Source organism: Anoplopoma fimbria, chromosome 10, assembly GCF_027596085.1.
Source record: "Anoplopoma fimbria isolate UVic2021 breed Golden Eagle Sablefish chromosome 10, Afim_UVic_2022, whole genome shotgun sequence".
Classification (NCBI taxonomy): Eukaryota; Metazoa; Chordata; class Actinopteri; order Perciformes; family Anoplopomatidae; genus Anoplopoma; species Anoplopoma fimbria.
The window spans coordinates 1990782-2108918 of NC_072458.1; the positions used below are offsets into that span (position 1 = coordinate 1990782).

A 118137-nucleotide genomic window follows, 5' to 3' on the forward strand; every position below is an offset into this window, starting at 1 on the left:
AAGAATCTGTGAAGAGCAAATTCTGACATGTTGTCATTTCGTCTGATACGGTTTAACAAAAGCTGCTGATGACAGGCAAGTGTTAGTGTTTGTCTACAAATTTAACTAGGGCTAGACTGTGGTGCTAAAATGACAAAAATCTTCTTCTTCACTTGTCTGTTCCCACTAGGGGTCGCTACAGTGGATCATCTAGCAAAATCTACCAGCTGGCAAACTGGTTCTTGACCTGATTTTTGTGAACCAATGACGTCCTTCCTAATGAACACGGGGCGAACATACAAACTCCACACAGAAAGGTCGGCCCTTTCTTCAGTCCTCAGCACTGCACCACCAATTAACCAACAAAAATGTATCAAATGACAATTAAAAAAAAACAATGTCTAAGAAACACGACTCCAAATAAATGATGCTCTGTGTCTGCTGGTTTTTGAAAATAAACAACTGCTTGCTAACAAGTTTGTGATATAACCTTAAACAATGTTGTTATAATTTTTTTTGTTGCCCCCCAGGTGGCAAAAAAACCCCAGCAATTGCAGGTTTAAGGAAACCTTTTGGCACAACTACAGAAATGAAACGTGCTAAACATAAGACCCAATAAGAGTGATTAATTGACCCATTATATTAGAAACATGAATAATTATTTATCTTCAAAACTATACCCACACACAAATCTTCAACATAAATCAACACGCAGCCTGCTTTCATCTTAAACTATAGGCCTAAAGTTCAGCATCTGTGTTCAAAATCATAAAAAACTCAAAGAGGCTCATTGAGTAATAAGTGGGAGATATGATATGTAAATGGAAAATTCCCTGGTGTGATGCTAGCAGATAGATGGTACGTGTGTTCGTGGATTGCATGATTGCATGTTAGTAATGTGCATGTGTGGCACATACTCTATTTATATATACATGTGTGCGTGTGTCCGTGTGGGTTTGCTTGCTTCCATGTGGGTTCAATGCCCCAGTTACAAATCCCAAACTCAGATTCTTGAGATGCTCGTTCCCCTCTGGCTGCTTCAGTGTCATGCTATGGCGTGACATGACTTCAAGGCATGAATGTTCACCGTGCCAAAGTATAGACTGGTCATAGCTAGAGAGAGATCTGTATCTCCTTTAATCTACCACACTTCTAAGCTCAAACGAAACCAGATTAAGTTTTCTGAGCAGTCACACATGAGATGAAACCGAAGTCAAAGGCTTCAGCTCTCAGTGTCTTTGTTTCATTTTTTACTGTATGATGAATAGCCGCTGTTGTGTTGCACTGTGTGTGCATCTGTTCTTACGTGGTGTATGTATAGATGTTTGCATGCATCCACTCTCCCTTCTGAAGCGTCCTCTTCCCCGCTGTTGTAACAGTTGCTCTCTCCTATCAACCATTGTTGGTCAGAAAACCACCACACATGTTCCCATTCCCAGTGTAGGAGGCTTACGGAGCCTCACACGCTCTTCATTCATATTTTCATACCATGAATCTAGTATTATGCTGATTTCAGTCTACCATCCTGCTGTATTCTGGGACCTGTGGGGGTCCTGGAGGTACCAGGGGGTCCCCTCTCCCACTCACTCTCACCAAGAGCAGATGGTCATGGCTGGGCTGGGCAGCGTGACTGGGCCCCTATTGTCTCTGGATGTAGCGTAGCCTCCTAGCCCAGATGGCATTTGTACCTTTTGTGTCCATGCTGACTTTCTGCAGAGTGAGACAGTGAATGCTGTCTGCTCCGGTGGGTGGTAGCCCTCTGCTCGCTTTCATTAGCTTCTCTCTCTCTCTCTGACTCTTTGTCTCTTACTCTCTTGTTTCTCAATGTGTCAATTCAGTTCACTTCAAATGGACTTTATTGGCATAAAGGTTTAGAAAAATCGTTGCCAAAGCAAAATAAACATATAAATAACTGTTGACTCAAGAGCCCAGTTTATACCCATATTTGACAAAAAATATTTGGACATTAAAACTAAGAATGTGGACGGGGCCTCGGAAGGCTTTCCACAAAATGTTGGAGGCTGGTTGCGTCATTTCTGCAACAAGAACATTAGGGAGAACGGGGAGTCCAATTCACCCCAAAGGTGTTGGATAGGGGTTTTATTTCATGGCTCTGCGCAGCCAAGTCCAGTTCTTAAGTTAAATTTAACCTTTATCCGTGGCAATCTGTATCATTGTCATGTTGAAACAGGAAAGGGCCTTCTTTAAACTGTTGGCACAGAGCTGCAAACATATGAAATATCATTGTTTACTGTACCGTTGCAATTTTCTCATAACTGGAATTAAGGGGTCGGGCCCAAATCTTGACAAACAGCTTCTGACCTAAAGTACACAACTACTTGAACAGGGGTGCCAGCATACATTTGACCATATGTATATATAAATATCAGGGTACAGGTTGGCTGATTAGTCACAAGATTGTAGTAGAGATCTTATAGTTTTATTTTCATATTCTGTGTACATTTTTAATATTTGTATTAATTATAAAAAATAAGTTTGCTGTTTAAAATGTATATATATATATATATATATATATATATATATTTATATATATATATTTTATTTTTTAAACTAATTCAAACTCTAATAACCCAACATAAGATATCCTTATAAAAATGCATGTTTATGTCTTGTGTTTATGCTAAAACAAAAAATATAGTTATCAGTTTTTTTCCATCATTATGCACATCAAAGTTCACTCTTGAATTTGGAAATTGTAGTTTTTATCAAAACAAACTCAACTCATGGTTCACTTACTAGCCTTTCCAGAGAGTTCAACTGTATCACAGCAGTTTATTTCAATCGCAGGGAGATTGATCTGTTGACATGGGAGCTCATTGACTATTGTGATTTTTACCACATAGCACTTCTATTGTTTTGTTTTAGGGTTTTTCTTTTTTTTCTGACAGAAAAAGGCCCACTGATTAAGACCATGTGACAAGGTTGAAAACTCCAGAAAATCTATTAATTGCACCTTGAGTTAAGGTTGTTTTATCACAATAATTACATAGTTTGCCGTAATGGAGAGAAACATTAAAAGTGGGCAAATCAAGACGTGTGGTTAATGATCATCATGGGGCAAAGACTCATTATTATGTGACATAATTATTCCACTGGTTTTATTGTTGCTCTCCTTTGTCTCCAAAGCTAAATAATGTCAGTTTATGTTATTTATTAGTTACCTTATTAGAAAACACTAATAGCTAATCATCCTTCTGTTTGTGACTTTGTGTTTTGTCTTTGTGCCGCTCCAAAACATGTTGTTTTGTTTAAGGGGTTTCATGGAATTCTGTATTTTGTGGTGTTGGTTGCTTGTTTTCTGTTTAAAGCTTCACTTTTTCCCATGCTCAGGCTAAATGTCTAAAACCTCACACACACACACACACACACACACACACACACACACACACACACACACACACACACACACACACACACACACACACACACACACACACACACACATGCACACATGTCTCTTGCTTGCCGGTTTGGCTGTTTGTTCAAATATTCTGAGAGCAAAAGAGGATTTAGGTGGTGAAGGCACTGGGAGATTATAGCGATGATCTGACTATGTAGGTATCTGACGGCTCAAATTGTTTGTGTGTGTGTGTGTGTGTGTGTGTGTGTGTGTGTGTGTGTGTGTGTGTGTGTGTGTGTGTGTGTGTGTGTGTGTGTGTGTGTGTGTGTGTGTGTGTTCTCCCTCATGTGTCATCTTCACCAAACCGCAAAAAGTCACATCAGTGTACCACCTCGCTGCTCTGCTAATTTCCATGTAACTGTAATTTACTGCTCAGATCAAGTCAGATGTCTAATGAATATACACATCTTTGCTAATACAGAACTTGGATGAACCTTTTCCCCCCTTACCCCCACACACACAAACACACACACACACACACACACACACACACACACACACACACACACACACACACACACACACACACACGCACACAAATCACAGTTAGCATGCGCCAGCCTTGTCTTAGGGAGACATCAGTCCTGCCCTCGGGGGCCTCCAAAGCACAGTGCCAGGCTTTCGGAGCGTTGGCTAAATCCCCTTCAGAGACAGTCAGCCTGGCTGCCTGGCAGACTGTCACTTCAGCAGACTGTATTTACAGAAACCTCTGGAAGAAAAGGATCTGATTACCCAGAAGAATATATACAACGCATCAATCAGCAGGGAGGAAGAGAGAGACATCGAGAGACAGAAGGAAAGAGAGCGAAAGTGGAGAATGGTCCAATGCTGTGGTTTTATTGGTGCTCTTAAACCTCTACACACCCGAATGTGTGCATTCAAGCACACACACACGGGCACACACGGACACACACACATGGACACACACACAGTGTTTTTCTGGCAGAGGATGTGGGTCCAGAGAGCAGTCTGGTGTTTCGGTTTCAATCTTACCCTCAGCCCAGATCAAGTACACCAGCCGGCAACTAAAGATGATGTCACTATACCACAGCTGTCCCCGACACTCAGCGCTGCACTAGACAGTGTGTGCGTGTGTGTGTGTGGGTGTGTGTGTGTGTGAAAGGCTCTGCTGAGGTCAAATAGGACTCTCCCTGTCTCCCTCTCTTTAATTCTGTCTTCTTTCAAAACTCTGGGGATCTACAGGCTGTGCTGAAAGCTATGGTCCAGATCAAGTTTCCTGTGTGAGTATCAAACACACAACACACACACACACACACACACACACACACACACACACACACACACACACACACACACACACACACACACACACACACACAGACACACGCACATTTTGTACACTCCAATTCTAGCTGCCGGGAATGGCACATGGAGAGTGGGAAAGGGAGGGGAAATGAGGCGAAAGTAGGGATGCTTTTACAGGAGAACCATCACAAGCCATCAGAGGTTAACAGTATCTTATTCACACGTAACGGGCCACACATACACACACACACACGTACACACACACACAAACACACACACTGAATAGCTTTTGCATATATTAAAATAGAGAGAAACTTAATATGTACAGTATCGTACTTGAGTGCTGTACTCATTGTTCTGTTTTTTCCAAACGTTATTCTTTTCCTCCCTTGTTTCAAAGTATATACTTGCTTTTATCATTAAAAGAAATGGCTTAATGATTTTCAATAAGATCAATGTGATGAATTAGACAAATGAGTCACTATTACATTTAAAAAACATTTAACTTTTCTAGCGTCTGTATACCACGCAAAAACAATTGTGATGGATTAGTCATATTTATTTTTAAATATCATCAAAACTACATCAGAACAATATGTAGTACTCAGGTTTCTGTATAAACTAATGAATGAAGCATGTTTGGTCTTTAATGGACCACATTCACACCAATGGCTTAGGAACAGTTGCACCTTTACCATGAAGAATGCAGGAAAGTCAATCAGTCTCTTCCAGCTCAGCTCAATTTTCCATGAGAATGTAAATCGGCTCTTCTTTTTAATATTTAATATGTTATTTCTATGGGCCAAGGTTATGATAAAGGTAGATACTCAGCCTGGTGAGCTCTTTCCATTCAGACACTTTCTATTGAAGCCGACACCAAATTTGAAATTGAAAAGCTTCAAAAACATACATCACAGATAGCATGTATTAATGTATTATTAAAAAAGAGATATCATATAATCACACATTAACATCACAGCATAACAGCACACTTAATAAAGCATAACTACTGTATGCTCTTAATTTATGTTGGTTAACACATCAGAGGTTGAAGGCTTCCTGGAAATGAAACGTGTTCATACTGTAACTGAATACTCTAAGTGCATGCACTTCAATACTTGTACTGAAGCCGTTTTTTTGAATGGAGGACTTTTAGAGGGCTGTTATATTATACCTGATTTAATTAAGGGCTTTGTGTGACTTTCCCGCCGCTACGAAATGGATAGCATGTCCACATACACACTGGTATAACTCACGTATAATGCAAACTGTACACACATTTTCCATTACTTAACATTACATTAGTATTATTCAGCCTTAGATGGTGAACTAACCAAAGCTTCAAATTGTTCAAATTAAGTGAAGTATGCAAGAGATTTTTTTTATAGATTTCCCTGAAACCTATTTGTGTAAAAACAACACAATGTTCTTATAATAAAGTTCCATATCTTAATCAAAGACTCTTATTGGGCAATTGAAAATTGTTTTCCTCCACTGAATAAGGCTCCTCGTGTTTATTTTCAACCGAGCCTTTTTCTTTGACCTGCCAAGTCTGACTTCTACAACTCAGTGTTTCTGCAGATAAACACAGCACAAAGACACATTTAGAAATGATCAAAACAGCAATGATTAATCAAATTCTGGTATTTTTCTCCTCTGATGTTATTGCTGAGCCCGCCGCCCCACACACACACACATGCGCCATCTAGCATGCATGCAACATAAAGGGAGCAGTAAATGAATCAAGGCAGTGCATGCTTCCTGTCGGTGATTCGGTGGATGAAAGTCTCATGTGTTCAATTAGTGATAATGTTGAACAGTCCCATCTCCATCATTATGGTTAGAGTGGACAAAACCCTTTTTAAATTCTTGAGTTCTATTTTTACCTCAGTCTGATTTATTCCAAGTGGCAAATTAAGAGTGGTTTGAATAAGAAAAAAAATATTTTAGGAGTTGTACAAATCAGGTTTTTTTGTTTTAAAAAAAAAAAGCAGTGCTTCCTCTTCCTTTTTCTTCCTACTTTGCTTTAAGCGCTGTACAGGGTTCAGCTGCATGGTGGAGAGAGGTTGGAGGTCACAGTGTAGTTCTCCCTGTGGTTGTCTGAGGTTGCTGTCGACCTCCTTTGACCTGCTGAGCAGCAGCCAAACGGCCAGTCCAACTGGGAGCAGAGAGAAGGCCCGGAGGTCAGGAGAAGAGAAAAAGTATCTTTCTTCAATCACAACTTCTTTTTATGCTTTTTATTCTCTTTCTCCCATCATTGTTAAATGTGTATATTTTGCATAAATACTATGTAAAAAAATCTAAGCCTTAAATTCAACAATAAAAGCAAAAATAAGTGCTTGTTTTCTCACTCTCAAGTGTCATTGGGATTTATGCACCTGGGTTTTAAGATGTTTTCAAAGCCCAGGGATCATGAAACGCACTCAACAGATAAATGGCTGCATAAACATTCAAATCAGGTAACAAAAAGGAAAACAACTAAATGACAGGGACTTGTTTTTCCCCACCAAAGCAGCAGAAATGTCTCTGCTTTCATTTTGCTCAATATTATTTTCAGACAATCCCCCTTTTCTTCCATAATTTACAAAAAAAAATTAAATTGTCTCTCCACACAATACGTCATTCCCCTCTATATCTTTCATCAGTGTTTTGCAGCTGCAGCTCAATCGCTCATCTTCTCCAGCCGCACGGGTTATTTATCTCTCTACACTTGAATGGACATTTAGCATTTAGGTTTGGGGAAAAGGAATATATTTTATAATAAAAAAAAAAATAAGGAAAACATATGCTCTGGAGGATTTTTCAACCAAGCTTCTCACACTGACACACACACACACACACACACACACACACACACACACACACACACACACACACACACACACACACACACACACACACACTCACTCCCAGGGCCCCTTTTCCTCCCCTCCTCCTTCCCATCCTCCCCTCTCTCATCAAGGGTCATTTGCTCAGTTTCCTGCCTGCCTCTCCCAGCTTTCCCTCTCCATCTCTGATTGGTGAATTTCAACAAGTCTCTGATTGGCTAGTGCTCTCAGCGCCTCCTCTTGTTAATATTTATCAAACACCTCCCCTTTTTGAGGGACACTCCTTCTTCCTCTTAGGCCGGCCTCCTCCTCTGACTCCCCACCTCTTCTTAGTTGCTCCTCCTCCTCTACAAACAGAGAGGAAGGGTGTGAGAGTGCCTCCTTGTGGACGACACGTTTCACTATAGGCACCATGCTGTTTAAAGACTCATACTATTGGGTACTAAATACAACAAAAGATGAATTTCCTTAACAAAAGGCCTTACACTGACTTTACACTGAAATTGAATAACTGCTTAAAAATGGAGAGGGAAAAGGTTTAAGAAACAAAAATAGAAAGGAGGCTCTAACAAACAAATCTATAAATCTGGACCAGGGATTTCATCATCCAAACCTAGAGCGCCATCTAGTGGTATTATGTGTAAACTTTGACAAAACACACTCAATTTTTAAGTAAATTTTTAAGCAAAACAAAACGCTTCTTCTCAGTTTTTAATAATGAACAAAAGTGGCACTAATAAGGAGCCAAATAAACAAAAGCCAGAGAGAATTCGTATCATATATGAGTATATTAGTAGTAAAATCACCTTTAATCAGCTTGCCTTAATGTGATTTTTGCCTCCCCACACTGTTGAAAGCTCCCTTTCTTTATTAGAAAAAGTTTGTTTCAAGCCCAAACCGGCTGTTCATTAAGCCTCGTTTGGGATGTAAACATATTTACATAATTGGGAAGCATTCAAAAGAGGCATAAACCATAATTACTTTTTATTTGACTCAGCACCTGAACACAACATGTGTTTGGAATAACGATTAACTGACTAAATCCAGAGTTCAGATTTATGTGCATATCTGTATTTTCTGCATACAGAGCTGTACCATGGTGCCATGTAGGGGCAACAAATCAGCAAATTAGAAATTGATGATGCCAGTTAAAAAGTAATTTCTTAAAAAAAATTAGCTTTTCAGGAACTAACAAAAACGTCCTTGTTTTAGTCAGAGTAATATTCAAGACACGTTTAGAGGGGCTAATTAGATTGCAATTATTTAAAATGGTCTCAGGTGAGAAGCCGATCATTTATTTAATAATCTGATGATCTACACTTTTCTCCTAGTTGTTCCTATGAAAAGTCCCCCAAAACCAACAATGAATTAATCCTAAACATGTTTTGTAGCCATATAATATAATTGATATGCCATAAAGCTCCATTGTTGTAAAAATCAGAACATGGGCATTGTAGTTTATTTTGAGACAATCCTATATACTGTCGTGGAGCTGTTTAATGGTACCAGTTCCACAGCTGAAAATAGTCCCCAACAAACACACCATTTACTCCTGTTTAAGTAATGTTTGCTAAAAAACTACAGTGCCCAGCTGTTTAATCCAATTATGTAGCCTTTTGGATTTATGCCTTCAGTACTAACCATTCTGGGTCTGGCTCAGAGACACTAACAGTCTGGGTAAACTGGAAACTTGCAGATTAACACATGGTTTGTGTTGCTTTTTTCTTGGGACTTGTTGTCTATACCTAAATAAAAAATATTGCCAGCCTTGTCTTTAGAGTAATTTTATGTCTTTTTAGGTTTTGCACAGTTTTACTACCTGTCTTTAAATGGAAACTAATCAGAATCATTTATTGTCTTTTCCTGAGATGCTTTCAGTGAGGGGCAGGAAACGCTCAGGCCTCTGCATGTGTGGTAGGTTAAATACTTTAACATAAAACTCTCTGACATTCTGAGTAAAGAAAGAAACTCCACTTCCTGTCTTTCTCCATGTCGGTCACCTGACCCTCCTGTAGACTCAAAGTTTTCACTCTGTCACTTCTCTTATCGGCTGTGGTCTCGTGAGAGACGCGGATCCATCTTCATCCCCAACAACGACGCATCACAGAATTACACGGGCCACACATACAGCGGTATGAGGCTGTGTGTCTTCCTGACCGGCGTCCCATACATCATAATGTGGTGATCCCGCAGAAATGGATTTGATCATTGATAAAACTATAACCCGTCACACGGGCTTGATGAATGTGTCTCCTTGCTGAGTGTACGGGCATGTAAAGTGTTGTGATGATGACCCGGCTGATGTCTAAGTGAGGGGGAAGATAAAACTCTACATAAATCAGCTCAACAGGGGGATAACAGCACATTCCCACAAATCATCCCGGGAATCCGAGGGTGTCCCGGTCCTGGACAGGAATTCTGGGAAGGCTGCCAGATACCAGACGGAGAGACAGACAGGCGAGGATCAATGGTGTCATTGTGGCTGGTTTCATTTTTTGCTTCCTGTTTCTGTCTCTTCTTCGGCCTATTTTTATTTTTGTCCCTTTGTCAGTCTTCCTCTTCTTATTGATTAGTTGTCTAGGAGTTCACAATAAAAATGAATTATAAGACATACAGATGAACATTTCAAGAAATTCTACGTCTCATAGAAATGCCATGAAACGTGTATGCAAAATAAAAAATCAAAAGCATGTTTTACTGTATATACTATGTATATGGGAGGTTCCAGGTGTATTAAATCAAACCTGCAGGGCAGTATTTCTATCAAGGAGGCTGTGTATGTTCTCAAGCGGACAGCATGTAGAAGCAGAGAAAAGGGGAGGGCAGGGAGGCCCGAAGGCAAGAAAATGGAAAGATGAAAAGGCCGCCAGGGTGGCGAGGGATGCACATTATAAACATTAAGAAGAAAGAATTACAGTGGCGGAGAACAAGGTCTTTGAGGGAGTGCTCGGAGAGCTCGGTGAAAGAACAAAGGGAGAGCTTGAGGTATAGGAAGCCCTCTGCGGATAAGACTCTGGATAAGTGTCAGAGACAGGATCGTAAATCCAGAACCCCATAGTCTGCAAGCCGGGGCCAGGGTCAGGGATGGAGGGCACAAAGAGAAGGGCTGGGGAGAGGTGGGAGGTAAATGATAATACTGAAAGATAGAGTGAAACCATAGCCATAAAAAACATCTTAAGGTTGATATTGAATCAGTGAAACCAGATGCTCCTCCATGCGATTGGGATACTGTTCCGCTGAGACGCCTCAACCCTCTGTGTTAAGGGTAGGTCCTGACATGGCAACATGGCAAATGGAAACAATGTCAGGGTCATGACGCATGGATCAAATTAAAGTTCCCTGCAGGTTGTCATTATCAGCCTGTGACTCACACCAGACATTCCTTACATTCTCTCTGAGCCATTTGTACATCTAAATATACTATTGACACATTCAGAAACTGGAATGGTTAGTGACGTCGTCCCCACCTCTTTGTTGCAAAATACTCAAAGCTGAATACAAGGCATTTGATTGTACTGTAGATGTTTATACGAGGTGATAGCGCACCAGTTTGGAGAGTAAAAGCAGAACAAATTAACTATTTATTCAAATTACTTGTTTTTTTATACAAATTACGTAGCCATTTTTAACAGTAAATGTATATATTTTTATCAATTGTAAAGGTTTACATCTTCATTGGTCGCAGCTTAGGGCTGAGACACACAGGCTGGGGTCGGAAAGTATTGTGAGATGGCCAAAATTGTTGTTAGTTTATGGACTTATTGTGGGACAATAACAAAAATATACAATAACACCACCTTTGTCCTATAAGTAATACTGTCATTCTGGAAAAACACTGGATCCTGTACTTCTCATAATGCATTTCTAACATTTCTTTTAGTTTTTCTTCTTTGTTTTGTACAAGCCAGAGTATTATACAAGGCCTTCAACCAGTTTGTGATACGATTGCCGTTGTAACCATTGCAAATTACATGTGCAGCTCTTCATTAACTGTGCCCAGAACATGCAATTATGTCAATGATAAGGAAAATTAAGGTGTTAACGTACTAATTTACAATGTGTTTCAAATCAAATTATGGCTACACGAGGGATAACAGGAATGCATCAAACAACTGGGAGATAAATGATTGACAAGAGCTGCAGAACTAAAAGAAAATCAGGTCATCAACTATAATTCATCCTTCAATGGTTAACATTTGTTCCTAACTTATGTTGACAGCTGGATATAATTAGCAAAGCTTGCAGTAAAGAGAAATGCAGCCTCTTTAGAATTGAACTACTGAAATACTGGTTATATCACATGAGCATGTTGCTTTAATTCAATATTTCCATTGAACGGCTGCATTTATTTTAGTTTCCCTGTGATCTCTGGCAAAAATACCAACTGGTTCATTAATCAGCCCAATTAGGGCACACATGCCTTTTGAAATATATTCCTCAGAGCTGGATAATAATTAATACAGGAATTTGTTCAGTTTAAATTAGTGGTTGAAGGTATATGTGTATGTGTGTGGGTGTGTATCTATGCGACAGGTGACGTATGTTTTCAGGGGTCTTTAATAACAGTGTGGTCATCAGGAATAATATATATATATGTGGCCTAGTGCTGTCCTGACAGAACATCGTTGTTAACATGTTGACCACAGGGTTTCTGTCTGTGCTCCTGATGCTGGGGGGTCTTGGAGGAGCAGCGGCGTCTGACTTGCAGGTCTATGGGAAATCTATCAGTAGTGATAAGACTTTGCTGAGCAGCAGTGATGGAGGACACACTGTGAAGAAACAGCCACACCAACAGGTAAGAACTCTTTAACTAGAGATGCTTATTTCTTTGGGAAGTGTGATTTGTCTTGTTTGGGTTTCTCTTCACAGCTGAAAACACTAGTCGATTAATTGATTTCATCAACTAATAATAGTAATTCCTAAAGCATAAACGCCCAACAAAATGCTTCTGGTCGGTTAAAAAAAGCAATCTGAAGATGGAATTTTTCACAATTTGTTGACGTATTATGGACAAAACTAGTTAGCTATAGTGCTACTTTCCTTGTGTTGTGCACTGCATTTGTTGTCTGCGTACATATGTAATAAATTATAATTAACGAGAACTATTTTGCATAATGCCATACTTTTTACAAGGAAGTGTATTAGCCAATTCTGGATTATATTATATTTACATACAGGGCATTCAGTACACATTTCTACATTATTATAGGGCAACTGTGAACACATCATTGTTTTTTAATTCATCATTGGCAAATAAAATCACAAAAAAATCAGTCAAATAAATTTACTGGAGGGTATTTTGATAGTGTTCAAAACTATAAAAATACTAAAAAAATATTGCTATATGACATAACATGAAATGATATGAGCTAACTTAAAGAGAAATATAAGTAGTAAAAACAACGAACAATTATTTTGTTTATTGATTTATCTTCGTCTTTTCTTTTGATAAATTGATTAGTCAGTTTTTCAAGTAAATGTCAAAAATTGTGAGAAGTCTAAGGTAAGCCTTATTTAAAATGCTTGCTTTGTCCAACCAACTGTCTAAACACCTAGGATTTTGCATCATAATCATATAGGACAAAGAAAAGCACCACATCCTCATATTTTAGAGGATGGAACCAGCAAACAATTGGCATTTTTCCCATAAAAATGATAAAAAAAAGATTAATAAAGATAATGGAGACTAATTGATTCATGGATTAATCCACTAACAGTTTCAGCTCCAGTAAAAACACATGAAAATACTCTGTAATTAGTCTGATCTGGACTTCAACATATTTTTGTTTCCAGACAAAGAGTGACATCCGCAGGATTTTGGATTTCGAGAGCTTCAACGTACGCGTGACCCCCAGCACCAACAAAATCAGCCTCCCGAACATCATGAAGCTCTACCCGCCCACCGCCAAGCCTCTCCACCTGCACGCCAACATGCCCATGCGCTTTGGGCGGGAGAGTGTTCCTGGTGACGACAGGGTCCCAAATTCGACCCCCAACATGCCCCAGAGGTTTGGCCGGTCCTGGGGCGTCATTCAAATGTGTGCCGAGAGCCCTGAAGTCCGAGAAGCACTGGACCCGGTGATGCCTCAGAGATTTGGGAGGAGCAGTCCCTATAGGAGGTTTCTTGGGACTCTGGTCAATGCAAAGTTATTAGACACTGGCTTGCACCGGTAGGCAACTCTTAACCCTTTCATTTCAATTCAATTTAACATCCGTAAACATCTGTGAGTTTTGTTTGTTAAGGATAACAACAACTATGTATTCTCTTCCCACAGGGCTGAAGATTTTGATTTTACAACCAGCTCAGAAGAGGTGGAGATGCAAAAGAAGTCCTTTAGAGGATGAGAGAGGATTAGAAAGGCCAACACAGAGGTCTACTATAGCATGTAAATATCAGTGTTTTTATTGTGAAGACAAAACATACAAATGTGCAAGAATAAATAAGTACGTTTAAATATTTAAATGTATGCGTCCCTTTTAATAAAGTTATATTATTGTGACTATGGTTTGAGTTTCATTTTTTTCTCTTTTATTGAGTTCTACTTAGTTTTTAAGACTACAATTCTTTAAATCTAAAGACATTTGAGTCATATTGATGGAAAGTGTTTGTATGACATTACATTACATCATTTAGCAGACGCTTTTATCCAAAGCGACTTACAGTCAGTAGTATATTACATATCATTCACACACTGATAACCGGCTACCATCAAGGTGCCACCATCAGACTCTAACTAACATTCATGCAACATCCAGTCCACACCGATGGCAAGCCTTCAGGAGCAACTTGGGGTTAAGTGTCTTGCCCAAGGACACATCGACTGCCGAAGCCGGGTATCGAACCACCGATCCTCTGATTGGAGAACTACCTTGCTCTCCGCTACGCCACAGCTGCCCCTATGAGGCTTCTTGTCCTTAAAGCACCAAAAGAAGCAGAGAGCACACTCCTTATCTTTAGCAAATCCTGCTGTAGAAAAACACTATATAATTAATAATTATTCATGAAAAGCCTTTAGATGAGTGGGGTATATCAGGATCCAACTAAATAAACACATTCTTTTCATTAATTTAAGAGATTAAAAATAAGATAGTTTACATTTTTAGATTGATGGTTCAGCAAAAGTTGTATTTTTTCTGTTATATTATTTATATTCATCAAACTGCATTCACAACCACAGATCTAACAGCTAGATAGGAGAAGCAATGAAGTGTAAGGGCAAGATGCATTCAAACCATAAAGATAATGTAACACATATTAACTCCCAGGAGAGGGAGACAAACACCAATTCAAAGTCTCCACATTGAACTTGCTCCATGGTTCCCAAACCAACACAGAAGTTACAAATCTCAGGTTCTTCAAAGGACCAAAGGGAAGCATAAAATATACAGTTTGATGGATTACCAAATATAGTCCTCTACCTTTGTAGAGGTAAACAAAGTATGTAAATAAAGGTCCCAGTACCCAGGGAAAGCCTTTTTCACCGTCATGTCTTGGTCTTAAATAGTGACTCTGATATATAAGAATAAAGGCTGCTTATCAAGTGTTTGAATATCACAACATGACACATTTTTAATCCCTGCTCCTCCTTAAATATAATAACTGAATCTTATTTGCGCTCATCCTTCTTCATGGATTAGCAAAGCACTGGTTAAAAGCATTGATAATGGCTGCATTTCATTTAGGTGTGTCCGTTCTCAGGCCCTTGTATAATGCTGGCTCACCAAAAAAGAGGCCTTTTCATTGGCAGCCTCTAAGATCCTAACGGGACTCTTATTGTAATGTTTTATTACAGGATGGTGCTCAAGTTAAGCATTAACTTTGGGACAAATGGACAGTAACTTACCTGCCACAGTTAAAGAAGATTTTGAAGACATTTGTCATTATTTTTATACTGATTCCTTATACATATATTTCATTTTGACATCTACAATGGATATAATATAGCAGATGAATTCCTATTATACTCACATATTTGTAAATTTGCCCGCTGCGGGACTAATAAAGAATTATCTTATCTTATCTTATCTTATCTTATTTTTTCTTAATTTTCTCTGTGTAAAGCGTTCCATCAATGACTAAAATATTTCAAATTAATGATGTTTTTAAAGTCTGTAGCACTGTGAAAGGCAATATATCAATGTGTCTAACAACATACAGTGTAACACAAATATATATTGTTTTACAGAAATTGCTAATCAGTAGCTATACGCCATTTCCATCAAATAAGAATTAGCTGAATTTATTCCTTAGACGTACACATAATTGGGGCATTTGTAACTCTATGCTTACTAAAACACTCATTAATGGTACAGAGGCATCATTAGTAGGTTGCTTGTAGACCTTTTCAAACTAAACAATATAAACATTACATGAAGGCTACTTTGTTTTTTCTGTTGCCAGGTTTGTTAATTAAGTAGATGACAGGAAGTAAACCTGGACGAAAGCTGTTGTCTTAGCAACCACATCCATGCTAGCAACAGGATGGCAATGAAAAGGGCTGTAGAAAAAGGGTATATATATAAGAAAAAGAAATGGACCACAATATATATATATATATATAGATGGCTGTCCTAGTGCCTATATATCATCATCATATTTAAAACAGCAGTCATTTTGACTTGATAAAGTCAGAGATAGAAAAAGCACAGGTGTTGCTAATAACATTAATGATGGCTCTGTTTTTCTGCAAGTGTCCCAGTAATGTCTGACACTGTGACAATGAATTCAGCCATCGTTAATTTGATCACTCACACCTGTGCTTTCCCCTCTGTCACATGTTAAAAAGCTGCTGGGTAAAAAAGGCCAAACAGCACCAATGTGAATTGTGATGAAGGAGCACGTTCAGAGCTCTTATGTCCTAATTACCAGTGTGGGCCATTGATAAACCAAGTTACAACTGTATCTAAGACAATATTGGATTATGTACATACTGATTTATAAATCCTGATCATGACAATATTTTTAATATGACAATTTAAGTATAATTCATGTGGGCCTATACCTGCATGTCCTAGCAGGTTTGAGGTCCACACAGGTGTCTCCCGTGTGGCATGGAGCCAGTTAGACAAACCTAACCTGTGGAGAAACCTGATCTACTGCTTCAAACCACAATCCTTTCACTCAGTCATAATCCCAATTATTCCCTATAAAGTAAAAGTGACCCATTCTAACTAGGCTTGATATCAATAAACCATTTAATTTAAGTTGCTACAGCAGTAAATATATGTTCCCACATATGGTAAATATGCCTCACCTGCCTTTGGAAGCCATATGGGTGTGACCCGCAAACTGTAGCTGCGTCTTTTTCACCGAGTTGCGCAATTCGCACCTTATTCAACCCCCCCAACCTCCCAACCACCCAACCCCCTCCCAACCCCACCCAACCCTCCCTCTGCCTAAAACCTGCTCCCCTGAGGTTCAAACCCAGTCTTGTCCCTGACACCGGTAGATGTGTTTTTACAACTGGAAGCTTAATTCGCAACAACACAAACCCCAGACTTTGAGAAGTGGAGGAGAGTTTTACCTGGAGGTACCTGGACTGCACTCATTCCCGTCAGGTAGCCGACGGTAAGGTGTGTGTGGTTTTTTGTTGCTGTTGTCAGTCTTGTTTTGTTGTGTTTTCAGTGGCTTCCTCAGTCGGAAACACCATGTTACCCTCGCTAGTTTACTGTATTTACCTACTTTACTGTTTGATCCGTGTGTTTCTCATAGTTAACTGGGATAACCGTTCATCTTTCGTCAACAAGTTAGTAAATAAACAGTTTGTGTTCAGTTTCAGCTTTATCATTACATTACATTACATTACATTACAGTCATTTAGCAGACGCTTTTATCCAAAGCGACTTACAGGAAGTGTATTCAACATAGGTATTCAAGAGAACTACTAGTCACCAGAAGTCATAAGTGCATCTCCTTTCTTAAACAAGCATCTTAAAGCATAAACCAGAGCAAAAGTATAGTGCAGAGGCAGATTACTACGAAAACAATAATTGCAACAGACTAATACGAATATAGTAAGTGCTACAAACTACTACGAATAGGATATATCCTAACATTACATAACAATCAGACTTTTTATAGGTCTGTTTTTCTTTCTGTAGCCTTCATAATAACCCATGTTTCATAACTTCCTCAACAACAATCCGGAAGTGGGATGTTACTTAACCACTCATGTATCCTGTGTTGTTATATTATGTCAGGGATTCTTTCAGATCTTTTGCTTATTTCACTCCCACATTAGGTTTTTGTTTCGTATTTTTCCACTCTGGCACAGTTTCATTGCCATCATTTCCTCTCCTCACAGCTGCTGGTCATGGGGGACATCAACAAAGGGAAGAAAGCGTTTGTCCAGAAATGTTCCCAATGCCACACAGTGACGGAGGGGGGGCGCCACAAGGTGGGACCCAATCTGTGGGGTCTGTTTGGAAGGAAGACGGGACAGGCACCAGGCTTCTCCTACACACAGGCCAACATCGATAAAGGTATGGATCCATTCATACAAATAGCTAACTGATCATGAAAGGCAGATTAGAAACCCGAGAGCGTGTGTGCAGCCCAGTGTGTTCTCTCTTTTGAAGATTAAGAGTCATGCACCACTAAAAGGTAGCAAAACTGCTTTAGAGACATAAATAGTGCACACCTGAGAGTTTTGGAGGCCTTAGGGACAATCACACACCTTTTTTCTAAAGGTAACCTGTTTGTTTACCAAAATGCTTCACATTTGCAATGTGCAAAGGGCAACAATAATGTGCTGCTAAAGGATGTGTGCATCATTTTGTGCTGGCTAGTGCACTGTTTGCACTTTGTTGTGCACTAAAATGTCCTTCTTGCAGAAATTGAACGCTTATAACATTACAACAAATATGTCACCTTGCCAGAAAAATAATGTTTTCTTTAACCTGGTCTGTCCTGAACGGAATACCTTTTTTATAGTTAGTTTGTTTGTATTTTTAAAACATGGTCCACTTTTACCTGTTATAGATCACCATTGTAACTTCTGTTGCATGGTCAACCTACTCTGGAACAGTACTAATAGGAGTCCGGTGATTTATTTTATACACAAAATGCATCTTGTGCCTGGCAGAATGGAACAACTGAGGAAATATTTGTACTTGCTGTATCATGGAGAATGGAGATCCCAAAAGCAGTAGTCATTTATCATGTGATAAAACTGTATAATCCAAGTTTCAGTATCCAGTGGAATTCCCTGTACATCGACCCAAAAATTGAAAAATTGTATGAATTTCAACTGAGGATCCCAATTTGATTTTAACATGGTATCAAATCCAGTCTGTCCTTCCTGCCATGACTATAACAAAAGTGCATCTGCATGTTTAGATATGTGCAGCATATTTGTCACAGCTGCTTAAGTGCTGACAGGCAGCTTGGTCCTTGTATTTCCTCTACCTGTCGGACAGAGCAGCAGGTCTGAACAGGTAGACTCTCTGACTCATACCTCTGCTCTAACTTGAGACAATAAAACCTTCACACATCCATCAGATGAGTGAGAATACATATTTGTCAGATATTGCAAGCCTTTACATGTGTTTTAATATATATGTGTGTGTGTGTTTGTTTTAGGTATCATATGGAATGAGGAAACTCTGAATGTCTACCTTCAAAATCCTAAGAAGTACATTCCTGGTACCAAGATGATCTTCAGTGGGATCAGAAAGAGCAGGGAAAGACAGGATCTTATCGCCTATTTAAAGGACTCCACCTCCTAATATAATGAAAACAACACTCAGTGGACCGAAGCATTGCACTGTACATTTAGGGAAAAAACTGTGTGTTCTTTGTTTTAATTTTGAGTTCACAATTAATACTAGTTTTTAAAATATATGCATTAGTCTATCACATTGCTTCCACACTGTTCTTGTGTGTAGGAGACTGTTTTTAATTATCGCATGAGTCAGCCTTCGTGCAAGTTGTGGGTTTTCCAGACATTTCTGAGTCGAGGCTTCTTAAAGAGGCAGCTTTCCATTTAGATTTTCTAAAAACAAGAGTTGTTTACCTAATTATTTTACCACTGTTTGCACAGAAACTATTTTATTATGTTGAACACTTGTTTAGTCTCATTCTGTTGTGTTGCTTTCTTCTACAGTCTCAAAGTATTTTTGGTTAATGGTGCTGGACTGTCTTTCTTATTCCCTTGTCCTTTCTCTAAGCCAATAGGTTTGAAACACTTTCAATGTTATAGAGTTGCACTTTAAAATTTGTGTTTTGTATTCCTACATTTTCTAAATTAATGTGTATCTATGACTTAAGAACAATAAGGTCAATCAAATTAGTTGTTTACTGAAAAAGCAGTGGGTTTTTCGGTTAAAGCATAGCAAACTAACAAATATTTTTTCTTGGGCTACTACAGGCCTGTTGAATAAGTGCTTACATTTATATGATGTTCTTTATACTGAGTTACTGTTTTATACTTTGAATAAACGGACGTGGCAATAAAATATTTCTTCTACTTTGGCAAAATATTGCAGTGGGTCATTTTGTTCCACAGTTATTGTTTCATCCACTTTCATCCACTTTCATCCACGTATTTAGGTCATATTGTAATAATTTATTTAATCAATGTGTTTAGTCAGTTAGTTATTTCAACATAATTGTATATGTCCTTAGTATTTAACACAATACAGTAAAGAAAGGGACAATATCAAGAACATGATTCTACAAAAACATGAATACAGTTATAATGAAATCTAATTAAGTAGGCCTTTGAATGAACACATTTAACCAACTAGACAATGAGACGTGTTAGTGATGGATTATAGTTTGATTACACCTAATTACATATTACATATATTTGCACAGCAGATGTCTTCTACCTATTTCAGAAATAAATATGTCAAAATAGGTCGATAATTGAGATTGAAGTTGTGTAAGAATATTGAATACAGAATTTTGCTATCAGTTCTTCCATTAACTACAAATATCCAGCAGATGGCGCCATTCCACTGCTGAAGAGCCCACCAGCACTGTGGCCATAAAACGTGCCAAGCCAGTGTTGCATGCCGACCTATCCTGTTCAGAGCCATCAGTGCTATTCGGCCAGCTGCACTGAAGTCCATCCAGAAGACACAATAGTTAATGAGCCTCTGATCCCGAACCAGCACCGCTGTGTTGGCTCCACTCAGTGGCCTCTGCTGGCCATTTAAAGAGAAGGGAGGAGAAAAAAAAAAAGAAAAAAGGTCCTCCTTCCTCAATTGTGTTGGTATTGAACGGCGGTGGGTCGATAAGTGGATCAGATTTATTAGAGGTCCAGATTGGCCACAGCAGTCCAGAAGGAGCCTCATACCAGAGGCACTGCGCAGCGCAAGAGGAGCCACACAGAGTGTCTACAAGTGCGGCACAATATCCAAGTGGAAAGGTAAGGTGGATCTTTTGTATTAAAAGCCATGGATGGAGATGACATCATTGCATTACAGCATTCTCTCCCTTTAATAAGAATACAATAGAAGGGTAAATGTTGAGCAATAATGAAGATTAAATTGAACGGTGCAGCATATTTCCATCAATGTAGCTCAACACAGGGTTATAATTATGCAGGTTTTTCTAACATCTTCCTGCATCCATTATATATATGAAACATGAGCATAGTGGAAATGTTTGTGTGCATGGAGCTGTGCCAGCCAGTAGCATGTTACTATGACTTCTGTCATAAAGTGGCAGAAGTCATAATAAGCTTGAGTGACAGTTTCTCCCCCCCCACTACCCCGGGCTAATTCTGGCACAAGGCTGAAGGGGGTTGGTGCACGGCTGGAATTACAGCGGTGGCTGCATCTGCTGCAGTGTGGAGCTTCAACAAGTGTATTATGCTATGAGGAGAGAGAGAGAGAGAGTGATAGAGAGAGTGATAGAGAGAGTGATAGAGAGAGAGAGATTGATAGAGAGAGAGAGAGAGAGAGAGAGAGAGAGAGGTCTGAAGTTAAGGGGTTGATCAAATAGTGACACCCTCCAAGAGGAAGTAATGAAAAGTGACAGCTGCCAGTAACTGCATTAGGCTCTGCAAAAATAGAGTGTGTGTGTGTGTGTGTGTGTGTGTGTGTGTGTGTGTGTGTGTGTGTGTGTGTGTGTGTGTGTGTGTGTGTGTGTGTGTTTGACAGCTTGTGTCCTGTACTTCAGGGAGAGTAAACCATCAGGATGGATCCGGTCAAACTTGCAACGTGTTTCTACATTCTTCTGTGTGCTGCATGGGCCCGTCACTCTTACATGGACAGCATCCTCTCAGCCCGCTCAGGTAAGTTGTCTGAGTGAGCTGTCAGACGTACTGTCTCACAACAGAAGGAGCACATGTTGCACGTACCTTTCGACACCGTCAGTCATCATGGCAGACTGTCTCTCTCTCTCTCTCTCTCTCAGCTCTCAGGTTTCTGGATGAGCCGTTGACATTTGACCCCTGCTGTCTCATGTCACCGCCTCCGCCACCGCTCTTCCCTCCGCCACCTCAGCTGTGGAAGCGGGGCAGCCCAGTAGGCATCTACAAACACACTCACACACACACACACACACACACACACACACACACACACACACACACACACACCTGGTGGCATAAATACACCTCATTTACACACAGTTGTATAGGTTTCTGATTGAAACCCTGTTCTTTTGTATTTTGTGAATCTTTGATTGAAGGATGGCATTAGCGTTTTGGAGGTACAGGAAAAACAAAAAGCTGTGATACCTGGGTGTTCACCTGGACCTCCAGGACTTCCAGGACCCCAGGGACCAGAGGTAAGGCACTTATCAAAATACTGCACAGTGCCTGAAACCTCACATCAGGGGCTGCACCACTCCCTAGTCTGATTAAATCATAGAACATCCATCAGACAGTGTAATCAGCCATATTGTTAAGTATAAATGAAACAAAATGACCTTTTATATTATTGATTTTTTCTACAAATGTACCATGCTCTTTCAGAATATGTGAGCTGGATATAAATTTGGGGTAATTTTTCAGGGTCAGGGTGGATTACCCGGCATAAGAGGACCAAAAGGGGAGAAGGTGTGTGTGTTTTTGATGTTTTTGTCTTTATAGATCTTGAAATATGCCTCTAATGTATTTTGCCATAAAGGTATTTGTGTGTGTGTCCTTGTGTCCCTCTCTGCTCTAACGACTGCTACATCTCCTCTCCCCTCATTTGTCCTCCTCCAGGGAGAAATTGGACGTCCGGGGTCAAAGGTGAGCCGTTCCTCCCCTCCTGCATGTCTTGTTTCTCTCGCTCGTCTCTCTCTGGTCGATCTCGCATGTCCTTGGAATAATGGGATCTGGATTTCTCTCTCCCTTGTCCCCTCCATGCATCCTCAATCCTCTGTGATGTGATTTGTCTATTGATGTGCTCAGAATATCCTCTGCAGCCGCTAAATGGGTCATGCCGCATTAGTCTCAGCAGCCGCTGGAACCGCACAGCAAAGCTCGATCACATCCCTGGATGTCTCCGGTCCTCCTCCCGCTCCTCACCTCTCTGTCATCCCCCCCCTCTTCTTTACTTTGCCTCTGCTTCTTGCTTCTCCCTCTTCTCCTTTCCTTGGCCTGGCTCCATTAGCCTCTTGTACTGGACTCCAGTCCTGCTGATCCAGGCTCTCCAGCACTCCACTCCTGCACTTTAATCTCCCTAAGTGCTTTTGCTCTCCGTGATAAATCACTCCACACAGCAGCAGGTCCACGGTGTCTCTGCGGGCTGCTGTTTTAATGACAGGCAGCTAAATCAGAGTGTGCTGCTAGCATGGCAGCACCTCTGGGATACTCGTCCAGGTGTCACTGAGTTGTGAGGCTGCAGTGTACAACATTTGGGTCTTCCGCTTGCAGGCGACAGAGCAAGATGAAGCCATGTTAATGTCTGCTAATTAGCAAATCTCAGTGGCATTGTTAAAGCTTTGCATGCAAGTTTTTTTCGTTTGTCATGTCTGATTAGGAAATCACAGTCAGTTTGACATGTTTATTTGTTTCTTTAGCTTATTTAACCTGGTTAGTCTTTAAAAAAGTCAGGATCTCTTCGTCATGGAAAACAGAGCCATGAAACAAGCAACTCAACAAACATTCAAATCTGCAGAGTTAGATGAAAAGACAGATAGTTGGCAGGTAACCAGCCGAGATTAAACCCGGCCACTTAAACCCCACCGCAAAACTATAACGTGACATTTTTACACTTTCTAACACATTTTGTAAAGACTAGACGAGATATGAAATGTTAATTATAAGCTTTAGAGGGTCCGGTTGGCCGACTTTGTTACATTTGGGCAAAACCAGGCTGGCTGTTCACACCTGTTTTCAGAATTTATGCTTTACTAACAAATCTAACCAGCTGCTGGCTATAACGTAATCTATTCCATATAGACACAAGAGTCTCATCGGACTCTGTTGAATTCATTATTTGAGTAATTTACTAAATCAGAAATGCCAATGATATTTTACTTAAGATAACAAGGTTAAAATGTCCTGCTGTTAAAGATCAGACTTTTAACACTCAAAAAGAAATTGAGTCTGTTGCAAAGACCTTCATGCAATCTAAAGAAAGAGACTCTTTCTCCTTCCTGTTAATCTTTCAGCAAGAGGGAGCTGAAACTGCATCAATAGTTTCACTAAGTGCCGGTACTGATTGTGTTTGTGTTTCTGAAGGGTCGTACAGGGGCTCCAGGCCTCCCAGGGAAACTAGGACTACCAGGGTGGCCTGGTCCAGAGGGACCCGAGGTAAGTCTCAAGTTATCACTCCAGGTGCCTTCTTTGAGATTTTACACAAATGTTTTTTGGCATATCACAAATACAATATGAACCGTCATGTATGTGTGGGTTTTTTTAGGGTGAGAAAGGGGATCCAGGTCTCATGGGATTACCAGGACTGAGGGGACCACCAGGGATAAAGGTTAGTCACATCTTTACAACATCATACACACAATATTATTTATGTTTGGAAGGAATAAACGATCTTAGCCTTTAATATTATTATCTTCTGTTATATTCCTATGTATCTTTTCAGGGTTTGCCTGGTTACAAAGGAGAGACGGTGAGTTCTGAATTACTTCTCATGGTGCACCCGTTTGTTACTGCAAAAATATTAAATCCTTTGTTACATTTTAACTCTGTTCTTTTGTAAAAGGGGGTTTATGGTGACCCTGGATCAGCAGGACCAAAAGGCGATAAGGTCTGTAGAGAAATGTAATTTTCTTTTATTGCACGTCCTTAAATTGTTTTTGAAAATATTGTGTCGTGTAATTCTTTACAGCCCATTTATGCTTGGCTTTGACTACTAAAAACACTACAACAGTTTGCTCAGTTACTGGTTAGAATCGAAAGTAGTGAAACTTTCTTTCAACATTTCAATCTCTCCTGAGGCCCCTTTTCTCACAGGCAGATTGAGATTAAACAATTAATGAGTGCCTGCTCCACTGAGATAATGACTTTCCTCACATTAATCTCTCGTTTCGTCTCTTTTTAGGGTTCCATTGGTTTGCCTGGGATGCTTGGACAGAAGGTAAGAATGATTCACTAACGAGGACATTAGAGAATCTGATTTAAACTGATTATTTCTCAAATCCTTTCCCAGGGTGAGCAGGGACCAAAGGGAGAGCCAGGACAAACAGGGAAGAGAGGACCTACTGGACGGCCCGGGAAGAGAGGCAAACAGGTGAGCAAAGACAAGGAAGAATGACGCACACCCTCACAGCGTCACTTAGCCCTGGTGTGGTGCTCTGACACTCTGCTCCTCCGTCTCTCTGTGGGCTGTGAGCTGCGTCCTCTCACCGGCTAAATCTGTCACACAAGTTGTACTTCCAGCTCTAAGTTTAGACTTCTGTAGGGGCCGCGGGGTCTCTGGCAGCTTAGATCTCCTCGGCCTATACATCTATGTATACACACACACACACACACACACACACACACACACACAGTGGGCCAGTGTCATGTAGGTCAACTTCAGTGTTTGTGTGTGTTTTTTCTAATATTGGGATGTTGCCTGGTTTGCCCAGGGCATGAAGGGCCATTCTGGAGCCCCTGGAGTCATGGGCCCCCAAGGACCACCAGGTCCAAACGGCCATCCAGGGCCACCCGGTCCACCTGCCTCAGGTACACAGTAACTCACACACTCATGCACAATCAGCCTCAAATTGTATAGTGTATAATAAAAAGGATGGTAAAAGTCTGGACCAGACACACCAGGGGCCATAAAAGAGACCGCACCCCGTCAAAACAGTGTCAAAACTAACAAAAATTGGACTTCCACACCTCCATCCTTAAAAGAAATAGAACCGACACAAAAGGAAAACAAAATAAAATACACTACACAGGCGGTCGGAAAAGGATTAGCTTTGTCTGGGAGCGAGACCTCCTTCTCTTATTGCCTCCCTTAAATATGGGGGGCAGGGCCGCCCACTGATCATCAGATCAGGAACACTTGAGAGAGAGAAGAATGAAGGGGGGAGCATGTCACATTTAGAATATCAAATGTGGGCTGAACCATCATCTTTGTCGTGCTTTTTTCAGGTCTCTATCTAGTAGGGGAAAAGGGAGAGAAGGGTCCTGCAGGTCCACCAGGTCGCTGTGACTGTGATTCCACCGTTGGAGCAAATAATGCTCCTTTTGGAAGCTACACTCAGCGAGGTGGCCTCAATAAAGTCCCTGCAGTAAGACGCCACTGACAGCTTCCTTACAATGTCTCCATCCAAACTGAATCCATGTTGTTCACACTGAATCAATTATTACACATCAGCTTTCCCTTTCTCCTGTATGTATCTGTGCAGATATTTGTGGTAAACAGTGAGGAGGAGATGGAACGTCTACGTCTAGACAACGCAATAGCATTCAGGAAGGATCAGAGGGTGCTCTACTTCAAAGATAAAGATGGATGGAGGCCCATACAGGTAATGGCTGTTGGTGTTGTCTAGCTGCTATGCTGAGCTGTAACACTTCAGATTGTCAAATTGTGATTTTTTATTAGAAGCTAATGAGCACAAAATTCATAATTTACAACTCACATTTATGCATCTAGGCAACATTTGACCGTGAAAGATTATTTGTGACCTTAGAAAAATAGTTTGAACAAAATCTCAACTCAAGATCCACTTGCTTGCGTTTTCATGAGCTTTCGCATAGACTTCCTCAGTGGTTGGAGTTTGCTCAGTTGTCATAGATGGCTCTGTTGACGTCAAAACATCTATGTGTGGCATGACTACTGAGCAAATTGAATCTGCTGAGTTCGACCATGAGATGCAATTGAAAAGCTAATGTGTTCAAAATCAAGCTTATTGTCAAATGCATTAAAAAGTACAGTTGTTCACTCAAATGGACCAAAATGCATCTGCCCTGGCTCTCAGATCCTTTAAAAACGCTATATAATAAGAATAAATAAGATAATAACTATAAGAAGACATTCTACAATAATACATACATCACTGTGGGTTATTCAAGTTCTCGTGCATTATGTTAAGTGCTTGCTGTTCAGTAGTCTAACCACCTGGGGGTAAAAACTGTCCTTGAGGCGTCCGGTCACACCTCAGAGGAGAGAGAGGCTTGTAGTGTGTCTCCATCAGTCTGAACCATCTTGTTTTGAGTTAAGATTTCTTTGGTCTTCCTGGGCTACATTTGGTTGAAAGCATTAGGCATCTAATATATATACCAGGTTACATAAAGCTTTCCCTTTCCCACCTAATAAAGCCTTGTTCTAACCTCAATGCCTTGACACTAAAGCCAAGATTTCTCTACAACTTGTCCAGCCCTTCCAGCCGTTCCAGTCCACGGAGAAAGTCCCCGACAGAGTTGGTGCGTGTGGGGACGGAAAGGTGCAGGCCCAGCACGGAGAGGAGTGTGATGATGGAAACCAGATTGTCACCGATGCTTGTCTCAGTGAGTTACATGCATCTCCATGCACACATAATGTAAAGGTACAGAGAGAAGTGAGTAAAGAACGATTTACAGACAGTGATTCTAACACCTTTGTATGTAGGCTGTTGTAATGCCGTGTAACAAGAATTAAGTTTAAAAAATCACTATTTAAAACATTCCTTAAATAGGTAAAGGTCAGGCTTTTTGCCGCACAGAGGCCACCATGCTGTCACCGAACCAGCTGCTCATGAGCTGCCCCGCAGAGCTACAGTGCACCGCAGAGTCTGAACCCACATGACAGAGGATAAAAGCAGTGGGCACTGTGAAACCTTTCCTTGGTCTCCCATTAATCTCTCCTCTGTCTTTTCCTGCCGTCCTCTCGCTTCTCTCCTCTCCGCTGTTCAATTAAATTAGCAACAAAATGCTGTATTGGCATCACTGAAACACACGGGAGTGCCAAAGCAATCAGTAACGTCTTCTCTCTCCTCCCCCACCCCCCACCCCTCGCTCTCTCTCACAACTGCCACCACTACACTCTAATCTGCTTTCCCTTCGCCACTTCAGACTGTAAGTGGGCCTACTGTGGAGACGGCTACCGACATGACGGCATTGAGGAGTGTGATGGAAAGGACTTTGGCTATCAGACCTGCAAGTCCTATCTTCCTGGGTATGTGAAGCGTTCAGTGTGCACACACAAACGTATGCGAATGTCGATTCATTTGGGGACATTTTGCTACTATGGATCTTTGAATCTATGCCAAGAAAGCACGATGCCGTTCCTTTTTAATCAGCAGCATATTTATATTGCACCCATCCAAGAATTGTTAAGGTCATTTGAATGAACTACTGTACTTTTACTGTGGTGTCACTGAAAGCATCTTGGGATGATTGAGCATTATCTTGGCACCACTTGCTGCACATTGCTTTAATTAATCACACAGCTCTGCATGCTTTATGCTTGAAGGAATAGTTCAATATTTTGGGGGAAAGTACATACTGGCTTTCTTGCTGAGAGTTGAGAAAATTGATACCACTGTTAGCTTAGCTTGAAATAAAGATTTGAAGCTTTTGAAGGGAAAACCGATACAGTAGCCTGGTACTGTCCAAAGGTTTAAAAATGACTAACAGCCTCTCTAAAGCTCATTTAACATGTTATATCTCGTTTGTTAATCCATACAAAATACAAAATATCCCGTGACTTCCTGGAATTCACTGCTCCCAGCCAAGAAAATCACTTTTTGTGAATTTTGTGAAATTTGTGAATGTTACTCCCTGTATTACCACAACTGATCATTTTAAAATGTATTGTTTTCAAATTAAACAAATAAAATATAGCATGTTAATTAGTGAGCTTTAGAGATGTGGGTTGGCAGGTTTTCTTTTAACACCTTTGGAAGAAAGCCAGGCCAGCTATTTCCTCCTGATTCAGGTCTTTATGCTAAATGTTCAACTATTCCCTTAACATTGTGGAAATCTGGAGTGGATACACTTAGCGCAATCGTTTACTTGTTAAAAATCATTTTCCGTGTCTCTCTTCAGGTCCTTTGGGCAGCTCAGGTGCACCGACTCTTGCCTCATTGATTCCACCGGTTGCAAGTATTTCACCTGAACTGGAAAGTGAAAAAAAGGTCAGAATGCAACTTTGAAAATTCTCTCTGTGATCACGGGGATTACACTTCAGATTTTTACTGGAGTCTCACCCCTTTAAAAAAAACTGAAGGACAGAGAGAGAGAGCGCTCTTGTGCCTGCTCTGAGACATGAAAAGTCAAAGGAGTCGGCTTTGAATCCACTGTCTCCCCTGGAGGTTCAACTCTTTTACTGGCCTCACTGAGCAGCTCCCTGTTACTGTCACTCCATCGGCTGCAGCACTGTTATGGACCCTGGTGTTGGTGGGGAACATTTAGATGATTTAATGATTGTATCATATGAAATAGTTACAATGTGTATGACTTACTGACTGTTAATGCTGAAAAAATGGTGTATTCTGTACTTCTTTTGTAATGAGAGAGAAAAAAATTGCCTATTCCAATAGAGGCAAATATAATTGATACTATATATATATACTGTAATATGCAAATCAGGGGTGTGTAAATGTGTTTATTCCTGTGCATTGTTATTAGGAAACATGTATTTATGAAGTGCAATGCTGTGATATTGCATGTAAACGTGCAAACTAGTGCACAGTGGACTGCTTTAACAAGTGCTGTAGAAGTATGGCCTTTTATAATGTTCAAATACCCGACAGGAGGAAAACGAATGTCATACTGAAACAACAGCAAAGAAAAAGACCTCTGATTGTCTCCGCAGCATGAAGAAAGCGCTCAGTTACATCAGAATGACTCCACGACGGATTCAGTAGTTTGATTAGTGTATAATCTGCCTGCATGACTGTAAAGTTCATTGAACACTAATAAAGATTGGGCCCAGAAGTGGATCTGTGATTTTTTTTTTTTTTTTTTTTGGAGAGAGAGGGAGCGACTGTGGGTGTGGTTTTGTGAGGGGAAAAGCAACCAATCAGGAAAAGACTTCCTGCAACAAACTATGTGATGAAACGCTGCCACGTAGAAGGACCAGCTGCGTGTCTTGTTCGTTAAAAAGAAACTTGCACAAACATTTCAGTGCGCTGCTCATCCTTCCATCAGGTTTCCTCTGGAGGCTTTGAGCATGTTAGTGAGTGTGCTGGCCTGGCTCTGCTCCTCCCTGCTGGGCTCTGCCGGCGGGGGGAAGCTGCCTGAAGCCGAGGTGCACATAGATGTTCTGCACAGACCTTTTCTCTGTCACCGAAGGTCAAAGTACGGAGACATCCTGCTGGTGCATCACGACGGGTACTTTGAGAACGGGACCATGTTTCACTCCAGGTATGTTTGATGAATGAATACTGCCCTTAATGTGAGATCCAGGTGACAGGTATTCAATTTAAGTTACACCTGAGCAGTTAATAACGGGAGTTTAAGGTGCTACTACTAATAATAATAATGGATTTTATTTATATAGCACACTTTAAAATACAAAGAAATCTCAAGGTGCTGCACAGGGTAGAACAATCACAATAATCAAATATAATAATAAAACGCTAAAAACAAACATAAAATAAGAATTTAAATTAATTAATTCATTTAATCATAATGAAATCTAAGAATATCTATTAAAACTGAACAACCACCCAAACACAAGCAATCTAAATGACCAAGACCTCAGGGGGAGGCAGAGAGGAACAGGTGAGTTTTAAGATTTGATTTAAAAGGTGCTGTCAATCAGTTGTGAATAGAAATGAATTGTAAAAACTTTAATGATAGTTTTTCTCTCGCCTGGTCAGCAACGTTACGTGTTAAATGACCATGGTGACGTTTATGAGGGTCACGTGATTAAACATGTCAAATGGTCAGTTCAGCCAAGAAGAATTATTTCTTTGATGTGCTAAGATTTTCACATATTCATCTCTGAAACTAAACATCAATTTAAAAAAACAACTGGTGTTTTGGGATTTGGATGAGCTGAACCTCTTTAATAACTGAGATTTAAAATCAGTAATGTGAGAAAAAGTTCAGCAAGAATTCCCCCCCAAAATGTCTCACTCTATCCCTATTCTTTCCTCAGACTGCAATTAATCTAAAAACTCATTGAACTTTTAATGATAACAATACTCAGAGAAATAAATCAAAAGTTTCAGATAGTAAATAATCCCATAAATCCACATACACATTTAGTGTAAAACATCACGTCTCGGGTGATGTTTTAAATCTGGACAACATTTTATGAAAAAATGTTTTGCACTTAAAAGTTGAATTCAATAAAATGAATGATTACATATTATTTCGTTACAAACTTTTGAAATTACAGCCAGAGTTAGCCCTGTAATAAAGGGGTGTTATCTCCACCTTCCACTATAGTTACCTGTTGTTATTATTACCTTCTCACAGTCCCTTCCTTTGCAGACCTGAAACACTCCTCTCCCCACTGTATTTCTGTGTTTTTCCACAAGTCGAGCTGAAGGTGACAAGCAGGCGGTGTGGTTTACACTTGGCATCAAAGAAGTGATCAAAGGCTGGGATAAGGGCCTGCAGGACATGTGCTCTGGAGAGAAGAGGAAACTCGTCGTACCTCCAGCTCTGGCCTATGGGAAGGAAGGGAGAGGTACTGTCGCTTTGTCCGTCTGCACGCAAACTTCTCTGCATGTTGCTATACAGATACACAGCACTGTCTTCATAGAAGTCCTTGAGGGTTAAGAATATGTGTAATATTATACCGTATATTTTGCATGTATATGTATATTATACTTGTCTGTCTTGTTTTGAATGGCTCTCTAGGACTCCCACGCTGAATGAAGGTTTCATTCAGCAATATTAGTCCAATTTTCTCAACAAGGAGCATGTGAACAATGCTATGCTTTGTCCCGGTAAGCACACACCACCCTAACAATAACAGCCATCTCTCCTGTGCCTTACTAACTTTAACCACGACGACAACAACATAAATGGCATGATGAATAAAACCTAAGTTTGCTTCTCATTAACACTTTCAAGATGTTTTTCTAACTTATTTACTCACAATTTAACTTAGAATGTGTTGCTGCATTCACTCACAATGGACATCATTTGTGCAGCGCTAACTAAACCAAAAGTACTTTCATCCTACTGAAGTACTGTCACAGAAACCTTGGGTGATAGCCAGTCTCAGTTTTAGCTGACGTTTTGCCCTGCTGTGTCGTCTGCTCAGGTAAGATCCCACCTGAGAGCACGCTGACCTTCGTCATCGAGGTGCTTGAGATCAGAAATGGACCAAGGTCACATGAGTCCTTCCAGGAGATGGACCTCAATGACGACTGGAGGCTCTCCAAGCAAGAGGTATACACAAATGTGTTCAGAAAACACTTGAAGTAGATTAATTAGTCATCGCCAACCTAAGCAACCTTTTTGGCTTATGACCCTATAGAGCTAAACAATGCCTGTTCCCAGTCCAAGGAGCAGTTCCCATCTCGGATTGTGTTATTTTGATAACTTTTATCTATTTAATTTTTCTATCATAACTGGTTAATTACCTCAAGACTCCTCATATTTAATCTTTGCTATAAAAAATCACTGTGTCACAGTCACTGTGTGTGCGGCCCTCCATCAACTAGAAATATTAAGCCAGAAATAATAAATAAATCTAATATATGTGGCACCTTCCTAACTTAAGAGAGGGGTTGAAAAAGACCAACAGGGCCAACTGTCGAACATTAGAAATCAACAAGAAATTAGATGTAGAAACACATTAAAAGCAATATCCTAAATCAAAAGTACTGTACAAGTATATTGTTTTATAGTCATGATGAATAGAAGGTATATTATTGAAAAACTGTACGGCCCATTTGAGATTTTCTTTGCAAAAAAAAAAAATAACAGCAGTATCTGATTTTAGACTGTATTGTTAATCGTGCATTGTAAGGATGTAACTTGAATTTGATTTGTTTGTCCGTCTCCTCACGGTACACAACATGTTTTTATTTTTATTTTCAACTCAACATGTCTCGGTCTCACTAATCGCCCCTCTCTCAATCTCGATCTACCAGGTGAAAGTGTATCTGAGGAAAGAGTTTGAGCGTCACGGTTACCCTCCCAACGACACTCTACATGAGAACATGGTGGAAGACATCTTTACCAAAGAGGATGAGAACAAAGATGGCTTCATTTCCTCCAGAGAGTTTACTTACAAACACGATGAACTTTAAATCTTCATCCTGTCCCACAAACCCCTCCCTCCTCCCTCATCCAGAGGCAGTGTTTTTGTCAGGTGTGTTACATGTAAACTCCTCCTGTGTGCAACTTTGAGCCAACAAGTCAGTTTCAGTTATGTTGTCATTCTTTTTTGCATTTTTGTGTGTTTACTTCTACAAAAGCACAATCTACTCTGTCTTGCATACATAGTTAGGTCAAATTACTTGGAAATGTTGTAAATTACTGAATACAAATCATATATCAATTCCTGTTATTAGTCACATAATTTATTGGATTACAAAATGCATGCTTTGGGTGGGCAATGAAAGTAGGAAAGTGGCTAAATTTGGCTGTAAAATTCCCCTTAATGAACTTTATTTCCTTAACAAAACGGAACCAGATCAACGAAATAAATTGTGCTTTACTTTTTTTCCCTTTATGATAAACAAATCTGTCAATTTGTAGATAAGATTCTGGGAATTTAAGTCATGAAAATGTGAATTTTAGTATTTTAAATTTCATATCCATCAGTAAAATGGGTATTTTTTACAGGGCAGCAGTGACTTGAAAAGCAGGAAAAGCAGGTGTAACCAAGAACATAATCTCTCAGTTTCATGTTCTGTTAGGGCTCCCAGTAAGCCAGCATACACAATACTCAGGCCCTGGCGCTGGTAAACCTAAATGGAATGCAGCCAATATAATTATTATTATTAGAGACAGCTGTGAGAAAGATGCATCACATGCAGACACTGCAGTGTCGATGCTGAAAGGACGTATTGTTCAACACTGTTCATAAGCAACATACATGTTCTCTCATTCTTTCACGACTTTAACCTACTGTGTCTTGGACCGTTCAGTTATCTAATTATGAATAATTCTCTCTACCAGCAAACATCAATGGAATACTCCTCTAAAAGGACAAGGTGAGATTAATGGCACCTTTTTTATTTGTAACGTGCGGCAGGTTGTTTTTTTAGATATTGCAGACAGTAGAATCTAGACAATTCAGTTTCTATAGCTTCAAGGTTCTTTAATGTAAACGCATTCTGGTGAAGGTTGATTTTAACATTTTTTTTAGCACCAATGTGCTCAATAAAGACAATTTTCTTAACAAAATACTGTGGTTTATTTGGTGGTCACACCTTGTAATACTGTACACATTGAACCAGCAGGTGGCACTGTCTTCACAGGTGTTAGTATTGGTTAATACAGTGAGAACGCAAACCTCATTCATTAATTATTTATAACAGCTCAGTGTAACTTAAAACTCATCCATAATTCATAATTGTCAGTACATTCTCTTCACAATTTTGTAGATGCATTTGTTTCTTATAAGAATAATTCCACAAACACAGGAGAGCACCACTATATCAACCCTCAAGGTTAGCATATTTAAGAATTCACCTGCAATTTTTGAAGATGAGATGAGTCTGCTAATGTATACAAGCACTTAAGGAACTACTTGTACAGTAGTTGCTGCTGGACCACAGAGCGTCACTATCTGTGTAATTAATGATGTTTCTGGGTAGCATGCAGACTTTGAAAGTGCTACTGTACAAAATGACAGATCATGATATCAAATACAAATATTCTATTCTGTGAAATGCTTACAAACTGTTAAGAGTCATGTTAAATATAACTGCTGGAAGACACTGTGTGTGTGTGAATGTAACTTATGAGTAGGGAGAGCCCTCCTCCTCACACACATTCAAAACATTCCACACTGGAAAAGGTCAGAGGTCACATAGTCAGTATAAGGCGGGACCCTGTTTGACACTCTCTCACACACACACACACACACACACACACACACACACACATACACATACACACAAGGGCCTGCATCCAAATAAGCCCATGACAGTTCTGTTATTGTCATGAGGAGGAGGAGGGTTGAGTCTAACTGCCTGATATGTGTATGTGTGTGTGTGTGTGTGTGTGTGTGTGTGTGTGTGTGTGTGTGTGTGTGTGTGTGTGTGTGTGTGTGTGTGTGTGTGTGTGTGTGTGTGTGTGTGTGTGTGTGTGTGTGAGGGGGGGATGAAGGACGGGGTGAGGCCTTGACTCATCTGAGGTGTGTCCTAATCCCAGGTGGTTTGGGGTTCACTGTAAGATAGAGGAAAGAGGGAGAAAAACTCAATAGAGGATAGAAGTCATGGGTGAAGAAGAGAAACAGTGAGCGTACTGTGGTGCTACCTCTGTTTTCTTTGCTCGGGTAGATCCGAGGAAAAGGCTTGAATTCATCGGGAGGGGGGAAGTCCTCTACGGGGTGGAACTGGAACTTGGATTCAAAATCATCTGCTAAATATACAGTAGAGATACAATCAAAGGCTGCCATTTTGTCCTCATTTAAAAAAAAAAAAAAAAGTTATATTCTTCCCTAATCTGTCTCTTAAAAAACTCATCCAAGAACAACCCTTCTCTAGTCTCATTCCCTCTACAGTACTTTGACCCTGAGAGTTACACTTTTTAATCAATGCAATCATAGTAAATTACAGTGTGCCTACGATAATCACACAAACCCCGTTACATAAAAGTAGATAAAACAAAATGATGGTATATTATAAATCATTGTGAGGCATTAAAACAACAGTGTGTAAACTTTATTTCATCCTTACAAGTAAGTTGTACTTTCTACTGCTTAGTATGTGTGAAGGTGTTCTTAACCTGTTGTTACTTTAAAAACAGAAGTCCATATGGTCGTATTGAGGGGTGTCTCTCATCATCAATAGAAGCGATTACATTATATTTACTTCTAATGATGATGTAGGAAATACAATAACCATGAACCAAAAATGAAATATAGATATCATGTTAATAATACTAATATGATAATATCATGTACATAATCATGTGCCTCTTTATTTGCATAAAATTAGAAAAAGTGCACAAGTGATTTTTGAGCATTATTATTATAATTTCAATTTCCTGTCGATATCGCAAAAATATCGCTGGTGCGAACTCAATCGTGCGGCGAAAATCTGATATTGTGATAGCCCTAATTAGAATGAATTAAATAAATAAAATGTAATAAAATTACATTATTGTACTTTTACTATTATATCAAGTCACAGTGGATAAGAAAATCCACTAAAGGGCCTCTAAAATGTCAGATAAACACTGCCAGATATATAACTGTAAGACACACTCACCCAGGCTGTGCAGGTGTCCATTCCTGAGACTTGATGGAAGCAGGGGAGGAGGTGGTGGAGGAGGAGGAATGCGGCTGGACAGCTCCGTAGAGGGGGAACGTGCAGGGGGAGCTGGAGGAGGAGCCAGCCGACCCACACCTGTTGCCATGGGTGACAACAGCAGAGCAGAGGGGTGTCAGACAACATCAATAAAATATACCACATGAAAAATACATCCAAATCCAATGTGCTCTTTTATGATAACTGAGACAGCAAGATCACATTGACACATTGTCTCTGAAAAAAAAAAAGCATTGATTTGTAAATGCTCCTAACACAACAGAAACCCTGTTGGCTTTAATAACTAGCTGCAACAGCTGCCACAGTTTACAACCTGTACTTGTTTGGAAGTTTCTTACAAGTTTCAGACACACCACTAACAGTTACTACAGATCTTTCTACTGGTATTTTTCCTCCCATAAACATGTTGTTGAATCAAATGTCATACATTGTATGAATGTTTGTGGCTTGTATAACATGAGTATAGCCACAGATTTCAAACAATATAAGATAGATGTTCTGTTACTTCAGCATTTCATATGCACATTTAATTTTGTTTAGGTCTTGCTGTTGTTGCAAACTCTCAGTATTTTAGATGAAACTTTGTTGTAATTTTCTTGAATGGAAAAGAACAGTCTACACCTCCTCTGCAAACTGGATTTCCAGGGTAAAGTCCTCTCCAGACTATTTAATATCTGACTAGTCTATAGCAGTGGTTTCCAACCAGTTTTGGCTTGTGACCCTGTAAAAGGCAATAATGTCTACATGTCAATGAGTTGATGAACAGTTCCATCAAGAGCTCTTTTTTTTTTTTCATTTCAGAAAACCGTAAAAATAAGAATTATCTAAATCTTTCCTCTTTTAATGAAAATCATCTTCCAACGCCTCAGATTTAATTTGTGGCTCCCCTATAGGATTCCCAAAACCCATTTGGAACACCTGTTTTATGCCTTCCTATTAAACCTGTAAATGAGATTGAATAAAAAATCCATTGCCTTGAAATTGTCTTTCTCTTGTACATCTAATATATTCTCTTGTGCCTATTGATTACATCAGTTTATTAGATTGGCTCCATTTTACGGTAGATTCTGATGGCTTTACATTATGTTTGAACATGAGTGAAAATCATCTCCATAACCACTGCCTTGGAAAGCACACTTCAACAAATATGCCAGCAGGGTTGTTGTTGTTTTTTGTATCTACCTTGCACCAGCTCTCCATTCACCATCAACAGAAAGATTATGGATGAGACAAAAAGACAGTTCCTCATCTTGGTTTGCTCCTACCTGCACTTCTGGGCACAGCAGGTGGACGTCGGGTCGGTGCGTTGCAGGGGTACGAGGGAGGCAGAGAGCGCATGGCTGGGGAGGGCACCGCTGGCACCTTGGGCGGGGGAGGGGGTAGGGTGGACGGGCAGCTGGGGCTAAAAGACGCTGGTAGAGGGGGAGCAGGAGGTGGGGGAGGAGGTCCCAGTGGGCTCTCCCGCTGGATGGGGAACCTGGAAGGTTCAGAGTGGACTGGGGAGGGGGGCAGAGGGTAGAAACAACCGGAGGAGCGGTCCCCTGGAACAGCAGAGTGGAGCTGGAAAGGTGGAGGAGGCAGGGGAGGAGGCGTGGAGGGCTGGGAGACGATGGTGTGGTAGGAGTGCTGGATGGGCAGCCAGGTGGGCTTGGTGACTTGGGATGGGGGGGAGGAGGAGGGCAGGAGGGGAGAGGCGGAGGCCGGTTGGGCGGCCGGTCCTGGAAGGCTTGTGGTGGGGGAGGCGGGGGAGGAGCAGAGGGAGGGGCTGGTGGTGGAGGCGGCGGGGGGAGGAAGTGGGGAAAGAAGGTGGGCGCTTGCTGCCGTGAGAGGGGGAGGGAGGTGCGGAGGACGAGGGGGCGGCGGACGGTGGACGGAGCCTCGGAGCTCCGCCGTCCTGTGAGGCTCGGAGACGTCTGCTGGCGTGGGGGTTCCACAGGGGCTTCACGGAGGCCGAGGAGCTCGAACGAGACACTTTGACAAGCAAACACAAAAAAAAGTCATTTGAATTATATGATATTTTATAATAATATTTAGATTTAGTCAGAGTTAGACATTTTGCACCCACCAGTGGTCTTTCCTGCTACTTCTCTTATAGGCCTGAGGGTGGGGAACCCTCCAGCAAACAGCCCACCCAAAGGGGGTCCCATGGGTGCCATCCCTCCTGATGAGCCCTGAGAAGCAGCAACACTGCTGGATACATCTCCAGTGCTAGCCTTGGGCTCTGGGGACACAAGTATACATATATTACAAATGATTAATGACATCCCTGTCTTTTTGGTATTTTTTAATCATTATATGTCAATATAACATAAAGTTTTTTGTGCTCAGCAGGTTTTATAGTATTGACAATTTTGTTTTTAATTCTGAAACGACAACATAGAGACGCAATAGTTCAGGCTGGAATATGATTAATTTTGCACCACCCAAATCAATTGATCTCCCCGAGGGTGACCTACACACCACGCTACATGTAACTGACAATGTACTGTTAGCTACTACGCAAATTCAAATGAACAAATTGTTAAAATATTATATGATACACTGACAATCCATATTTCCACGATCAAGCATCTTCATCATACACATAGAGATTATTGAGTTGACTATTTGTTTTATTTCCAAGAGAAGTTGTGTGGCTTTCTGGTTGGGCAGGTAAACTTATGCAACAGAGCTACTTACCAGAATGGCAAACAAAGTATAAAGTAAATGTTTCTAGCTGAATTACTCAGTTTAAATGTTACATTTAATGGCCTTTAAATCAAAAAGTTTCAGAAAAGTTGTCTTGCAAACAGACGAAACATGCACACAGACTTGAAAATACCGAAGGCAACATAAACATCACATACATAAACATTTTTTATAAACCTTGTAGTATAGTGTGGATACAATGCATGTGTTGCCTTTTGTGTTTGCCACTGTATATACATTGTAGTAGTTTCCTATTCCGCTTGAGTCTTTATCTGATGTAGAACATTCCTTCCTGAAGAGTCCACTTGGTGTGTTTCTATTCTTAAATATAGGTCAAAGAGAAACAACATACGTCCAATGAACTATACATTAAATAAAACCTGCACCACTCCTGTTTGTTCACGCTCTCTATTTTACCCTTTCACACAAACATACACCATTAAATCACCTTCCTCTGAGCTCAGATATGAGAGTTACTAGAAGTCGGTGACACCAGATGCATGTGAGTATTGTTCAGTGTTTTAACTGAGAGCATCTGTGTGTGTGTTTGTAGCATGGTATGGATGTTGCTCTTACTATCGACAGCGGGGGCACTGCGGTCGTTGACCTGGGTGACTTTCTTGAGCCTGGCTCCTTTCTGGATGTCGGCCAACAGGGCATTCCTTCCTCCTCCTCCTCCTCCTCCTCCTCCTCCTCCACCTCCACCAGACTGGACCCTAAGAGGCTCTAACGGACACTGTCACACAGAGACAATTTTTTTAAATTTATTTAACAGTGACAAATGTTTTGCCCAATATGTGTTCTGTCTTACAGTAAGGGTCCACTACAGGATACTAATTGTAGCACAGACTATTTTGATAATCGATTAATAATTTATGGCACTTATAAAGAAAACAAACATCTGTAGGCTCCATGTGATGCTTTTTTTTTCTCACATGATTGTAAATTGAAAACCTTTGGGTTTTGTACAGTTGATCAGACAAAGCAAGATATTTGAAGACGTCACTTTGGACAATTTTTTTTCATTTATTTTCCATTATTTTCTTATTTGTTTGCTAATTTCTGACAAATTAATATAAATATTAACATTGAATCCCCAAAAAATCATCACAGAAGCTGCAAACAACAATAATAAATACTAACACCTACTAAGTGAATTTTCAAGAATTTAAAGTTTATTTGATGTGATCTTTTAGCATAAGATGTGAGAACAACTGTATGGTGTTAACACTATCTTCTTAACTTCACCTCAGCTCCTCTGATAAAAAAAGATACAAACAAAAAAAAAAGAAAGATGCATTGAAAGCATCCAGTTTATTGATGTGTCCTATAGGGTGGCCTTGTTTTCTGGCAGTGGCGACTCATTTAACATGAGGACACTGAGCGCCTGCTGTGGAAACATAACACTCTGCTGCTACTGAGAGTCTGCTGTCTGCCCTACTGCATGTGTGTGTGTGTGTGTGTGTGTGTGTGTGTGTGTGTGTGTGTGTGTGTGTGTGTGTGTGTGTGTGTGTGTGTGTGTGTGCGTGTGTGTGTGTGTGTGTGTATTACCTCAATCAATAATGCAAACAACCTACAGGTGATGGTTGATGGTCAGTGAGAAGGACACGAGTGAGTGTTTGCAGTTGCCTGAGAGACAGTTAGAGAGAGACCCTCTTACCGGTGGCAGGGCAGCGCTGGGCGGCGGAGGAGGAGGTGGAGCCAGGGGAGGAGGAGGAGGAGGAGGAGGAGGAGGAGGAGGGGGACTGGCATGCTGAGGCCTCAGATACCTGCAGAAGACAATGCACACCCTATGACTGCCATCCTATTCCTGCACCACGACCACTGACCACCTTCTAGGACGTTTACTCCAGAAGCTGCTACTGTGTAAAGGGGCACAATCGATGACCTCCTACCCTCTTCCCTGAACAGGAAGAGCTTTAGCCAGCGTAGAGGGCAAAACAGGAAGCAGCGAGCGCTCCATCCTCTCTAGAGAAATCTGACACATCCCCCCTCCCCTCTGTCTTCCCACAATGCTCTGTGGCAGGACTTGGGAGAGGAACAATGGAGAGTGTTGTTGGAAAAGTAATGGACCCCTACCCTTCAGTCGCTCTGTGACCAGAGGGACTTCAGTGAAGTAAGTGAATGGAAAACACATTGAGGAAACTCCACAGGAAAAAGGCAAGCACACACATTGTTCTTTTTTTCCCTCCCCCAGTGTTTTACTGTTGTTACAAGGTGTCTCATGATTCATCAAGAGCAACTGGTTCAGTTATCAAAGTGATAAGCACCGTCGGCCAAACAGCAGCTTTCCAGGAACAGTTCATGTCCCAGATTATGTCACCATCTTTTAATCTCCACATATTGTTGGCCACTCAGCGAGTCCCTGAGATCTCCACACTTTCCTGACATCATAAATTCTTGACGAGCTGTCTTGCATGGCTGTGAGAGACTGAAAACACAGCGAGGTTTGTGCACATTGGGTTTTCTGTGGAATTTGCACATGCTCCTCCTGAGCAATTTAATAAAACACAGAACAGAACCTTTTTCTGTTGAGCCTCTACGTATCTGTCCCTCTTGTTTTTGTCCATGTGTGTGCGTGTACAAGTCTGCCCTCCCGTCTATGTAACTGGCAGACTGTCCTCCGTTGCTATTTCTATCTTCATATCTGTGTCAAGCAGCCTCTGTGACACTGTGTGGCAAAGCTGGACACAGGTCAGCTGAGCTCTAAAGGAACAGGTGGGACACTGAGTGGAAATGATCCTCTAACACCAGCTGTTTTTCATTGACCTGTAGAAAGGCTTGTTCTTCCTGCTGTCTTCCTGAAGCAAAGAAGATCTGATGACACACACAAAATCAGCTGGAAGTGGGAGCTGCTGCAGCCTTTACATTCAGTTATTTCTACACATTTTTAATGTGAAAGACATGAATAAAGATTGAGAACATGGAGCCCCAGCTGAGGCTGTCCTAACTGACTTGGGGAAAAAGGTACTGAATATTTATTGTATTAATGAATGGAGATGGTGTAGCTATAATGTGCTGTTTGGGGAGTCAGAGGCCAAGGCCGCAAATTAATGTATTTTCATGTGGTCTGTGTCTGTGATAGGTATGTTGAAAGTAGCCTACTTTCTATCGTGCACTTCCCAAATTCTAAAAAAAAATACATTTGAGTTATATTGTAGTTCAATAACAACATCTTGTAGGATAACATTTTTTAAACCTGAAATGTTCCTCATCTATTGTTATATCATTACTTAATGCTGATCTGTGTATTTTGTCAACTCCATCAAATGTGCAAAGAGAAGACAAAAAATCTCAAATACATATCCACTAAAACCTTGGTGCACATTTGAGTAGATAAGACAAGGTGCTTGAATACACAGTTCCTGTTGAAACCCTTGTCCCTCCTTAATATTTCCACATTTAATTTAGCAGAAATAAGAATTACGCATACAAGTGTACATAAACAATTAGTAAGCAGCGTTGTCTTACCTTAACGAAAATATCCACCTGTTAGCAGAGAGAGAGAGAGAGAGAGAGAGAGCTTCAGTGGGACAGACCGCAGCGCACTGACCTCACAGCCTCTCCACAGCCTTATTTATAGTCCAATGAGGACAACACGGTATCCGGAGTTTTGGGCTGACAATAACTAAAAGTTCCACAAACTTCTCATTTTTACTTCACGTTGGTGTCCACACAGCAGATGCTGGGAAAAAAATAAAAAATAAAACATGGAATATCGGTCGTGTACAGCGGTCTCTATCTGGCTCTGGCTGCTTATCCCCTCCCTGCAGGAGGCCACACCTCACCGCACCCACCACGGGACCAGTGAGAGGGAGGTGGGGGACCATCATCTGAGTCGTTGCCTCACTTCATCCTGGAGTTGCCAAGAAACTTCCCCTCACCTTGAATCACACCAGCGTGGAACAGAACAACCTGTACGCAGGTTCGAGACCTGGTGCGGAGGAGAAGTGACTTCTCTGTCCTCCATGGACTCTCTTACACTCACAGTATTTTAGTTCTACTCAACTCTATTTTTTCGACTAGTATTGCACATCTTCGCCCCCTTGTGTTGAAAAATATCCTTATTTCAAAGGCGTTCCTTCAATATCAAATAACCTGTTTCCCTTTACGAGCTGATACTTAGATATCAATGCATAACATCTGAGAATCAAAAAGTGATTTTAAATGACGCATCAGTCAAAACTCTTCGACACAAACACACCTTAAACCTCAAGAGGGACAAAGGAATGCAGTGATACAGGCATGCTCCTCCCTTTTAAGTGGCCAAACAGTGTAACTTAAGCCTGAGTTTGACACTGAAGATGCTATATATACACATGGCACAAATTCCTTGTAATTACCTTTTTCAGACAACACGATAATCACACGTTGGCCCTGCTCATTGTATCTTCCAGGAAAGCGATGACGGGGCCACAACACGGATGCCAAGAGGTTTGAAAGGCACTTTTTCTTCTGTGTTCAGGAGACTTTCTTGTAATGTAACTGCAAAAAGGTCTGGTTTTTGGTCAAAGTCAGCCTTGCGCTGTCAAAGTTGAGCCATTGGATTGTGATTGAACATTATAATAAAGCACATGCACATACACACACTGATGCAGTTATCAGATTTATTTCTCATATGTTGCCTTCATTTAAGTATTCACAGCTGGTCCAAAACACAGTAGTCCTGCAAAGCAAACTACATCTGGGTCTTACTTCTTTAGCTACATGGCTCATTCAGCTGGATATCACAACATTATAGTTTCTTACTTCAGCTGGACCCATAATGTCATAAAAACAATTTCATCCTTCATTTAAAGTTTTTTTTATGCATTTCGCTGGCAAGTGTCGTGCATCTGACTAAAAGCTGCTCACAAGCATCATTTAATTTCTTCCGCTAACCGATTTCTTTTCACACATAATTATGAAATCATTTTACACATTTATAAACATCCTTCTAACCCTTTAGAATCAACTTTTTTTTTTTGTAAAAGGAGCATATATTTATCCTTCATTATCAAACATATAATATTATTATTATAGAAATAATGTAAACATCTTATTGACAATATTTTTCAGGAGCATATCACACAGAAAATTGCATTCGAGGATTGTGTTTTGTTAAAAGGTTGTGGGCAATTTCAGGAGTTGTCCAATGATGACACAGTCCGTGACTGAAACAAGGACACTGTAAGACATTAACTCAAATATTGGGCTCTTAAGTGCTTACAACAAAAGGTACTGTATCTCTTCTTTTGAGCTTTGATTATGGGATATTGTTGGCGAAATGGTTTCGGTAACCATCCTGAAGAACAAATAAAATCCATTTCAGGTCATTTATCTTTGTGTCTGTTGCCTTCTGGCAAAAGCCCATCAACAAAAATGTCCAAATTTCCAATATTTCATGTACCACATAACCTCATTTCTGCAGTGTGCAGTGAAAAAGTTGAATGCTCCTTGTCATCTTCATCATCACCATCTTAACCAACATACAGCAGACATCTTGGTATGCCTCAAGAGAATTAAGCATCTTCATGTACTACAAAATTCCTCTCCTTTTCTTCAAGCATCTTCGGAGACAAAGCAGTCTTTGATCATCTACTCCTCCTCACCGTCACCGCATGTCCTCCCTGCCCGATGCCCCATTCTCTGTCTCTTTGTCCTGCAAAGGAAGGCTCGAGCGCACTCTCCGCTTCTCCTTGAATCGACCTGAGCGGGACACCTTCATGTTCCTGCGACACGTCTGCTCGTTGAAGACGGACTCCAGGCGGGAGTCGTCGTAGGTGTCGTCGCTGAGGATGCTGGAGGTCTTGTTGGACTCTTGTTGAGACGAGGGCTGGTCGCCGCCGGTCTTGGAGGTCGCCGGGTCTTTTTGCTTATCAGCATGTGCAAAGGGGTCAAAGTCCACATTGGAGCCTCCGCTCTTCTTTTTTGGCAGGAAAGCCTTCCACCACGGGACCCTGTCTGTCATCTTTGACTGGAGGGAGGGCACTGTATGAGGAAACACATACCATCAGTAACTCAGCTGAGATCTTCTCCTCTGCATCAGCAATATTTCAAGTCATGTTATTTACTGGCTCTCTCTAATTTCTAGTAAAACATAAATGTATCCCTTTATTCTTTCTTGTCTTTGATTACATAAAGAACTGCACTGACACATTGTTGTCCTAACACTCATCATGCTCCACATCTTCATCCTCACCCTCATCATCATCACAAATCCTAATAACATGATTTGCCCTCTCTAAATGTGAATGCAATTTAATTTCTCATCTCTAGGAGCGATTTTTCCACTGTTTATAAAAAAAAAAAAAAAAAAAAACTTCTCAGCAGCCAATCCTCAGAATAACCTGTAGCAACCTTCTCTGTAAAACTGGTTTAATGAGTCCTGAGAACAGAGGAGCAAACCCAAGCCGTGATTCACAGGTGAACAATGCACCAAAACAAGCTCTCGTCAGCCTTACCTGAGACACTGTAGTGTAGTTTACTGCGTGGACACTCAGAACCCCACTCAAAGTGTAAATGTCACGCTTTTGATTGATCCCAGATGTAAATCCACAGAACAGATCAGCGTCTTCTTCTCCTTCAGTGGTGGAGCACTAGTTTGACAGCAGTCCTTCAGGAGACCGTAGCAGCAGTATCCATATCACGCACAGGTGTCGTGCCTCTTTGCATCTCACCTCCAGTGTCTTTAACTTCTCTCCGGGTGCTCTGGTGGAATACCTCTGCTCTTCCTATGCAGTTCTTAAGGACACATTACTAAAAATGTTTTGACAATTTTATAAGGAGCGGCTTTCCTCCACTGAACCAGCAGGTTTCCGCCTCCGAAACTCTCCTCGCAGCACCTGTGCTCACCTTTGATTGGATGAACACTCAGGGTCTGTCACCTGAGCCCTCGTCCAGGTGAATGCACTCTGATGGTGGGCGGGGCTTGTGGTTGCGTGGCAACATACCCCATGGGAGCTTGCGCCTCTTCAGTGACAGCTAAAAAACAAAACCAAAAAAAATGTGTCTTTGTATCACCTGAACCCAACCCAAGCCACAGAGCCAAATTATGTCCACATTTTGGACGCCCAGTTATTTAGGCCAGAATGACTTGTACGTTGGCATGCAAAGGAACACAATGGAATAGTTTATTCAGTTACTTGGTATTAATAGCCACAGACCAAAACAATGCAGGTTACCTATAGTCACCTGGCTGCAAGGTTTAATTGAGACTTTACTGCACTAGAGGTGCAACTGTTGTATGTTCACATTAACTGAGGGGAAGCAGTTTGGCCTGCTGCTGGTTTCACCTGCCGGGCTGCTTGTCATGCGTGACTCTGCAGGATCTGTTCTCTCAAGTCCAACTCTGCATGGGGAGAGTCAGTTTTCATGTAGTTTATAGCCCCTCTGTCTGTCTGTCTGTCTGTCTGTCTGTCTGTCTGTCTGTCTGAAATTCACATAAGCAGGACATTTTCAGTTCTCATGGCTTCAACCCATGCTGCATCCTTTACAGCCCATATTTTATAGAGTAACATATATCCAGACATACAGATCTCATGCTAAAAGAAGACACTACTCAGTTGTGAGTATGTTTTCTTGATAACTAAGAAACAATTAGAAAATGTTAAACAGGTATATAATACGCGTATGGGGTATCATTGTCTAATGAATAATTGTATTCACGTCCAATAGAACTTTTCGGTTGCCAGGTTGAGAAAAAATGTAATTACTCACCTTTTTATTAATTGGTGGATGTTATACAAACTTGAAGGTGATTCATCCATACAAGGGACTTGAGTCATTGACTCTCTGACTCTCTAATAAGCTGTTATATCTACAGTAATTTGATAATAAATTAATAAATGGTCATTTTAAAAAAGGAAGTGGTGCAAAGTGATATTAAGCTCCACTTGGACCAGCTACAAGAGTAAAGAGCCCCTTTCAAATGAATACATCAATATCAATAATGCAATAATACATATGGGCCATTTTCTCTGATAAGTAAGGACATTTGGCTGATAATGATGTACTTTAACTTAAGTTACATTTGCAATACATGACTTTTAGTTGTAATAGAGTACATGTGCATTTTGTATTTCTACTTTTACTTAAGTAAAGGATCTGATTACTTCCTACACCACAAGTTATATGTAAATGACTATTGGTCCACATGCGCTGCAGCTCTTGTTGATGGACTAAAGCTATAAAGACAAAGCATGTGTCATGAGAAGCCAAAAGATATTTTTTTTCTCAAGTTATAAATTTGTCAACAGCTTCATTATGAAATCATGCAAAATCTCAGTAAAACAAAACCTCCTTGAAACAAGAACATTCTCATGGTGCACATCCTTAAAACAATCACTTGTTTACAATATACAGCACATATGTACCCAATGTTTAAGCAGTCACCACTTATAAATCTGATTTATTTTAATTTATAAGTTTTGTATATGATTGGGACATATTGCGCATTATTCAAATTAGGGTTAAAGTACATCACAAATGGGACAATCTTAATCTCAACTATCTACTGTGTAGAAGCCAAGTTTCATGGTGTCAGCTGAGGACACGACATCTCCTAGATGTGACGTTAAGTGATTTAATCCTGGTGTACCTTTGAATTATCAAATGTTTTGTGTGTCGGTCTCTGCCAAGAGGGAAGACACGGCCCGAGTCCGAGAGCAAAATGGTCAAAAGACAGAGGAGAGGGGGGAGGAATCAGGTAATGCCTTTTTGTTTTCCTCCTCCAAAGTTTAGAGTGAAAGTTGTTGTGGCAACAGGAATGTGAGCCTTCTCTCTCTCCCTCTACTTCAGCAGCCGGTGGCCTGCATACCTTGGGGACTCCCTCTCCTCACGTCTCCCATCTCAGTCGAAACTCTGCGGAGTCATTTCCTCTCTCCATCATACACAGAATGCTGTCCTTCATTGTCCTTTATCCTGCACACACAGGTAAGCATGAATGCAATGTATATATAAACACATGAATAGACAATGTAGATCAAGATTACCCTTAACGCTCTAGTGCTGCAACTGATGGTTATTTTCATTGTGAATTAATCGGTTGTATCTTTTATGATAACTTTATTAATTAGTCAGTAAGTGAAATATCTGAAAATTGCCCATCATCATTTTTCCGAGCCCAAGATGATGACATGTATTATCTTGCCAAGACTATAAAACCAAAAGATATTCCATTGAATTAGAAAAAAGGAAAAGCATCTTTACATTAAGAAGTTGAAATCGGTTAATCTTTGCCGTATTTTACCTGATGAATATACTTAAAATTATAGATTCATAATTTCAACACATCCTGCTGTCCTCCTCACCCACAGCCTGCATGGTGATAACCTCTTTAAGTCAAAGCAGCATCATAATCACAGGATGTTATCTTTTCTTATCAACTCTCAGTTTTGCTCTTCCTCTGTCCCCAATCTGCCAATCTCGTTTCCACAGTTAGTTTCTCTGAAAGTTGATCATTAACTTCAACCACGCCAGTTAGATAAAAACACTCGTGCAGAGACAAATGTCTTATTGAACATGTTCCAGTTTTGACTGAAGGATTTCCTCAGGGTGAAATTTGAGCATTTTCCCATTGAGACTGAGAGGCATGTGTAGAATGTGTGTAGAAAGTAGAGTTATGTTGTAGAGAGATATTGAAACTGTGATTGCATAAGGGGATACTCTCCAGCTGTATCACAGCGATGGTTGACTTTATTCCATTGCAAACTTCAAAATACAACTGACCGGCTCAATAACCAACATGTTTGGACTGTCAAGTGTAAAAAACATATATTATGTTCCTATTTATCGCAGATACATTCATTAAAATTGTCATTTTTATGTATTGTTTGTTGCTGGAATCAAATTTTTATCAGTATGCAATAATTATGTGTAAATCTCAAAAGGCCTGATCATGATACATATAAATAGCTGTTATTTGCAAGTTCATAGGCTGAGACAAATTTAGAAACTTACTAAACACAAAGTGACTCACTCAACCGTGTATTAATATTTACGTTTGACTCAGACTAAAACAGATCAAACTACGTGGGCCCGTCTACGCGTGTGTTTTGTGTGTGTGTGTGTGATGACAGCAGTCTGCTTGCATCACACGTGTGCCATGTGCGTAAGCCATTGGGACGTGATGAACCTGAAAATATCCGTCACTATGCAGCGTTGAACAACAGGTTGAGCCGTGGTGTGTTAGCCATGGGAGAAAAGAGAGCAGGAAGGCAGCCAGTTGGACTGGTAGCGTCAGCTCACAAAAACCTCCCAGAGGAAGTGAGCAGCTACTGTATCAAAGGACAGTAACAAGCACTGAACTGGTTTACTGGCCTTCTCTGATAGCACAAACACTTGAGGGCTATTTAAACACCGGCCACCCTTACAGGTACACAAATGTGTACATTGCAGCTCACAGCTGATGGTAATATGGGTCAAATAGAAGAGGGAGTTGTACTAACTAAACACAAACAGATGGGTGGAGCAGGCTCAAGTTCTGTTCTTGTGATTATAATGAGTTTCGATGTAATGCATTGTGTGCTTGATTTGAGGATTGCATTGTTTGGCCGGTTTTCCACTGTGCCTTTTGGAGTTATTAACCATTTGAAACTCACCTGAGCTTCACCGCAGGCACTGAAGATGAAACTGTCAGGAATGCAGAAAGGAATCTCACTGTAACTGGACATTTTCTTTGTGTTTTTTGTTTGTCTCTCTTGAGTACTATTCTCATAACAAAAAGCAAACACAGTAATTATCATGCAGCTATGCACACACACATATTTGGTTGACTAGAATTTCCTCATTGAACTCACTGATTACAAAACCCTTGACCTTAAACCATACTGTTACATGATTAATGTTCAAACAGCCTTCACATTGGAGTCTTGTCATTTTCTATTTCTAGTGCTAACATTTCCATGTAACTGCAGAAATAAAGACACATAACCACAAAGACCTGCAACAAGTACTCAGGTCTGAACATTTTGTGGACTACTGAAAACCCAAATTTTACCAACAATCACATTAAATAGTTTTAAAGTTAGATACAATATTTTCCCAATAGGGCCTATATAGCGTCAGAACTTATCATGTTCCGATACATAATTAAAACTATGAAATGTAATTCTAAGCTACAGAAAGTGAGTTTTGAAAAACAACATTATTCCAGCACAAAGACGCCACATGATGTTAAACCATAATACTTAAACTGACAAGCCACCATGTGTAACTGTGACTGCAGGTTGTATGTGCCTTGCATTAGACTGTTAAGCAGCCATTTACTCGCTTGTGATCAAAGAGTTACAGACTCGCAGCAAGATCAAAGTTTGACAGATGCTCAACAACAATCAAAAAAGTGTGTCATTGTAGCAGTGAAAACGTCAGCTAAAATAGAGAAACAGGGCTTTATTAGAAGAGCCCGAAACGAGATCTGATATCTGCCCTTTTGAAAATCTGACTGAAGCAGCATCCTGAGAAAAGTTTGTCAAGCTGCTTCTCACAAAACAGCACACTCTCTGTTATTTGACCACCAGATGGAGCCAAATAAGATTACTGATCATCTGTTTTTTATACTTCAGGTTATAATTGAGTGTCATCATAAGATTGGTGATAATCAGTAAATTATGTACCTGTGCTGCCAGTCGCACAGACTTACCAGAACCACTTCTTCTTTTATATATATATATATATTATTATATATATATATATATATATATATATATATATATATATATATATATATATATGTGTGTGTGTACATTTTAATATACATTTTAGTTTACCTAGACAAAATGCTGGCAGACACATTTTATTTCAAGATGAAGTAAAATATAGTATTTTTGTGATTAAAGATAAAATAGAGATTATCGCATAGAAAATCTCATTTTATTTTGGTATAATGGTTGTAACAACTTCGATGAGAGCATTGAGAGTGAACCAAACAGTCAAGTTGTGGGCTGTAAAATCTAAATATTACATTACATTACATTACAGTCATTTAGCAGACGCTTTTATCCAAAGCGACTTACAGGAAGTAAGTAAATAATGAGCTGAGGGCAATTACTGCAGACATCCATTGTTTGATTCATTACTAATATGAAAAATATTGATCAGAACAACTTTAAATGTATATCATAAAAATATATAATTGTAAATCTTGTTAATAATTATGAATCCGGACCTCCTATTATGGCACCTTTTTTAGTTACCTATCAAACCAAAGAGTGCAGGAGTTGTTGTGCCTACCACATAAAGCAAATGTAAACATTCCTACAATAATGTCAATGCAAATAAGATAAGATAAGATAAGATAAGATAAGATAAGATAAGATAATCCTTTATTAGTCCTGCAGCGGGGAAATTTGCAGGCTTACAGCAGCGTAGAGTAAAGTGCACACAAGAGACATAGTAGAAGAAGACAAATAAAAAAAAAAATGAAAAAAAAAAAACAAGTATTATAAATAGCAATAAAAAAAAACAGTAGAAAAACAACAATAACTGAAATATTATATTTACAGACAGAAAAAAAAAAAAAAACAATTTTAACTATTTTAACTATTATTGCACAGTGTAATGTGTAATGTATAATGTATTGCACAGATATGTGTAATGTATAATGTATTGCACAAATATTTTTCAAAAGCATGATTGTCATCTACAATTCCCCTCCTGTTCCAAGCAGTACACTGTTTCTTCCACAAACTGCTATAAACATGTTTCTGCAAAGCCCTGAACATGCTCAACATCCCCAAGTTTCCAAATGTTTGTATGTGTGTGTGTCCATCCTCCAACGCGCCAGAGGAGGGCGCTGCTGCAAAACATTTAATGCCAAGCGCTCCACGTCGTAGAAGAAGAAGAAGTTAACAGCAATACAGGTCCACGAAGAAGAAGAAGAAAACATCAGTGTAGTCATGTAACGTTAAGCAAGGTTACCACGAAGATACTAGAGAGGAATATGAATATCACTTGACATAAACACACTTTCATCTTATCTCGGTAAGAAAAGGTGCTCTGCAGCTCGCTGTTTTCTATAGTTTAATGTGTCTGTGTTAAATAACAAGCAAGCAGGAAGCTAGCATTATGAGAAACTGAGGCACGGTTGGTGACGTAAAGCGGTGACTAGGTGACGTAAAGCGGTGCCTAGTTGTCGTAAAGCGGCATTTTACAAGGAAAACGCTCATAATTATGCCAGATTATTCTAGTTTTCTGTGGGCTGCCCTCTCACCCAGAGGAGGTGACGTCTCAGCTGAACTGCATTGTTGTTGAGGGGCTATGCTGTTGCACAGGGGGTTTATGAATGGATAAGAAACCTGGACATATGACAGTGTTTCTGGTCTTTTCTCATTCAGGTCGTCATGGGCGTCCGCTGTCTCCTGTCCTCCGCTGCACGAAGCTTCATTCTGCAGAGTCCCTCCGGCGGTCCGCTCTGCTCCCGGCTGCTGGGCCCCAGATCCGCCACAAGGTGAGTTTAACCTGGAAGGTATGGCTCTGTGCCCTGGCTGCTCACTCCTGAGGCCCTGTGGAGACTGACAGCAAGGGGACTACAATACGACATTATCCAGAGGGGCAATGACCAGGTGTAACAGTGTGTTTACCTGTAGCTCTGTAATAATAATAATAATAACTTTATTTATATAGCACCTTTTTAAAAACAAGGTTGACAAACAGTGCAATAGATGAAACATTAAAAACAATCGTTAGGATAAAACTAAACTTAAGACATAAAATGAAATAACAAGTGACAATCAAATAAACGAACAAAATAAATAAAATCAAGTGAAATAGATAAACATAAAATAGTAACGAATATAGGATAAAATAGTAAAACGAAACACGACGACATCACATAAAAGCCAATTCTGTAAAAATGTGTTTTAAGAAGTGGTTTAAAAGAGATTACTGATTCTGCAAGCCTCTCTATAGATTACATTGTATGTGGTGTCATGTGAATCACCTTCTGAAACGTTTGTTTGTCACCCCTCAAACAAAAGGTCACTTTCCTGTTATATAGGGGTCAACAGCAGAAATGTCAATGGCCAACAATTGAAAAGTAACCATAGAAGCACAAAATAAATTTTAGTTGTAATTTAGGTGAACTGGCCCTTTAAGGTTTGTTGACGCTTGCTGATAATGAGAGCAAAGTTCACTTGTAGTTTTTGAATATTCTACTTCTTTAGAGACACAGTATGTTACAAACAATACCTCCTTTTATTTTTTAGACATATGTCCTCCAAAAGTGAAATGGACCATCTAGAGAGAACATCGAGCAACTACAGACAAAATGTAAGTTGATATTTTCTAGTTGAATACATTCATCTCGTCTGTATCATTTGCTGACAGTCCATTCTCAGATTATTAACCCACTCCTAAACTCCTGTGTGTTTGTGTACCTCGTTGCCTAACACAGGCTCTGTATCCAGCTCAAGTATGCGGCATCATGGACGAGTCAGAGACCGTGAAACGTTTGAGAATAGCCGTTCACCCAGACTTCAGCTTCAAAGCAGGACAGTGGTGAGTAGAACCGTGTGTTACTTTTTCAATTTATAAAACTTTTTTTGTACCAGTTTAAGAAACACTGTCACATTGTATTGAAACACAAGAGGGGTTACGTTTTAGATAAACCGCATTGTTGAGGGGCTACGCTGTTGTACAGAGGATTTTATCAATTTGAAAGAAACCTGAAACAAAAAGGTGAATGCATGAACTGCCAATATTCTCATTAGTGATGCTAAGGTTACATGTCATTTTGAGAGTTAGCGATGTATGTTCATTGCTCTTTTCTCATATGATCCTAGATAGTTATGGCCGATGAGAATAAGAGAAGTGAGAAAGTTAAATGCTAATTATTCTAGTTTGGTGTGGGGTGCCCTCTCACCAAGAGGGGTTGACCTCTCAGCTGAATTGCATTGTTGTTGAGGGGCTATGCTGTTGTACAGGGGGTATAGAATAGTTAGCATTTGTTTTTAAGGCTACATTTGTTTTTAAGGCTACTTTTTATACCCATCTTGTTGGGTCAAATGAATAAAACCAGCTTTGAAAGAACCCCCCTCTTCTTTCCATTCTAACACTGCATGAATGCATTGTTAGCATCCTTAATCTAGTCTCTGAACGTTAAGGCTAAAAGCAGAAGTTAAAATAGAAGCACTTTCTTCATGAAACACAAATTGGCAGAACTTGCCAAACTATGTCGAGGTTACCGCCTGAGCGAGCTTTATGAAACAGCTCTCTGGTGTCCTTGACAGTTCCTGTAATGCTCATAGTCACCACACGGTGGTGGCATTGTGTTTGCTATGTCCTACCATTGGCCTGTTGGTTTTCTTTTCTTACAAAACCTTTTATAGGAAAAATAAGTTTACAATCCTGCACAGAACAGCTCAAGATTAATGTTGATAAGAAGAAAACAGCTGTTTTTCAGGATTATATCACAAAGCTTATGAACTATTTAGAGGATGAGCCAAATAGTTGGGGACTTGATAAGATCAAGTTTGCTCATATATTTGTGAAAGTTACCGCCATCTGCACTGGTTTGCATGCACTCTTGCAGCTTTGACTTGAAAGGTGTTTTAAGACTCAGTGGCTTGTTTTTGAATGGTGCATGACATTAGAAAATGTTTTACTTGCAAGTTCACTTTCAGTGACTCCCTTATAGTCCCAATAACAAGTTAATTACTTCAACAATGAAGGCAGAGCTTTTGTTATCTGTCTGTCAATGTTAATTAGTACCCTGCACATGCAGTTTATGTACACGAGCCCATACTGTAGGTGGGCGGTAGTGGTGAGACATAAAACCGGCAGCCAGTTGCCCTGCAGCAACTGATAATGAATGTAAATAGATGGAAATCCTTGAGTTCAGTATTTCAGAGAAAAAGGACTGTTTAGTTGTTCATCTCCAGGTGGGAGAGGAGGAGGAGGAGGAGGAGGAGAGGAGGTGGGGGGTGGGTGGGTGGAACATATGTGTTCATCAGATCCATATTTATGATGCCTCCGAGGGTTTAGGAGTCAGTGTATCTCTCCAGTGTAACAGTGGGTCATTGTGTTGTTGGAACATTAGCTCAACTGTTAAGTATTGCTGTTTTCTTCTTGGGTTTCTCTCCTCTGCTTGTTGATGGACGAATGCCACCACGTTGGGGGTAATAATGGGTTTCATACACTTTTTATTTAACTAACTAGCAGGCAACTTTCCATCTGGTTTTGCTTTGTTCTGGAACAGGCTTCCACCTCCACTGAGGTCAAAGGTCACCACTCTCACCCTCAGTTCAACATGTCTTTACTCTTGAATAAACTGTTGTTTAGAAATGTGATAAGTAAGCTATATTTTCAATCAGAATAACATGACTTTTTTGTATGTAAACACAAAGAATAATGGTTGAAATTAAGTGATTTATGTTTTATAACAACATGCATGTAATGCAATACAAATATTAGTAATACAATATGTTGTTTCTAACTCCTAATAGTTTTAGTCCCCGCAGTGATGTAAACATTATAACTTGTCAGGTTTTAGTCTTGATATGGATTATCATGTTCAAACATCCACTTATGAATAATAAATCATTTGACTAATTCATCAAATAATAAATTGTGTGTGCAGGGTGGATTTCTTCATCCCCGGCGTGGAGACGGTGGGCGGTTTCTCCATGTGCTCCAGCCCGGATTTGCTGCAGAGGGAGGGCGTTGTTGAATTGGCCGTCAAATACACCAAACACCCTCCAGCACACTGGATCCACACCATGGTGAGTGGAGCAGAGAAGCACGATGTTGAAGACTCCCAAAGTTACAAAGAGTGATTCTTTTCCTGGCGAATATTATTGAACTTTACTCGGAAAGATTGTTGCCTTTTGAGTTGGATTATTCTAGAAAAGTATATCTTGGTTGGGAAGATTACATTGCTAGTGTATGCATGAGGGAGACGGAGAAAAAGTGAGAAGGTGGGGGCGCAAGAAAGGAGATGTAGAAAGAGAACAAGTGGAGCAATCAGGGTGTTGAGAAATGTTTATGGTGTTATAGAGTTAGGAAATTAAGGCTGCCACACAATCACATGATTGGTTTTCAGATTTTGTTTTTGTTCTTTTTTTGGGGACATACAGAAGCAGTGGGCACTTACCTGTCCTAACAGGTTACATTACAAATTGGAAATTGAAACTTTCCCAATTGAGCATTTAGGTCATTAAACCACTTAAACCTTAATCAGTTTCATAATTTTCTTTTAGGTGTTCTTATCCAATAGGGATATGACCCCTAATGTTTTTCAATAATGTGTAATTGCTGTCAAGGGTTAGTTAAAGTGACTCAGCAAATTTGAAAATGTGCCTGCTCAGTAGTTCTGAAGTCAAGTTGTGATAATGAAGCTAAAAACTCAAGATAAACTTGTGTTTAACTGTGTGTAGAGCAAGCCGACGGGGTGAATACATCATAAAAAGTAATAGAAAGAGAAAACATGTTCATGGTGCATAACATTGTATTTTGGGAAATCCTCCAAAAGGTATCTTTTGTTAATCCAGCAGTAGAATTGTAAGTATTAATGTAAAATGAACCGTGTATCCTTCCTGCCTACCTTTCCCTTCCATGTCAGTACTCTGCATGTTTGTAGCTTCTGTGGTTGATGACGAGCCCTAATAATAAATAGCTTTGAGCTACCTTGCCTTGTGTAAATACGTATCAGAAAGCGGCGTGATTTGTTTGAGCATTCTGAGTCTTACAGCTCTCTGCCCCGGCATCGTTTGATGATCCATTTGTTTGATATTGCGCTCTGACTCCTCTCTCCGTGAGCAGGAATAGTGTGCGTGCGTGCGTGCGTGCGTGCGTGTGTGTGTGTGTGCGTGTGTGTGTGTGTGTGTGTGTGTGTTTTTCAAAAGACCCTCACTGCACAACACTTTCACCCTTTCCATCCCATAACTTAGGTTTGCGCGGTGATCTAAAAGTGCTTACGATGTAGGAAAAATATTGTATTTCTTTATGGAATTTATTTCAAAAGGTTTATTTCAGCTACCTAGCAAAGAAAGATGTGTCCAAGTTATCCAGCCCATCAAAGCGTGTTTTGGTCTCCCCTCTCAGTGTACAGTGGGCTCTCGAGTGGCCATGCGTGTCGGCGGGGACTTCTTCTTCAACCCGTCGCCCTCTGACCCCTCCGTGGATTTGCTGCTGTTGGCCGGCGGCGTGGGGATCAACCCCTTGTACTCCATCCTGTTGCACACAAGTGGTCTGCTGCATCTCAATCAGGCCTCTGGTGGGCGGGACTATAAGATAGGCTCTGCCCACCTCTGCTACAGCGCCAAGAACACCCAGGAACTGCTCTTTAAGGTAAACAGCAACAGTGTCCACATGTATGGTCTGGGATATATGGGCAGGTGTATCGCAGTGTGTAAGGAGCTCACCTACCGTCTGTATTCCCAGAGCTCCATCATCGAGGCGTGTCGGGAGTTCCCTGACAAGCTCTCCTGTGACCTCCACGTCACGCAACAGAGCACAGACGTCGACTCGCACCTCCAGCCATTTATCAACCGTAAGTAATGCCCCCACACACACACACACACTTTTCTTTGTTTTTCAGGGATGATTTAGTGACTGTCACATTCTACCACAGTCTGTCTTTGTTGATTTATCTCCGTCATCATGCAGAACAAGTTTCTATCAAAGCTCCACGTGGGAGACAACGAAGGGAATCTTGATCAATTGACTGACTTCCCTTGTGTCTACTCAGGCGGGAGAATCACAGAGGAGGAGTTGCGGGCTCACGTGGACCCGCAGAGGACTTTGTGTTACCTGTGTGGGCCCCGGCCCATGATCGAAGGACTTTCAAAAACCCTCATGGACCTCGGCCTCACTAAAGACAGAATCCTCTTCGAGAAGTGGTGGTAGAACCTTCCAGGATTCTCAGAAAGCTCCTTCGGGGGGAGGAAGTATGGGGTATGGTGAGAATGGAAAACGAGTAATATTTAAGAGATAAGGACATTTAAATGAGGAAATTCACCCTCCCATCACTGCTACTGCAACCTGGGCCTGATCCGGGATAGACCGTTGGGACCACCCACACTGAAGATAGCAGCTGACTCACAATAGATGGGAGAGGAGTTTTATCTCTCATTTTTTAAAATGAGGACTGAGCACACCTATAAAATCTCAATTCAAGCGAGACATTTCAAAGCTCACTGCTGAATTTTTACAACTTCTGTAACTCTGTGTATGATAGAAACACCATTTCACAGCTGTTGCATATCTTCATATCTGATATCATTTCCAGTCTGTATTTGCTTGACTTTGGTTTTGCTCAAACAAATGAATAGGTGGTGTTAAGTCTTACCTTAAATTTCCACCTAAATGTTAGGGCACTAATCTACCTATGCAAGCAGGTCTTAATGCAAAAATGTGTCATTTTTCGGGAATAGATCCTTGCCAAGAGTTAGATGAGTATAAGCCCTGGGTAGAGTGTAAAAAAAACCCGGGTTATGGTTTTATGGGGGGGGTTATGTGCCAAACTATATCCAGAAAGTCTCTGCACCCATACAGGAACTAGTCAGGCACATAACTTTAAAAAGTGCTTTAAAAAAAGCACTGCACTGTTTTTTTACGGATGAAACAAGCAAGATATAACATGTTTTATAGTGAGCTTTAAGCAGATTTTGTAAACTTCAGAGTCAGCTTTAGCTTCATATTTAGCGTACAGATGTGAGAGTGGTATTGATCTCATCTAACTCTCGGCTTGACAGTGAACATGTGCAATACGCAAAATGTCAAACAATTGTTTTTAAGTCAACAGGATACAGAAGATCAGTGCAAACTAGAAATCTGTACTGTTATTTTACACAACTGTATCATTGTCTTCTATCAAAATACCTCTGCTGATGTGATCTTAGAAGTGTTATACTATGTGTATATATATATATATATAACTTAGAGATATTTATTTGCAGAACTACATATTTTACAGTTGGTTGGCTGATGTATTTGACTGAGTTACATTGGATTGTTTTTCACATTTCACTCTCATGCAAACTTCACACCCAGTATATTTTTAGAGAAAAAAAAAACAACCTAACAGTCTCCCACATATTGGCCGGCGTCCCTGCCGCTATCATACACTATTACATGCATACACAATGCTTATCTCACATACACGTTTACTCAATTACACACATTCACATACCCGTAAACAGTTCTAGTCCCCGGGTGGAGTGAGTGTCCCATGGTGCACTGTAATGGAACCTCCAGGTGGTCTCTGATTGGCTCGGATCACTGAACATCCCTCGGAGATGGTTGCGAGCTTCTTGTTGCGTCTCTCAGTGGGGGTCACGCTGTTGACTCATTTTCGAGTTGTTTTTGCGTTTCTTCCTCAAATGAGGAAAACAGTTTGTGCTGATAACGTGAGATTTAAAGGAAATAAAATAAATTGAGTCAATCTGTTTTTTAAACACTTTATTGACCTCTGTTTTTATATAAAGACTCACATGTCACACTACTTAGACACGACACATGTGGTCCAGGAAGAAAGTAATAAATAGTTGTTTCTAATTTACACATATTCTCAAAAGAATCCTTTAAAAGGTTAGTTCTCACAAATTAAAAAAAAATCATTTTTTTTGGCCTCTTGTATCCAACAAAGCAGACATTTTGGTTTTGAGACATCAGTCTCTGATAATTGTGCTACCACTACTCTTACTGTGATACGCTTTTATATGAACTGCTTTCTACTTAAGTAATAGTAAGAAAAGTGTCGACCATGTGTTCGGAGGAGTATCTGGGACATTCTGGAAAGAGATGTTCAGGTTTCATTTTTTTCATGTATTTAACGAGCACCACAAACAAATTCCCTTTCAGCTCCATTGATTTGAGTTGGAGGAAGATCAGAGATGGATATTGCAAAACCTGGCCAAAGAAAACCAAAACTAGATTCAACTAGAGCTAATGATGTAATACTGATTTTGTAATCAATAAAACTTCAATGTTTAGGACCAATAAATTGTGGCATCTGATATCTTAATGCAATGTAGAACCTGGTCAATACCAATAGAGAATTGCTAACTATGTAATCGACTGAAATTCATTTTTTTCTTACTACCAATTTTAAAGGATTCTTATAAAAAAATGTTTGTCTAACCTGTGATCAAGATACTGGATTGAATGAAATATTTTAGAATTAAAAAATGAACAGTACAGTGTTAAACAATGAAAAAGTTTCTAAATCTTTGTAATGAAATTTCTTAGTTCATTATTTAAGCTGATACCTATACAAGTCTCTGGGATGAGCTATAATTGGCCAATGCATGTGTCAGTCAGGATCTAATGTAATGTACTACATACTTTGTGTGTCAACTTTTCCCCCTTTTGTCTCTATTTTAAATAATATACTTTACATATAAAAATACAGTGAGCCCAGTGAAATCAATACTCCCCTTTTTAACAGTCCCATTACAAGAAAGTAGTAAAATACAACAATGGGCAAGAAAATACCACATAATGCTTGGACTGGAGACTTGCTCTAAGTTGTACTCTATCAGCCTTGAACTGTTTCGTTTCGTATAAGGATACATCAAATAGCAACACCGACACTGTCCAATACGTGGGAGCCACAACCTCAAAGACTCACGACAGTGTTCACGCCCTAAAACAGAGCGGACTGAAGCGAAGGTAACCGTACAGGATGACTAGTAACAGTATGACCGACCACATCTGGGTTGGAACTTAAAAAAAAAAAATCCAGATCAACAAAGTTATTTCAAAAGGCATTTTCTTTTGTAAACTTAACAGGCCTCCGCTCCTCCTCGCCTGCTTTGTGCCCAATGTGTCAACAGACGCCGGAAAACAGCTGCTGTTTGATGCGCTCTTCCGTCTTCAGCTCCTCCTTGACCCCTCCGTCATCTCTCTGACACACATCTGTCCATCTCACCGACTGCTCCTGCTCAGACGGAGCGATGTTATCAATGTCGGTTTCCTCTTCCTCGTCCTCAACAGAAGCCCTGCTCCCCGATAGGTACGAGAGGCCCCTTTGATGCCGCGCATCCTCTCCCCCCTCGTCTACCTCGTCTCCCTCGTTCTGAGGGCTTGCTCCTTCACTCCTTCCGCTGTCCCTGCTCTTCCTCCCCTCTGCCTCTTCTTCTTCTTCTTCTTCCTCCTCCTCCTTTGTGTATCTTCTCAACCTGTCCATCTCCGTCTCCATCAGCGGGGACATGTTCTCTCTCTCCTCTTGCGTTTCTCCGGTAGATTTCTTCTTTGCCTTGCTGCGACCCCTGAGGTTCAGCATCTGAAAACAAATAGATGAGTGTGAGACAGTTTTGCGCTTTGTGCCGTGTCTTTTTCTTTCCATCTCTCCAGACACCTGCCAAACCACAACAAAGCCCCTCTCATTGATGCCTCTTTCCTGTACAGTGTACGGTCGACTCCTTTGCCTATTCTTAGACTTTTCCTGAGCGGTTTCAAATTTGCTGTACATCCCATATTTAGCAACACAACTTTTTAAATGGCACCTTCTGTGACATGAAGCTCGTATCCTAAAGGCACAACAGACACGAGTGACAGATTTGATGCAAAGATGGAAGGCAAAGGGGAACAAACCTTGAAGTCTTTTCTCTTGCGCTGCAACACGGGCCTCTGAAGGAAGAGAATCTGCTTGGTCGACAAACTCCCGTCACTGCAGAAAGAAAGAGAGCAGCACTTTTACTACTGTTACCTGTTATGTGATAATCCGAGGAGTTCGCATGTCACTACTTGTAATAGAACCCAGTGTCTATTCGCTGCGGTTGGTAAAGTGACAGGTTACAAGATAACAGAACATCAGCGACTGTTTTTTGTTTGCAGCTCTGTCAGACTTAAAAAGCGGTTTCATGTTGAGATGAGCATATGACGGTGATTTGTCAGATCTCGAACCATCTGTGTATCTAAGCTGCGCTGTCTGTCCTAATCCCAGAAAGAATGAAAGTGTTTTAGACAAAAGAAAAATTACTCTAAAATCAACAAAGCAGCTCATGGGGAACGTTATTAAAAGTGATGGAGTATAAAGAGACAGCAGAGGACGGGTGAGTTCATGGTTGTAACAGTGGCATCTTAGGGTGTAGCGCTGTACCTGTTTGTCTTGACAATGGGTGTGGGTAACACACACATCAGCCTCCATCCGTACGGAGCCAGAGACTGGAGCAAGGGGATGTAGTCTGTCTTCACCACGACACCCTGGACACGAGACAAAAAATAACTCAGACAAATACAGTGCACACAAGGGAGGAAAAAGTAAAGCACAGTACCCATGCAGGTAGGGAAATTTAAGCTCACAGCCACAAGCACACACACAACTTTCCTTCATCTCAACTCTTATGTAATATTTGACAGAAAAGAGCTTTAAGACTTCAGTCACAAAGGATTTCTACAAAGCGCACATCTTCACCAGAGTATTAAAAACTCAAAAAGACCCACATCGACGACGGTCCACTGCTCAACCACGATGGCGTCGTAGGAGGTGTTTGTGGTCTCCTCTGCGGAGCTCTGGAAGATGAACACACTATCCACAGATGAAACCCCATTGTCTGGAGGAGCGGGGACAAATTAGAGACAGAGTCAGATAAACAAGAGGGAGGATGTGTGCGAGTTAGACAGGAGTTACAGGCTCATCTTCACTCTCCAATCTCTCACTATTGATCCCCTGTTCCCTTTGGCCTAAGCCGACTTATTGCATGGGTGACTGAACAGTGACTTATAGTATAAGCCGTGGATTTATGGCACGTCGGTCCATGCATATCATCCATTACTGCAGCAGCAGAGCAGAGACCTACAGCCTGAGCAGCGGTTTCCTATTGCCAAAAACTGGTGGGACCAGTGAAAGGTGAGGAGGTACGGTAAAATAGATACTTTAAAGTAGCCCTATAATGCTTTTCCAGTTTCCCCCCCTCTTTAGTGTGTTTTATATATATATATATATATATATATATATATATATATATATATATATATAGTACCAGTCAAAAGTTTGGACACACCTTCTCATTCAACTACTTTGAAGAATCTAAAATATAAAACATATTCTGGTTTGTTGAGCATTTGTTTGTTTACCACATAATTCCATATGTGTTCCTTCATAGTTTGGATGTCTTCAATATTAATCTACAATGTAGAATCTTTTTTTTTTTAAATAAAGAAAAACCATTGAATGAGAAGGTGTGTCCAAACTTTTGACTGGTACTGTATATATATATATATTTTTGTACATGTAAAAGGTCCGTAGAGTATAAAACCTGAAGTCCACGCCTAAAAGGAGTTACCCTCCCGCTCAAAAGCTCCTGAGCTGCCTGAAACGGCTCGATTGAATTCTACCCTTCACTTCCGTAACTTTATGAGGTCATAATGTTACGGAAGTGACGTAAAACTCTCCGGCTAGTTTGGCCCTCAAACGACAAAAGAGAGAGATGTAGCTGAAAGGAAGAGTTTTTGGAAATGTGAAACGTTGACTAATCACAACAGAGTGGGCTAGCTGACCAATCAGGGCAGACTTTACTTTCTGGAAGGGGGAGCAAGCGCTACAACGGAGCATTTCAGAGAGAGGCTGAGAAGAGGAGCTGCAGGACAGCCCGGATGAGAAAGAAAAGGCGGATTATGAGCATCAACGCATGTTGTAACTGTAATTTGAGATAAAAATATGCACCCGGAAAATAGCATAATAGGGCCTGTTTAAAGCTGCAATAATCAATATGTTCATATTAATAGATCAAATAACCAAGAAAGTGGTGAACTGACATATACCCGTCACTCATCTCTGCAGTTCCCTGAAGGTTTACAGAACATTTTAGCTTCTTTCAGACCTTCTACTTTACTGTTTTGGTTATATCTTAATGATCTCATCAACCTTATGTCCAGCCACAGCAAGTAGCTAATTACAGGAAGACAATGACCATCATGAGTTACTCTGGAAGGATGCAATAATTAATTTAGCTGTTCCATTAGGTCTGACTTGATACTCACACTGCCTAGATTTTACAGGCTCTAAATGTATGACCAAAATCACATCATCAGCAGTAGTAGTAGTAGTAGTTCAATGCTACAACCATGAAACACACCGTTATCTTCTCCAAGTTGGAAAAACCCGTCGATGAGGTGCGCACCACTGGTGAAATGCTGAGTCATGTGGTCGAGCCAGTGTGTGTCAACATCCGTGATTTGCCCGGCCTCCTTTTGTACCAACAGTGGCACCCTGAGTGAGTAGAACCTCAGAGAAGTGTTCAGCTCTCCTGTGTGGTTGTACAAGGCAAAGAGCTGCATACCTAAAGACACACAAACAAAAAAATCCACAAATAAGATACCAAATAGAACCTTTTGCGTTATGATGATTTGTCCAGCGACCTCCGTAAAAACAGGAAACAGGTTACTTACCACCCTGCGCTGGTGGTGAAGTTGCATTCTTATCCTTCTCTGAACTCTTGAGCCGGATATGGTTGTTGTTGTGCGACGTCAATCTGCTTTGCCCGTCTGTTAACCTGCTGGACTTTCTTTCGTGGTTTCCGTCCAGTTCAGGAGAGCTGGGCCAGCTGTCGGAGCTCGAACTTTCTGTTTCTTTCTGGTTGGAAAGGTTCAAATGTTTCTCTGTGGATTCTAGTAGATGGCCCTTCTTCTGTCTGAGTACACCAGCAGCTTCTGGAGGACACCGCTGGTTCCCTTTGGCGTCTGTTGGGTTTTGATTTGAACACCACTGAACTGTATCTACGCTGGGTTTGCTGTGATCTTGAGGTTGGTTTGTTGATTCTAGTGACTCTTTGAGGCTGATCGGTAAGATCTGGATTTGCTCATTGGACTCTTCTTGGTTAAGCTCTATGGGTTTCAGCGGACTGAAGTCCGGTTCTCTTGGTTTGTTGTCCCGTGTGTTATTTTCTACACCTTCATGATCGAACCCTTGAGGTTCCAAGGGGGGATGGTCAGATTCTGAGTCATCATGATGTGGTTCTACAGGGTCTGTTGGGCTGTTGTTGGCGCTGAAGGGGTGTCGATGAATGGGCGAAGGGCTTGAATGTAAGGAGGACAGCTCTTCAGGATCCCAGTGCCCCAAGTAGCAGGGTCCTCCACCCGGCTGCTGGAGAAAGCCCACGAACATCACTCCTTGCTCTGCTACATCCTGGATCTGCAGGTGTACACGCACACACACACACACACACACACACACACACACACACACACACACACACACACACACACACACACACACACACACACACACACACACACACACACACACACACACACACACACACACACACACACACATTAAACTCTATTCAAATAGATGTGATTGACGTATAAATATAAAAGGGTGTCATTCACAGCACCAGTAATAAATTTGCACAGTCTATCTATAGTCAGACAAACAAAGCCTCATTTACACACAAACAAAGGCTGACGTACGCGGAGTAGATATTCTGCAAAATAACAACCTACCTAATCATCTGCAAAGATCAAATATTCAAATGACAAAAGGACCTCATTATCTCAACGCATTTGTGTGTGTACGCGTGTGACGGTGTGTGCTGCTCCCTCCCATGGAGCTCTGGCGGTTAATTGTCAGTTGATATTTGGGATGACAGTTTCAGACAGGCTCAACGGGAGAGAAATCAGATTGCAAACTACTAGAAAACAATAATGAGACGCATTTTTCCCCATTACCCCACTACTTTTGACACTTCACTCATCCATACACACACACATCACATATATTAACAATCTCTCTATTACCATCCGACACACTCACAATTACACAAAGTCACACCGTTTTATCTGATGAGTATGACCGGAGACAGATTGAGAGTGGGTGGGATAGCGAGTGCTGGAGAAATAGAAGTATAGAATTTCAAAACTGATCACACACACTCTCTCTCACTCACACACACACACACACACACATCTGTCACTCGGTCTGCCCGTTACCGCTCCTGAGTTCTTATCTCGAACTCTCTCTGGCAGCTTGTGATCTGATTGGTTATTCATGTCACGCTGCTGAAGCCTATCACATTATATTCAGTGATGTGCATTTCCATCCAATCAGGTTTCCCTTTGTGCTCTATGTGTGTTCAGATGCAAATCTATTCAATAGAGCACATTTTCATTTCCCATTGTGGGACTGTTGCAGAATTCATGAGCACAGAGACTGAAAGTGAGTTTTACAGCTGATAAATGCCAGTGATGACGCTGTGGTTGGCAGGGTATCTTAGGGTCAAGCCTCATTATGGTTTACCATAACTTCTGTGACCTTCCACTCATTATATCGCTCCTCCTTCTGTTTCCTAGTTACAGGATAGTGCGCAGTGGAACAGGAGATGCAACTAGTGGGAATCCAGTGTGTTTCTCTGATTTATTCTCCTCCTCCATCCATTTTTTAGAGGCAGGGTTGCCATATGGCAGAGACAGGCAATTAAAGGCAGTTGCCTGTAGCCCTTTAAGCCCCGTAATGTTCCCTTCACTGTCACACCAGTGTTGCACCAACATGAGAGGCACACATGAAAGAAAATAGAGACTGAGCAGAGATCGCTCTTTTCTTCTTCTTTTTTTTTTTTTAAAGAGACCACTATCTTAGCATTGCACACCAATTGCAACAGACAACTTTTAAAAAATGTATGTTTTTTTATTTTTATTACACACATTCCTTCCACCTGTTCGGGTGGAAACTCAGGTGTTATACTACTTTAGCAGCGGCTAATGTAGCCTTCAGCCGTAAGCCTCAAGCAGAGATGAGGAGCGGACTAGAGTCTGCTAAGATCACTTATTTATAATGTCACCACCAGATTTCTTTTCAGTTTTAAACTTGTAGTACCACAGCAATCCCCTGCCTCATGCTACCTTAGAAAACTGAAAAAAAGAGCACAGGTATCAGAGCTGCACCTGCAGATAAACAAAGTTGAGGTACTGGAGAAAAACTAAAGAAAATTTGGATCGGTGCATCCATGGTACAAAAATAGATTTAAAACGTTTTTCTTAAAGAATTCAGTTTCCTTCATTGTAGTATCATGTTTTCACTAGAAGGCCTTTTCTCAAAGTTATTCTAGCAATATTAAGCCCTTTACTATGCATAGATACCTCATTATTACAGTCATGGTGCACAAAGATCCTATTTAAACTACCTTGGTAATAAAAAAATTGTTAAAGTATTTCTTACCCCCTAGACATAGTGTGTAGTTTGATTGATTGCAATATACTGAACTCACCCTCTTGACGTAGCTCTGGATCACCTCTGGGTCAGCAGCCTGATGACCTGACACGCACACGTCTGTCTCCAGACGGTGTCCTGCCCACCTCAGTTGGCTTTTCTCTGAACTACAGGGTGAGAAATGAAAGTATTTAAACAAATATTCAGGGTAAAGCATCCATCATATGTCATTAAGTTCACTTCAATTCTGCTCCTATGAACCAAAAAGTGTCTAATGTTCTCATACTGTTACAACATTACATTTCCTTTAGGTTCTTTTCTCGTCCATTATCACTGGAGCATTTCCATCACCCAGTAACATTACAGTCTAAACGAGATTCTGAAAATGTTCGTGTTCACGAGCATTCATTGACCCAGAATGATCACAGCAGAAACATAATTTCAATTCTGGTATAGGCTGAATTTTCCATTTAAGGGAAGCATTCACATTCACCACCATCACAATAGACTTATTAGACAGAGAGGGACAGAATTTCCTTCTGCTCCCACTGTGAGACATGATCATAAAAGGAGTATTCAGATACGCCTCTTCAGATTTGGATTGAGGTCAGTGGGAAGGCCGCGGTAATATCTTGTGCTCTGAGGCGTGAGTGACGTTCTCAGCTAGATTTGAAACAGTAGATCTGTCAGATTTCGTTTCTTTCATTTTAGGGTTTTTGATGAAAGGGGATGGCGGTGATGGGGAGATAAAAGGCGGAGTTAAAGGGGACGGAGGGGGTGAGGAGGACAAAAGAAAAAGGGGGGACAGCCATCACTGAAGAAAGAAGATGAAAGGATGGAGAGATGGTTTCTCTCTTTCAGCGTGCCGTTCCCCTCTGGCGAGCGCTGATGATGCAATCAGCCGTCTCCACGGTGACAGGTGGCAGGAAGCAGCAGGACCACTTGGCAGGAGGGGCATCAAAGGAGCAGCCCGGCACCTGCCTGTGCACTAGAGTATGTGTGTGTGTGTGTGTGTGTGTGTGTGTTGGTGTTTATGTGTGAGTGAGTGTATGTACAAAAAGCTATTCTACGAATTCACATTACAAAGAGTACACTGAACACAGGAGGATGCCCCAAAACTGTGGGCTAAGCAAAGTAATTCCAATAATTAAAAAGAGTAGGTGTATGGAATGTGACCATGGTTGTCTGAGTGAAAAGAGACTGATCCACAGGGGTCCTCTTCTCTATACAGTAGTTACATTTTATTCATCCAAATTATCATAATGTTCAGTAAGCTGATGTCAGATATGTTAGTGAGTGTAGATCATTTCATGTATTGTAGATCACTCACATATGGTATTTATAGTTCTACAATAAATACTAGGATATACAATAAGCCCTTTAAGTCTGGTACTTTATCTCTAAATATTTTTTCATATATTTCAAATACTATTAATGGCATATAAAGAAGACTTAGGACAGCCATGCAGCTCTGTGAGGCTGGATTTGGCACAGTGTTGCTTTGAGCTAAATGCTAACATCAGCATGCTAACATGCTCGCAATGATAACATGCTGATGTTCAGCTGGTGTGTTTATCATGTTCTCCATGTTAGTTTAGCGTGTAAGTATGCTAAAATTTGATAGCTAGCAATAAAAAAACAAAGTAAAGCTGAGGCTGATGGAAACAAATAGTCAGTAGTATTGGGTCATAAAACAAATAATTGGACAAATTGAGATTTTGACCAGAATATGGCGCTAGATGAAAAGTTAATGGATCACCAAAGTTATTACAATTCAACCTGAGGGGTAAATTAATGTCTGTACCAAATGTTGTGCCAAAGAGGTAGATGTTGATTTATTTCTCTGGGTAACTGAAAACATTGACCCTTGATGAAAAGTCAGTGGATTACCGAAGTCATTAGGATTTATCCTCTGGGAAGCATGAATGAGGAAATCCATCCCATCGATATTGAGATACATCAGTTTGGATGCCACTTGCATAGCTAAATGCTATAATGAGGAATTGGGGACTTCCTGTTTCTTGAAAACCTGATATGTGTCATGAAACAAAACTAGGCCAAAAATGGGGAAAATGTACATTATTTAAGACCCAAACCAGAATGGAGCTACAGATTAATCTACAAACCGGACATAGGAGGTCTCTGCATGTAAGATATGGTTTCTGTTTGGAGCAAATCTGTCAGTAACTTCCTTGATGAGATGCTGAGAATAAAGCTCAGCTTGCTTGCTGTACCAGAGCTGATAGTAGAGAGGAATGCAAATAATGATCTGCTCAAATATGACTGTGAATATGGTAGTTTTCAACAAAGAATAACTGGGTTACAGAAGAGATACACTGTTTGCAGTGAAGTCAGACAGTATAGTATAGTATCATGTATAGTCAAAAGGGAAAGAATTGGGACAGTGAGCTAAAGTTAGAATATTTTTGTGGCTGACTCATCTGCAATTAATTTTACATCAAGAGAAGGAGGTGAGGTGCACAATTCTGCTCCTGGTAATGGGTCTCAATTGGATTCCAATGTCAAAACAATAAAGTTGCACAAAGCTGCTACCTTTTAACTACTGTCTAAATCTGGCTGCAAATTAATCATCTCATTTATCTAAATAAATATGCTACATAAATCCTTGGAGTGAAAACAGTTTTAATCCATAAAGGTGGCCCTCATGCTGAATGCAAGCGTGTGTTTAGTTTGTGTACCTTGGCGTCTCTCGGACCAGCACGGCCCGGTGCAGCTGGCGCTGGATGTGTGCGTGACCGGGGCCGCAGGGATGGACAAACGGATGGACGGCGACCAGGACAAAACCCTGTGCGTAGAGTTCCCTGACCTGAACGGGTAGCTCTCTGACCGAGGAGAGACAAAGCACTGATGACACCGGCACCTCTGTATGGAGGAGAACAGGCGAGAGGGGAGGGAGGAAAGAAAACATGGTAAATGGTCAAGACATGTACATGACAGGTTACAAAAGAGGCAAGGAAAAATGTTGAGAGGAATTTAAAAGTGGGAAAAAAAGGTGGAACAAATAGGAAGATGGAGGGAAAAAAAGAGGGGGGAAGAAAAGAGGGACAAAGGGTGTGAAGAAACAAAGACAGAGCATGTTCCATTATGATAATTCCCCCTGAACAACAACACATGGCATCTTCACGCTAAATCTGAAACTAATTACACCAGAACTATTAGCCTCACTGTCACCAGCAGTCTGGCTTTTTGGAAAAAACACACATGCAAAGGGATACCTGCATATGCATGCTGGAAATTGCTCTTTTGAACCCACACTTTCATCCATATGACACACACAGACTAACACATTTCTACTTCCACTAACAGGCAGATGAATACAGTCATAGATGCACACACACATACATCAAAAGGTTGGAAAGACAATGCTATCACATTGCCTGCTTGGCTGTGTGGTATTAGTAGCAATCGCTAACACAGAGCCGGTTCCCTTATTGCCAAACACAATGGAGGGAAAAAAACCAACCTTTACTTCAGTGGAAAATGGTTAGAGGGGCTTATCATATGGGAGCAAACTGTCACTGCAAATCCGCAAGGGACAGCGCATGTTTGCGAGAACCGCCTTCTCAGGGTCGGTGTATTGTAGTAAAGCTCCCTCTCTGTTCACAGGCTTTTAAGGGAACACGTGCATGTATGGCTGTGTGTTTCTGTATCGCTGAGTGAAGCCAGGTGTGTGTCAGAGAGAGGGAGAGAGGAGCATGGAAAATGAGATGAGAGAAGTGAAGAAAAGGGAGACACAGAAAGAGAGAGGCAGTTAGCAGAGCAGTGCTGGAGAGAGAGGGGGGGGAGAGAGAGAGAGAGGGGGAGAGAGATGATGCTGTCTGTTTGTGCCTGAATGCTTGTCATCCTCTCCCATTCAATCTCATTTGCATGGGTCTGGAGAAGAGAAAATAACCTGAATAAATTAACTAGAACCACACAAACACACACACAGGGAAAAAAAAAAAAAAAGATGTGCAAGCCATCTCATTTTCAATTTGTTCACCATCATCTGCCGTGTTCACACACACACACACACACACACACACACACACACACACACACACACACACACACACACACACACACACACACACACACACACACACACACACACACACACACACACACACACACACACACACACACACACACACACACACGCACACACATATGAGAGGCCAGCCAGTTTGCAAAGGGATACAGGCACATGAACACACACTCTCACCATCTCAGTTAAACAATGGGAGTAAAAAAGAATACTCCCTGAGAAAATCCGACCATCACATCATCTTGGCATAACTGCTTGGAACCAGGAGAGCTTTTTTTTTTATGAAGCAAACACTTAAACGGGTGTCTGTGGGGATGTATCAAAAGCAGTACACTGTTGATGATAATAATAATAATAATAACAGCTGGAGACTGGGGTGGGGTGGATAACAACGATCCTGTCACCATAAACAGTCATTAGCCGTCATTAGCTGTGCACGGCTGGCACTCACCCACCAACAAGACATGCAAAGCATGGCAGCTAATTCAGGCAAGGCATACAGAAGTTATTAGGGTGTTATGTGGCGCTTTAGGCTGGGAAGCAACTTCATTTATACTGTCTGCCACAGTGGGATTTTAAAGGGAGGCTCCAAATTCCGCCTTCCAAATGGGAACATTGGAACGGCTGCAGGGCAGAAAAGTCCAGTGGAGTTTTATAATGCCAGCTAGCGAGGGCAGGGAGGTGTGAGTGATTTGTGCCAAATGCATTTATGTTTAAGAGAGTTGGAGATCTGTGTTGGAGTATTTTTGTGAATTTTGATGGTCGGAGAAGTTAAGGAGTGGAAGTTGCCTTCATATGTGTGTGTGTGTGTGTGTGAGAGAGAGAGAGAGAGAGAGAACAACACCATCTCACTGCAATTCGTGAAATAGTCACGAAATAAAATCTATTGGTTTCGTGTTCAGGGACACGAATTGCGGGGGGTTTTTGTGTCGCATGGAAAAAAAATATTTTTGTGACGACTAAGGTTTAGGCAACAAAACCACTTTATTAAGTTAAGGAAAAGCATCATGGTTGGGTTTAGGTTTAGGCATGAAATCCACAGACGGTTCAGTTTAAGCAAGAAATCCACAAACGGTTAGGTCTAGGCAACAAAGCCAACTCTTAGGTTAAAGCAACAACAAGCTGTCAAACACCGGTCTCCTAGGGGACAGTCTTGGTCAACTAGTAACCAATAGATTACATTTCTTCCCTGTTTCTCAAACTTCCACGAGACTGGGCTGAGTGGGAATATTTGCATTCTTCCATGCATGTTTAAAATGGAGATAGAGACATCCCAGGGTGCATTGTTGAACGGACACAACATGCTGCCGAGCGGCTGTTCAGCTGTTGATCCCCGCTCTGCTATATCCGTCTCGACCCGGAGCTTTGACCACATCACAGCCTTCGTGTGTCGTGATTGACACCTCGTTTTTTTTTTTTACCCTGGACTTCACAAGTTGTATTCGGGGTGTGAGAGTCATCCCATTCCTGTAGTCGCTTGAAAGGATTTATTAATTCCTTGTTCAAAATCCCAGCATTTCTGACTTTAAAGCATATATTCTGCGGTGTATGTATGCCACAGTATCTCAGTGTAGCGTGTATGGACCATCTTTTTTTTCGCCTGTGAACGAGAGAGAAAGAGTTTTCACTAAGCCTGCTAGGTGATGCATGGGGATTACTCACAGCCACCCTAAAGGCTTATCCCTATGCTTGCTGGAGGTTCACGTTTATTTAAATAGCCTTCTAATGACTTGCAGAGTTTTGAGTCGAGGATATTTGCCAGAACAGTGACTATAAAATAATCAGCTTCCTGGAGCCAGGAGCTCCCCCACTGTTTTTGGGAATGCAACCACGGGGCTATGAGAGTTGTTGGTCAGCATCTGAGCTTCGTCAAATGAGGTCTGATCAGAAGGCCCCGCTTCACAGGAAATGTCTGACAAGACTGGCTTGCAAGTACAGTGCAAGCAGGAGAACACAGTGTGGCATTTAGGGCGAATATGTGTGATGCTGTGAACCTCTCTGCCGTCTTTGCTTTTCTCTCAAGCCAATGTGACTGAAACTGCACATAGGAATTATCAAGAAAAATGGTTTGAAGTCAGATCAACAGTTTCAACAATCTTTCAAAAAAAAAAAAAAAAGAGTATGCCTGGGAAAAGTGTGTCAAGCAGCAAAGATCTCGCAAACTGATTGATTTGTGCGTCGCCTGCTCTATGAGCCAAATACTTCACACAGACTCTGAGAGCAAAGATGTACCACATAAGGGAGAGGGAACGTGTATCGGTCTTTGTCAACAGAGGAGCTATTTATCAAAGCATTCAGGTGTGGATCACAATCACATAAGCACAGACATACTGTATACCTCCAGTCACAATAACCTTTCCCATAGGTATACAGTAGCAAAAGGCCACACAAATACACACTACCCCACACACACACACACACACACTGCTGAGCATTAGGCACATGTTGTAAGTTTTAATGAGCCGAGTGGGTCTCCGTCTCTGCATGGCGGCAGAAAGTCATCAGTAGCGTTCAGCTCCTCGCTGTCTGCTGCAGAGACCGGCGTTAGTCACGCAGCATCACACCTAACTCACTTCCTCACACATCCTCAAGACTCCCTGACTCCCGCTCGCTCGTTCTCACACCTCCTCGCTTTCGAGACACACTCTGCTTCCCTCCTGGCTCCAGACCTGACTAACACTCGCTGGTATCTCTGGTTCGTTCTTTCACCTTCTGTTCTCTGTTGCAACCCCTTGACTTTATTATCTCCCTCCCTTCTACTTTGCTTTACCTCTTTTCTGTTCATGCTTTATTCGCCTTCTCCGTTTCTTCTGCTCATTATCTGAGCACAGCTTCGGCACAAAGGAGGGTTAAAATGTTACACCTGGCTGTTACATTTCTCTACATTCATGTCAAGGTAACCAATCAGTTTTAAAAATGGGACTGATGAAGATCATGGAACTTACTGTAAAGGTATCAAGGTGATTAGAGACTAATTAGACAATTCTGTAGAATAAGACATTGGTTTGGAGCTGAAAATCAAATAAATGGCATATTTTTTCCCATCCTCCCCGTGTTCACCGCAGGGTTGCTCTGAAACAGTGTGAGCAAGTTGGGTTTAGTCACACGGAAATATTTTTCAGCTGAAGCACTCCTGTAGTCAGAGCAAAGCTCATAAAGCAAAGACTGAGGCGTTATTATCAGCAGCACTGTTTCAGTTGAGTTTCACCACTCGCCAGTCAAAGGTCACACGATTACAAACCACAATGTACTCCTCTTCATTCTCAACATTAAGCTCCTCTTCCTGTGAACACAAGTTAGGTTAATAAACAGCCACCCAGTCTCACATATCTCAGAGGGCACCGGGAAAAATATATTTGTTTTTCATTAGTGTGTAGGAGTCGTCAAGTCACGCTGGCAGGGAAATAATATCACTAATGGAAGCCAAATTGAATTAAAGCGTGGATTTGACCGTGGGTTTCCTCAATGTCATGGACTGACATACAGATTCCTCTATCAGCCTCTTACATACACATGGACACACACACACACACAACACACAACACACACACACACACACACAAATAAATCCCTTCGCTGGGAATGAGGTCTCTCAATCTACACAAACAATCAGATAATCCTTCAGGAATCCTTCACTTCTCTTGGTCTCTCGATCACAAATGGAGAGGGAAAGAGAGTGAGAGAGAGAGGCAGAGAGTCAGGCATACACACACCCACACCCACACACACACACACACATACATACATACAATCAATTCACAGTAGCTGTGTTTATCCTAAAATAGAGTATACCCATCTTAAGCAGCTCAGGTGGCGTCAGTGAGTTTTACCATATAAATGACCTGCCTGTCGGTTGAAAGATAACGCTAACTCTGTTGACTAAGAGCTATAAAGTGTTTTATGTGATTGTGAATGAGCCGCCATCACTGTGTGGGTGTGTGTGTGCGGTCTTTCTCTATCTACAGTATGTGTGTGCCGTTTCTGCCCATGCGATTAGACAATTCATCTGCTCCTGCCTTTAGCAAAGAGAAAGACGAGCAATCCTCATGTCTATTGTCTGTTTTGGTCACCAGCACCATTTCGGGTTGCCAGATCTCTCTCAGCCAACACTCCAGCCTACAACCAATTTGCCAAACATAATAGGGCTGGCTGAAAATGAAGCTGACTGGCAAGCAGACCATTGCCACTTGGCCGTGGCATTCTGCCTGCTGTCTTCTGCTACAGTGTTGCATTTGGAAACTCCAAAAAGGACTTCAGTGAGCTACTTGCACCTGCTTCAGCTCGTCGGGTGATGTGAGGGAACAGAGGAGGCTTGTAGCAACATTAAGCCATCAGGGAAAAGAGGTGATTTTTTATTTTATTTTTATATCCGCTTTAACACTATCTGTTTCTCCTCCTTGCCTCTCTCTTCCCTCGCTCCGTCCCTCCCTTCTATCTCTTCACAGTCCACACCAACACAATGGCAGAATTAGTATTTTTAGAAACCAGATGCCTCTGGAGGATTCTCATCAAACATTCTCAAGACGCCACAAGCGCACACACACACACAAACAAACACACACCCACATGATATCAGACACATTATTTTTCATATTCAACAAAAAAACACACACACGATTCAAAGTAACACACATCGGCTTTAGTGTATTGTCATTGTGCGAAGGAGAGGCAGGGGGGAAGTTGGAGGGCATGGCTTTAGCGTGCACAATAAAGCTGAATCTGAGATTTGGAGAACTCTTTGAACTCTCTGCAACAGGAGCCGCACAGAGACACAACTTCAGCGCATAAGCCACTTTTCGCCCTCAAGATAGTTACGGTAAAAAACACACACACACACAGTTCTGCAGAGTTGCTGACCTAAACATTTATTCTTCTAACTGGTTAAAGTAGGAACAGCAACTGTGGCTATTTTATGAGTGGAACACACAAAGACTAGTCAGAGTTCAGGATGACGAGGCAGGGCAAGGGTTCAACAGAAAACTGAAGTAGACAACCACACTTAAAAAAGAACAAGGTGCTCAGTAAAAACAATTCCTTTGAATTACGGCCAAATGTGAAGACACATTTCTTGGAGCTTGTTTCCCTTCGCTAGAATGGAACTGGGAAAAATGTGAATCAGGTCTGCTGCATCTAATGACAAGATTTGTTCTTTTCATTTGAGCCGTTTCTGGAATCGCCTCCTCTATCTCTCACTCATTCACTGTAGTTCATAATAAACACTCATAAAGATACTCTACTGTGACTGATTTCAGACACTAATGACTCATCATCATTTTGTCATTTTAGGAGCACTGCATTGTGGGATTATTTTGCATAAAATAGCATATAATATATGGATTCTACAATATTGGTTTGATTGTTGAAATTTGTCAGGGCGGCCAAGGGCGCCAAGATCATCCGTGTTATCATCAATCATCTCAGACATGAAGGGAATATGATAATAGGCCATAAAAGAATAGTTAACCATAAATAAAACATTTATCTGTCCCTGTTAAAGCTATAAAACAAAATGGTTAAATTGCATGATCGACATCCTTTTTTTTCGTGTCCATCATCTTTGACAGAGAAGTGTTTCAAGAAGAAATAAGTAGCACATGACTATTTCAAATATGCAAGTGTGGGAGAAGTCAAGTCAAGTCACATGTAGTTCACGTCTCACTGGGTTTCAAGAGCCCAGCCTCAAAAAGGACAAAGGGAAAACTCTGCACATAAACGGAAAAGTTTACCATTTTAAGTGCTCACAGGAGAACAGTTATACAAAAATGACTGACATTACATGAATTATCTTATCCATACCTTCTTTCCCCAAGAGGAAATCCAGGAAGTGGTAGGTGTATGACACGCCCACTTTAGTCTCCACCTGTGGCCGTCGAAGGGTGGAGTAGATATTGCCCGGGCTTCGCCTCTCTTCTGCCTTCCGCAACTTAGGAAGCCTACACCCCATATCTCTGTGAGGAGAGGAGAGGAGAGGAGAGGAGAGGAAAAATGTGTTAGATGAAAAGAGAAAAACAGAGGAGGGTGCTAACAAAGACTCGAGTGGGAGACATGGAATTGATAGAGTTTCTAAATATACAGAACACATTAGCACTTCCAATAGAGTGTGTGCGTGATAATCACACACAAGTCTGAATGCTATTGCTCACGTGCAAGCTCAAGCTGCGGGAAATAATGTATGTGTCAAACTCTTTCTCTCTCACACACACACACACACACACACACACACACACACACACACACACACACACACACACACACACACACACACACACACACACACACACACACACACACACACACACACACACACACACACACACACACACACACACACACACACACACACACACACGAGATGCAATAAAACTGAAATATGAAAGTGTCAGCCGTTACCTGCTTGGTGAGCTGTGATACGGGCATCTCCTAATCAAATAGGGCTGATTGGGAGCGACATGTTTGATCAGAACGAATTAAAGCAGAAATGAGACCGATTTCCTGTCCTGTCAAGCATAGCGACATGAGACTAGATAGAAAGGGAACGGAGGGGAGAGGAGAGGAGAGACACTAAACATGTTTCACTGCTAACCAATTTATATGTTGATCCAAGGGTGGCCTCAAAAACCAAAAAGAAATCTTTGACATTGGAAGAGCTTTTCAGACTGTGTAAGGACCAGTAGATACCCTCAAGGGTAGCTGATTGGAAACACAATTTGGAGAGAGCTTGAAATTTCCTTTTAAAGTCATCCTCCTGAATTTCAACAGGCAATTTAAACCCAAATATCTGAGTTGCATAAACAGAAAAACAAAACGTAAGGTGGTGGTTTTGGGGACAAATTAGTTGGGTTGGAATGACAAATGGGTGAAGGGTAGACAGGACCGGAAAGAAAAAAATGGGGCGTCCAAATATTGTCAAGCTAATCAGATGTGACCGCGTCGGTGCCCTCAAACCATCACCATACTTGCGCTTAATATTCCCGTCTGCCACGGCTTGTAAGAGCCACACCGTGAGGTGCGACGCATCTGCATGTCTGTGTGTGCGTGGGTGTGTGCGTGCGTATGTCTTCCCCAGAGGCAGGTCTATATCTGCATCTCTGTATCTGTTTAGGGAGCATGGAGAATGCCACAGTACTGTAACTCCCAATAGGCCAAGTGCACAGACATTAACTCGGCTAACGATCCTAACAGACAGACATTAAGGCTGGTGAGTGTAACTGTGCGTGTGTGTGAGTGTGAGTGAGTGTGCGCGTGTGTGTGCACGTTTGGTGACTTACAGCTTTGATTGCATGGTACGTGCCTTTCGAAAGGTTACAAAGTTGCAAAAGGCATCATCTAGGATACATTTTCATACGTCGTCTGTCTTGGGACGGCACATTCTGTCTTTTTAAGTTTTGCAAAGAACAAAGCAATTAAGAGTCATAATTCTTTCAATGGCGCACGCTCTTTAATAACGGGGACAAACGAGGAGAGACGGGGTGGTGACGCTTCGGGAGCAGGAGCAGGAGAAGGAGAGAGAGTTGCAGCGTTTCTAAGATCATTCCTCCCAGCATCCCCCCCCCTCTCTCTCCTCTTGACCTGTCAGCTGCCCTCTTAAACGCTCACACCATTAGCTCCTCAATGTGTCATCACTCAATTCCCTGCTCTTGTATGACCCATGCCTTAATCACCTCCTTGTCTTCGGCCTCTGCTCTGCTTCGGTCCGCCATCCTTGATTAGGACGGCTCCCTTCTTTCTACTGGTACAATGGCCTTGATTAGTCTCACAGTGAAGGGAATATGATTTCGTCCATCCGATCAGAACTGAACTTGTAACCTTTTCTTTTTCATTATCCGCTAATCCTGACTTTTACTTTTGCTCTCATCTCTCCAATTTTATTTTCTCAACTTCCCCCCCCAGTCTTGCCCCTTGAATCCCTTCCCCCAAAACTGTACTCTCTTCATTCTGTCGCAATTTTCATTTCTACCTTCCTCGATCCTTCCTGTCTTTACATTATAATGTTACATTATATCCCTCCACACTCACTCCCAGAGCTTCAACCCCTCTACATCCTCTGCGCTGTCTATCCAGTCCTTCTGTCTGGGGGCCAAATTCGCAGCCAAAGTGCTCCCCTGCCGAGGCTCCTAAGTCCCATAAAACTATTACAATGTCTCCAGACAGACATCCAGCCAGTCAAGTAGGCTTTGTGTTAGGACTAAGACGGAGCACGTAGATCCAAACATTTTCCCTCCAGGGCTGCGCTTTAATACGCTCTGTCTGCAAGAGGACAAGATGCAGGTTGATGTGGGGATGTTTAGCAGGCTTAATCTCTAGCTGGTTAGGAAAAAAGGTTAGGAAAGAAGGGGTCAAGGGTGGAGCATTCAAAAGATGATAATGATGAAGGCTATTTGACTATGGGGGATGTGAAGAGCAGCATAAGGGAAAGACAGGAATGTCTGTGTAAAGTCAATTGCATCCTTCTACCAGTTAGTCTTTCCGTTGTTCCACTTTCTCAGCCTTTGCCTCAACGCTCATATTTTAATTCACTTTCTACCCTACCCCAATGCAAATTATCTCAATTTTATAAAAATATCTTTATGCATAATGCAGCGCTTAAAAAAAAATCTTAACAATTTGGAATAACCCACTTACTATTTCGCTAGTGGCAGTGAGTTTTATTGCATTCAAATAAAACCTGATTGGCTCTAGTCTTGGTCTCGACTAGCCTACAGCTCTACCGTTTGATCCAACATCTCATCATCCTTTTCATTGTACGCCGACGGTTCCGTTTCAAAACAAAAGGCCTCGCTTTAACCGCTGAACTCTGTCTGCTCGGTTTAGCAACAGATCTCTGTAATTGGACACAACATAGAATGTAAAATACGAAGGTGGTTGTAGCACCGGAGAGACTTCAGCGCCTTCAAGACTCAAGGCCTTTTTTTTCCTGCAACATATGAGGCCTTTTTCTCTACATGTTGACTTCAAATAGAATCTCTCACTTGCTCTGACACAAACACACAGACAGAAAAAGGCCTTGACAGCAAAAACATCAATTTAACGGGAGGAGACGGGAGAGAGAGAGAGAGAGAGAGAGGGATAAAAGAAACGAGAGAGAGAATGGCGTGAAGAGTAAGATAGACAGGGAGAAGCAGAGGGCTTCTCATTAGAGAATCTCTTGTAACCGAGAGTTTTGAAATGACAGCGGATTTACGTGAGAGCATAATCCGTCTGCGCTATGCCACTGCTCTGCTACCTCCTGTGCAACTGGGGGGGGGGGGGGTCTGCTTTCCAAGGGGCAGCATTCATCCGCTGCAGAGGGAGAACTACAGACAGGCACAGGCTTGGGGAAATTAACAGTAAATACAGGAGGCTAAGATTCACATTCTATAGTCCAATCCGTCTGAAAACTCTCTATTCTTTATTCTATCTACAATGTACTGTATATGATGAATATATATTTAAACCCCATCCATCATAATCCACTACTGTGCTGACTAGCAACAGCTGTTATGATGAGAAATAAGTAAGCAATAATGACACGGTTTCTAAATGACCTAAAACATATCTCAATGTTTCCGTACTGCAATTCCTTTTTATTTTTAAACCGCTGTATACACCCATATTGAAAAAACGCAGTAAGCCAATTACAGGCTAATATACTGGCTGATTAAACAATATAGCTAGTCCCAATATAATATCTTCACCTGCCAGCCAATCAGTATTTTCTGTGGTCACAGTATAATTGTGGTGATGCACTTTGAAGCATCCCAATAATGATGGGCTTAGCAGAGAAAATGCTACGCTGCTCTTACACATGTCTCCAAACCACTGCCTCCTATGAATTATGTTCTTATTAAATCTGCATTAGCATTAATAATAGGGTCCAATGCAAGAAGTAGTGTGACATTCAGAAAAATGCTACACAAGTGGAGGTTAGAATAAATAGGTTTATATGAACTTGCCAGTCTGATGTCCTCAAACAAAAAAGTGGGCTTTTCACAGCCAGACTTTAACCAGTGTGGTTGCAACACACAAATGAGTTGATATTTTATTATTTCAGGGTCTCGTGTGAGCGGTTACCAAAAGGCCCAGACTTTCTGACATCTTTGTGGACTACAACTATACTGCATGCCACCTAAGGAAGAGTGTAAGGTTTGTTTTTCTATATAAAATATACAGTCATGGCTGGTTGTGTTCCATTTCTCAGCTGATGCACTGAACTGATTTATAGCAATCATCAGCAAATAAAACTGTATTTACTGGATTCCAGTCCCCTTTATTATTGGATTTTATGGGTCTGCTTGGAGGCATAATTCCTGCTGCTTGTGAGAACACTTTTCTATGCAAAACTAATTAAAGCCTATCAGCAGTTTGACTCTGAATCATGTCCCATTTTATAGTTGTGAGATGATTTGACAGCAAAAACACAAAGACATGTCAGTGAAACCATTGCATTATTATTAACACATCATTATTGTATTATATTGGAAGTGTTTCACTGCATTTCAAAATTGGAGGTGACAGACTGAGTCCTGGGGAGTGGGGAGTGGGCTTCCCTCCCACTGGGTTGGAGCTCCACTCAGTTTCTATCCAAGGATGCGGTTTGGGGGGGCAGAAAGGGAAGGACGGGGGGGACAGACAGAAAGATCGAGGAAGACAGACGGAGAGCAGACTGGGAGCATGTCAAGTCGCCTGGAGGGAGGTGCGATTCCCGCAAGCAACAAAGTAGTCACCTCAAACGGTGTTTTAATGAGGCTGCATGGGGAGGATAAAAAACAAATTATGACATTGATGTATTGGTCTATTGCGCAGCTCCTTGCACAGCCTATTTCACTCTAAAAAAGAACAGTTTATCAACAAAGGAAGACCGTTTGGACTGGGAGCATCAATTGACTAAACCATGAGGTGGGCTGTAAGGTACTTGAATCCATCATTTTAAGTCTTCCTGTATAATGAACTGGATGTCACTCACTCCACTAATGAGTGCTTTTTTTTTTTTCCCCCAAGTGCTTCCAAATAGATTCCTAAGATGTATGTTGAGCACCCATACATAACCATGTAACTAATTGATGCCCCTTTGCATTTTGTGGGTGCAGCCTGGCTTGAAATTACATGTTTTCTGATTTTCCCTCTGTGGTGCGTTCAACCTCAGCCTCTTTCACCACACACACACACACACACACACACATTCACTCACTCACACTCACACACACACACTCACTCACACACTCTCTCTCTCACACACACACACACACATTCTCTCTCTCTCTCTCTCTCTCACACACACACACGTGGCTGCACGGTGCTGCCCGTTAACGCAGCTAGTTTAGTGAACGGGAAATGATACATGGCAGGTCGCTTACACACCAAACCCTCCTCATTCTCACGCACACACACACACACACACACACACACACACACACACACACACACACACACACACACACACACACACACACACACACACACACACACACACACACACACACACACACACACACACACACACACACACACACACACACACACACACACACACACACACACACACACACACCTCTTCCATCTGCGCTCGACACATTTACTCCGTCACGCATATCTTGAGTTCCCTTCGACCTGTGACAGCAGGTTTATTCATTCCGAATAACAAATGGCACATAACATCACACAAATCACACGACCGGCTGAACGTTTCTCTCTGTCACAATAAGTGTTTTATTGTGAAAGGGTTCCTAAGACTTATCTATGACTCCTGACCTGACCTCCATGTTATTACGGAATATATACCAAATCTCGTTAACTCTTTAAGTTTTTTTTTTTTTTTTTTTTTAAAGCTGTAATGTCTAATATACCACAGTAAATTACACTCACATGGTCCAAATTCCGGTCACTCTTATTGCCAAATAATAATACATCAACAACATTCTTTCTTTAAGAAAATGTGTAAAATATATATATATATTTTTTTTTTTTTTGGGGGGTCAAGAGTTATACTCACTAATCAAGTCGTTCACAGTTTGCAGGAGTGTGAAGTGGACTGAAAGCTTCCTCACACCTGAGCCTGTGGATGTGGATGTGCGTCCCTCCTCTCTGTCAGTGTCCTCACTGTCTGTCCCCGTCACTGGACACAGGTGCTGCGATCCAATGGGAACCAAAAACACCGAAATCCTCCATTTAGAAAACTACAACCGAGTGCTGATGAATCTCACGGCCGGCTCATGATAAACACTCCGTCCTACCGCTCCGTCACCAGCCTGTGAGGAGGAGGAGGAGGAGGAGGAGGGGAATAGAGGCTTTTTACACTCTTCCTCCCTCCTCCCAGTTGTTTCTCAACCGCTGCTCTCCGGGTTTAAATACTCTGAGACACTTTGATAACCAATATGAATCATATTGTGGGCTTTAAAAATGATAAAACATCCCCAGTGATGGTAAATGACTTAGAAAAGTAAGGATGAAATGCACAGAGTAGCACACAGACAAGCTGCTTGCACTGTTTTCTGATATGTTTGCCTTGATAGTCAAAGTGTTTTGGTACAGTGTGTTAGTCACACAAGGATGTGGGTCTCCCATTAAGGTTATCAGGGTTGGAGGTGTTTTTGTTTTTCAAAAATGTCTCCTTTGGAGAATTCATATTTCATAAGTAGCTAGACTTATCCATAATTCAGAAACGTCTGACTGGGGTGTAGGTGGGTGGGGCTGATGGGTGGTCACAGGCTGGACAGGACACCCTGGGGAGCTCAGTCACACCACCAGACTGTGACAAAAACAAAACGCTCCGTGACCAGAGATGATGGGCTTGTTGCCAGGGAAGACAGAGAATCCAACCCTGACTGCACACCAGCAGCCGCTGACAGGCTTATGGAGGCTGGAGCGGAGCAGGAGGGCACACTGAAAGCTCCATGCTCCAACATCATCACCAAAATACAGCACCACGGTTCCAAATTACCTTCACAAGCTTAAATGATAACATACTTTAACTTTTATTTATTTCAAACCAAAACAATCCAAACCCTGCAAACATAAAACACAAACCAAACAGTGCAGTGCCCAGGCTCTCTGAACAAAACTATTCTATTAATACAATCAGACGTCTGATTAGGAGACGCTCGAGGTCATTGCCACGATAAAACTATGCAGAACTGGGTCAAGAGAAATGAAAATGTGTGACGTACACCAAATACCAAATGTGCATCTCCCACCATACAAAGATACTCTTTGAGTGCATACATTTCACAGAAAACAAATGAAGTGCACTTACTGAAAATAATATACATATAAAAGAATCATTGTTCACTCTCACAATGACAGTAAAATACTTTGTGCAAAATCACCTGCGACTAGATTAAAACCCAAAGAGAGAAACAACCAGTATAAAGTGAACCATGTACAGTGAACGATTTTCCCAAAAAAGAAGCAGAGAGCACCTTATTTTAAATCATGTCCTTCATTTTCAAGTTGGATTTTGAACTGTCTTCCACGAGTTGATTTACGAGTAACAATAAATTATGCCGTGATTGTACTTGAGTGTGAACCGTTTGAGAAACACCCAGTCACAGGATGGGACGGTTTAGAAACACAACACTCAGATGATCGGTGTGCTGCAACGTGCTCTGTGGAACTCAACTTGAAAAGTCCGGCGTTTGACCGAGACGAGAAATCCGTTATATTGACGAGGCAAAATAATGTGACCTAAATTACTGTTCATTTACTGCCTCAATCGACACCCAATTAAATAGAATAGAGAACAAAATAAATGAGTGCTTGAAATTAATGGAATGACCAAGTGCCCTTATACTGTAGTAGACAAGTTAATGACATTTCTTAAATCAGAGGAGAATTAGAACTGAACTTGAATTAAAGTAGCATTCTACTTCAATGCTGAGACAACAAAATTGCTGTCAATGTTACAATATATATATATATTTATAAATGTACCTTTGATGTACAGAGAGCCCTTGCAGAGGCTAAAAAAGCCCCAACCAACAAAATATTTAAAATAATACTAAATATAAATAATAAAACATAAATAGGCACAAAGGGTAAGCTTAAAAGTCTTTTCCATTTTTTTTCTGTAGGATAACTAACAAAGGAAAATAAACAAAACCCAGCTGGTATGGTGAGGATGCTCTGCTCTTCCTGTGTGACTGTCACTGTGATCCGTGTGAGTTAAAAGCGGTCTGACCACAAGACAGCGGTCCATACCCGTCGTGGTCAAAGTGATTGTGATAGAACTGGTACAGTTAAAGTGGAGAGCTCCTGCAGTCTGGTGTTAAAATGGGTCTCAAAAATTGAGGGAAGGGAGAAGAGGGGAGGGCGTTCAGGAAACAGTGAGAGGCGTTGGGTCGCTTCCAGCCGTCCGGAACATCAAGATGTCATCCTGTCTGCATTTTGACTCACTGTAGCGTGCATCTAAAAAGAGCAGAGGACAGAAAAACACATCACAAGTTCATAAAAGTTCCCTCATTCAATTGCACACCCAAATCAGGATTAGTCTATTTTAAAAGAAGAAAACTAATAGCAGAAGCAAAAAAATGTGAAGCATCTAAACAGGGATAGGCAACCAAGGGCAATGGAGCTCTGACAGTATGCAGGTTTCTCTTCAAACCACACACGACAACATAAAGTAATAGCACTTCACTGAACAACCAACTTCTTCTTGATAAAGAGTGTGAAAGCTTGCAGACGCTTTATGCTCCGTGGCACATTGTTACCTCAAACAAAATCACTTACACCCACTAACATATGGCTTTTGTCTTTAGTGGGAAAAGTTTGGCAGTAGTCATGAGTAATTTTGGGCTCTAGCACTGATCGGCAGTGATGAAAACATGACACCCGGGTGGACTCGCTAATTTTCTACCCTTTTCAGCTGCTTTCTTTGTTTCGCTCTCACGTCGTTCCAAGTGAGTCGGCACCGAGTTTGAAGAGAGACTGAATAAGCAACAAATGTAAAAAAGAAATAACCAGCGTAACATTTTCACTTTTTGTTAACTCATTTTGGATTCCCGTTTTTTTGTGACTTTTGACATAACAAAGCAGAAAATAAACAGAAAGGCATACTTGTCTATTGGCATTGGGGTCCATCGTGTATTTTAAGCAGTTTTCCCCCGTTTAACAGATATACATGTAAACATGTAACATATACACATCTACATGTATATGTTTAAACGTGTATATGTTACATGTAAATATGTAACATATACGCGTTCACTTTGGTGGAGAAAAAGGATACTTCCGTATTACTTGGTATGAAGGCAGTTTGTTTGAAGTAATTCTTACCTGGCAGGTGGCTCAGTGGCTACAGCACAGTCATCATAGTCTGGACTCCACAGTCAACAAAGCTCTGGAAACAGACATTAACATAACATTACAAAAAGATTTGTGAGAACACTGACAGACATGTTTCAAACACATAAACAGCTGCCATGAAACAGGCTCTCAAAAAAGTTTTATCATTATAAGAACTGATTGTTGGTACACATCCTTTCAGACACCACCACCTAGTGGCCTGTATGAACATTGCAGTTTGAGGACAATGTCTTGCCAAGAACACTACTGAAAAATAAATGAATATAATGATACGCAGATACAAAATTCCACTTAATCCCGTGGATTTTGAAAGTCTCCATCACCGTTTTCATCCAACTGGTCTCAGGAGGTTTTCTCAAATTAGAAGTGATTTGCGTTGCTTTAATTATACTGAATTTACTACTACTCCCACTAAAAGTGGAGTCACCTGATTGACAGGCTGTGTCCTCTGGTCCGCCATCCAGTGAGGTGGAGTGTACGGTGTGTGGGGGAAGATGGGTCAGCGGTGAAACAGATGGCAACAGACAAAGCCAGATTCACCTCCATAGGAATTTGGGGGTGTGTGGGGGAGTGAGGGGCATGCAGGGAAAGGTGGATCTAAGACAGGCTGAACCCTTTATCTCACATCAGGAGAATAAATGCAATGCCTCGGAGACCTTGCACAGGACGCTGTTAACTAATTAGTATACGTGTGTGTGTGTGTGTGTGTGTGTGTGTGTGTGTGTGTGTGTGTGTGTGTGTGTGTGTGTGTGTGTGTGTGTGTGTGTGTACCTGGTAGGCGTAGGCATTCTGTGCGTAGTTCATTGGCATCTGTGGGATCATGACCCCTCCAAAGTTGGAGTAAGAGTACGGCTGCAAGGAGAGACAGAAGGAACACAATAAACCTCAGTATAGTGAAGTATGTTTGTATAGCAAACAGTGCTTAGCAGATGTTAAAACAACTGATTATTATTGCTACAGCAATAAGTAACTGTTTCTCATGTTTCGTGTTCTTGCAAGGAGTGCACTTTAACTGCTAATGACTTTTGACAGTTGGTATTGTCTGAATAATTCACCAACTTGGATATTATTAGCAATTACATTAGTCATGCCATAGCCAACTCTATGTTGTTATATCCATTCTGGTAAATTGAAAGTAAATTGATAGATTTTTCTCCACTTTGCACCTCTATTCTTGGCTGTGATAATGAGCCAACTTCCCCTCAGAGAAAATAAGATTTATTTCATTTTACACACTGTAACTGTGAGAATAGAAAGGTGTGTGACAGCATTAGAAATGCCACACACGGTGCGTTAACTCGGCTCGACAAAGCTGTTTTTAATAATCTTCCTGCTTGCTGAAAATGAATATTCTTGATAGCTTGGCTATGTGTGTGTGTGTGTGTTACCTGATTGTAGGGGCTGCCTCCATTGAGGATGGGCGAAGGTTGCGCCATACCGCCTCCCATCGGTGAGCAGCAGCCGCAGTAGAAGTACTGAGTGGGGCTCATCCAGGGAGCCGGGCCAACCAGACGGGACGGCATGGACCCTAGATGAAGAAAAACACAATACAAACACGACAACACAGTTTGAAAATACATTTAGTGGGAAGATCTTTTATTTTTTTTACTGCCAACCAAACATCCAATACAATTCCTCTTTAGTGTATAGGAATACATACGAGAGCTCCTTTCTTTCATGATCGCAGGGCCCAGCTTGAGTTTCCGACCCTTAAAACTGATCTGTTGCTATAGTAAAAAGAAATATGAAGAAATATTACTCTCAGTTGGAGATAAAAATCAATAGAATAGCAGTCTGACAGACAAATGTCTCACCTCAATGATTGACTGAATGTTGACATCTTCATTGAAGTACACAAACCCGTACCTAGGAAGACACAAAACAACTGTGAAACACTGTGACTGAAAAAAAGAAATTAGTTCTCAAACTAAGTTATGAAAAAGGCTAATGAATATTCATAAAACTGATATGCAAATAAACAACCAACCCAGTTTACACCCACACACTTTCACACAAGTTAACTGACAAATACAGAGTACATACTCTTTGAGAAAATGACTCAAAATAATTTCTGTAATCATGCTGCGTGAAAATCTCCCTGAAGGTCTCATGAATGCAATTCACAAATGCAGTTCATTTTCTCACCCTTTGCAGATCCCACCACGGTATGTGATAATTTTGACTTCCTTAACAGCACCATATCTCGCAAAGAAGTCCCGCATTTCATTTTCATCCACCTGAAGATCAAAATGAATTTCAAAGTGAAAAACTGGATTTTTGTAGAGGAAAAGCAAAGCAGTGCCATGTTCACAACGTGCAGTTCAAGTACACTAAAACATTGGTTCTGTTCAGGGTGACGTAACACAAAGAAAGTTACGTGCAGATATAATTGTTTTGCAGAAACTCCTCTGTTAATTTAACATTTAACTGAAAGCATCTACATCGAGTGGTGAAACATTCATATATGCTAGGGCACTGAAATTCAAATTTACAGTAGAATAAAACTTTCAAATGAATACATTTGTATTTCTGTAAATGTGTGGAGCAAGAAGGTAAAAAAGCTTTTTTTAAATCAGATATATACTTGACAGCAGTCTTTTACCCACATGTGGGAAAACCTAGATTCGGACGACACATTGACGCTTTTCCAATTGTTTTATCTGCCTATGAGTTAACCATTTCAGTTGTATCATACACAAAACAGTAAATGAATAAGCTCAAGGAACAAATCAAACCTAAATATCTAAACATTAGAGCTTGGGACCCAGATTTGGGCAGGAACAGTGTGTTCAGTTTTACAGCTCAGGTGTATGTGAACTAAATACATCTGATCTTACCTTCATGTCAATCCCACCAACAAAGAGGGCGTTGGGCGTCAATTTGCCCTCAGGAAGAATGTAGCCATTTGACAACTTCAGGGAAGGTGAAGTCTGGCTGCTGCTCCTGGACTTTTGGGCATCCTGACCACAGAACAACATTTGAATGATTGAGTTGCATGGTAGGAAAATACCCTATAGTGTTGTTCAGGGAGTACCCTTCAACGAATACCCATACCTACAGGATTATATTATTAGTTATAATAGTTTCTGTCTGTATATATAATATTTCAGTTACTGTAGATTCTTTACTGTTTTTTTATTGCTCATTTATAATTACTTATTTTTGATCTTGTTTTTACTTATGTCTCTTGTTTGCACTATCCTCTATGCTGCTGTAATCCTGTAAATGTCCCCGCTGTGGGACTAATAAAGGATTATCTTATCTTATTTTAAGATCATAAGATTGGGCTAAAGTAAACTTTGACGCAAAAATCCATTATTTTCTGGCTATAGATGATCCCTGCAGCTATGGCGAAAGAACAATAAACCACATTGAATAATAACGTTACTGCCACCTTCTGCGCATGCGTAGTAGCGCCACTTCATGGGCAGCGCACACCGGCAATAATGGCAGAAGTATGCTAGCGGTAGTGAATTGTTATGCTAACTTTTTTAGCATTAGTCCACAAGACTTAACTACTTAAATTTACTTTGACAAGCAGCTACAGAGTTAAGTAAATAGCATTGACAAAAAAGTCAGCGACACAATTAATAATATTAAAAATAGCTTAACCAACGAGTGTTAGCTACCTGCAGCTAGCTTAGTGCGCCTTTTTTTGGGGTTCTCAAGGCGAAGGTCGCTAATTAGCTAGCTCGCTAATGCTAACTAGCTAATGCTAATGCTAGCTCGCTAATGCTAGCTCGCACTTAGCCAGCATGTTGATTAATAAGTCTTCAATTAAACAAAGCGATTGCACGGCTATACTTTTAACAGTGAGTTGTTGTGCACATACAAGTATCGCAACTTACCATATCTAAAATAATTTAAAATAATAATAAGTTATCCGGATACACAACGTGAGCTGCGGCGCTTCTTCTGCCCGACAACAGCCACCTCACAATGGAAACCACGCCTAGTGCACATGACTGATCCAACCTATCAGATGTTAGATGTGCAATTTATGTCAAGTTAACCTTTAACTCCTAGGCTGTTGTCCTTATTTTCTTTTTTTTATCTTTTCTTGAATGATTAGTCCAAAAAAAAAAAAAAAAAAGTTTTACAATTAAATGCAAATGTATCACAAAAGCATCCATTGTCCTGCACAATGCATGCATCATTCCCACAGGATACCTTCTCAAATAAACATTATTAGGGCTTTCAATATTACTGAAGTGCTTTTAAATCAAACCACATCCTTACTCCTTAACTGTGATTTATTGTTTTTGATAAATCTTCATCTAAAAGAACATAGACATAGAGTGGATCTATGCAAATTTGATTCAAATTTAAGATTGGCATGTTTGCTTAAAAGTTTCACTCTCCCTGCCCTTGTTGCACGTACTGGCTCTTAACATAACATGCTGTTGAAACTTCATTTAATATGAAACTTGGCCTGTGAACAATATTTCAAACTCATTTTCTTATTGATAACTTTCATTTTAAATGTACAGCTGGTTGCTAAACCATCAGAAAAAGGTGGACATTCCATGTAAATTAACTGATCTAATCAAATGCCAAGTGATTGCAATTACTGCTCAAATGGAGTGCCTCTTGATTATTTGTGTAAATTCTGCAAAATATGGCCTTTATAAATGCCATATGGATAAACTTGACTGGAATTAGTCATGGCTATGTGGTGTTCCTAGTCCTGACCTTGACAATAAACACACCTTGTAACCTTGTCACCTGTGTAACCACTGACACTTTTGTTTGACTCTATTTTGATTCAATAATTAAATCCTTATTTTTGTATACAAGGTTGTTTAGTGAAGACTGAAATAAACCCAAATCCAACCCTAGTGGTGTTATTTAGAAGCTGCTTAAACATTGCTCTGGTTTATGCTCTTAGATGCTCTTGTTTAAGAAATGAGATGCACTTATGACTTCTGGTGACTAGTAGTTCTCTTGAATACCTATGTTGAATACACTTACGGTATTGTAAGTCGCTTTGGATAAAAGCGTCTGCTAAATGACTGTAATGTAATTGACACCAACAAGGAAGAGTGGGATATATTGAAATGTGTGTAATTTTATATTCTATTCAACTGTATTTGTATTTTTTGGTAAACAAATGTAATGCAAATGTACTAAAACTGCATTTTTTGGCTCATGAACATGAACATTTATTATGGGCCACGTGGTTGAGGCTCATTCTGGAGGAGAAGCAGAGTGGAGACCAGCAGATGGCAGGGGACGACTGCTGGATAGTGATGCTTCCAGGGTAAAGTATCAGGTCAACCCAGAGAGAGTTGCTCTGTTGTATCTCCGCCTTGGTTGTGACCATATTACACATACAGTACCAGTCAAAAGTTTGGACACACCTTCTCATTCAACTACTTTGAAGAATCTAAAATATAAAACATATTCTGGTTTGTTGAGCATTTGTTTGTTTACCACATAATTCAATATGTGTTCCTTCATAGTTTGGATGTCTTCAATATTAACTTACAATGTAGAAAAAATATAATATAATATAATAAAAATAAGGAAAAACCATTGAATGAGAAGGTGTGTCCAAACTTTTGACTGGTACTGTATACCAACACGGGTGTGTATAAAACAAAAGACAAAAAAAGTGAAATAAACTGATAAATCCGAATATGTTCATAACAAAGAAATGCCAACATACAGTAGCAGTCAAAAGTTTGGACACACCTTCTCATTCAACTACTTTGAAGAATCTAAAATATAAAACATATTCTGGTTTGTTGAGCATTTGTTTGTTTACCACATAATTCCATATGTGTTCCTTCATAGTTTGGATGTCTTCAATATTAATCTACAATGTAGAAAAAAATAAAAATAAAGAAAAACCATTGAATGAGAAGGTGTGTCCAAACTTTTGACTGGTACTGTATATATATATATATATATATATATATATATATATATATATTTTATATATATATATATATATATATATATATATATATTTATTTATATATATATATAAATAAATATATTAAAATATATATATATATATATATATATATATATATATATATATATATATATATATATATAGTACCAGTCAAAAGTTTGGACACACCTTCTCATTCAACTACTTTGAAGAATCTAAAATATAAAACATATTCTGGTTTGTTGAGCATTTATTTGTTTACCACATAATTCCATATGTGTTCCTTCATAGTTTGGATGTCTTTAATGTAGAAAAAAATAAAAATAAAGAAAAAAACCATTGAATGAGAAGGTGTGTCCAAACTTTTGACTGGTACTGCCCCTAGGCCCCGCCCACCACAGAGCGGAGGTTCTTTTGACAGTGACAGGGTGATCGGGTTACCATGGAGACGCTCCTGGATGAGATCAACAGCGTTTCAGTTTACGGCAGCGAGAGGCCGTTGAGTCAGTTGAAATGAATGAAATGGTTACCGGTGCAACGGACTTCAACGGTAGGGACCAACGTGTCATTCTGACGTTTGTTTACTCTTTAACTGTTAGATTATGATATTTATATATATATATATAAAAGTCTGTCTTATTTATTATTTATATTGTTTCTCTTTCACAGACGTAAAAAGCTGAAGAAGATGGAGCGGCTCCAACAGGTGACGTAGACCTATGTGGCTAATGCTAACTAGCATCCTCATGAGACTAGCTGAGTATTGAACTACAGCTTCATAGGCTAGGGCTGCAGTTAACAATGTTAATGTATGGGCTGATTCTGAAATGCTCTTCTCCTTTATTCTGCATGCATGCACTTTAAAGGCACATGTGTGTTTATCATATCTAGAAAAGTATTGTAATTAAGAAATACAGAGTTCACTAATAGCTTTGGAATAAACAACCTTGTATATTACAAAAATAAGGATTTCATTGTTGAATTTAAGGTGCAAAATAAAGTCAAACAAAAGTGTCCGTGGTTACACAGGTGACAAGGTTACAAGGTTTGTTTATTGTCATTGTAGAACACATTACATTATTACATTATTACATTATTACATTACAGTCATTTAACAGACGCTTTTATCCAAAGCGACTTACAGTAAGTGTATTCAACATAGGTATTCAAGAGAACTACTAGTCACCAGAAGTCATAAGTGCATCTCCTTTCTTAAACAAGCATCTAAAAGCATAAACCAGAGAAAAAGTACAGAAACAAACTAATATGAATACAATAAGTGCAACAAACTAATACGAATACAATAAGTGCTAGGGTTTCTTTGTTTGTTTGTGTTTCAACCCTCACTACGTCTGTCTGAACTACAGATGGAGGATGACTCTATCTACAATATGAGTCAGAGCAAAGGATATCCTGTTCCCCCACCTTTGCCCATGGCTTGTAATGCAGAACCATCAGAACTGTATCAAGTAAGACTATGAGTCACTGTGTCATGTAAACAAGTGCTTTAGAGAAACTAGTATAACACAATAACCTTTATGCTACCATACATCATTTTAACATTCAAGTTGTTATTTTACCCCAGATAGTCTTGAGACACAGTCATCACCCACCCATCCTCCAGACCAATTCTTGGACACTAGCAGTTCCCTTTAAAGAGCAACTTCACCACCGTACTCCCAGTGAGTCTATTGGAAATAACTACAGTCCACGGGCCCAGGACCTCAAGATTATTAAACTCCAGCACAGACGACACACTGTCCGTCAATCCTTGACAAAAGCAGCAGGGCTATGTATCCTTGCATGCTCCTCTTACAACAAAACCTGCTTTTTTTGACGAAGGGAAGCCTGTCTGAAACTATCTACGTTTGCAATGTTCTTTCCTTTTTAAAAAAAATCTGATTACAATTTAAAATGTGCTCTGGAAACTTCTCAGAATGGATTTTGATCTTAATCAGACTTTTAGCATCAACCCCACCTGGAAGGAAACAAACAATGTCAACAAGAAGAAGGTTAATTTGCCTTTAAAGCAACACATTTCAACAATAGCTTATCTTTTATGATGGTCTTTTTCTTGAAGCACTTCATCTGATTTGTTCATGCTTTCACAGGGATAGATCTTCTCATGCTTCACTCTCACCTAGGCAAAAGTCTAGATCAAGAAATGTTTGCACTTCCAGCAGCCGACCCATGAGTCCTAAAGAGCAGCTGGACATCATGCAAAGCCAAGAGGAGAAGATGAGGGCCATGCAGACAGAACCTAAGGAGAGAGACCTGGAAGCAAGTATCAATTATTCAGTAATGAGCATAAAGTTGCTGATTAGAATCTTTTGAATCTCCTTTTTCTGACACATTGTTAATCTTAACTTTTCTCACACAGAGGTATGTATACTATATCAACACTGGTGTCCCCAGCTCTTTGCTGGCATCCCAGCCAAGCCAGCAGATGATAAACATCATGCGCCTGCTGCCTCCTGAAACTGAGGATAGTAGTAAACGCCTCCAAATGATGAGGGCAAACATGGAAGAAGAGGTCAAAAGAGAGTATTACCTCAGTCTCAAGGAGAGCATAGGTATAAAACAATAAAGTGTTAGTGAATCATTAATGACAGTATTTCTTTATTTGGACATTATAAACATACATTAGTACTTGATTTTATGAATTTTATGGTCTGACCAAAACAAACTCAGAACTCAACATAAAATAAAGATGTTAATTAATATTTTTGCTTGCTTTGAAAATTAAATTTGGTCAATCTGTTCACTCTATTTCGTTTTCCATGTGGTTTCTTGTCAGTGGACTACATTCTGATGGACCCATCTGAGTGCCAGAGACTGTCCATATCCAGCATCCCCAAGCCTTTTCCCAGGAGGGTGATCCGTGCGCCAGTGCCTTGGGCAACAAGTTACAAGGAGGTCCACATGTGGCAAAGCCAACATCTGTTTACTGTCAGTCATATTATGGTCCTACTGCAGGATGTCTGGCTAAACAGGTAATACAGAAGTGTGCCTTACGGTACATTTATTGAGAGTTCAAATATATTTTACATATTCAATCAAATCTTTCTAAGCAGTCTGAACATCAGCTCCCTTAAATAATAGATACAAAGATGAATAAATAGATCAAATCTTATTTCAGCTTCTCATCCTTGAGATTTATCCGACTGGAAGATCTTTTCTCAGCCAGCCTCCCTCTCCTGCCATCTGAGTTTGAAGAGTTTGTCAAGAGACAGTGCCAAACCACAAGAGATGAACTGGTCCAAAAGTGAGTACTGCCAACTTGCCAGGCTGCCTCAAACCAGCCAGTCTTTCAGTGTGACTATATGTGATGTCCAGACTTAATTATTGTAGTATGTCCTTTCATCGGCTTGTAGGTCTACAGTATGTACACAACCAAGAGAGCTAATCCTGTTGTACGCGCAGTCTCATATTACCACCTTGTCCACTTTGTCAGACCCATGTCAGGCTGCCTTTCAGGGTATTGCTTTACACACTGCTTTACTTTAGGATTCCAATGCATCCTTTGTTGCGTGCCTGTCGTATAGCCTGATAGACTATATAGCAGCCATGTAGGAATGCTGACTACATGACTGAAATATGAGCCAGTGCAATTTGTAGAAACTAGCTTCTATTTGTTTATTTCTATGTTAGGAATTTGCACCTGCTTGGATACCATTATTCTGCAGTTACTCAGTCTCCAATGCCAGCCAAACTGGATCCACAGGGCGTAATGTGTCTCTATGGGGTTGTGTAAATGGCAACAAGAACCAGGGAATAAATAAAGCATATAATATCTGCAGTAACTAGTGCTGTCAAATGGAAAACTGTGCAGAAAGCACTTCAGGTATTTTATTATCACACATGCTCTTAGAAGCGGAATACGATTACAGCAGTGAGACGATTTATGACCGCAAGTGTTATGTGACATAAAAAAACCCAAAGCTTTGATATTAAACAAAAACAAATAGCTAAAACTGAACTCACATTTCTCTTCTTTCAGGTGGCTGCCTCACTGTGCTTCACTCATTGACACCTTCAAGGACCTGTGGTTGCCCCTCATACCCCAGAGTGAGCAGGAGGCTCCAGTTAGTGTCCAGGAGTTCTTCAGCTGTGTGGCTGCTCTCATGTCATTGCAGCTCCGAAGCTTGGTTATAGAATCATTGCAGGACCTGTTATTTTTCTTCACTAAATATGAGGTTCGGACGAAATTTGTAGTTGTTAATTCTTTTCTGAACACGTTATGATAGTCTTTGGATTCGTGTGAGAGGAATACCTGAATCTACTGTTACTGTGTTCTATGTTCTTCAGGACGGCAATGACTTTGGCGAGGTGTTTGATGAGATGAAGTATGTTCAGTCTCAGGTTCTGCTGGTTGAGCTAAGGGTGAATGAGTCTCACATTGACTTTAGTCCAAGCTTTCAGGAATGTTGGGAACTCATCCACAGAGCCTTCATGGAAATCATCAAGAGTGCTGAGATGCTCCAAAGGGTACAGTATTTTCTTAGCACCACAAACTTTGATAATCTAATTTCTTTAATTTTTTTATACAACAACGAATATAATCTGTGACTGAAATGCTTCTGCCAGGTGGAATGTAACCTCTTTCCTGATATAAAGTACTTGGACCTACGGACCGTTAGTCCTAATGAGTCGTTGGTTACAAACCTAATCAACAAAGCCAAAGACGTGTTCCACAAGAACATCGTGGGACCTAAGAAGTAACGACGCATGTTGAATTTATACCTTTCAACTACTCTGATGTACTACCAAGTGTAGCGGAGCTGCTAATACTACATCTTATTCTTCAGGTATTTGAGCGTATATCAGAAATACAGCGATCTACTGGACCATACAGCAAAGCAGGAAATCTCAGCCTTTCTTACAGAAATGCACTCGTTAGAAGGATTTAGAGAGGTAATTAAACCTTTCCATCTAAACTCTACACTGAACAGTTTCTGTTTTCAGTTGGTCTTTGCTTTCTACCAAGTTCTCTCTCCCTTTTTCAATCCTCAGAAAATTGAGGGCATTAATCACTTATGGACGGAGATTGCCTCACTGCATGTCACGGTGCCCTTGTCCATGTTTTGTCTGTATGCTGGCAAGCTGAATGATGACCTGTGTGACCGTGCTGAGAGACTGAAAGACATGATCATCATGTTTGAAGTGGAGGAGAACCGAGAGCTTAATAAGGGGTGAGGAGAAACCGCCTCCTCCTCCTTAAACTTTTCTAACATGGAACATAACAGCAGAAAGTGACAGATAAATTCTATATCTATTTTTATTCTTTATTTAGTTTAAACAGCAAATCAGCTATATGTTTACTTCCATTTTAAAAGAGAGAATGTCAACTACAAGCTAACATTCTTTCCCAGGATCTGTCAAAAGTATGAGGAGATTACAGAGACCATCAGAAGCACCCCAGAAACCACAGAGGAGTTGGTGTCTCTCAATCAGTACATTAAAAAAACCAGTGATGTGACCACTCACAAGCTGTTAGATGAGATTGAAGAGGCAGCATACCGCCTCAGCTTCCTCCTGGACTATGCCACTCTACCCTGTATGTGAAACCTCATGGTATTTGCAATTACGGTCAGAAGAATCGACATGTAATTTACACATTTAGTACCATTCAGTAGATGACATTCTTTTTAATTGTCCTTTATCTGTGTAACTAAACCTAGGCCATATCCACATGTTAAAAATGTTATCATACAATATATAAATCTTTTTTTGCCTATTTTTTTCTTTCTTATTCTAGCTGATGACTTGAGGCTGAACTCCTGTGTTTTCCAGTGGCCCAATCAGATCCTGACTGAGCTTGAAGACAGCAAGACTCATCTGGCCACCATGAAAGGACAGGCTCAGGACTGTCTCCAAACAAGGTTAATAAACACTTTTCACACTTTTTGGCTTCAAGAATTGCAGTAAATTCAAACTAAGATTTTAAAACATCCCTTTGCATTAGGCTAAAAGTCACTGACATCTATAGGAACAACTGCTTTAAGAATACCAGCCTCTTTCCCTAACTGTTCAGAAAGTATGTCAGTCTTCTATGATGCACCAAACTAACTATAGTGTCTCCAAAGCTAAATGAAAACTGTTACCTCCCCTTTATTATCTCAGGATATTAAATTTTGACCAGAGGCTGCAGGATGTGGACAAGGAGATACGGGCCTTTAAGAAAAAGGAAGTGATGAACATGGAGGAGATGAAAAACAATGTGAGAAATCTCACTGAAATCACTGCCAACCTGGAGTCTGCTCTCACTGAACTAGAGGTAAAAGATGTTTTGGACACCACAAATACGAACATGGTTATGCTTTTGATTTCTAAGCTAAGATACCCAAGCAATACTGAATATGTTTGTACCACTGATATTCTACAGGATATCAACAATGAGCAGACTTTGTTGGAAAGGGAACAGAGCCAGTTCCCATTGCTCCAAACTCTGATAGCTGACAAACAGCCATATGAACAGCTCTGGAACACAGCACTAAACTTTCAGAGCATGTCAGAAGAGTTGATGAATGGTATGTGACTCACACTGGGAGATTTTTTTCAGTATCTCATAGCTACTGTGTGACTGCATTTAAAAACCTCTGGCACAAATAACAAATAATGGCACACAGCAAGGGAGAGCATGATGCACAGCTGTTTTCACATTGGTGTGCTTCCTTTTTTTCATTTAACTCCTAGGTCCTTTCCTAAAGCTGGATGCTGAGAAAATCTCTGATGAACTTGACGTAATGTGGAGAACCACACATAAACTGACTAAGTCTTTCTCTAATCTTCCTGGGCCTTGTCGAGTGGCCAAAAGCTTCAAAAGCAAGATAGACGAGTTCAAGCAGCACCTGCCCATCCTGAAGACCATCTGTAACCCCGGCATCAAAGACCGTCACTGGGAGACGGTCAGCTGAATTTCTGTTTTAGTTTCTTTAGATCACCTGACAGAAATCCCGTGTCAGATTCACTTTGTAAGGACCAAGTGTCCTGTTTCTCCTGTGATCCCTGGAGATGTTGTGAATAATTTACCACACCTTTGTCTGTCTACAGATTAGCAGCATTGTTGGCTTTGCTGTCAAACCGGATGTGAGCAGCACACTGCTAAACATGTTGGAGCTGGGGCTTTCAAAGTTCTCTAATAAGTAAGACACTCTACTGAAATTACACTGTGTTGGACAACATACAAGGAGCAAAATGAATGTTCTGTGTTAAAAGAAAAAAACATGGCTTGTATGGAAAAGTAACCCCATGAAATTTTTTTACCAATGTCAGAAAGTGATGTTAGTATTCATCCACGCCGACAACAGCCGTGGCCGGAGGCCTGAAGGTTGTTTAGAATTGATAGAATTTGGTTGTCAATGGTCAAAGTCACTGACCACAACAAAACACCCTTTTGGCCATAACTCAATAATTCACATGTTAATTATTACAATATCACACAAATATCTAACAGGATAAAATGATTAAGTGATGATATTGTGGCCAGTCGTGGATGTAATATGCTCGGGGACATACAACCTCGAGGCAGTAATTCTAGTTTTACTTCCGTCCTAGGCTGGAAGAGATCGGAGCATCGGCTAGTAAGGAGTACTCTCTGGAAAAATCCATGAAGAAGATGAAAAGTGAATGGGATGAGCTCCAGTTCTGTTTCACTCCATACAGAGATACAGTATGACAAACACGTATATAATCACAATGCTTTCACTTAAAAGTCATTGTAACTTCCTCCAAAGAATTACATCGTCAATGTTGAAATGTTACAAGAAATTGACATGTTGGTAATATTGCTGTCACTGTCTTAAACTCTTTTTGCCCATGCAGAAATTGACACCATTTTTATATTACATCATAGGGTACCCATATTGTGTCAGCAGTGGATGACATCCAAGTGCTTCTTGATGACCACATAATTAAGACACAGACAATGCGAGGTTCACCTTTCGTTAAGCCAATTGAGACTGAATGTAAGGTAAGACATGACATGTCACTCTTGGTCGCCTTTTGACTTTAGGAATGTATATGAAAGTCAAGGAGCCATCATACATAAATTAGTTTGTGTGGTTTTGGAAGTCTGTGTGCACCTCTGCCAACTAAAGCCACAAAAGTCACTCATGTTTGCAATACGGGGTCGCCTGAGCAGATGGATATGCAAGCACAATTTCATGCCAGAACAAGTAAGAAAATTGCTTGTTCTGCATAAACACAAACTCAACTGTGCCACTCTATTCACCTGTGGAAGTGGCTTTGTCATAAAATTACCATAAAAGACTTGAAACAACCAGTTTTAGGAATGCAGGATACTATTATCATATAAAACACAGAAATCTTCTGGATCCAAATATATTTTATGGACTAGGTTATCTTATTTTTCCTTTTTGGGGCTTCTTGTTTTTAGTCATTCATTTATTTAGAATGAGGATTTTGTAGGATTGTTGTTGCATTTTGTAAACTATACTTACTTAGCGTTTAACTATGAGACACAACAATAGATCGTTTTTGCTGTAATTCTGTTATTCTCTTCATTACTTTCGATCTAGGAATGGGAGGACAAGCTGCTGAGTATGCAGGACATCCTAGACTCCATGTTGAAGTGTCAAGCTACTTGGCTCTACCTTGAACCCATCTTCAGCTCTGAGGACATCATTGCCCAGATGCCTGAGGAGGGACGCAAGTTTGGCATTGTGGACGGCTACTGGAAGGATATCATCGCTGAGGCGGTAAAAATTTTCTTGAAACAAAACTTCTTGTTTAGGTTTGCTTAAATTGACTCTCGCGCACAACGCTTCACCATGGTGCCTTTGTGATTTCACTGGTCCAGGTCAAGGATACACATGTGCTGGTGGCTACAGGTCAGCCTAACATGCTGGAACGGCTACAGGAGTCCAATGTGTTTCTAGATGACATCCAAAAAGGCCTCAATACCTACCTGGAAAAGAAGAGGCTCTATTTCCCAAGGTTTTGACCACTAGTACTATACTTAATAGTACATTATAATGATAAAATTTAAATTAGGGAGGTTAAAAATGTACTTACAAAAGAGAACACTTTCATTCTGCTTAAAAACATTACAGACACACACATGACACAGTGAGGGTTTTGTTTTGTTTCATCTCTCCTCTTCATCTACATCATATTTCCAGGTTCTTCTTCCTGTCCAACGACGAGCTGCTGGAGATCCTCTCACAAACTAAAGACCCATTGTGTGTGCAGCCTCACCTGAAAAAGTGCTTTGAGGGTATCGCCAAACTGGAGTTCACTAAGGACACAGAGATCGTTGGCATGATCAGCTCAGAGAAGGAGACTGTGACCTTCACAGAAAAGATTATTCCAGCTCAAGCCAAGGTATAGAACAGACAGTGTTTTTATACAGTTTGTTGTAGTTGTATTATATATGTTTATATTAAATTAATATATAAGTATGTATGGTATCTATTTTATATTCTTATATTGCTTAACAAATTTAACTTTGTTTGCCATAACAGAGTGGAAGTATATGATGGACTGTTTCACTTTGATTTTTAGGGAATGGTAGAGAAGTGGCTGCTGCAGGTGGAGAACCTAATGCTGAGGAGTGTTCGACATGTCATCCATAAAGGAGTGATGCAGTATTCAGAGGTATCTGGGTATATAACTTTGTTTTTGAATCTGTGATGAATTTGACTGACAATAGATGTCGACAAGTCATGGCTAAACTGGGGAGTGGATTTAATTGTTATTATTTTTATTAAACCATCAATCAGTTCTTTGGAGCCGTATTATAAAGTAGGATGATAAAAGAAAATCATTATTATCATTACCAATAATTTGTGTTCAGATAGGTATAAACAGTGTAAAAACATTTTCTTTACTGTGTAACATTTTATCTCTTGTGCTGTAGTTGCCCAGGAAGAAGTGGGTGTTGCAGTGGCCTGGCCAAGTTGTCATTTGTGCCTCCTCCATCTTTTGGACAGCTGAAGTATCTGAAGCCATTCAGACCAACTCACTGCCTGTCAGTACATCCACTGCTAACGTCCACAAAAAGAGACAACTTTTAAGCCCAAATTTGACATGATCAATACACTGTAGTCTAACCTGCTGACTGATTTTTGGATTCCACCTAAAGGCCTATGTGGAGAAATGCAACGCTCAGATTGCTGACATTGTGGAGCTGGTGCGTGGGAAGCTGCCAGGAGGGGCAAGGATGACCCTCGGCGGTCTTACTGTTATAGATGTTCATGGTAATATAGCTGCTCTTTTAAAGGGATGAAATATGATCTCTTGATTACATGTAGCTAGCAGAAAATCTCAACGCTCTTTCCCTCTACTAGCTAGAGATGTTGTTGCAAAACTGGCAGAGGACCGCATCTCCTCGCTGAATGACTTTGCATGGATTTCTCAGCTGCGTTACTTCTGGGAGGATGGAGAAGTGATGCTGCGCATGATCACTACTTGCTTGAAATATGGCTATGAATATCTGGGCAATTCCGCCCGTCTTGTCATTACACCGCTTACTGACCGCTGCTACAGGTAACTTACAGTCTGTGATCCCATATTATGGTCTATGTATGGAGAGCTGCAAAATACAATATTATAGTACAAATTAGATTTTAACATACTGTACCTTCTAATGTTGATGTCAAAAGTTGTGGAGTTCTTTCACTGCATTATGATTTCAATTACCTTTGTGCTACACCAGAACTCTAATGGGGGCTTTGAAGTTAAACTTGGGGGGAGCTCCTGAGGGTCCTGCCGGCACTGGCAAGACTGAGACCACAAAAGATCTGGCAAAAGCTTTGGCAAAACAGGTAGACCAAAATGGTTTTCAGTTAAACACTGATCTGCATTTTATTTGTGTTTTATTTCTTAATAATGACATTAATACTGCATTTGTGGTTTCTGCACATCTGCAAATGTCTGCAATTTCACGTATGTCATCTCGTCTCGTCTCATTGTAGTGTGTGGTGTTCAACTGCTCCGATGGTCTGGACTGCAAGGCCATGAGTAAGTTCTTCAAAGGACTGGCACAATCCGGAGCTTGGGCCTGCTTTGATGAGTTCAATCGTATTGAGGTGAACACCCAACCTTTGTTATACTGGTCACATCTGTGTATATCTATGAAATCACATGCCTCAAATACCCAATCTGCTTTAACTTAATAGTAGCTCATGTTTCATGATCAAATAGTCTAGTAATATCAAGTTTAAAATTGGTTTGTGTTGTTTTTGTTACAATGTTAATAATAAAACTTATATTGTAAACTTAAATACTCTCAGATAAAGAATCAAGTTAAGTCATTGTAGTTTTCAAAGCAAGTTTGCACAACCACATAACGAAAAAATATATATTTTTTCGTCCACCACAGACACCTATCTACATTTTGATCATTTGCAACTCAGCAGGATACAGAGGACTGCTTTTGATTTTTTGGGATTATTTGAATACACTTTAAAATGTCTCAACAGAGGATAATTGACGGATTGCAACACATACAAAGCTGCTGCTAGAGGTTTAATAAAAAAAAAAATAATTGCTGAATATAACCATGCATTGCACTAATTTGTATTATAGACTCAAGTACAAGCACCTTTTAATATATCAGAACATTCATAATTCTATATCCTGACTTGTGCTCTCTCATCCTCTATTGTGAAAAATGTACCATGTAAAAAGTAGGCACATTACATTTTTTTAAACACATGGGATTGAGTGTTTTGTATCCAAGCAATAAGATGGCAAACATACCTGCACTTATGTTGTTGTTTCAGTGTTGTTTGGCTGTTTGAATGCAAATAAAAGCAAATTTACAGCTAATAGCTCCCACTTGAGGAGAATAGTTAGCCTGCAAAATGTAAGCTTGTGAGTGAGTCCATTTAAATAGGGCACAGTTTCATCTTAAAATTACATAAATATAAATAAATATAATAAAAAATTGGCCTGATGATAATAAATATAATATATTGTTATTACTCACGCACAATTACTTTAAAATTTGTTCACATAGTTACTCATTAAGTGTTTGTGTGTTTCACAGGTGGAGGTTCTCTCTGTGGTGGCTCAGCAGGTCTCCTGCATACAACAGGCCATTGCCAGAGATCTGAAGACCTTCCTGTTTGAGGGGACGGAGCTGTCACTCAACCCAACCTGCTCTGTGTTCATCACCATGAACCCTGGTTATGCTGGCAGGGCTGAGCTCCCTGACAACCTTAAGGTACGTCCCTTTAGCACTATAGCATATTCTAAAACATCACTCAACAGAGCTATATCTGATGATGAGAAGAAGTGGTAAAAGTGTAAAGACAGAATATGATGCTGGAACGAGATATACACCGGTCAATCCTGTCTTGTAGGCTCTTTTTCGTACGGTGGCTATGATGGTGCCAGACTATGGTCTCATTGGAGAAATCTCATTGTACTCCATGGGCTTCATTGAATCTCGCAGGTATGTATTTATGATGTCCTGGACAAAAAAATCATTTTAGTGGGTATATTTTTCCTGGGCTAGATTCAGCTTACGGTTGGTTCCTTCACCAAGCCTCACACATTTCAAATTCCAGTCTGGCCGGGAAGATCGTGGCCACCTACCGCTTGTGTTCCGAGCAGCTGTCGTCCCAACACCACTATGACTATGGTATGCGAGCTGTGAAGTCTGTGCTGACTGCAGCAGGGAATCTGAAGCTGAAGTACCCTGAGGAGAACGAGAGTGTGCTGTTGCTCAGAGCGCTGATGGACGTCAATATGGCCAAGTTTCTGGCACAGGATGTGCCACTGTTTCAGGTGACAGATTTTGAAGCAAATACAATAGGAATTTTATAGTATTTGTTTTTTCTGTGTATGGATCAATTGGTTTACTAATTATTCAGTTTTGTTCTCCCTCTGCTGCCCACAGGGTATCATCTCTGATTTATTCCCAGGGGTAGTCCTTCCAAAACCAGACTATGATCTTCTCCTCAATGCTCTTAATGAAAACATTGCTAAGCTCAAACTCCAGTCCGTCCCATGGTTCATTGGCAAAATTATTCAGGTACCAATGAGGACTTGTAAAAAATGTTTGCTTAATTGTTTTCGACCATTTCACAGTGTTGCCAAGCAATGCAACTGTGTTGAAACGGTATACTTACACCAGTTAAATATAATAAGACTTTGATTTATGATGATGTGTAGGTGTATGAGATGATGTTGGTGCGCCATGGCTTCATGATAGTAGGAGACCCTCTAGGAGGAAAGACTTCTGCATATAAAGTTCTTGCTGCTGCCCTTGGAGACCTTTATGAAGGTTGGTATTTCAATAAATATTTATCTTTTGTTGCACTGTGTTGTTTTTTTGTTTGTTTTGTTTTTAATCATAAATTGACCCCTAGCAAGCCATTAGCAAATATATGATTCGGTTTCAGTTTTGATTTCTAAGAGTTTGTTCTCTCTCATTTCACTTTTTCAGCCAAGTTGATGGAGGAGTTTGCTGTGGATTTCTGCATTATCAACCCCAAGGCCATCACCATGGGCCAGCTGTATGGCTGCTTTGATCCAGTCAGCCATGAGTGGTCTGATGGAGTACTGGCCACCTCCTACAGGGATCAGGCGATCTCCACCTCAGAAAATCGACAATGGATCATCTTTGATGGGCCCATTGATGCTGTCTGGATTGAGAACATGAATACTGTGCTGGATGACAACAAGAAGGTACAGGCCACTTTGATGCTTTACTCGCTGTAGTTTGTTTCTTACTGCTGCTGTGAAATGTTAACAATTAGTTGGTCAATTGCTTGTTGCTTTTAGTGAAACATTTTGATCCACAAGTTATCTCAACGAATTAATGAAATTTAGTGCAGACATTCATAGTTTTTGTAAAGGATTTACATTAGATTTACAGCCTTTAAATAGGATGCCTCTGTCTTGTTCATCCTCCAGCTTTGTCTGATGAGTGGTGAGATTATCCAGATGAGTAGCAAGATGAGTCTGATCTTTGAAACTGCTGACCTGGAACAAGCCTCTCCAGCTACCGTCAGTAGGTAAGTAACAGACAGAAGCTGCACCAGCAACTGTAATATACAGTGTAAATATAGAAAGCACACATTTTTAAAGTCAGGAAAAGTTACTGTATTGTGGTTTTTGAGTGTAACCATCTGCTTAAAGGTGTGGTATGATCTACATGGAACCTCAGCAGCTGGGCTGGTCTCCTCTCAGAGATTCCTACATGAACACACTGCCTGAAAGCCTGAGCAGTGAACATAGAGAACTGGTGAGCTCATAAACATGCATGTCTGATTTGGCTCACTGATGGACAGCTTTTGGCACTTTATATCCTTTATGAAGTCTTATAAAGGATATTATACCTCTTTGATCTTTTGTCCCACAGATAGTAGACCTGTTTGATTGGCTAGTTAAACCCTGTCTGGACTTCATAGACAGGGAGTGTCGCTTTGTGGTTCAAACATCTCCCATTCACTTGGCCTATAGTCTAATGAAGTTGTACACCTGCTTGATGGGTTAGTAAGAATTACATTTATTAACCATTTATACATGTTTCTTTTTATCACTGTATGTGTTAACATTCCTGTCTATACCCAGATGAAATTTCTGCGTCAGGAGCCGATGACACCCAGATGTCCAGCCAGCAGATAACCATGTGGCTGCAGGGTCTGTTCCTATTCGCCGTTGTATGGACTTTGGGTGGAACCATCACTGGGGACAGTCGTAAGAAGTTTGATGTCTTCTACCGCAATCTGATCATGGGCATGAACGACAAGCACCCTCGGCCTAAGACTATCAAACTCAAAAAGGACAAAATCTTCCCTGAGAGAGGTCACAAAATTGATTTACATATATAGTTAATGTACCAATTAAATAACCTGCTTCTTAAACATTTGTAATGCCTGACGTTTACTTATTGTTTTTCAGGCAGTGTTTATGACTACTACTTTCATAAGGATGGACAAGGACATTGGAATATATGGACTGATTCAATCTCAATTGAAGAAAATGCCATTCCAGCTGCAGCCAATGTGAGTGTGTTTATATCAAGTTAACTGCTGATAAAGAGGCCACTGTGAATGTCCATATTCACCAAAACTCTGCTTAACCTCACCAGGTGTCAGACCTCATCATCCCAACTATGGAGACAGCGCGTCAGCTTTTTTTCCTGCGTACCTACCTGGCACATGAAATACCCATGATGTTTGTTGGGCCCACTGGCACTGGCAAATCTGTCATCAACAAAAGCTTCTTGGTTAAGCTGCCTAAAGAGCATTACACACCAAACTGTATCAACTTCTCTGCCCGAACCTCAGCGAATCAGACCCAAGATATCATCATGGCCAAGCTGGACCGAAGAAGGAAGGGCGTGTTTGGACCACCTGTGGGAAAGAAGTGTATCATCTATGTTGGTAAAAAATAGACACAAATACAACATAATCACATGCTGTTGGGTTTAAGGTGGATCGTTGAGTGTTTAATATTCACTCATGTCATTCACTTTTCACGTACAAATTGGCCGTTATTGTTATTTCCTCTACATAGATGATCTGAACATGCCAGCGAAAGAAATCTATGGCGCCCAACCCCCAATTGAGCTGTTAAGACAGTGGATTGACCATCATCACTGGTATGACAAGAAGGACACCTCCAGAATAAACATAGTGGACGTGCTGTTCATGGCTGCAATGGGGCCTCCTGGTGGTGGGAAAAATGACATTACAGGTATGTTTGAAATAATCCTATATTATCATTTCATTTAAAAAAGCAGCAGGCCAAATTGACAAAATGTTTCAAATGCTAGGCCGCCTCACCCGCCACTTGAATGTCATCTCAATTGATTCCTTTGATGATGAAACACTGACAAAGATATTCAGCTCCATTGCTGACTGGCACTTCAGCAAGGGCTTTGATGCTTCTTTCTACAGGTAACTTGTCAAATATGTATTATAATGACAACCAGTGGTAGAAAGATTGAAATGGTCTTTGTCAGAAAGATTTACTGTTCTTTGATTTATGTCCAAGGCTAGGCAAGATCATGGTCCAGGCCACCATGGCAGTCTATAAGGACACCATGGACAGCTTCCTCCCCACACCGTCTAAGTCCCACTACATCTTCAACCTGCGAGACTTTGCTCGAGTGATACGGGGTGTGCTCTTGGCTCCACATACACACATGCAGGTAAGAGAAGAAACAATAGTGACATGTTTAAGTTAATTGTTCTGAATTGATCTCTTCCGCATGTTTCTTGGGTTTTCATGTCAGGAAGGAGACAAACTGATCCGCCTGTGGATCCATGAGGTCTATCGTGTTTTCTATGACCGACTCATTGACAACGAAGACAAGGAGACATTCTTTGGCATCGTCAAAGGGAGAACCTCAGACTTCTTTAAGCAGAGTGTGGATAAGGTACATATGTTATAAGTGCGCACAACATTTACATGCATAAAAGCATGCACAGCTGGCCTGACTGTCAACAAAGCATGGAGAGGCTCAAATGACAACACAGAGGAAGAATGATTAAGTTCTCTGCTCATGTAGAAATTACTCCACGGTCTTAATTAGTAGTGTCTGTGTTTACTCCCAAATCTCTCCTATTGTTTTTTAGCTTCTGAGCCATCTAAGCCCAGATGGCAAGGTAGCGGACGAGAGCATCCGTAGCTTGTTCTTCGGTGATTATGCCAAGCCTGATTCTGATGTCAAGGCCTACGATGAAATCACAGACATGTGTGCCTTACAAGAAGTGATGGAGTTCTACCTGGATGAGTTCAACAACTGCAGCAAGGCACCAATGTCCCTTGTGATGTTCAAATTTGCCATTGAGCACATTTCCCGCATCTGCCGTGTGCTGAAACAAGACAATGGCCACCTCCTGCTTGTTGGAATTGGCGGTTCGGGGCGTCAGAGCACCACTAAGCTGGGCACCTTCATCAATGATTACGTCCTGTCCCAGATTGAGTTGACCAAGAACTACAGCTTGTCGGACTGGCGTGATGACCTGAAGCGGATTATGGTTAAAGCAGGCATCGAGGGAAAGAACCTGGTGTTCCTGTTCAATGACAGCCAAATTAAGGATGAGGCCATGTTAGAAGACATCAACATGCTGCTTAACACTGGTGATGTGCCTAATATCTTTGCTGCCGATGAACGTGCTGAAATCATAGATAAAGTGCAGGGAATCGCCCGGCTTGAGGGCAAAAAGATTGATGCCACTCCGCTCTCGATGTACAATTTCTTCATTGACCGTGTGAAGGCTAACCTTCACATTGTGCTAGGTAGGCACCTTTACGTCTCCATTTTCTTTTTCTGAATAACGTTTTAGTAAGTAACTTTGAATTATTGTTTTCAACAGCCATGAGTCCTATTGGTGATGCATTTAGGAACCGTCTTAGGATGTTCCCCTCCCTTATCAACTGCTGCACCATTGACTGGTTCCACGCATGGCCAAACGATGCTCTGGAGATGGTGGCCCACAAGTTCCTAGAGGATGTGGAAATGGAATCTGATATCAGACTGGAGTAAGGACATAAAAAGGATGCCAAAAAGTAGTACTCGTTCCTGCTGATTAAAAGTGGCATGGACTTAATTTGCATCTAGAACTGTGTAGTATGCCCACATTGTTTTCTGTGATCTCAGGGTGGTGGAGATGTGCAAGACCTTCCAGACAAGTGTCAGAGACATGTCTGTAAGGTACTTCTCCAGATTGAGGAGACACAACTATGTCACACCCACCTCCTACCTTGAACTCATCCTCACTTTCAAGACTCTGCTCAATTTAAAGAGGGATGAAGTGGATACTGCGAGGAACCGCTACATCATTGGTCTCCAGAAACTGGAGTTTGCTGCCTCTCAGGTGATGCTCCCTGTGACACAAATATCTCCTTGAATGTGACCTTCTTTGTCTGAAGAAATATATGCTATAGAAACATCATACTATGTCCACAGGTGTCAGTGATGCAGGAGGAGCTGACAGCCTTGCAGCCAGAGCTCATCAAGACCTCAGCTGAAACAGATAAGATGATGGTCAAGATAGAAGGCGAAACCGTGGAGGTGGACGCTAAGAAAGAACTTGTGTCTGCTGATGAGAAAGTTGCTAATGATGCAGCAGCTGCAGCCCAAGCCATAAAGGTATTAATGTATTTTAAGAGATATGACATATTTTGCCAGTGCAAAATGTCCATAATATTTTTGTGTTTAAATCTATTTATGTATTTAGACACTGATTGTTTTTCTTTCAGGATGAGTGTGAGGGAGATTTGGCAGAAGCGATGCCTGCATTGGAGGCTGCCCTGTCAGCCTTGGACACATTAAAACCTTCAGACATTACAGTAGTTAAGTCTATGCAGAACCCACCAGGTCTAGTAAAACTAGTCATGGAGTCCATCTGTATCATGAAGGGCATTAAACCCGAGAGAAAACCTGATCCTAGTGGCTCAGGTGAGAGCACAACTTTGACTGAATTATTTTTACATCATTCTCTTTGAAAAAGGTTTATATTGTACTTTTGAAAATATGAGATATGATAACAGCATCACTATTTCATCAAAATATGTTTTAGGTAAGATGATTGAGGACTACTGGGGACCCTCAAAGAAGCTCCTTGGAGACCTGAAGTTTTTGGAGAACCTAAAAGCCTACGACAAAGACAACATTCCTGCCCCGAACATCAAGAAAATCAGAGACAAGTTTGTCGACAACCCTGAGTTCCAGCCCTCTATCATTAAAAATGTCTCCTCGGCTTGTGAGGGTCTCTGTAAATGGGTGCGAGCAATGGAAGTGTATGAGCGTGTATCCAAAGTGGTAGCCCCAAAGAAGGAGAGACTAAAGCTGGCTGAGGATGAGCTGGCTGTACAGATGGAAATGTTGACAGTGAAAAGAGCCGAGCTGAAAACAGTGGTGGACAGACTGCAGAGCCTGAACGATGACTTGGCAGCCATGATTAAAAAGAAGAAAGAACTGGAAGACAACATTGAATTATGTTCTCAGAAGCTGATCAGGGCAGAGAAGCTGATTGGAGGACTGGGTGGGGAGAAGGACAGGTGGACAGAGGCTGCAAGGCAGTTAGGGATTAGGTAAACCAGAAGATACATATACTGTATACTAATCCTAACAGTAAGTCATGATGTGTGGTATGCCTGAAGTTTGATATTGATCAGATTGGTACTATGTTTCCCCTCTGCAGATACATCAACCTGACAGGTGACATACTCCTCTCAGCGGGAACTGTATCTTACCTTGGGGCATTTACTGTAGACTACCGTATAGAGTGCCAGGAGCAGTGGCATATTCTGTGCCAGGAGAAGAAAATCCCCTGCTCCGAGGACTTAACCCTCAGCAACACTCTGGGGAACCAGGTGTCCATCAGGGCTTGGCAGATTGCTGGTCTGCCAGTGGACTCCTTCTCCACAGACAATGGTATCATAGTGTTTAGCTCCCGTCGGTGGCCCCTAATGATTGACCCTCAAGGTCAAGCCAACAAGTGGATCAAGAACATGGAGAAGGCAAATAAACTTGCCGTCATCAAAATGTCTGATGGAAACTATGTAAGGGTTTTGGAGAACTGCATCCAGTTTGGAACCCCAGTTCTTTTGGAGAACGTCGGAGAGGAACTTGATCCAGTACTTGAGTCTTTGTTGTTGAAGCAGACCTTCAAACAACAGGGTGTGGAGTATATGAAAATAGGGGAGAATATTGTGGAATATTCTAAAAACTTTTTGTTCTACATGACCACTGGACTGAGGAACCCTCACTATCTCCCAGAGGTGGCTGTAAAAGTCTGTCTGCTGAACTTTATGATCACGCCACAAGGCCTCCAGGACCAGCTTTTAGGGATTGTAGCAGCCAAAGAGAAACCTGAGCTAGAAGAAAAGAAGAACCAGCTCATCCTGGAGAGTGCTGCCAACAACAAGCAGCTCAAGGAAATCGAGGATAAGATCTTAAAAGTGCTCTCCTCCTCAGAGGGGAACATCCTTGAGGATGAAACCGCCATTAAGGTCTTGTCATCCTCCAAAATCCTCTCAGAAGAGATCTCAGAGAAGCAAAAAATTGCCAGTGTCACAGAGAAAGAGATTGATGACACCCGCATGGGTTACCGTCCCGTGGCCGAGCACTCCTCCATTATGTTTTTCTGCATCTCAGAATTGGCCAACATCGAGCCTATGTACCAGTACTCCCTGACCTGGTTCATCAATCTCTACCTGTATTCCATTGCCCAGAGCGTGAAGAGCGACGATGTAGAGGAAAGGATCAACAACATTGTTGAGCACTTTACCCTCAGCATCTACAATAATGTGTGCCGCTCGCTTTTTGAGAAGGATAAGCTGCTTTTCTCCCTGCTGCTAACAGTAGGCATCATGCAGGGTAAAGGCCGGATTGACGACCAAGTCTGGCGCTTCCTTCTAACAGGAGGCATTGCTCTGGATAACCCTTACCCCAACCCTGCTCCAGAGTGGCTGTCTGACAAATCGTGGTCTGAAATCGTCAGGGCGTCCAAACTTCCAAACCTGGATGGTCTCTTTGAACATGTCCAAGACAACGTGTCAAAATGGAAGAAGCTCTATGATTCAGGAAAGCCCCATAAGGACCAGTTACCTGACCAGTGGAGTAAGTTGGTGGGGATGGACAGAATGGTAGTAATCAGGTGCTTCAGGCCAGATAAAATGGTTCCAGCAGTGCAGGATTTCATAGCGGACAACATGGGACAGGCTTACATTGAACCGCCGACCTTTGACCTGGCAGGGAGTTACAAAGACTCCCACTGCTGCTCTCCTCTCATCTTTGTGTTGTCACCAGGATCTGATCCAACTGCAGGTGATTAATCAAAGTCTTGTGACATTTTAACATACGATAGCCCCGAACCATCTAGTCAAACTGTAATCTAGAAACAGACACAGAGGGAAACTTGGTTCAGAAGTGACTTGTGGTTTTATGTTTGGATGACAAAAGTTCCTTATTGAATCGTTTCTTCAGGTCTGCTGAAGTTTGCTGATGACCTAGAAATGGGGGGCAGTAAGACCCAAACCATTTCTCTCGGACAGGGACAAGGACCCATAGCAGCTGTGATGATTGACAAAGCCATCAAAGACGGTACCTGGGTGGTGCTGCAGAACTGCCACCTGGCCACCAGCTGGATGCCTGCTCTGGACAGGATCTGTGAGGAAACCATCACCCCAGAGAATACTCATCCTAACTTTAGGTAACAGACTCTACCCAGCCATTGAGCTTAACACAAACGTGTTCGATAAAGACGATAAAGGCAAGTATCTTTTCCTCTCCGCAGGTTGTGGTTAACCAGTTATCCATCCGACAAGTTCCCAGTCAGTATCCTGCAGAACGGGCTGAAGATGACCAATGAGCCTCCGAAAGGAATTAGAGCCAACCTGCTGCGCTCGTACCTGAGTCACCCCATCTCTGACCCGGACTTCTTTGTCAGCTCCAAGAAGCAGGTCATTTGGCAGAATTTCCTGTTTGGGCTCACTTTCTTCCACGCTCTAGTACAGGAGAGGAGGAACTTTGGACCTCTGGGTGAGACCTCTGTTGGAACCTTGTGTGATGAAATGTCTTTTTGTTTACACTGAATCATTTTAATGTAAGGTGTTCATTTTGGTATTTAAATGTTTTCGTAGTCATTTCATATGTATTATTGTTAAATTATTCAAATGTTATGTAAAACAATCCTGTTGCGGTGTTTGTCCATTTTCTCTCAGGTTGGAATATTCCCTATGAGTTTAACGAGTCTGACCTGAGGATCAGTATGAGGCAGATCCAGATGTTCCTGGATGAGTATGAGGAGGTTCCAATGGAGGCCCTCACATACCTTACAGGTAAAAATCTATAGTCGTTAACACAGCATGACATTAATTATATTGCAAAAATAAAAATGTGTATTCAGTAGCAAAACTTCACAACAATCTGCTAGGATTTCAAATTTTAGTTTTTGCTTTAATGATCTCTTTTTCTTCTCTTCTCAGGGGAGTGCAACTATGGTGGCAGGGTGACCGATGACAAAGACAGGCGTCTGCTGATGTCACTTCTGTCCATCTTCTACAGTTCAGACCTGATAGAGCAGGAGTGCTACCACCTGTGTGAGGGAGACCTGTACTATGTCCCAGCTCATGGCCCCTATCAGGTACTGTCATCAGGTCAATCCCTAATTAATGCTTCAGTGTAAAAACTGCCTTTCTTCTTATGTCATTATGGGCAAAGTAAATACAGGCTTGCATTTTTAAAAAAACACAACAGCCTCACATTTCACTGACTACCCAGAGGAGGAGTGATGCGTTTGAGCTGGAATGAAATCTTGATCGTGTTTGGCCTAATGAGGCACCGTGTTGAAGATCACGGCTAGAATTAAAGTACTTTTTTAATCAACTTAAAAATAAATCTGTTTTCAAAAATTATTTTCTTTTTTCCAGACATATCTTAACTACATACGCAGTCTTCCAATTTGTGCCGATCCTTGTGTGTTCGGACTTCATAGCAACGCTGACATCACAAAGGATAACCAAGAGACCAATCAGCTCCTGGATGGAGTACTGCTGACTCTGCCCAGGCAGACGGGCGGCGGTGCCAAGTCTCCTCAGGTTTGCACTGCCTGTCTGAAGCACACACTTTTATTTCACACACTTGGCTTATGCTTATTTCTCTGAGGAAACACTACATGTAAATGTGCTGTCTTATATTCATGCTTTGTTTTGTCATATGTCTATTTTAAGGAAGTAGTAGATGAGCTTGCAGAGGACATTCTGTCTAAGCTGCCAGCAGACTTTGACATACAAATAGTGATGGATAAATACCCAGTCACGTATGAGGAGTCCATGAATACTGTTTTGAGGCAGGAATTAATCCGCTTTAACAGGTAATAACAACATGTGCTGCTATGCAATTAAATATTAATGTTGGTTAGTTGTTGCTCAGTTTGTGCAGGACACACAATTAATACTTGATGACATTAATCTCCCCGCTTGACAGACTCACTCTTGTGGTGCGCGTCAGCTTGGTAAACATCCGTAAAGCTTTGAAGGGCCAGATCGTTATGTCTGCAGAACTTGAGAACGTCTTCAACAGTATGCAGGTGGGCAAGGTGCCCGCTATGTGGGCATCCAAGTCATACCCTTCTCTCAAGCCATTAGGGAGCTACGTGACTGATTTCTTGGCCAGGCTGCAGTTCCTACAAGTAAGAACTAGGATTGTTGTTGGTTTTAAAACGAATCTGGAGAATGGATTACATCGCATTTTTTTATTAAATATACTAATACCTATGCATATGCTTGGATGTCTGTCTTGACAGGATTGGATAGATGACGGCCCACCTACAGTCTTCTGGCTCTCTGGCTTCTACTTCACTCAGTCATTTCTTACTGGCGTTGCTCAGAATTTTGCCAGGAAGTACACAATCCCCATAGACTACATCGGCTTTGAATTTGAGGCATGTAATCATTTTTGTAACCTTTGTCAGTGTTTTTAGTCATATTCAATCATTATAATTGAATAATAATAGGAATATATAGGGTTGATATTCATGCTCTGAGTTTTGTTCCAGGTAACCAAAGAGGAGACCCACATGGATGAGAAACCAGAAGATGGGGCCTACGTTAAGGGTCTTTTCATGGAGGGGGCTCGCTGGGACAGAGAGAACATGGTCATTGGAGAGTCCCTCCCCAAGATTCTCTTTGACTCTTTACCCATCATCAAGCTCAGACCGGGAGAAATGTCAAAGTTTCAACATGAAAACATTTACGTTAGTCCGGTTTACAAAACGAGCGCCCGCAGAGGGACGTTGTCCACCACTGGACACTCCACTAACTACGTCATGAACATCGAGCTGCCCTCTGACAAACCACAGAAACACTGGATTAACCGCGGGGTGGCATGCCTCTGCCAGCTAGATGACTAAGACCTAGCATCAACTGATTCAATATTCAATATTGAACTATTAAAACACTGTAAATGCCAAATAAATGAATGTGTTTGTATGCCAAAGAAGCACAGACATAAACTGAAACAAGTAGAGTTCTTCAGCTTGGTTGAAAGCAGAGATTGATAACAATGACCAAAATCTCCAAAAAGTTTCATCTTGGATGACTATGAAGTCTTGGAGGACCCAATTGTTGCATATCCAGCGGGATTTATTGGGAATGGAGTTTTTGGTTTTTTGGGGAGATTTATTGTCCGTAGAGTCCAGATATTTACGTTAGATTACAGCATTACATTTCCTCTGATAATTCAAGACAATTGACTCCTAAAGTTTTAAACCTAACCCAGAGTTCATTATATATACTAGCTTTGAGCTACACGGTAAAAATGCGGAGAATGTATCTTAAAACTGATTTCAGTCAAAGGGCTAGGAACTGGTAGGATTGCATTATGCAAAGAGCTGGTACTGATATGTATTTGCACTATGATGCACTTTAATCAACATTTCTAGTTTCCATATGGCTCTCTTGTTTCAGAAGTTATTACAAACATGTATTACTTAAAACATTTATTACTTATCAACATAAGACCAAACAAGTGGAAATTGTCAATATTTGCAGTTCTCTCTCAGCTCAGCAGTGTGTTCTGAAGGCAAACACTAGATGGCAGCAAAGGCAAACCAGTATTTGACGGGTCTGAACTGGTACCCACAATGAGAAGGTCTACTCACTACGTCCTCACTGATACAGTCTTGTACAATTAATATATGTATTTATATATTCTAGCAGCCAAACTGTGCAAGTGTGGTTTTTTTGAGTAATGCGGTCTTAATTTTGAGAAACACCAAACTACTAAAATATAACTGTTGGCACAAAAGTTTCCAAAATAGCTTGACTGTAGTGATTTGATAATGAAATACTGATGTTTAAACATGTCTCATCTATCGCACTAGAGAGGGTTTTGTCCAGTAAGGACGGAGAAGTTTTGTGCAAAGTGTGAACAAAAATGGTTTTGATAAGTTTACCTTGACATCACTAATTCCTTTCTCTGCATACAGGCCATTATATCATGGGATGCAAATCACCACCGAGCCTTTTCACGATGGATCTAATTCAACCAAAACTTAAGAGAGGGGAATGTGTTTACATTAAAACCCCAGTGATATGGTTTCACATACTCCACCCTATAACTTAAGATCAGATGGTTGGTGGGTGTTGCCCGTCAGCATTGCTCAAAGAACTCTGCAGTCAGCACTCGTGGGTTCACACATAATTCATCTGACATCTGAATTCAGCTTCTGCATCAACAGCCACAGTAGATTAGCGTAGCGTAAAATACTGCAACGATAAATCTATATATTATAAAATGCAGCCGATGGAAGCTCCTGTAATAGATCACTTCAACGGTGTGTTGAAGTTGCACAACTTGTACATCTCCTGCATCTCAACTGTGAGTAAGGGACCCTCCGAAGTCACGACCTTGGAGTTCAGTCTGACTACCGCTCCGGTTGAATACTATTCTCAAAACAGTTTGTCATCCTCTGTCAGGTCCCTTCAGGCCTCCTTAAGCTAATGTGTAAATGTCCTTCAGAGAGAGCCCCCTGGAAATCTAGAAGATAATTTCCCTTTAAAGAAATGGAAAAAAAAAAACTGTAATACCAGGAAGTGCAAAACACAGACATGTCCTCCAACATTTAATGAGGTGTGAAACCTCTGTTTACTCAGTATTACCTTACAAAAATTCTACTCTAGTTCTTTGAGCAAGGACGCCCTGGTGGCAACTTTTATTGGAGTCGCTAAATTATGTTAATGTAGAGCTGATAATGAAATGGAAGAACCTCCTGTGTTTTCAGATAAGGTTCCCCCCTAAATGAGTAACTCTATATCAGACTGTGTTTTATTATAGGGGACTTAGACTGAAAATGGTGAGAGCCTTCATCACATAAATCACACAGCACATTAGCTTTGCGTCAGTGAATGTTGCATTGACCTTGATTTGTGTAAGTATTGGTACAACTGTGTGTCAACAAACAAAATCATTTCAGCTATTTAGAGCGTGACCTTTGTCT

General features: G+C 40.8%; 10 protein-coding genes across 13 annotated transcripts; 6 read left to right on the forward strand and 4 right to left on the reverse strand.

Moving 5' to 3' along the window:
* The first annotated feature begins 12127 nt into the window (after positions 1-12127).
* On the forward strand, positions 12128-13839 carry npvf (neuropeptide VF precursor). Its single transcript, XM_054606579.1, has 3 exons — positions 12128-12289; positions 13288-13664; positions 13770-13839. Exons 1-3 carry the CDS (start codon positions 12128-12130, stop codon positions 13837-13839), a joined length of 609 nt encoding a protein of 202 aa, XP_054462554.1.
* A 3056-nt stretch (positions 13840-16895) lies between these two features.
* LOC129097450 (cytochrome c-a-like) lies at positions 16896-19962 on the forward strand. 3 transcript variants are annotated; one of them, XM_054606316.1, is made up of 3 exons: positions 16896-17062; positions 17799-17976; positions 19076-19962. In XM_054606316.1, exons 2-3 carry the CDS (start codon positions 17808-17810, stop codon positions 19219-19221), a joined length of 315 nt encoding a protein of 104 aa, XP_054462291.1. In that variant the 5' UTR covers positions 16896-17062; positions 17799-17807; the 3' UTR covers positions 19222-19962. The 3 variants fall into 3 exon arrangements, with proteins under 3 accessions (XP_054462291.1, XP_054462292.1, XP_054462290.1); XM_054606317.1 differs by having other exon boundaries at positions 16896-17052; positions 17769-17976; XM_054606315.1 differs by having other exon boundaries at positions 16896-17052.
* A 1678-nt stretch (positions 19963-21640) lies between these two features.
* On the forward strand, positions 21641-28926 carry LOC129097548 (acetylcholinesterase collagenic tail peptide-like). The gene is made up of 17 exons (XM_054606440.1): positions 21641-21737; positions 21860-21969; positions 22136-22234; positions 22461-22505; positions 22656-22682; positions 24120-24191; positions 24301-24363; positions 24478-24504; positions 24598-24642; positions 24937-24972; positions 25045-25125; positions 25466-25562; positions 25980-26119; positions 26237-26356; positions 27209-27338; positions 27882-27984; positions 28857-28926. Exons 1-17 carry the CDS (start codon positions 21641-21643, stop codon positions 28924-28926), a joined length of 1362 nt encoding a protein of 453 aa, XP_054462415.1.
* A 983-nt stretch (positions 28927-29909) lies between these two features.
* On the forward strand, positions 29910-34146 carry LOC129097481 (peptidyl-prolyl cis-trans isomerase FKBP14-like). 2 transcript variants are annotated; one of them, XR_008531517.1, is made up of 5 exons: positions 29910-30176; positions 31301-31452; positions 32035-32162; positions 32870-33090; positions 33903-34146. XR_008531517.1 is itself a non-coding variant. In XM_054606356.1 (4 exons), the coding sequence occupies exons 1-4, from the start codon at positions 29983-29985 to the stop codon at positions 33026-33028; spliced, it is 633 nt and encodes a 210-aa protein (XP_054462331.1). In that variant the 5' UTR covers positions 29910-29982; the 3' UTR covers positions 33029-34146. The 2 variants fall into 2 exon arrangements, 1 of the variants encoding a protein (XP_054462331.1); XM_054606356.1 differs by having other exon boundaries at positions 32870-34146.
* An 899-nt stretch (positions 34147-35045) lies between these two features.
* LOC129097626 (WAS/WASL-interacting protein family member 3-like) lies at positions 35046-42741 on the reverse strand. Its single transcript, XM_054606528.1, is given in 13 exon segments — positions 35046-35117; positions 35208-35312; positions 36164-36301; positions 37489-37893; positions 37896-38012; positions 38015-38083; positions 38086-38150; positions 38152-38194; positions 38289-38444; positions 39488-39647; positions 40572-40680; positions 40807-40939; positions 42642-42741. Coding segments are annotated over 13 exon segments (1641 nt in total). The 3' UTR covers positions 35046-35076.
* A 1763-nt stretch (positions 42742-44504) lies between these two features.
* LOC129097627 (proline-rich protein 15-like protein) lies at positions 44505-44861 on the reverse strand. The gene has a single exon (XM_054606529.1). The coding sequence runs from the start codon at positions 44859-44861 to the stop codon at positions 44505-44507; it is 357 nt and encodes a 118-aa protein (XP_054462504.1).
* A 6894-nt stretch (positions 44862-51755) lies between these two features.
* oxnad1 (oxidoreductase NAD-binding domain containing 1) lies at positions 51756-59747 on the forward strand. The gene is made up of 8 exons (XM_054606098.1): positions 51756-51871; positions 52225-52337; positions 53095-53158; positions 53283-53386; positions 55467-55608; positions 56930-57175; positions 57269-57377; positions 57576-59747. The coding sequence occupies exons 2-8, from the start codon at positions 52231-52233 to the stop codon at positions 57731-57733; spliced, it is 930 nt and encodes a 309-aa protein (XP_054462073.1). The 5' UTR covers positions 51756-51871; positions 52225-52230; the 3' UTR covers positions 57734-59747.
* Positions 59748-60656: 909 nt separating this feature from the next.
* On the reverse strand, positions 60657-83078 carry rftn1a (raftlin, lipid raft linker 1a). The gene is made up of 10 exons (XM_054606671.1): positions 82997-83078; positions 76825-76976; positions 69680-69863; positions 67039-67147; positions 64223-64964; positions 63910-64113; positions 62276-62385; positions 61932-62035; positions 61424-61499; positions 60657-61112 (listed from the first exon to the last, which is right to left on the reverse strand). The coding sequence occupies exons 2-10, from the start codon at positions 76970-76972 to the stop codon at positions 60657-60659; spliced, it is 2133 nt and encodes a 710-aa protein (XP_054462646.1). The 5' UTR covers positions 76973-76976; positions 82997-83078.
* Positions 83079-84013: 935 nt separating this feature from the next.
* On the reverse strand, positions 84014-90266 carry dazl (deleted in azoospermia-like). The gene is made up of 9 exons (XM_054606145.1): positions 90153-90266; positions 89142-89264; positions 88450-88541; positions 88119-88170; positions 87965-88031; positions 87693-87832; positions 87076-87156; positions 86275-86338; positions 84014-85407 (listed from the first exon to the last, which is right to left on the reverse strand). The coding sequence occupies exons 1-8, from the start codon at positions 90153-90155 to the stop codon at positions 86294-86296; spliced, it is 603 nt and encodes a 200-aa protein (XP_054462120.1). The 5' UTR covers positions 90156-90266; the 3' UTR covers positions 84014-85407; positions 86275-86293.
* A 2605-nt stretch (positions 90267-92871) lies between these two features.
* Positions 92872-116049, forward strand: dnah3 (dynein axonemal heavy chain 3). Its single transcript, XM_054606530.1, has 62 exons — positions 92872-92909; positions 93571-93672; positions 93789-93966; positions 94140-94215; positions 94315-94483; positions 94584-94776; positions 95001-95196; positions 95343-95468; positions 96204-96399; positions 96512-96691; positions 96791-96921; positions 97012-97117; positions 97217-97395; positions 97576-97760; positions 97962-98085; positions 98327-98480; positions 98589-98733; positions 98900-99111; positions 99257-99348; positions 99761-99875; positions 100059-100175; positions 100744-100923; positions 101025-101161; positions 101347-101548; positions 101729-101821; positions 102084-102194; positions 102309-102423; positions 102514-102712; positions 102882-102990; positions 103141-103254; positions 104217-104393; positions 104533-104624; positions 104740-104959; positions 105072-105206; positions 105347-105458; positions 105621-105862; positions 106091-106191; positions 106316-106421; positions 106539-106668; positions 106751-106984; positions 107081-107184; positions 107271-107565; positions 107699-107878; positions 107958-108081; positions 108179-108335; positions 108420-108571; positions 108771-109429; positions 109507-109672; positions 109791-110007; positions 110100-110282; positions 110393-110591; positions 110713-111226; positions 111337-112964; positions 113124-113349; positions 113434-113678; positions 113861-113977; positions 114125-114282; positions 114569-114736; positions 114869-115011; positions 115125-115329; positions 115444-115581; positions 115696-116049. The coding sequence occupies exons 1-62, from the start codon at positions 92892-92894 to the stop codon at positions 116047-116049; spliced, it is 12135 nt and encodes a 4044-aa protein (XP_054462505.1). The 5' UTR covers positions 92872-92891.
* The last annotated feature ends 2088 nt before the right edge of the window (positions 116050-118137 follow it).

What these genes read in the sequence shown, in the direction of transcription:
- dnah3 (XM_054606530.1), top strand. An exon ending in AAGAGGCTCTATTTCCCAAG is followed by an intron (nt 101,162 to 101,346) that starts GTTTTGACCACT and finishes TCATATTTCCAG; the next exon opens with GTTCTTCTTCCTGTCCAACG. An exon ending in AGCTCCCTGACAACCTTAAG is followed by an intron (nt 104,394 to 104,532) that starts GTACGTCCCTTT and finishes CCTGTCTTGTAG; the next exon opens with GCTCTTTTTCGTACGGTGGC.
- npvf (XM_054606579.1), top strand. Translation starts at nt 12,128, where the DNA reads ATGTTGACCACAGGGTTTCTGTCTGTGCTCCTGATGCTGGGGGGTCTT. An exon ending in AGAAACAGCCACACCAACAG is followed by an intron (nt 12,290 to 13,287) that starts GTAAGAACTCTT and finishes TTTTGTTTCCAG; the next exon opens with ACAAAGAGTGACATCCGCAG. An exon ending in TTAGACACTGGCTTGCACCG is followed by an intron (nt 13,665 to 13,769) that starts GTAGGCAACTCT and finishes CTCTTCCCACAG; the next exon opens with GGCTGAAGATTTTGATTTTA.
- dazl (XM_054606145.1), bottom strand. An exon ending in CATGAAAGAAAGGAGCTCTC is followed by an intron (nt 87,833 to 87,964) that starts GTATGTATTCCT and finishes TTCTTCATCTAG; the next exon opens with GGTCCATGCCGTCCCGTCTG. An exon ending in GAGGCAGCCCCTACAATCAG is followed by an intron (nt 87,157 to 87,692) that starts GTAACACACACA and finishes CTCTCCTTGCAG; the next exon opens with CCGTACTCTTACTCCAACTT.
- LOC129097627 (XM_054606529.1), bottom strand. Translation starts at nt 44,861, where the DNA reads ATGACAGACAGGGTCCCGTGGTGGAAGGCTTTCCTGCCAAAAAAGAAG.
- rftn1a (XM_054606671.1), bottom strand. Translation starts at nt 76,972, where the DNA reads ATGGGGTGTAGGCTTCCTAAGTTGCGGAAGGCAGAAGAGAGGCGAAGC. An exon ending in CTGGTCCGAGAGACGCCAAG is followed by an intron (nt 67,148 to 69,679) that starts GTACACAAACTA and finishes CTCACCCTGTAG; the next exon opens with TTCAGAGAAAAGCCAACTGA. An exon ending in TCCAGAGCTACGTCAAGAGG is followed by an intron (nt 64,965 to 67,038) that starts GTGAGTTCAGTA and finishes GTACACCTGCAG; the next exon opens with ATCCAGGATGTAGCAGAGCA.
- oxnad1 (XM_054606098.1), top strand. Translation starts at nt 52,231, where the DNA reads ATGGGCGTCCGCTGTCTCCTGTCCTCCGCTGCACGAAGCTTCATTCTG. An exon ending in AGCTTCAAAGCAGGACAGTG is followed by an intron (nt 53,387 to 55,466) that starts GTGAGTAGAACC and finishes TTGTGTGTGCAG; the next exon opens with GGTGGATTTCTTCATCCCCG. An exon ending in CCCAGGAACTGCTCTTTAAG is followed by an intron (nt 57,176 to 57,268) that starts GTAAACAGCAAC and finishes CTGTATTCCCAG; the next exon opens with AGCTCCATCATCGAGGCGTG.
- LOC129097450 (XM_054606316.1), top strand. Translation starts at nt 17,808, where the DNA reads ATGGGGGACATCAACAAAGGGAAGAAAGCGTTTGTCCAGAAATGTTCC. An exon ending in ACAGGCCAACATCGATAAAG is followed by an intron (nt 17,977 to 19,075) that starts GTATGGATCCAT and finishes TGTTTGTTTTAG; the next exon opens with GTATCATATGGAATGAGGAA.
- LOC129097548 (XM_054606440.1), top strand. Translation starts at nt 21,641, where the DNA reads ATGGATCCGGTCAAACTTGCAACGTGTTTCTACATTCTTCTGTGTGCT. An exon ending in CATCCTCTCAGCCCGCTCAG is followed by an intron (nt 21,738 to 21,859) that starts GTAAGTTGTCTG and finishes TCTCTCTCTCAG; the next exon opens with CTCTCAGGTTTCTGGATGAG. An exon ending in CTGGGATGCTTGGACAGAAG is followed by an intron (nt 24,973 to 25,044) that starts GTAAGAATGATT and finishes ATCCTTTCCCAG; the next exon opens with GGTGAGCAGGGACCAAAGGG.
- LOC129097481 (XM_054606356.1), top strand. Translation starts at nt 29,983, where the DNA reads ATGTTAGTGAGTGTGCTGGCCTGGCTCTGCTCCTCCCTGCTGGGCTCT. An exon ending in GGGACCATGTTTCACTCCAG is followed by an intron (nt 30,177 to 31,300) that starts GTATGTTTGATG and finishes TTTTTCCACAAG; the next exon opens with TCGAGCTGAAGGTGACAAGC. An exon ending in GGAGGCTCTCCAAGCAAGAG is followed by an intron (nt 32,163 to 32,869) that starts GTATACACAAAT and finishes TCGATCTACCAG; the next exon opens with GTGAAAGTGTATCTGAGGAA.